This window comes from Saccostrea echinata, unplaced genomic scaffold (genome assembly GCF_033153115.1).
Source record: "Saccostrea echinata isolate AGI-Se365-2 ecotype Australia unplaced genomic scaffold, CSIRO_AGI_Sech_v1 ptg000022l, whole genome shotgun sequence".
Lineage (NCBI taxonomy): Eukaryota > Metazoa > Mollusca > Bivalvia > Ostreida > Ostreidae > Saccostrea > Saccostrea echinata.
In genome coordinates, this window is record NW_026889771.1 from 12,184,677 (window position 1) to 12,290,859 (window position 106,183).

A 106,183-nucleotide genomic window follows, 5' to 3' on the forward strand; every position below is an offset into this window, starting at 1 on the left:
TATCCCAGTTGTAGCCAAATCTAACCCAGGATCTATAATTTGATAAAAAAAAAAAATGAATCAACACAACTTAGAAATGTTTGCATACTATGGATGTTTTCTTTCTAAGCCCCCTCCCCCTTTCTAGCCTCTTTATGTTAAATATTGTCAAACCCTCCCTAGGTAGCATAGCAAAAGCTTTTCAGCCAAAAATGAGAGTAAAATCAAATGACTAATTAAATAGAGATCAGAGCATGACCAAAAACATAACATCATAAGATCCAATGATACAGCCCAATGGACTAGTAGAGAGACAGACAGACAAGCTATATACCACCATAATACCTCAATGTAAAAACAGCCATACAGTTGATCATTGTTCTTGTTCTATGAATACAAATATCCACAATGTATAAACAACACAAATTTAGGTCTCTCTTGAATTTAATCATAACAATAAAACCAAGTATGTAACAGTATGTACTACTAATAACAATGACGAAAGATTTTTTTTTTAAAAACATAACACGTTTACAACGTAAACAAATGTTCATGGTCTTAAATCCACAACCTTTCTCCCGTAAATCATAATGTATATTGAGAGCAAATTGATTTCCTTTTTGTAGAACTAAGGTAAAAAAGCATTTATTACTATCTAAGATTACATATATACAAACAATATGGTTTATATCTAAAGTATCTTTCTTCACAGCAAGCAATGATAGTATACATGTAGTACATGACATTTGTACATGTATGCCCTTGAAATTTCTGTGCTCTTTTGCTTTCTTTCAAATTCTGAATGTTCCAACTTCTTAAAAAAAATTTTGGTGAAAGAAAAAAATTATAACCACTGTACCTTAATGAATTTTAAAATAATGCCAGAACAATAACAGCATGATCACTGATACAATGAATTTCTACTGCCTCTGAAGCAAGGTGCTTATTTATGTCATAATTAAGAAAACACCTAATCCTTGAAGGAACTTTATGTCATAATTATGAAAACTCCTAATCCTTGATAACTTGCAAATTGAAAAAGGAAGAGTCCTGCACTGTTTTGAGCACTGTTAAGTGATCCGAATTGCACTCCTGTCGTGTTGACATAACAAGCCAACTGCTGGCCTTTATCCAAAGAGTTGTGGGTATTTATTTTTTATAGCATTAATCTGTAAAAAAAAAAATGGTCAAGGAATTGACTTGAGCACACTTTTTGTAAACTTTTTAAATTTCTTCAGTGTTTTAATTAGGTGTCAAAATTGATTGTGCTATGTTTCAAACCAAATATCATAAATTTGTCACTGATAATAAAATACAGCAATTAAAGAGCTGTTGACTTATTTTTAAAGGAGTAAAATTATGTGAAGATATTTATACTCAGGGGAAAATCTACCTCTTTCTCTGCATGTTTTTTCTTAGTGAGGATGACTTGAGCTTTATGCATTTCTCCAAGTTTGGCTAAATGACGAGCCTCCTCTTCATAAGCTACCATGTCCTTCATCACAATCTCAACATACTCTGACAACGAAAGGAACATTCATTATTTTACAGTCCAATCATGTGTAAATAACTAAATGTCTATGAAAGTAAGAGTTCAGTTCTTCACACAATGAATCTTGCTGTCTACAAATTCAGGAACATTCCAGATTTTTTGGAAAAAATCAAGAACTTTGGGAACTTCACCCATTAAGTTTTCTTAAAGATCCCATGCACATTTATTTAAACTCCCCCTATCCTCTTTGACAAATACTGTCAGAATGAATGTTCAAGTGTGTTGTTAATTATGTGAATTAATAGGAAAAACCAAACATAATGGGTTATTTCCATGGTACCTGGATAAGGTAAGTATGGATAAAGGCGTTAGTTCATGGGAAAAAAATGCTCTCATAATTGTATGGAAATTCAAGAAATTATGTTGATCCCTGTCTATGAAACCGCACTTGCACTTTATAAATACAAACTTTTATTTATTGTTATGTAAAGTTGCAGTTTAGATGTTGACCTTTCTTGCAGTTAAAAGAAATGCACACTTTGAAAGTTGATTTCGTCACAAATTTTGTATGTTGTTAAGTGCAGTCATCCTTACCAAACACTCTACATTTAGAGTACTTACATGTACTAATAAAGGCTTCTGATCTTCCCAAGACTCTTCAGAATCAAGGTATCCCCCACCCCTCCAAACACAACCTATTCACCTACCCCCCAATTACTAATTAAGCCATTTGCCCCTCCCATAGACACTTACTAATCAAGGAAGATTAAGCCATCTACCCCTCCCCCAGACACTTACTAATCAAACCATTTCCCCTCCCCCAGACACTTACTAATCAAACCATTTCCCCTCCCACAGACACTTACTAATCAAACCATCTGCCTCTCCCACAGACACTTACTAGTCAGGCCATCCAGCCTCTCCCATAGACACTCATCGAACCATCTGCCTCTCCCACAGACACTTACTAGTCAGGCCATCCAGCCTCTCCCATAGACACTCATCAAACCATCTGCCTCGCCCACAGACACTTACTAGTCAGGCCATCCAGCCTCTCCCATAGACACTCATCAATCCATCTGCCCCTCCTACAGATACTTACTAATCAAGCCATCTGCCCCTCCTTTCTTTAGTTCCTCTTGCTGCTGCTCCATCTTTTCGGAGATTAATTTACTTTTTTGCATTAATGCCCTTGCTTGTTCTGGGGTTAATCTGTCCCTTAGACTAGCAATCTAAAATACACTATCTTGCATATCAACTCATTCCATGTCACATTAAGAAAACTTATTGCTACAATAATGGAAATCTTTCACAATATTCAAATAAGGAATTTGAAACTTTCAAGGCAGCACAAAGTGTTTGTTTTTTTTTTGCATGTGTGAAAAATTACCATAGATTAAGATGTCTAAGATCTGTGAAATTTACCATTTAAATAATCCCTTAGAATTATCCATTGTTCCAATCCCTCCCCTTGATAAAGGATAACATATAAATTTACAAAAAACTAAAAATTTCAAAAATTCCATGAGACCAAATTGTAGAACTTTCCAAACTGCAGAAATTAATTACATAGATCTACATTGTATTTGTCTCAGTCACAATACCTGAATTATGATCACACTTCTGAAGATAATTACCTGTAGGTCTAGCTGTTGTTTTTCATACTTTAGTACTTCCAGTGATGTAGTTCCCTGGCTGTAAATAATAAAGTAAAAACCTAAAATCCTACCATTAACAGCACTGGAAAAATTCTCTAAGTTCTGAACAGTACGCCATTTCTACAAGTCTTTTGTTATCATTATTGTTTAAAATTCCTAAATTTCTTATATGTATTATCCAGGCTAGCAATAATCACATGATCCTTAAAAAGGAATATCATAAAATTATATTTTGTTTCCAACATTTGAAATATAGTCCATCTTAATTAAATTCACTTCAACGATAAAACACAATAAAGTATTTTTCATGACCGTTTTATTGAAAAATTCTTAACAAAATCTTAATAATCTTTTAATAACATTAATAAAAAAAAAAAACAACTCATAAAGATACATGAAATAAACACAACATATGTATGATGGCTGTCCCAGAAAAACGTGTACATATACATATGCTGAATGAGACTTTGTTGAACTGCATTATTGCCCATTTTTGTGCATATAATGTCATATAATTATTACCATTTATGATGTCAAAGAAATGATTTTTCACACATTAGTACCACAGATTAGAGTCTTTTCATTGATGTAAATTTTGTCACATTATATTTTTGTTTGATTTGGTTATAAATAAAACATCAACGACAATGCTTTTTTTTCAAAAAGCATCAATGACAATGTTTTTTTTCAAAATTGTGTTGTGCTGACCTCTGATATTTAACACCCATTAAATGCTGTTTCTTTCGCATTTGACGTTACATATAATATTTTTGTCAAAATGACTATAATATCATTTCCCAAAAATGTGCAAAAATGAATGTTTGGTCAGGTAGTTTATGAAATATTCAAAAATATGTTTTCCTGGGACAACCCTCGAATACATAGTTCATATAGATATGCTCTGTTTATGTACTTATTCTAAAAGTCATGGACTAATTAGCACAGTCATTAATTTACACTTGCTGTCAGTGTTTGCAACCATCATACATGTACAAACATAAATTTATTTTGGTGTTTATCATGAATTTATGATTGATACACTGTGTGCACATGTACAATACAAGCTATGTTATAAATTGGTATGCAGTTTATTACAACCTATAGACCTTCCTTCTGATCTGTGTGTAAAATGCTTGTATAAAAAAAATCCTAGCCATGGTTTACATCCAATACTTATAATAATACTTACAATAAGTATACATTTGGAAGAGTTGCCATTTGAGTTAAATACATGCATACTGTGAAATCAATATTTTTTTTCCGGGGGGGGGGGGGGGGGGGGGGGGGGGGGGGGGGCGGCAATTTTCACTGTTTTGTGGTATGAAGAGACCCACACATTCATGTCCTCCACAGTGTTAAAATTGTAATCAAGACAATGCTACACTTCTACCATGTAATCAAATCCCCATGAACCAATATTTTTTTCCTCAAACCATGAAAATTTGACCCCACAAAAATAAATGATTTAACAGTATAGGTGACTCTCGATCTCTCGAAGTTCAAGGGACCGTAAGAAAAGTTCAAGAGATCGAACGGTTCGAGAGATTGAAAGTGAATAAAATCGGATTTTTTTTAGTTCCGATCATCATTGTTCTACTAGTATAGATACCGTAAGTGCATGTTGATAATGCAATTGCACCTTTTCATTCGTATTTTACAGGTAATGCAATTGATTTCAACAACAATGACCATATTTTGAATAAATAAAATGATTTCTTTAAGTTTCAATATTTATTTGTTCTCATTTCATGATTACGAACCCTGAACAGCAATATTGTCGATGTGGCTATTCCCAGGCTTGATTCGGTCATTCACCAGATTGATCGGAATCGGTATTTCTTGTGCAATGTTTGCAATACTGGGATTGTATAGACTCTAATAAAAGTGCATAATCTATGGAAAATTATTAACAAGTCTCTAAATTATTTTCTCAAAATTATCGTCTCGCTGTCAAGTCAAAATAAGTAGTAAAGCGATTTGTTTATAATTTAACAAATAATTAATTATATCAACACTCGGACCACTCACAGATGTAGTGTCATCTATGTAAACACCCAATTCACATGTCCAAAGCTTTCACTGTTATCCAGTTAAGTCCAAGCTGCATTAATGTTACGCTTGATTGGCATGTATACATGCACAATCCAACATTCGAGAGATAGAGAGTAAAATACAATGAAATGTGTGTAACGGGACCCAGGTCTTGGTTCGAGAGATAGAGAACTTCGAGAGATCGGAAGTTCGAGAGATCAGGAGTAAATTTGCTTAGTTATATAGAGAAAAAAAAAAAGGGACCGGAGGTTCACTTCGAGAACTTCGAGAGATCGGAGTTCGAGCCATCGAGAGTCACCTGTATAGTCATGTTGGATTTTTCATGTGTAAGTTTAAAAATTAAAAATGGACAGTAAAAAAAGCTATCGATCATATCAAATCAAAGTTCAGAGGTAAATATATATATTAAAAAAAATATATCAGAAAAAATAAAGATACATGTATATGCGGTAAAAAATATTCTGCATGAAAGATCACATATCAATATCACAGTTTAATTGCACTAGTCTGAGGCTAGAACTGGCAAAAAATCACCACTTCGGACGGATGCAGCATTTAAAAAAAAACTCCCAAAACAAACTTATAAATTCACTACAGTATAATTTGGATAAAAAGCCACCAATGGTTTGATAAAATTTTTGCTGGATTAGACAACATGATCCAGATGTAACAAATTTTGATATCAGCCATCTCTTTCTTCGACGACCTGGCACCAGGTTTGTCTTCAGATGATGGTACAAATGCTGGATTTTGCTTGGCTGCAAAAGACAAGGCATTGAACCATCAGCTGTACAGAACAAACCTCTGCCAAGTGCTACCTATGTGTATGTATAAGTACTTTTTACCAAACTCAGTGTTGCATGTGTGTGTTAGTTATTATCTGTCCAATACAAGAGATTTTTTTCTATTGAGAAATTCTAATTTAATATGTTAAATAATGGGTCATTTGGAAATTGTTAGTATCTGTATTGTGTGATAAAATACATGGTTTTGGGTTGAGATGTGTGTACATTTGTTTTAAAAATAGAGTTAATACACATTTGGAAGAAAGTTAAATTTGTAAAATAAATAAATACATGTCAGAGCTGTTGAAATAATTTCATGTTAATATTAAAGGGTATTGAATACATGTAGAATGTTTATAAAAGGATATATCTTTTAAAGTTTGAAATAATATTTTAAATTTTGAAAATATATTACCTCTTGTTGACAGCTTGTTTTGGTGGTGGAGGTGCCTGAAAAATAGAAAAATAAATCTATACAATTTTAAAAAATGTGAGATAGACTTTAATACCAGTATTAAGATTTAAGCAATTTCAATGTAAACTAACAACTTTTGAAAAATTGAATAATTACCCTTCCTTTTGCTTGCTGAAATAAAGATAAAATATCAAATCAATTACTAGTATTATATTTCATGTCCATAGTAAAACCAAATCTTTTTTTAGCAATCAAACCACACATTAAAAATAACAAGAGGTATTTGTAAAACATCCCCCCCCCCAATAATTGAAATTTTTCTAAGTCCAAGGGGCATAACTCTGTCAAAAATTGCTCAATCATACCCAACACAGAACTTGACCTAGATATTCTTATGATTAATCTGTATACCAAATTTCATTTCAGTATGTGCAACCTCTGCAAAGAAAATGAACAGAAACTGCAAATAATTGGAATTTTTCTAAGTCCAATTGGCATAACTCTGTCAAAAATTGCTAGATCATACCCAAAAGAGAGCTTGACCTAGATATTCTTATGATAAATCTGTATACCAAATTTCATTTCAGTATGTGTAACCTCTGCAAAGAAAATGAACAGAAACTGTTGGTGGACTGACAGACCCACCAACCGACTGACCTACCAACCAACCGACCAACAGACAGCAGCAAAGCAATATGCTCTCCCTTCTTTGAAAGGGGGCATAAAAATCAACTGAATTTTTAGCTTTATACAAATTCTTTTATTATCCTTCAGAATAATACAGTCATTCTGATTAGTCACGAACATGTATTGTACAGGGAGACATTTCATGATGTCTCCCTTATGTGCAGGGTGACAACTGTGTTGATGATAATAAAATGATGCAAGTGTGCAGGATGATGAGTGTGTTTTCTTCCTCTAGGTGACAATGAAATGTCTCTCCCAAAATAACTCTGATATATAATTAATATACATAAGGGACTGGTAATCAATAAATTTTATCAGTGATGTCAAAGTTGTCCATTGACACAGTTTTGAAGTATGGAATCAGAGCAAAGGGAATGAGAACACAAGAGGTTTGCCTTAAATTTTTAAATTCTTTTTCATATAATCTGGATTCTTCAAGATGATAAAACTTGAACTTGGACTGCTTAGTAGGGAAACATCACAAATTATCAGGTCTGAGTAGGGTTGTCATGATTGGGGTAAGCACCCTCAGGTGATGGCCCTACTCAGACCTGGTAATTTGTGATGTTGCCTCCCTAGTAAATATTCCAAATTGAATATTATGAAAACATATTCTTTAAAATTTAAAGGAAAATGAAATTTTCAACACTGGTTTCATTTTTTTCCAATGTTGCATGAAAAGAAGAATTTTCCAAGCAAAGTAAGGAAATTTAGACACTAAAATATATACAAATATACATACCTTATCAATAGTTTTGAAAAACTGGTCAATAACGAGCCATTTTTCTTTTGTTTCTTCCACCTGCTTGCTTTTAAATGGGTCCCTTATCCTGAGTTTTACCTCCAGTTTACCCCCCACTGGTTTCCTACCATCAGTTATCTGTCCAGCACAAATAAAATGTTTACATATTTACAGATGGAAATTTTTAATTGTAAATCAAAAATCCATTGTTTTACATTCATGCATTTTAAAATATGTTAATCACCTTTTACTCCAGAGAACCTTATTTTTTGCATTATTACACAATATCATCTGTTCATGAAAATTTCATTTGTATTGTTGAAAAGATTACATACAACAATAACCAAAATTCGTGACTTTTTTTCTTGCATATAAATACCAAATATTTATGACAAAACCCTTGGACATTCTAGATAATACAAATATTAAACACACACAACACTGTCTATAAGGAAGAAAAATATATGATAAATAACTTACATCATAACTGTCATGAATTGTACACTTGTTATCTAATGGCTGGAGTTTGACATTAGCTGTACCAATCAGTTTATCACTTTTCAAAAATCCTCTGAAAATAGAATTTGTTGAAATAAATACATGACATGTTTTCATGTCAAAAGTACATGTATGAAAACAAATGTCTTTTTTATGTTTCAGCAGTATTATGATGACAAGTACTGACTGAGTTTTTTTTTTACCTTTTGAGATAAATTTCAAATTTGGCTGACTTCCTCTCCACCACCCTGGCAAAAGCTCGAGATTTCCTACTTATTTCTACTTTGAATGGTTCTTTATATTCTGTAAAACACAACAAATGATCTTTCGATATGTGCACTTTGTTTTCTTCATTAAGTTGACAGAATTCTTTGTTATATGAATCCATTTTACAAATTTTTTTGTAAGAAATGCATTAAAATTATTTAACTAGTTTTATCTCTGATGAGTTAAATGCAAAAAGAAATCTCTGTACAATTTTGATGAAAACAGAAAAAGTCCTCCTTTTTTTATAAAAGAAAAGACTTTTTCTGATCCATTACTTATACAAGAGGCCCATGGGCCTTGAATCGCTCTTCTGATAAACTGTACAACCTATCACTTCTATTTGAAGCCTCAAAGTATCCTGTATATTTACATAAACCCTTGAAATTCCAATTCACACTCTGAGAACCCAAGATGATTCTAAGCCAATTAGTACCTGAGAGTTGGTCTTGGTGACCTACTTATCACTTGTCATTCTCTGAGGACCCATCAACTAAGTTTGATGATTCTAAGCCAATTAATACCTAAAATATTTTTTAAAATTATAATCATAAAATTTTATAAGTAGGTTAAAGTGACCTACTTTTCAATTGTTTTACTCCAAGGACCCAAGATGCATCAACTGACAAAGTTTGATGATTCTAAGCCAATTAGTACCTGTAATATTTAATTAAAGCCATAAATTTTCAAAAGTAGGTCACCGTGACCTACTTTTCAGTTGCTGTACTCCGAGGACCAAAGATACATCGACTGACAAAGTTTGATGATTCTAGCCAATAAGTACCCAAAATATTTAATTACAGCCATAAATTTTCAAAAGTAGGTCACAGTGACCTACTTTTCAGTCAACCTACTCCGAGGACCAAAGATGCATCAACTGACAAAGTTTGATGATTCTAAGCCAATTAGTACCTGAAATATTTAATTATAGTCATATAAATTGAAAAGTAGGTCACGGTGACCTACTTTTCAGTTGACCTTTTTTGAGGACCCAAGATGCATCAACTTAAAAAGTTTTATGATCATAGGACTTAAAATGTCCAAATTATGCCTCTAAAATGCTTTGAAATCGAATGCCTGCAAAGTTCAAAAAGTAGGTCACTGTGACCTACTTTTTAATAAATATGTTTTATGGCCCCAAGATGCATCATCTTACAAGATTTAATGATTCTAAGCCTCCCCGTATTCGAATTAATGACCTTAATTGTTTTAAAAAAGATTAGCCATAAAATTCAAAAAGTAGGTCAAGGTGACCTACTTTTTAGTTGACGTACTTTGAGGACCCAAGATGCATCAACTGACAAAGTTTGATGATCATAGGCCTTAAATTGTTCAAAATATGCCTCTAAATCATTTTGAAAAAGAATGGCCGCAAAATTTAAAAAGTAGGTCACCGTGACCTACTTTTGAGTCAACATGATATGAGGTCCTTAGATGCACCAACTGACAAGATTTGATGATCCTAGTCCTTATAGTAAGCAAAATATCAACATTTTAATTAAATGTAATTTTTGGTCAACTTTGAAGTGACCTTGAGACCACGCCCTTTGCCCCAGGGTAAATCCCCGTGCAAATTTTAATCTACAACATATCCTCATCCTTTTGTGTAAGTTTGGTGATAATCTGCCCAGTGGTTCTTGAGAAGAAGATTTTTTAGCAACCAGTACTTTTGTTTCTATTTTCCTAATTATCTCCCCTTGTTAAAGGGTCACAACCCCAGTTTTAGTATAAAAGGGAGCCCTTGGGCCAAGGATACCCTGTGACAAATTTGACAATAATTGGCCAAGGGGTTCTTGAGTTATGGCCCATATTCTAAAAAGTTTACGCACACCGCACACCGCACAAATGGCCATAGCATTAGCTCTTTGAGCCTTTGGCTCAGAAGAGCTAAAAATGTATACCTGGATTACAAGATCCTTTGACAGTATCTGAGTGAGCTGTTTGTGGATCATCCTGTAAACAAAGACAACAAAAAGAATTACAGGACAATCCTATAAACAAAGATTACTGTACATACAAAATTACAGGACAGTCCTGTGAACAAAGATTACTGTACATACAAAATTACCAGACAATCCTGTAAACAAAGATTACTGTACATACAAAATTACCAGACAATCCTGTAAACAAAGATTACTGTACATACAAAATTACAGGACGATCTTGTAAACAAAGATTACTGTACATACAAAATTACTGGACAATCCTGTAAACAAAGATTACTGTACATACAAAATTACAGGACAATCCTGTAAACAAAGATTACTGTACATACAAAATTACAGGACAATCCTGTAAACAAAGATTACTGTACATACAAAATTACAGGACGATCTTGTAAACAAAGATTACTGTACATACAAAATTACTGGACAATTCTGTAAACAAAGATTACTGTACATACAAAATTACTGGACAATCCTGTAAACAAAAATTACTGTACATACAAAATTACTGGACAATCCTTGTAAACAAAGATTACTGTACATACAAAATTACTGGACAATCCTGTAAACAAAGATTACTGTACATACAAAATTACTGGACAATCCTGTAAACAAAGATTACTGTACATACAAAATTACAGGACAATCCTGTAAACAAAGATTACTGTACATACAAAATTACTGGACAATCCTGTAAACAAAGATTACTGTACATACAAAATTACAGGACGATCTTGTAAACAAGACAACAGAGAGAGTAACATAACAACCCTGTAAATAAAGACAATAGAAATAGTTTAAAGTACATTCCTGACAACAAAAACCATGTTGATTACAATACATGTGCATATAATTATTTTTTACGTAGATTGCTAAATAAGTAGTCCAATCAAGTGACACCAAGATACTGTGATGTGAAATACAGTTAAACTTGGATACATAGAATTTCTGGGGACATTAATTTTCACTTCCTTATAACTGAAATTCCTTATATCCATATAAGGAAGTTTGCTATATTTATATTAAGAATTTCTTAATCAGCACTTATAAAACACTTTATTATTAAATATATCTGATACTTACAGTGGGATAAGGAAATTCAAATTTAACATATGTATCTACATCTTTTTCTGAATATTCTGAAATAAAAGTAAAAATATTTTCATAAAAACAATACAATAATAAATAGAAATATTGTTCTCCATACAAAAAATTACTCTTAAGAATTATGAATTTTAATAACTGTATATAAAATGCTAAGTGACAACAATGAAGATTAATGTAATGTATATTTTAAATGAGAGATCAGTTGAAAATAAAGAGGATGCATATACTTATGAGTGCAATGTACATGTTCTTACTTTCAGGTAAATTATACTGTAACCCACGAACAACTGTAATTTCTAAATCATTATCTCCTAAATCTGTATTACATCTGAAATTCAGATAAACATACATTCAGTTCTTAGTACACATGTTTCTAAATTGATAATGAGACTAGTATTTTTCATATTATATGGTTATAAAAATTCATTTTATCATAAGAATTATATATTTTTTTATTAATCAATAAGGATGTGTATTGCTTATTGATAACTCTTTTGTAGATATAAACTTTGCTTCATTAAAGATAAGATTAAGCATGACTTACTGCACTAAAGAAAAGGTTTTATTTTCATAATGGAACTTAGGCACTGGATCATTGTGTTTAAAGGCATTTTTCAAAGCATCCAAGTCCTTTCTACAACCGTTCTCCATTTTCTCAAACCTGGAATTATCCAATGAATGATTCTTTTGTACTAGCCTTGCACAATGCATTCATTTTCAACAATATCACTGTAAACCATCTGTCTTTCCAAAAGTATTTTTGAAGACAAGGAAAATGCAAGTGTTTGTTGCCATGAACTAAACATACTTTTACAGAATGCCAAAAAAAAAAAAAAAAACCATAAAATTGCTGTGCAAATATTCAAATGAATAAGGACATGAATGTGTCTTTGTCAAACTGAAACATACACAACCAAACCAAACAAATAAAATCCTTACTTGGCTGCTGAAACCACATCTCCAAGTTTGGTAAAATGCTGGCCATTTGTAGCACATATCTGAAATAAATAAAGCAGTTGAAAATTTACCACTACACTGTGCTTACGTGTCAAATCAATTATAAACAGATTGTGTAACAATTTTAGTAAATTCTAATACATTAAATACACAAATACTTATAAAGTTAAACATTGTTATCTTGAACCCAGAAAAAACTCCAAGATATCTGCTGATTCAAGATATCAAAGTTAAAATACCTAAGGAAAAACAGACTGGGACTTTTAACTCACTGTGACATATCCATCAAATTCATCCATCCATGATATTTGAGATACTGAAGTTCGAGATAACGAAGCTCAACTGTACTTCCAATTATGAAAATTGCTTCTTCATACATTAAACTTTTTTTCAGATGTCAAGTCTAGTTTAGAACTTGTGAATAAATTTTTCAGATCAATCTGTTATTATATTAAAGGCAGCAAAGGTACAAAGAATTTCCCCCAGTTGATAGTCCTACACATTAAAAGCAGCTGACCTGTTAGTATCCCTTGCATCTAGGAAAATCTTAATTTAGAATAGGATGCAGGGATGGGATAATCGTAATCGATTGTAATGATTACTTTTTTTCAAGTAATCGACAGTAATCTGTAATCGAAGAGATTTTCGATTACTTGTAATCGTAATTTAATCGATTACAGATAAAATTTTCAATGTAATTATAATTACTTTTTCGATTACTTTCGATTATTTTATACATAAATGGATGTTATTTTGGAGAATTATTTCCAGTCAGTCACACATAAATATAAAATATAAACCACCTAGTGTAATGTTTGGGAATTCCTAACTTTTATTATCATGAGAGTTTAATAATGTTCTCAATAAAATTTGCATTATAGACCTACTGTTCTAGTATTAAATAATTCAGAAGTGTATTTCAACCATTTATTAATAAAATATACAGATTTTTCGTGTGCATTTTACATTTGACCCACTGTCCTCTTGCTGCATGTCCTTTTTCATATTTCAGATGTTGAAAAACTTTGTCTTGTAATAGAAAATTATAAATTAATAGCAAAAACAGATTTAAAGCTGTATTAAATATAAATAATTTGGAAAATAAACTACATTGTACAAGAAGAAGATGGAAATACTTATTCATATCTAAAAATGTTTAAACAACTTCAAACTTGTGTTTTAGTAACTTTAAAATTTGCGAAATAATTTTCATGTTTTCATTCAAAATTGTAAGGCTGCTTTTACATATCAGTGAGAGGTTATAAGTGTCTGTAAGAGAGGGAGTAAGTGTCACTGTGTTTGCTTATCTTAATTAATTGGCTAATTAATTGACTGAGACATCCCTGATTTGCAGATAATGAGGTGTAAATTGTGAACTACCTAGGTTTAACTTTCATTCCATTGAAGACAAAAATATTATTAAAACAATTAATAGCTCTCAAAACAATTATTTCAATACAGAATGAAACTGTGCTATTAGTTTAATTACTTAAACTTAAAGACACATTTAATTTACATGTTTATTACTAAGAGTTCTACTTTACTTACTTTTTTGAAAAAGACACGTACAGGAATGTTTAATGTGTAATTTCAACATACGGGCAGCCCAGATACATCTAATGAAGTAATTCACAATAAAATATTTTTAAAAATTTTGCAACAAGTCAATCAATATGGAGGTTCAGATCCAAGGTTGAAAGGAATAATTAATTCCTTGGCATATTTTATTGTAGGAATCATGTTTCCACTTTCATGGTAGAGAATCCCTCATTTGGGCATTTAGTGAGAATGTTAGCCAGAATAAAACCTTAAAAGAATCTGCACTGAAACTGCAGGAACACATTCAAACTTCAGTGGATAACATCAACATATACCATTTAAATATTGCCTTGATATTTGAAGGAATAAAAACTTGGAAGTAATCGATTATTAATCGATTACATCTTCCAAATCGATTACTGGACAAAAATGAGTGTAATCGATTAATAATCGATTACACAAAATTCCAATAAGTAATCGATTATTAATCGATTACATTTTTCAGTAATCGTGCCCATCCCTGATAGGATGGCAATCATCCTACTATGAAATGCAGCAGAGACTGATCTAGATTTATAGACTAAATGGACAACTACACGGACTATGTTCAATGATCATGCATACATGTTTATGTACAGTACCAAACAGCATTGCCAAGATGAATTCCCCTTTTGGAATCTAATCCTTACAGTTTACCAAGCTACATGCAGTTAAAGGATATAGGTGTTGGTTTATTTAGTGGATCCTATTAAAAAATATTAAGCTTGATGACATTCTGCCTAGTTTCCACTTACATGTTTTTGGCTGATTATGTTCAACTATAGTGTATTTGGAATAATTTATATAGTACATTCTATTGTTAAAATGATATTGTCCAACAGACCCAATTAACAACTTGTTCTGAAACACAGTTAGATTATTAATTAAGCTGAAGAGACTTTGTCTACATAACTAATACTGATTTGGTTGAGAATGTTGTCTTTCTATATATACATGTAATTCATCTTAAATAAGTTGCCAAGACCTCTTAATTTGGTTACAAAAGACATTGTTTAGTTGCCTCACTCTGATTTAGTTGATGTCTTTCTATTTATGACTCATTTCAATAAATAGGTTGAAAATACATCTTAATTTTGTTGAAAAGGCTCACCCTTTTTTAGTTGATGAGATCTTTTTATAGATAACTCATCTTGATCTGCTTAGAAATCACCTGTCTATCTGACTCACCCCGATTTGATTGATGAGGTCCTGCTCCAATTTTTGATACACTTCCGTTCTATCCCCACTCAGTTCTACATCTTCCTTCTGTACCATTACAAATGAGGGGTCATCTCCCTCATCCAGAGAAGGGGGGATCTATATGTTAAACAGACAACATTTAATTCTTATGTTTGACATCTTAACATAATTCCATGTTATCCTTTTATCTTTAAGTTAATAATCTTACAATGTTTTAAAATAGTTGATACAATTGAGTGCTAAGCTACCTGTGACATGTCCACTGGGAGTCCTGACTGCGCTGCTTCTATCATTGGTTCAAAGCCCTTCAAGTAAAAAAAAATACTGTACCATGGCTCTTAATACTTCAGGTATTTAATACATCACTGAATTTTTCATGAGAAATAACAGTTACAGGTATCTGATTTAAATCTGGCAAAAATTCAGCAGAGATTACAACCTTTAAAGCTTTGGATATATAATACCACTTTGAAATTTTAATTAGTAAGAGGCCCAAGGGCAACAATACTCACCTGAGTCACCTAATCTCTAAAAGAAATTATCAGAAAAGCTCGGTTGAGCTTTTGGCTCAGGTGAGCCAAAAATTCTCTGTAGCTCATACTATTGAGAAAATGGACACTAAAATTTATCTTTTGCTCTTCCTGTCTCCACTGAGGTGTGCTAAAATGCTACAAGCATCCTATTTTTTCCATTGATGTGAAATACATGTTTCCTTTACCTTGGCTATCCTCATGTACTTTTTAGCAAGTTCTATGTCATTATTCTTCTTGGCTTTCAAAGCTGCTTGCTTGTACTCATTCATTCTATCTGTCAGGAAGTAGGCCTGCTGTTCTGCTCGAGATGTGGGACTCCTTTTTAATGCTGCATAAAAGTAAGAACATGTCCCTTTAGGTCAGTTCATTTTTTTCATGATTCAATTTTGAGCATCTTTATACCTAAACAACCATTTCAAAGATCACTCCTACAATGAGCTTACAAGGTCTGGATGTCTGTCCCTTTGGAGTTAACTTCTCTTGTTGCTGGGTTGCAGCATGTGGATGTGAGGGACTCTTCTGTGGTTGTGCTGTTCCTGCTGCAACTGCTGCTGTCCTTGCTGGAGAGGGTGATCTATGATTTTGTGCAGCTGACCTTTGACCTCCATCTGGTTGGAGCTGATTGGATGAGGGTGATGGAGAGACTGGTGCTTTACCAACAGGTATTGGAGCAAATCCTGTAATGAAGAGAGGATTGTATCATTTTTTACTATTTAAATCATAAATATCAAAATAAATCTTCAAGTAATATGTAAAATACAACTATATCCTAATCTTAAATGGCCAGGTCATCAGCCAAAACAAATCATATCATCAGCATCCTTGTATGATATGGGGTTTTTTGGGTCTCTAATTTGAACTCACCTGGAGGGGTGGGTAACTCATCAAAATCTACCGGCTTTCCAGCCTTGTGAGCTTTTATGGCATCTTGATATTGCTGTAAAAATGCAATTAAATGAATTTTATACCAAAGAACATTGGAGAAGGGGAAAGGGTCGATAAGGCATGGTAAATGCTGATAGCTCTGATTGTAAAAGTCAAATTCTCTTTTTGAACTTGTTGTTTTATGCATTATTTTTATCATTAATAAGTCATGAAATTGTGCCAAACAATATTTAAGTATTATTTGGTAAACATCATTTAATTTTGACAAATTTGATAAACTATCCTATTACCTTGACTATCCTGCCATGCCGTCTTGCCTTTGATGACTCCCCCTTGCTCTTGGCTTCTTCTTCTGCTTGTTTATATTTTTCTAAACGCTGTTGAAGTGCATCTAAAGCAGTCTTAGGTGCATCTGGGGCATGAAAGATGGATTTCTCTTCTGTTTCACAAAAAATATTTAAGAAAACACTTATAGCAATATAGATCACTTGATGCAAATGTTATTCATTCAACACTGTTTATCGTTACAAAACATAAATGAAATTTGTGTGAATTGTATTAACAATGCAACAAATCATACAGAGTTGGAACACCCCGGGATAACAAAGCAGTTTTAGACTTTTAAATGTCAGAATATCTACATTATCTTAAGGAAGCTCTAAACACTGCACACTAAAGAGTTCTAATTGTAGGGTAGTTTTATACAGTTAGAGTGATCTGCCCTTAGAAGTAAGATAGAAAAAATGGTTATTTGTAGTTAATTACACAATATGTAATATATTAAAATATTTCGTAGCATTATATTAAACCAAGAATAAGTAATTGAATTCATTATTTCCATTAATTTCCCTCAATGTTGGTAATCAATAGTGATTTCTGTTCGGGCATAGTCCATTGTCTTTAAACATTTTTCTTGCAGAAATAAGGCAGGTACCCTATGTTGAAAATGAATTAAATAGTCTCAGTATGCACACCTTTATATGATATATTTTTCTCCAAGTCCAAAAAGCACTTTTTTTTTAGTGTTAGAGCTTCCTTAAAGTTTTGTTAGAGAAAACAGAGAATTTGAAATATTACCAAGAATTGTCACCCTTTTATGTTGTTGATTTTTATTTTCATGTGTCAGCTTACAATAAATATTCATTTTGTGAATGACTGAAAATTTAAGTCTAAGACTGCTTCATGATCCCGGGGCCATGTATCATCTGAGTGGTGCCCCGTATGACAAATACACACCCTCTGCTGTAGGTTCTGGTGGTAATTCTGGAGGTTTAGACTTGGCTGACACAAACTCCCCTGATGACACTACAATACACAGAGAAATTGTGGAATCAAATTTAAAAAAAAAGCGAAAAATACATGTACATGTACTAGGTACTCAATATTCACAACTTATGTTTAATGTTTGCATGGTAAAACAATGAATTCTAAAAGCTGTTCCCAGAAATGGATTATTGCAATTTTAAAGCTTTTAAAACTGAAAGGTTAAGGAAATATACCTGCTATAGCTTGCGGTGGGGGAGGCATCTGTGATAGATCTATTTCTTTTCCTGCCTCCAGGGCCTTTATCACATTGTCAAATTGCTGAAAAGAACCAAATTTTAATTTTTGCAGTATTGCATGTGAATCATGAATGATTAATAGTGAGTACTGACTACCTTAGTTTTATTCGGTTAACTGACCAGAATGTTACTAGCTTTTAAATTATGAGACAGCTGAATATGACAGTTACAATTTACCTTGGCTACTTTAACATGCTTGGTGGCTGTAGTTATGTCCCCTGCATGCTTTGCTTTTAGGGCTGCCTGTTTGTACTGGTCTCTCCTGGTCACAAGCATCTTGTGGGTTTCCTTGCCTGTGTCAAGTTAAAAAAATGTTGTACATGTTCCGGTATGTGTATTTCAGAGCAAAGACTAAACATTTGTTTCCTGTAAGAGTCAAGGGAATGGGGAATGTCTGTTTGTAAAACAATGTGCCCTGCTCCACTAAAACCCATTTCTAAGCCTGACAGGCTACAGTGACCTTGACAAAATATGGAGTCTGCATCTCATTTGTAGTAGTTCAATAGTTACACAATACAAGAAAATTTGAACAGACAGACAAAAACCTGTCAGGACATGAGAATCAACATGATCAATTATCTTCAATCTTGAGAGCAAAGATTACTAATGAGAAAGTTCATTTGTATCTATTTTTCATTAACAATTCACCTTGTTGAGACAACTCTGGTTGAGCAGAGACTGGTGGAGACACTGGCTCTGGTTTTGGTAATACAGGAACTGGTTGAATGGTCGGTTGTAAGACAGCTGGTCTCCTCTCAGGTTCTGGTGCTGTAAGAAATTTTACATATCATACATCAAGTACATATATCTAACCCCCCCCCCCCCCCAACCCCCCTCGTGTTTTGCAATTAATTATCTTGTTGGTGCCATAATTTGCATGAAATGTGTACTGGAATCAAAATAATACGGTAATTTGCTCAGCAGTTCAACCAATCTTATTTACTTTACCTATGAAATATGAAAAATATTTTAAGTACTCAAAGTGAGCCAAGCAAATAAAGAAACTGGTATCTAAGTTACAAGTAAATTAAAGAGAGCATTGATGTGTTATGTGGCTATCAAGGTATATAAAATGTACAAGTCTTCAATATCTGTTTATAACATGTCAGTAGGTTACCTGCAACATTTACTGGAGACGGCCCCCTTGAATTGGACCCCAGGGCTACAGGTGGTGGAATGTCATCCTCAGCTACAGGTTTGTTAGCTTTGGCCTTCTTCAGTAAATCTTGAATAGTCTTGTGTTAAAAAGGACAAAACTTTACTTTTTACATACAAAGATATAAATCGATTAAACTATATGTAAAAGGTATTATAAAATCTGAGATAAATTAAAACTTACTTTTGTGTATGGTGTGTGTATGTCAGAAGAGTCTTTTACAAAATTTTGGGGAATTATTTTTAAAACAGTTCAGGTGGAGGAGATTCTGAATTTTTTTTTTTTGGTAAGGTATGTTTACCTTCATCCCTCTGTCAAGCCTTCTCTGTTTACTGCTGTCCCCTGCTGCCCGTGCATTCTCTGAGGCTGTTTTGTACATCTGTAACCTGTCTTCCAGTAACTCTGTCATCCCTATCTCTGGGTGCTTGATCTGAGGGACAGTACTGACAGGTGGGGGTTTACTGTCCTTCTCATTATCACCACCTGTTAAACCCTGATTAGAAGAAAACAGGCAGTCTTTAAAATATTACACCAGTCACAAATAAAAAAATGTTTCAATTTTGTTACATTAATACAATAATTTAAACCAAAACTAACACTTCCATTGATTTACTTTGATAATAAAAAGGATATGATTTTTTTTTCGTTATCAGTAACTTCCTCAATTGAAATTATATTGAATTGCATTCATATTTACTAGAGATACCCAGTTTTACCTCATTTCTCTTTTTTTTGCAAACCTTAATATTCATCCCTTAAATATAAATAAGATGTCTTATACTATTCATTCAGAGACTGCACCTGTAATTCTGATAGAAGATCAGGATCCTCAGTATCCGATACTTCCTCATCACTCCCAAAGTCTCGCATCGCTTCTGCAGCCATAGCCTGAATGCCCGCCATCCCTCCACCCCCAGAAGGATCTACAACCACAATAAAAGTATTTAATTTTTTTCTGTAATTAATTTGTCAAAAATAGATACAAATAATTTTCAAATGTTTATTAATAAGATTTTCTTCATTCAAACCAATGATAGCCTGCAAAAACAATGTTGAAACACAGACTATGGCAATATTGTCCTTCGTTACAGACATATACTAATTAACTCACTAGGTCTCTTTCTAGGGGGTCTAGCACCTTCATCGTCCTCTCCCTGAAGGGCCAGTAACTCTGCCTCCAACTCGTCATCATTCTCAAGATCTCCATACAACTGCTGCTCTATCTGTCCCATATCAGAATAACCCATCTGCAATATGGAAAGTGAAATTTCTCCACACATGGAAATTTACAATTAAATTATATATAAGCCTCAGGTTTGAAGTCATTTATTAAAAATTTCAACTGAAAATGTGTTTGATGTGTGATGATACATATGTACTGTGGAATCATTATTGTTCCTGGGGAATCAAAGTTTGTGGATTTCGTGGTTCACCCATAGCCACAAATTTACATTCCCACAAACAATAACTTTATTTAAGTATCAGTTCACCAAATCTTCTGTATCTACCAGTTACCCACAAAATTACTTCCCAACAAAATAGTAAAATTTTGGTTGCCTACAAACATTGACCCCAATGAATTAAAACAATTCCACAGTATTTGTTAATTACATATCATGTACCTAATCACCTATTTATACATCAAAGGAGAAAAATTTTAATATAAAGCTTATTATTTTGCAGTCGTGAAACCATCAAAAAGACAGCCATTAAAGGGCAACCCTTGAAAAGATATAAGACATCCTCCAGTCATACAAAAACCCATCCAAAAAATCTATCCAGTGTGTCATCTGATTCTGGACTAATAGCTGTGACTTTTTTCAACTAAAGTATCAGTGTAACTATCACCATCCCTTTAATAGCTGTTCCAATTCATTTCTGAAGTTTTTAGCTGAATTGTCTTCCCTTTGTATATTATTTGGACCTATCCTGAATAATTCTACATGGTTATGAACTATGTAGCATTAATTGCATGGTACGCAAGTTCAGTAGCTGAAGGTCCAATGTAAAGGTCCCAGCCTCATTTAACATCTTTCCCTGTCTTTATAAATTAGCATCCTAAAACAAAGTCTAGTTTTTGTAGAAGAGTCACAGTGAGGATTTTTGGTGGAAAACTTCAAAATAAAGGAAGAGACTGAGTGTAACTGCTATTGAATATGTTGGCCAGGTAGCTCATCAGTACAGTTAGTGGGGAAGTTCTGGGTTCAAATCCCAGGCTGGCCTACACATTTTCCCACCTGTTCACTTACAATCCAGTTGAGGACCTGACTGGAGATTCAGGGGACCCGGGTTTGAATCCCAGTCTGATCCATCGCATTTTCTGCTTTCCTGTTACATATGTACCATGATCCATGAAGGCAGTAGATAGCAGTTCAGACTGTAGGCCTAAAACAACTGCTATCTACTGCCTTCATACTCTGAACAGCGCGAACATCACATAATATCAAAACATATAAATCTGTGACACAGCAGTAAATGATATTTAGAAACACTTTTCACTTACAAAAGAGACAAAATCAATGAAGTTACACAAAAATATAAATATATTTTTGTTAAAGGCGTGCCCTATGTATTTTCGAGGAAATCCGGATTGTAGTCTAATTTACCTGATTCATGAGATCAGCACCCTTCCTCCTCGGTGGAGCGTTTTCTTTTTTGCGTCCAAACATTTCGATTGCTTAACACCTTTTCTTATAATAAACTTTTTTTCATTCTTGGCAGTGTTTGGGAAAATTTCAAAATAAACATTACAACAAACGTTTAAGAGACTTCCTTGTGTATAAGTCTTCAGTGTTTCAGAAATGTTTGCATATCTAAAATCCACAAACATGTTAGCATTTGGATTTTTAAAAAGCTAAGTTTTTCATTTGTCGAAAACATTTTCCTGATCATTTTTTTTAAATTTTATAACAAGGAAACAAAATACAAAAAAATTCCAATGTTTCATTTAAATGAAATTTTTTTTTTTTTTTTTTGCCTGTGAAAATCTTTGCAAATAGTACATAATATTTCATATTTTTCTTTAATTGATTTTGTCCCTTTTACTTTTTCCACAGTATCTGCCACTATAAATCAGTTTTTGATTTATTGACATAAATACTTCTTGTTCTTTGACACACTTTGAAGTATGGGTATTTTGATAGCATTTCCCTAAATTTTACTTTAATTAGTAGTATCTAAACCTACAAACATCGTGAATAAATGAACTTCCGGTGGACAAATCGGCCATGTTGAATAATTTTCTTTGTGGAAGAAACATGTCCTGAAAGGTCACCTTTACTAAGATGTAAAAAGAATCCAGGTTTATTTCCTTAAACAAGGTATGTACATTCATTTCCCCTCATTGTATTTAAAATTATTGTTATCATTCCCTAAACCTGTTTTCAGTAAGTCGTGGACCATGGACGTGTAAGTTCTATGAATTTACGCCATATTGTGATCTTTTTTCGTGAACATGGTGTACACTATAACAATTTTTGTCTTAATATTATTAGTTACTCGGTCAGTTTGACAGCTAATACGGAGTCATCCAGGGTATGAAAGTGAAATCCGTATTGGGAGGCGAGAAATTTGTTAAACAGGTTGGGACCACAGTAACCTGACGAATAGTTGGTGTAAACCCCCCCCCCCCTTGAGAATTTTATTTAGACACGATAACTAAGCAAATATACATGAATTCCTAGTCTATCATACAAATACTTCAATATTTTATATCATTTTCCGTTTTTGTCAAGTTGTAGAGATTGCCTGTTTATGGTATATAAAAATATTAAAGGTAAGACACAAAATTTTGTAAACACACAAGGTGCCCAGCTTCAAGGGAGATATTCAATGTTAATACAGTATTTTCAATGAAATTTATGCAAGAGGCATTTCAGGGAGATGTTATAAACTTCTCTAATATGGTCGCACCCTGTCAAAATGATTTATTTATCCTAAATTCATGTTTATTTACCCAGTTTCCTTTCGCTAGCAACCAAACAGGAGGTTTTGATTGCTGGTTGTGGAAAACATCCAAGGAGTTCCGTTTAGCTATCTCTGGATTTTTCTTTACGCTAATCAAGGTAGTACTTGACTGCCTCCTGTTTGGCACACAGTGGAAGGTAAGTATGGTAAAAAATCCCAAATTTAGGTCAAAAAAATATTGACCGGTAGTGACCAGTCGAAATGGAACCTTATAAAGGGACTCGAGAGTCATCCAGGGCACAGACACTTGTTTATGTAACAAATTTTTTAACTCATAGTATGAAAATAATGTATATAACTACGAATTATATGGATTATCCCCTCCCAAGAGTTGCAGTTTTTTACACTCAAGGGAAAACAGGTTGGGCACAGACCACCAAATGGTGGTTTAACTCTCATTTAGTGGTCAATTACCCATATCCGAGTCAGTATTTTTTGACCATATGGGAGAGAAAAATTGTTTTGATTAATTCCGCAGAATGACATGGGATTTCGCATAATTTAAACTTGTGTGGAATAAGATATAAGCATTTATAAGTTAAAAGAGAAAAATCAGAAATTCAATGTGGAATTTTTTACACTGAGTCGATCAAATATTTGACAAAAATCTTAGCCCACATAAACTAGTGCTACATTTCTATGCTTTTACTTAAAATGAAAAGTTCATTGTTGCACCTGTCAATTGTGTTTCTTACTTTCTATTTTGATCATACAGCAACCAATTGAATAATGTAAACCAATAAAAAATGATGATCTTTCTTGGACTTGGTCAAATGGCTGATTTAGCTTCGGAGGCGCATTAGTGTCAATTTTCAATTAGGAAATAAAAGGAAAGCTGAAATGTGTGCTTTGATTTTGTTTTATTTTTTTACACAATGCTTTATTCTTTATATAATAGGATATACTATGAGACAGTCAGGAGGTGAAACTGAAATCCGTCATTCTGAATATGACGATTTCTAGTCATAAAATAATTTTTTTTATTGTGGCTACAACTCATCATATTTAAGAAAATGATGAAAAACAGTCATAAAAATTTAGAGTGTTTCTAGAATACCAAGTTACCTCTCTTTTAAAAGAACTTGGATCCTCCAACCGAAAAATGGACAGAAAACATCGTAAACAAACTTCATTTCTCAAATACAGTTGACTACAATACTGGTTATGTTGACAGTACAAAATTCCCAAGCCAAAATAATAGTGGAAGAGTTATTTGTCAATTTATTTGCACAAAATAGCAAAGAAGACGAAAATGACAATATTTCGTCTTTACAAAATGGAGGGTGTGGTTGCACTGAAATATCTGGCATGTTTTACAGGGTGCACTACTTTTTTTTTTTTTAATAGTTTTTATCCCCTCGCGCAACTAGTTGCAGAGATATAGCATCACTGCTGTGTGTGTGTGTGTGTGTTAGTGTGTCTGTTACAGCTTGTGGGCAAGATTTAAAGAGAACCTTTGCACCATCCATTCTCAGCCTCCACATACTTGTGTGGCATTGTAAAAGGGGGAACCCTATTCATTTTCAAGTTAATCTGTTAAATATTTCTTAAAATATCGCGTTTTCACTACCCTCAAACCCTGAAATTTGATGTACAAGTTGACAATACTCATTTCCAGTTAATTAAACTCAGGGTAAATTCGGGTCGCTTCGGTAAGCTGGTGTACTAATTTTGTATTTGCATATTGTCATATTATTGTGCTTATCTTGAGACTGCCTGTATGAATTAAACGTATCATCTCTGACACTGAGTAATTGAAATAATTTGATGAACGTCGCGGTTTAAATACCAAATTACCACGTGTCTGTTTACAATATGGACTATGCACTACTCAGCATAATTAAGTAAAAAAACGTAAATTTTTGAGGCCTGATATTTTGTAAAATAATCTTTAACAGTTCATTCTAATCGATTTCTTGTAGTCAATTTTCATGTAAATTAAGTGCCTACAATTAGTGAAAGAAAAGTTAGAAAACATAAAACAACATTAAATTTGTTTCCTTCTTCAAAATGTAACATATAAAAAATAACCGTACTGAGACAAAATCATACGATATTTATTGTATCATGAAGGAGGCGTATCGTTTTACCCCTATAAAAAAGACCACCATTTGTTCAGTGGGGTTAGACCACCCTTTGGTGGGCTGTGCCCAACATGGAAAATGGACTGGCAAACTCTTTATTACCATTCTCTTCTACAATAATTTATCTTCACAATCATATATGGCAAGCTTGTCTTTATTTTTATCTCCGTAAATAGCATAAAAACTCTGCTTGCTGACTGCAAAATTTGTCTCGCATCATCTTTACTGATGGTGACCCCAAGGTATTTGCTGGAGTCAACCACTTCTACGAGGTGCCCATGCTTGTGTAGTTGGTAATGATGGGATTCTGCTTGTTGGTAACTTGTATAGCTACACATTTTTAGCCGGGCTTATTGCTCAAAGAGCAATTGCCGGCTATTGTCAGCCTGTTCAATGCAGGAAGTGTTGACCGCATAGTCGCCAAATTAAAGTTACGTGTAAAAATATAGTACTTACTCTCAACCACTTTTGAGATAATACAAATGCTAAATAAAGCAACAAAAATGAAACGAAGTTTTATCTATACAAATAAACATCAGTAGTAATGACTTTGAAAACTTCAGTCCAAAGTCAAACACCATAGTTCATCTGCGTAATGTTTTTTTATAGTCAATGTTGTCGTAGCCTAGTTCTCTACAAAGACGGAGAAAAGCAGGAGAGGGAACCAGATACATTCAGCGCTGCCATGTTAACTCTGACCCTGATAAATTCGGACTGTGGTTTTAGGTCCCAAAAACTAATTGCTTTATCATTTATTTTGATATTTTAAAATAAATTTTTCATAAGATTTTTAACAATTATTTTCAAATAAGATGTCATTGAACCCTTATTTTTATTATTATTATTATTTTTATAATTGTTTGTACATATTCTTCCAATATCTGCAGAGCTCATTATTTAGCTGTTAATACAATGTACAGGTATGGCTCATGTAAAAAAAAAAATCAGCTTTGTAAATAAGCCCGGCTCTCTGTACTCCTGAGTACTTTGATTAGGCCAAAAAAAATAATAGACTTGTTTCCTGCTACCAGCCTGAAAAAAAATAGGGCAGGTAGGTAGGAAATTTTTTTTATTTTATATTTTTATTTTATTTTTTTTTTGACAGCATTTTTGGATATGAACTAATATAAGATCAAATTAAACATGTCACAGGTCAATATTGTCTTTTAAAAATTAAATTTCATGTCTTTTTATGCACAACTCAAGTGGTATTTTATGAAAGTCCATATTTAAAACAAGAATTTCATGAAAAGCTTGTTTTGTGTTAACACGGAAACCGATTACAGTGACAAAACAATGAAATTCCGGAAAATCCCGATTTTTTTTCTTTCAAAACTTAAAAAAAACTTTAGGGTCGGGTGCAAAAAAATAGGGTAGATCGGGTAGCAGGAAACAAGACTATTATTTTTTTTGGCCTTAGCTCTCCTGAGCCAAAGACTCACCTCGTAAGGCATGTACCTCATAATGTTCTTTTAGGTATGTCATTGATTTGATGTAAAAAAAAAAAAAAGAACAGCAGAGGCCCTGTGAGGTTACCTGTGGATGACCCTATTGATTTTAAGGTCACAAAGTCAAATTGTAGTCAAACTGGGCATATAAAGATATTGACCATCAATATGTTCAATTCCCTTTGCTTGTCAGACATCAAACTTACTACACTAGTTCCCCATAAGGAGTAGGAAATCCCTTTTGGTTTTGAGGTCACAAGGTCAAAGATCAAGGGTCAAACCATTCAAGACAAAGAAAGATATTATTTGTTCAGTATCTAATTCAGAAGAAATCTTTTCTTGACCATGTTGACTGACATCAAACTTGGTACATTGCAGACTGCAAAATGACATACTGCAAAAATGAGATCAGACAACCCCATCTCTAAAAGATTTTTTTTTCACAGGTTGAAATTTAGTCTACAGTTAAGTTCAGGAGTCTATGTTACATAGTTTTTGATAAGCATGTTATAGTGAAATGCTGCTTCACAATGAGGTTTTTCTCTTTTTTTGGCAGAAGTTTCTTGATTCAACACGTCATTTTGGTGTATGTAATCAGTGACAAACAGCCATGGCCTGTATACATTTCAAGTTTAAGAACAGCCTGGACTATGATTCCATTACTTTTGATGGTCTCCACATAGCCCTAAAGGACCTGAAGAGGATGATCATGAGCAGGAAGAAGCTCAGGGATACTGATGACGACCTACAAATTATCAATGCTATAACAAAGAAAGGTAAGGCAACTAGGCTCTACAAGGTTTAAATGTTAATAATTGTCATAAAATTACTTCAATGTTAGAGTGTACCTTGTTTAATAGGTAGGAAAATATAAATGCCTTGTATTTTACACTATCAATATCATTGGCTATAAACTAAAATGAGAAGGTTTGAAACCATTGTAAATATATCTTTTACTGCTCAAGAAGTTTGTAAAGGAGAAATGTTGGATAATGACTAAAAAATAAAGTGTTCCTGTGTTATTACAGCATACAGTAATGATGATGAAATGATTCCAAAGAACTCGTCTGTGATTGTCGCCCGGATTCCAGTCACTAACCCTGCTCCTAGGAATGGACCAAAGACCCTGTATGTATCAAACTTCTATTTTATGCATTACTCTTATTTTTGTGATTAATGGGAAAGAAATGCAGAAGAATTGTCTTTTTTTTTTTAGTGGAGTAGTGAAGAATTACAGATGTATTAATCAAAGGATCTTTTTATGAATTGAAAAATGTTTTGAATTGCAAATCACATTGCACTTGTGTGTAGGGATGGATATCGGCAAAAATTTTGTATCGTGATGTATCACGATTTTTTCCCAAAAATATCACGATAAATCGTGATATTTTTACACACAATTTTTACTACAATTTCAGAAGAATTTCCATAACGTTTTCGAAAAATATGCTATAAAAACGTAATTTTACTTTTTAAATATTTATTTATTTAATATAAAGAATGTTTAGATACCAGTATACTGATAAAATTACGCATCCCTACTTGTGAGAACGTAATTCTCACATAATTTTTGACTGTGGTGCAATTGAAGAATTAAGTTGTGAATAATAAGAGGAAGTTACATATTTCTTATATTAGAGGATGCATGAAAATTAAATCTCCCGAATAAATACAATGAGGCCATCTTTAAAAAAATGTCTGTTTGCCTTCTCCAGACCTAATGGCTAAAAATGGCCCTACTCAAATTTGTTTAAATCTCAAGGAAACAATTTCTTAATTATTCAAGAATTTTCTCATTCTGTCATCAACTATTTTATTTTTATACTGGCAAGTATTTGATCATTACAATGCTATTTGAAATACAACATCCTATTTAAAAAATCTTGTAACAGTAGTTTTTTTTTTTACCCCGAGTTGGGAGTAGGGCAAGCAGACATTCTTTTAAAGATGATTTGATGTAGTCTTGGGAAAAAAAAACTTCTGCAAAATATGAGTGATTTACAATTAAGAAATAAATATATATAAGCATACAAAATCTTCAGTGTCTGTTTGAAAGTTAACTTAAAATTATTCCACAGACATGTATATTTATATTTCATTCCTTCCATTTTACAGCAATCATCCAAATGCCTACAAAGAGGAACCTAAACCAGTATGTATAAATGTTTGGTATAGTATAAATCATGAAATTTCAGTCTCTGTTTGATAATATATTTTTATCCTTATCTCTGGAATGTCTAAAACATGTGTAAGTGATGTAGACACATGTAACAAAAAAAATCTTGTATTTCAAACCTGTGTGTATAGGACTTTGACTTTGTCTGTATTTGTGTGTACTTGTAATTATAATGATTTAAAATGAGAAACACACCTGTGCTGTACTCATCTGAGTTATGGTTGAGTGTTTCTAAAGGATGTTCAAGATCTTGAAGTGTATCCAGTAATTTACTTACACTAGAATTGAAATGTCACTCAAGGTATATCATTTTGTTGTCAAGCATTCATATGTGTTCTGTGTATTGTTCTAGTCATGGTATTGTATTTTGAATCTTGTATGAAATAGTGCAATATACTGGCAAAGTACATTTGGTACAGTGTTTTTACAATTTTAATGAGTTTGGTAATGATAGCAAAAATCAACATACAAAGGTAATGAATTGTAAGTATTACATTGTTTATACCACTGTTGTCTGTATTCTTTAAATTAAGGTAAAAAATTGAGTGTGATTGCTACAGTATTTAAATTATGTCACTAAATAATGCGCATTCGAGAAGAAAGAAGAGCAATGAAGACTGATATTAAATAGACTTTCGGTGAATTATTGCGCATGTGAGCTGAATGCAGACATGGAGACCCCGAAATGGACTTTGTAGTTATGTCAACAGTTATCATGAAATTATTTAATGTGTGTTTCAAATCATTCCTATTACATTATCTTTGTGGCATTACATATATTGAACATATTGTAATGTTATTGGCGGTAAAACTATTGTTTGAATTGTTTTGGAAACATTTCTAAATTTGAAAAGTTGATAATTATTTATTGTTCAGAACTGTATTGTTAATATTTCATGCATATAAATTACATTTTGATTATTTGATTTCTGCATATATACATTTGTTCAAATCAAATAATGTTTTTAGCATAAGAACTTGACATTGAATTTTTGTCAAGTTTTATTTTGTTAAATTTATCCTTAACATTAAAATGTCCTTGCCTTATGTCATGTTTATTATCATAATATTGATATTGCATTATATAACTGTATACCTGGAAATTCTACTAGAGTAAATGAAATTCATTTGAAATGGAGTTTAAATGGTTGTGAATGGTAATTCAATCAATTTATATTTTTTGTTTGTTTGTTTGTTTGTTTTATTTTTTTTTAAAAATTCAAATCATGTTAAGTAAGCATGAAGTTTGTCCAAGCACACAATTTCTTAGAACTTTCTTGTATATTTAATAGAAAATACCTTTTAAATGTCAAGGTGTTTTTTTTGTACTGATGAACTAATACTCAAATCTTTGTTTTTATTGGCAGAAAACTAGGCATGTTTAAAACAGAAGCTTGTGTATCTGCTATTTGTCTGTTTACACTGCCTTACATTTCATATATTTATCTGATATGTGCCAAGCTCTAAATATTTTTATTATGCATTTATTTTGCTATGAATTTAAATTTTCTAATAATTTACACTTGTTATTCAGCTGTTAATAAACACACAAAGACTACCACCTATTGTCATAATTTGGCTGAATTTGTATGTGTGTGTATGTGTGTGAGAAAATTAAGGAATGGATGAGCAGATTTGAAAGAGGTTGGTAACCTGTCTGAGTTCTGAGTTCTCAGTTCCTTACCTATGGTTTCAGTCATTTTAAGATTAGTTCAATACTTTCCTTGTAAACTTTTCCATTGATACTCGTTATAAGAAAATATTTTTCTTTCAATTGAAAATGGAGGAAGGATATTTTTTGGCATTACTTCTATTTTATTTAAGTGAATTCATTGTCGGTAAATTTTCTGCTATGTTCAACCCCTTGATTGTTAAGCAGAATTTTAAAACAGAAAAATTATTTCTTTGAAATAAGCAAAAGATTAGATAAAACATGATAAAATATTTGCAGCACATGAAAAAAAAATTATTTCAAGTCCCAAAATTTGAAGTGTATATAAGTTGAAAATACATGAGTTCTTTGTAATAGTAAGGCACAAAAACTAAGTAAAATAAATATTTATAGGATATATGGTGGCTATTTCTAACCAATAGTATTTATGTTTGTACCTCACCCCAGTCAGCAAAGAATTGTAGTCACACCCCAGTTTTGATTTAATAAGTGAAAGAATAGTTTAAAAGACAACTGCATTATGTAAAGCAAGTACCGGTAGGGAAAGGATGAAAGTGCCATGCAAGTGCAGTGAGTGGTATAGTATTACACTGTATGAATCTTATTAACAAGTCCATCTTTTTCAGATTATTCTCTATGTAGCTAGTGAAAAGAAATACATTGACAGTGGAGACTTGAAGGAGAAACTGAATTCAGAAAATTCTTACTTGTTTCTTGACTTTGCCATCATAAGCTGAGATTTGACTTAAAATATATAGCATATTTGATTCTGATAGAAATTGGCTTAGCTGATTTAAGCCGGGTAAACTTGGCAACCTAGCAAATGTACAGTAATGGGAAAATTGAATTTCTTTCAGGAAATGTTACCTAACAAAGAAAAGGACTACACTTTTACAATCATGTTCATTTCACCAGAGTACTTTGATGAAAGGTTTCATGTCTTAGAAAATAAACCACTTTCGATACTTATATCTCCAAGGAAGCCAAGCCACCTGAGCTTAGCAAATATTTCCAGCTCAAAAGGATCACCAGGCAAGATGCATTCGCAATACCACTTTTTTTATCAAGTGTAAATTCACTGGTGTTACCCGGGCACATCTGATCATCAGAATCAAGTATGCTACAAGGAATCTTGTCAAGGATGCATATCGTATATGCAGAATTTTTAGCAAAGGTTCAATTCTGGTACTATAAGCAAGAGTGTTGAGATCACTAAAATTGAATATTGCTAAATTCATTTTGCATTGAAAATAACTGTTTTTTCCTGTCGTTATCGAATTGCTAAAATCACTACTTGCTAAAATTATATACCGATTTTAAAGGAGAAATCGCTAAATTTGCTTCTCGCTAAAAATTCCACTTATACAGTAAGAGTTGCCCTACCCTGTGTACATTGACCATAGTCATCATAGAATTAGAATCACTTTAATTACTTCCCACTAAAATTATATACCAATTTTAAAAGACAATTGCTAATTTTGAGTCGCGCTAAAAATTCCACTTACAAAGTAAGATTCACCCTAAATCTTTTGTACCCTGCGTATATTGACCATAGATGTCTAAGATTAATGTGTTAACTAATACTAAAATTTTTATTAAAATTAATATGCAATTCAAAGTAGGGAAAGGTGGATGAAAGTGCTGTGCAAGTGTAGAGAGTAATATACACTATATGAATGTTATTAATAAATCCATCTATTTCAGAGTATTCTCAATGTTGTAGTTTGTGAGAAGAAATTAGTAGACACTGGAGACTGGAAGAAGAAACTGAATTCATATTATTTGCACTTTATCCTTGACTCAACTATCATAATTTGGGATTTGACTTGAGGTCAAATAATCCTTTCAAGGATGAATAAGAATTGCCCGAAACATTTCTACTCTACCCATGTACACTGACAATAGATGTTAAACTAAAATTTGTGTTTATAACGTGGATTAGACGGACTGGGAGACCAAAATGACAGGACACAGAAATGACTGGGAACCTCTACTGAGTTAATATTACAAATGACAATTTTGTTAATCCCATTAAGTTTAGAAGATAAGGAAATTGTAGAAGTTCGGGATTTACAGACCGGGGATATAGGCCTGGATAGCTCAGTGGTTAGATCACCTGACTTGTAAGAAAGGAGTCCTGGGTTCGATTCCCGGTCCAGCCATATGTTTTCTACATGCATTTCTCCTTTCCTACTACATTTGGTGGCCATTGTTGGTGCCATGTTCAGGTTACGTTATGTGTAAATTAGTAATTCCTGACAGGGCCCTAGAACTTGTGTCTTCGAGGTCGTAGACTGTTTAAGGAGCAAGGAATGTACAAGAATTTACAGACTGGGGATATCGGCCTGGATAGCTCAGTGTTTAGAGCACCTGACTAGTAATACAGGGGTCCCGGTTTCAATTTCTGGTTCAGCCATATATTTTCTTCATGCATTTCTTTCCTACTACAAAATCATAAGAAACTGTAATGTAGAATAGGTCTTCAAGTAGTACGATAACTATATAAATCAAAGGGATGACATGGGACAAATTTAATGCACTTTATGAAGTTATCAATGACTCAATACATTAAGTCAGTGGAAGTTCTTAGTTGTCAGCATTTTGTCAGATAATTATACCCTTCTTCTTTTCCAAAGAAGGGTGTAATGCTTTAATATTGTAACAGTGTAGTTTTTATTGAACAACAGGTCAGAAAATCAGTTGTGGAAACCCCTGTGACAAAGACTCAAGATTTATTGGAGGTAGATATCAATTTGAAAAAACAGTTTCTTTTTGCACTCTATTTATTTTCTTCTTTTAAGCACCAGGATCAGTAATTTTTCTTACATGTCAAATACTGGGGAGGGGGGATTTCATATTAGGTAAAAAATGGCTAAAATCCTCTTCAGTATAGGATGAATTTAAGCATAAAAATGCTCTATAAATCAAAAAAATTGATACCAAAATGTACCCTTAGTGAAAATTTTTATAAGATAACTAAAATCGTGATTGGTGAAGGAATTGTAAGCAATTATATTAATCTCTTGATGTGCTTCATTTAAGACTGGAAACCTTCTTGATGCCAATGCATCCGAAGAGGACAAGATAAAAGCCATGATGAGGCAGTCAACAATGGACTTTGACCCATCAAAGTAAGACTTAATCATTATCTTATTTTGGTAAAACGGTTGAATTTTTGTATTTCTAACATCAGTCTCAAGAATACTAAGGATATGTCTGTGTTAGATGTCCCAACCACTTTTTAACCTCAATTTCACTAAGCCTTGGATATACATGTAAATGTTTTTTTTCCTTGGCCCCATCAAGTTCAAGATGGCGAGATTTGACCGAGTGAATTCTTAAACAATCAGTAAATTTGTAAGATAGAGAATTTTTGTATGAAACACTTTCATTTAGAAGAACAGATCATTTTAATAAATAGATTATAACATGCACAATTCAGAATATTCCAATTTCATTGAAAATTAAAAGCAGTGACATGTGTTCTGTGATTTCAGCTATGTAACCAACAAGAAAGCCCCTGTTGGAACTCCTTCCCCCACTTATATTTGTAAGAAGTGTGGAAAATCCGGGCACTTCATCCAAAACTGCCCTGTAGAACCTGGGGTAAGTCTTTATCAGATTTTATATTGAACAATATCCAATCTTTGTATTATTTTTTATGAGAAATCAAATACGAAAGTAAATTTTTAGATTTTACTAATCTCTTGGAGCAGCTGAAAAAAGACAAACATTTATACTCGCATTTTTTGTACAGTAAAGCAAAAATGCCAGCATACTATTGGTATTTTGAAAATTAAATAAGAAACACACTATGGTGGTTTTTATCTCATCTGTATTAACAACTTCATTCAAATCATGCCCTAAGCAATAATTTGGGCAGAATGTTTTTTTTTTCTGTGAAATCTCTGTTTACCCACTTTCGTGTATATACTGTACAGCAGGAAATTAACTCGCGGAGTTAATATTCGCGGAAATAAAAATTCTGCGAATACAACATACAGTGAATAATTCTTCAAAAATTGATAAGGATAAATCGAAATGTTACTGATATCTGTGATTAGAGTCATTAACTCTATTTGTGTTTCCTTGCAAACATAAAAGCAGTAATTGATATATAGCGGATATGTAGACTGTCTTCCTAATTATGCGGGTGTACGGATTAATTACTAACATGTAGTTGTTGATTTTTTTAAGCTTAATTGATAAATAAACATCCTTAACTAACATTTCATTCTGCCATCCAGTAGAGGTGCGATGTAATTATCTATAAAACATGTATTGTTAGATTTCACCCGTGCGTATCACTCAGTCTTATTATCTTTAATCAAGGCACTTAGAATACGAGGTAAAGACAACACTGTTACACATTAATTCAATTTTATTAACAGTTCAACATTTTGACTACGCAGCACAGTTAAGGTGCCAAATGGAAATATCAGCGAATTTTTTCGATAGAAAATACATTCTTTACAAGGATGGGCATTTCTTTTTAGGACTTTACTATTATTGGACAAATGCAGTGTGGTTGAAAACTAAATGTTGAGGACGATTAGATTTCTTATTAAGACTTGTCACGTGATGTGGCAGTCACGTGATTTTAGCAAATATACCTGAAGTATTAAGGTCATCTATAAATTCTAATATTGCAAGGGCATAACCAAGTTAAAAATCCAAGTTTAACATATAATTATTTTCAACACTCTTTGTAGTTTGTGAAAAGTGCTGCGAACCTATATAGATTCTACTATCTAATTGCTAAAATTACATTTGTTAGACTGTATGTTGAATATTTTGCTGGTCAAGTACATTAAATATAGATATAATTAATTCATTTGCAAGATTTCAACAGGTTCGCAGCACTTTTCAAATATCTTCATACTTCTTGAGTTCATGTGTAAAAGCTTGTCATAATTCATTGAGGGTATGCCCTTGCAATATATCGATTTATTACGACCCTTCTATTACCATTCAATGAATCTGCATACAAATATACGACAGTATCGCTTGTCTAGGGAATGTACGGGAAGTATATGAATAAAATCATAAAACAGACATCGCATCCAAGTTAATGGCCTCTTATATATCTACAATTTATATTTTATTTAATTACAAAATACATTTTTCATTGTATAAATATAACTTGATCCGCCTCTCACTGCATACAAACTGCTTCAAATTTTCCGATATGACGTCACATTGACAAGTGCATTGCGATCAGTGAATTGTTTATATATTGCTGTGTGGGATTTAACCAATGACAATAATGCATGCACTAGTTAGTATTGATGTAGTTTAAAGCTATTCATAAGTTTAAAATACCAAATCATTTCATTTTGTGGTAATTTGAAGAACTTCTATTTTTGTGTGATGTCATAGTAAGCATTTCCCGTAAAAATTAGGCCCCGCCTCCTTACTGCAGCCTTAACTGTGCTGGGTATCGGTACTGACAACTGATTTAGATTCAGAGGGATTTAAACATACTGCAGTAAATACTACTCTGTACTCTACTCAAAACATACCAATGAACGAACACCTTCCAAAGGGCTTTTTTTACATGAACGTTTTGGATACAACTTGAAATCACTTGAATAAATCACTCGAGTTTAGACTCACATGTATTTCAAAAATATTTAATAAAAAGAAAGAAAGAAAGAAAGGAAACACGAGAAAGAAAGAAGAAAATTTATCTGAATGCATAACATTGTAAATCGTACGACATTTTGTCCTCTTATCCAATCGAGATCAGTACGGTGTTTCGTTCTATTTAATCAGGTTCAGAAGCGACACAATACGCAAGGAAAATATTTGCAGTGCTTAAAAAGTTTTTGTATAATTTTTCTTTTCCGCGAATTCAAACGACCGCGATTTGCTGCAAATTGAACAAATCGCGATCTTTTCCGACCGCGATTTTAATCTGCTGTACAGTAGTTATTTAAAAAAAATTGAACAACTGTGATGAATTTTGAATTAGACAGTATTAATATTTCCCTTTTTCCTGCATAGGAGGCAATCGATAAGGAGAAGCTGGCCAAGAGACCCACAGGAATCCCCCATTCCTTTCTCACCAAAGTTGATGACCCTAATGCCAAGGGGGCTTTATTACTAGGCCCAGGTCAATATGGAGTACCCACAATAGACATGTAAGCAGAATGAATATAGGGAAAGACATAGCTTATCAGTATTTTACTGAGAGTTTAAAGCAATGAAGATTTTAAATGGCTGTTACTTAAAACTCTCAGTTTTGAAATTAATTATCTTTATGTCGTTGCTTCTGAAAATACGTTTTTGTACTACCACAGCATTTTATGTCACTTGTGAGGGTACTTATGCTTGTTGATGTATTCAGAATGTGAAAGTATTTTGTTTGATCTGTTTTAAAAGTTTTACTTAATTAAGTATGAACCTGTTCTTTCATGGAAAACCTCTGTTTGTAATAGGAATGCCTACAAGGAGAAGAAGAAGGAGCGCCCACCATTCCTACCCGAGGAGAAGTTGCCCGAGCCCAAGAAGGAGGAGATCCCTGCGGAACTCCTCTGTCCTATATGTAAAGATCTTTTGACTGATGCAGTCGTTATTCCATGCTGTGGAACAAGCTTCTGTGATGAATGTAAGTGTGTACAGTGAAAGAAGGCAAATTTGTACTAGTATTTAAAATAAAAGAGTTGAAGTCTGATGCAAGTTTAATTGAAAAATTGTAGAACAAAGGAACTTGGATGAGGAATGGTAAATTTGCGTGTATGATTGGTAAATTAATGTACAGTAAAACACCCTTACAGTGATCATGCTTATAATGAATTCACGCTTATAGGGAAATGATTTGTGGTTAAAAAAAGTATTGTGAACTTAACGGATATAACGAATTACTTTTATCAAGAATCAAAATTGTCAGTCCCAGGCACTTCACTATAAACATGTTTTACAATACTATTATGTATGCCTGATGGTTAGAATAGTATGATACAAAATTGTCTCTATTTTCAGGCATAAGAGATCATTTGCTTGACACAGAAGATCATGTATGCCCTCACTGTCATGAAACAGATAAATCACCTGACAGTCTTATAGCCAACAAATTTTTGCGGCTTGCTGTCACTAACTACCATAATGAAACTGGATACACAAAAGTTACCAAGGCCATGTTGAAGGCACAGCAAGAAGAGATGAAGGCTAAAAAAGCAGCTGCAGCTGCTGCTGCTAAGAAAATGGTAATAAAGCAAGAAGCAAGTAAACCAACGATGTCATCAGAGGTGAGCAGTGCCCCACAAGCAATTCCAACTTATGGCATGAAATCTGGACAGCATTATAAAGTTGGTGGAGGATCTAAGGGGGTGGGATCTCCAAGATCTCCATCAAAGTTGAATGACTCCCAGAATGGCACAGATCATGCTCCAGGGAACAAGCCTTCTCTCACTGTGAATGCCCCTTCTAGGTAACCAGATAATGATTCTTTTTAATATGAAGTAAACTGTATCATACTAATTGCTTTATAAATCTGCCTTCTACCTCATACCTGCCATACTTGAAATCCCTTTATGTTTTAATATTAATGAATGTGGGTGTTAGTGGTACTTGTCCCTCAAAATCTTTAAAAAGTTTTGCTTTTTATGCCAGATGTTTTGCTTTAAATGTGAAAAAAAACTTCTGGTCACTTTTATAAGCATACCTAACAGTTTCCTTTCAATTAGAAGTAAAACAAAACAGATATACTTAATTTTGGTATATGATAATGTATTCTTTCTTCGATTTTGTTGAGAAGCTTTAGCATCCATGGGTTTTGCACCCAGACCTGTTAAATTTATACAAATTAGATGTCCTTTTAAATTAAAAACCAACTGTGGGACGGAGAGGGTGTTCAAGGCATCTCCCCCAAGACTTTCTTTCCCTTTAAAACTGACCTAGTACCCCCCCCCCCCCCAAAGTTAGTTAATTGCCTCTGTGTGATTGGTAAATAGAATGTTTGTTTATCAATCAAGATTTTAGAAACCATGCAGTCTGACTTTAATATTGACATGAATTTTATGTTTAATTTTTACAGTGCTGTCCCTGGTGGTTTGAGTCCACCCACTCCATGCAAGGATGAAAAGGATGTACATTCAGTAAGTCACTGAGGAAAAATATGCTTGCAAAAGTGCATTTAAAAAATTGTAATTCTTTTAGCTAAACTAAAATACAAGTCCAATTTTAATTAGATAAATCAGAGGTACTATAATATTTGATTTACCCCCCAAAAAACTGAATTCAAAGTCAAGATATGGTTCCTTCATTACAGCCTTCAGTGTCTTCAGCCCCTGTGTCTATTCCCTCCACTTCAGGACCAAGTCAGCCAGGATTATCAGGTAGGCCCTTGCATTTGTATATAAAGGAAGAGTTCGGTAATCTCTACTCCTATTTGAATACAGCATGAGTTTGATGACTCCACAGTTTTATTGAAAACTGGTCTTCTATTTTTTTGCAGGTCCACCTACTTCACAACAAATGTTATCAAGGTACACAACTCTCGAAGACTTTATCAGTGACAAAGTGTTTGTATTGAATGGTAGTTTTGGCATGTATAATTCTGCTTCAGCCATGATAAGAATCTGTGTGATCAAAGAAAGATTATTTTATTCATTTATTTGTTCCATTTTAATTCCAGACCTCCGTTGATTCCAGTGACTTTTCCGACTGCCCCCATACAGCCTATTGGAGTACCTTACAGACCTCCGAGTAAGTTAATGTTAGGCCTTTCCAAGTTTTTTCTATGTTTAGCATCCACTCATCTTTCAAAAACCTACCTACCTATTCAAAAAAAACACACAGACTTTATAGCCATAAAATTGGCGTCATTCAAAGAATTTGATTCCATTAATCTATTTTTTTTAAAGAAAGATCTATTCATTAGCAAAATCAAAGTATTGAATGCTTAAAATATAACCAATATGACATATTTAGAGAAATTGACAGAATTCAAAGATTTTGACCAGAATAATCAATTTCAGGACTCCTAATTTGTTTCTTTTTTCTGATAAGGGGTATCAAAAACCTAGGCGCACGCGAATGCTAAACATAGAAAAAAAACTTGGCATGACCTTGATGATATATGCAACAAATGCATTACAAAAAAAAGATACTAGCTTGTATTTGTAGATATGCAAATTAATCATGTTTAATATTAAGTACTGTGGAATCATCATTGTCCTTGGGGGACCAATGGTTGTAGATTTCATGGGTCACCCTTGGCCATGAAATTTTATTTCCATGAACAATAACGTTGTCGAGGCATTGATTCATTGAATATTCTGCATATATAAGTTACACACAAATTTACATCCTCAGGAACCAGGTAAATTTTGCTTGCCTGCCAACTTTGACCCCCATCAATTAAAGTGATTCAACAGTATTTTGAAACCCTTGGTTCCCAAAGGTATTGGAATTCAAAATTAATGGAAAACTGTATTCAAACATTAATATAGAAATAGAAACATGAAGTTTAATGCATTTACAGTGCCAATAGTGAATGCAGCCATCCCACCACCAGGATTTTTAGCCCCCCCTCCAGCAGGACCATTTGGACCAGGACCAAGGTTTCCCCCTGCACCGGCAGTGGTTCCACCTTTTCAAGCAGGTCCCCCTCCACCTGTGCCTTTAAGTAAGGAGGAATTCTACAGACAACAGAAGAAACTACAGGAACAGCACAAAAAGTAATTAGATGCTTTCTTTTAGTAGAAAATTACAGGGATAAGGGAAGGAAAGCTTTTCATATTTCTATGTTACAGCAATGTTGAAAGATTACAGATGTTTATTTTATCAAAAGCCCAAAATTTTTGCATTGCAATGTATATGATTTATGTAGTTCTAGGTTTTGTATTGCAAAGTTGCAGAGTTTATCCTTAATTTTAGAATTATTTACTCAATGGTTGAACTAATACTTGCAAATTTGATGAATGTATTAAATGTTTTTACAGGAAAAAGGCAGATCCAATGGATGTGTTCGCAAGGGAGTTCATGGACTATAAGAAGAAACCAAAATCTCCTTCAAGATCTAGGTAATGTGGGGGAAAACTACAAGCTATACTGGGTGATAGTGCACTTAGCAATGTTGTTACCAGTATGTTTTCAGCACATTCATAAATAATAGAGTTTCACGTGAAGACTTTATTCATTTATTTCAGGTCCAGGTCTCGATCCAGAACTCCACGGCGATCAGTCTCTCCACGCAGGTCAAAGTCACGTAGTTTGACTCCCAGAAAAAGGTCACTGTCTCCTAGGAAAAGGTCACTGTCTCCCAGAAAGAGGTCACTAACTCCCAGAAAAAGGTCTTTGACCCCCAGGAAAAGATCCTTGACACCACGTAAAAGATCTTTAACTCCAAGAAAAAGGTCTTTGACACCCAGGAAAAGATCTCTTACTCCAAGAAAAAGATCTTTCTCACCCAGATCAAGAACCAGATCGCGATCCAGATCACCAAATCGTTCAAGATCCCCTTTTGGGAAACCTATGTATCGTTCCAGATCTCGCACTAGATCACCTAGGTCAAGGACTCCTCCAAGATACAGATCAAGATCTAGATCACTCTCTCCAAGGTACCGCTCAAGGTCACCAAGACCAAGGTCATATACCAGAAGTCCTCCAAGATATCGTTCTAGGTCAAGGACACCACCACCACCAAGATGGAGATCTCGTTCCCGGAGTCCTGGCAGATATGACAGATGGACACGGTCTCCACCACCCTATGGCCGTCGGAGGTCAAGGTCACCCCTACCTCCCATGTACAGAGGCAGGTCAAGATCACCCCCTCCTTATGACTACTACCGACCTGAGTGGGATGCACCACCACCTATGTATGGTGATTATAGAGGTCCAAAAGGCCGGCCAGTTGGAAGAGGACCTCCTCCACCACCCCATTATGGCTATCCACCTGATCCATACAATAGGTAAATTTCTGAGGGAATGTGTGATAAAAATTGTTTTGCTGAAATTAAATAGTTTTATTATTTTTCAACTCATACATTTAGATACTTTACTACATGTACTTGTTTTTAGGTTTGATCAACATGCCTATGATGAGTTCTACCATGAGTTTTACGCACGATATGGAATGCCTCCTCCACCACCCCCCAATCCTGCCATGTATGACGCTCCACCATACCCTCCCAGAAGATCTCGATCTCCAAGAGAGAGACGACCATACAAAGAAAGGCCACCGCCTCGCTCCAAAAATGAAGATAAGCCCAACAAAGCAGAGAAAAAAACAAGTGACAAAAAAACAGAGAAGAAATCAAGCAAATCTAGCAGCAAGAAGGAGGAGGGAGGAAGCAAGAAAAAGAAAAGTGAGAAATCAGCAAACAAAGGAAAGGATGAGGAAAATAAGAAAGAGGAGAAAAAAGAGAATGATGAAGAAAAGAAAGAAGAAAGCAAAGATAGCCATTCAAAGAAAAAGAAGAAGACCTCTTCAAAGACTCAAAAGAAAGAGAAAGAGGAGAGTGAGGTGAAACCAATAGAGGAGAAGGTGGATGAAAAGAAAGATAAGAAAAAGGAGGTGACATCTGAGGATGAGGAAGAGAAGAAAGATTTGATCAAGAAAGAAAAGATCAAGGAAGAGGCAGGCAAGAAGATAATTAAGGAAGAGGATGTTAAAGCTGTCAAAAAAGAGGAAGATATGATGGCTGATGAAAAATCAAACGAGGAGAACATAAAGACTAGTAAGAAGAGCATTTCTAAGAAGGAGGGTGGGGAGATAATGGAGGGTATGAAATCACCCAAAGAAGAGATAAAATCTGCAAAAGAGGAGAGTTCCAAAGACGGAGATAGGAAAGCCAAGCGTAAGCACAAAAAGGGGACAAAGGAAGCTGTAAAAGACAAAAAGCTGGTGGAGGAGGAGGAAGCAGAAGAAAGTCCTGCCAAACGACAGAGGGTGGAGCAGATGGACGAGGACAAAGATCAGATCATGTTGTCTCCACCAATCTTGTCAAAATGGGAGAAAGACGACTACCAGGAAGACATATCCCCTCGCAGGAGCCGTAAACTGTCCCCAGAAGCTAAGCCAAAACAGGAGCGCAAAATGTTGCCAAGGTTGTTAATAAATAAATTTCTGTTTCATGCTGGCTGTGCTATTTTGCAACAGCAGTTTAATAAAGTTGCACATCTGTCATTTTCAATAAAAATGGAGATGCTGTCTTGACCATTTTAGACATCAAACTGAAACTGATATGAGTGAAGCTTCAACAAAAATAATCATTTCTTTACATACTGTGAGTGCTTGCATATCATTTTATAAGAAAGCCAATTCATTGTATGATACAAAATAATCTGAAAAAGAAATGAATATAAAGAGAATAGCAAATTACATGTACTGAAAGCAGGAAACTAGGCTTGGAATGTTAGAAATAAAGTGGGGGGGGGGGGGGGGGGATTAATCGGTAAAAACACAATTGTGAAAAAATAAAAACATGCAAGGCATGAAACGTGGAAAAAAAAGTAAGGGGATTGATCAGTAAAAACTATAATACAACAAATCACAATGGGATATTGCATACTTGGAAGCAATAGGAAATATACATGTTGCAGCAATATTATTAAGAAGCAGTAGATATTAGTAATTTGCTAATTATGGCACTCCAAAATATCTTGCAGTTAGTTTATATGATAAATTTTGATTTTGTAGGTCACTGTATAATATGCTTCAGAATACAACCATTGTGTTGTACATTTCAGTGATATTTGCCACATGTAGTTAGTATGTTTCATTGAAGAAAATTAATAGAGGTTTAGGTTCATTGACAGTGACACAATAATGTTAGACAGGATGAGAAATTCTATTCACAAGCACATAACGTATAAATTGGCTTCATCTGTTTAATCTGATCTGGCCATATTTTGAACTTAACAGTGGTAAGGGAGAAACCAACTTTACATAGTGAATATTTAGTAAAAAAAAAAAAATTTGGCCTGGAACTTTTTGGACCAAAATCTAAAATTTACATAGAAGATTAAATGCATAAATGTAGTCATACAGTAATGTGGGTTATTGGTACTTTTGATATTTTCCCTCCATCTGTCATGATTTTCCACTAACAAATCCCATTTTCCACCAACAAATTGCATATTACACCAACAAATCACATTTTTGGACCATCGGCTTATGTAGTTGGTCAGAAGTACTTTCTTTGAAATCATAGAGCAATGCTCAGTGAAGTGCACACTGAAATCATTGAATCATCAAATCTGTTCTTTGTGAAAGGTTAGACATCTCAGAAGTAGGCCATAATGATATTATTTTTTTATGGTTATGCTCTTGGATCTCATCTTTCACAATTTAAATGTCTTTATATTGCTTAATTAAAGTTCAACAGCCGTCTGTTATACATGTATGAGCAGCTGCTATAATATGCCCTGGCACAGTACATGAAGCATTTCTAAACTAAAACATCATCTTTCACTTTAGTTAGCTTTATGAATTGATTTATTGGATGAGATAACCACGATGAAGACAAGTAAATGTGATAATTAAGGCCCAGCAAGATTTCCTGAATGCCCTATAGTAATCACTTCATCTGTCCAGAAACTTCCTTTGACAAAGAAGTAAAATTTCCAGTTGCAAAGTTTTTGAAAAAGGATGACTCTTGGGATGAATTATTTTTCTGGCTATGTAGAAAAGTTGGAAACTTTAGCTTAACATGTCTTCGTGAAGTAGATTCTGATAAAATTATAAACCAGGACTCTATGAAGTTTACATTCCCTGTAAAATTCTGGTCCTTTTTTCTAATAAAACAAGCTTGAATGGTAATTGAATTACAATTCTAGTTAATTCTAGAAAAAAAAATTTAAGAACTGGGTAAATACGATACTGTTTTACAGGTAGGTGATGAAAGTAAAATTTTCTATTATTCAGGGAGTTTCCTTAAATTTGATACAGTCTATAGTTTATTTGACAGAAGCATTACTCTCTATGTCCCTGTAATCAAAGATTTGGAGGCATATAGTTTTTGTTCTGTATATCCATCTGTTTACGTGCAAAAACTTTAACCTTGCCCATAACTTTTGATTGGTTGGAGCTAGGGCTTTCATATTTCATGTGTATTCCTTGTGATGACCTTTCTTTGGGTACCAACATATTTGACCTTGACTTTGGAGTACATTTGACCCACTTTTAGAAAATTTTATCCAACTTTAAACCTTGGCCAAAATCAAAGAGAGTCGCTGTCCATCTGTCATGTTTTTGCAAACTTTTTACACTTTGAACATCTTTTCCAGAACCCTTTGCCCAATTTCAACCAAATTTGCAACAGCATCCATAAGTGGAAGTGATTCAAATTTATTCTAAAAAGGGTTATTTCAAGGAAGATACTTTAAGGAATATCGAAAATTTGATAGCATTTTTAAAAATAGTTTCTAAAGAACCACTGAACCGGGAAAAAAAAATTATTTGTAAGCTTCCTTAATGAGTGTAAATTTCAAATTTGTTCAAATTATGGTTCCCTAAGGGAAGGGTTGGGTCTTTATAGGGGATTGTAGTTTAACACATTTAAATACATAAAACCAAGATGTGTTTGTGAAACACTGATGCCCCTGTATGGCAGCTAAAGGCCAAGGTTTCAAATGTAGGTCAAAGTCCAAGGTCAAGAGTTCAAAAATGTGGATAAAAGTCAAAGGTTTTGATACAAGGAATACACACGTTAAATATGAAAGCCCTAGCACCAACCAATCAGAAAAAATGGTCCAAAGTTGAGATCATTAGGTAAAAAATATTGGTACAAAAGGAAAGGTCTCAAAATCCAAAGGTGAAATATTAAAGCTATAGCACCAACCCCTCAAAAGCTGTAGGCAAGGTTAAAAGTTTTACAAATGTAGGTTAAATTCAAAGGTCGGTACCCAAGAAAAGGTCTTTTCAAAAGCAATACATGTGTGAAATATAAAACCCCTAGCACCAACTGTTCAAAAGATTTGGCCAGAACAAAGTCTGGTAAAATTGTGCAAAAGTAAGTCAAACTCCAAGGTCAAGAAGTCAAAAGTATTGGTATCTAAAGAAAGGTCTTGTCACAAGGAATACACATGAAGTATGAAAACCCTAGCACAAAACATTCAAAAGTTATATGAGTAAGGTTAAAGTTTTTGCAGACAATCAGATTAACAGTCAGAAGGGCCATGGTTACTTGGGTGACCATTATGGCCCATTGGCCTCCTGCTTATATTAAAATTATATATATATCCCTCTTTGAGGTACTAGCTGATTGGTCAGTTGGTCTGTTCAGTACTAAAACAATTCAATTGTAAAGTGATTTGCAAAGTTCTTGGATTTTCAAGAGACGAGTGATTAGATAAATGGTGTAAACTTATAAGATGATACAGACTCATGGTAGATCCAACTTAAATTCAGAATAGGGAAGGATTACTGTAGTAATAAGTAGAACAAGTACATTGGGAGATATCAGTGCATGTCGGGTAAATTAATTTTTACATGGATGTCCAGTATAATAGGTTATCAACAGTAAAGAAAAATGCACTTATGAAAATGAAATGTTGAATCTTTTCTCTTTCTAGATTCTTCGAACTCGGTCGGAGACTTACTTTTTGAAAGGTTACTTGCTCAATTTGTCTCTTTTTTTCTATCTTTTTTTTTTTTGCATCAATTTTCATATTATCACCCAGAATGAATTACAGTGACATTTAAAGTCGTGATATATTGGAAGTTGAAAAGGTTTTCTTGTGCATAAGAATGTCAGGCATTTGTTATTCATTTGTAATCTGATCTGTATATCCTGCTGATGAGGAAATGCTTCAATCTTTTCATGGTGGCTATTCTTCAATTTTTTATTTTAATTTTTTTCTTCTTTTTTTGCTCTGCAGACATTTTTACATTGAATATCAACATGTATAGAATACATTTTTTTGCAGGGTCATTTATCATTAAATTTTTGTTTACTTAAGAGTACATTCTCATTATATAGTCTCTCAAGCCCCATTAATCCAGACACTTGTGTTCCAAGCAAACTGTCCGGATAAATGAAGTACCGGTATTCAAACTACTTCAACATACCTTTTATAATTGATATTCTGTTCCCTGGAAGTTTAGCATCTGAATTATTGGTGTTTGGGTTAGCAAGGCTTGACTGTACTTGTGTTTAAACTATACACAATTGATTAAGAAATATTAGAAACATGACGTTAAGATATTAAACCATCCATTTATGTAATTAAAAATGAAAATATTTTCATAAAGATTCTAAAGGAGATATACAAATTTTATGCTCAGATATATTAAAGTTGTTTTAATTTGCATGTATTGTAGGTCAGTCATAGAAAAAGCAGAGAAAGCTTTCAGCCAGAAACAACCTCAGCCTATCTCAGTAGCATCATCCATTAAGCCCTCATCCAGCCTTGCTAGTCGATTGGAGAAATCTCCTCCCCACAGAATGAAATCCCCTCCCTCCAGGCTGAGGTCACCAGAGGGGAAATCTCGCAGAGTTTTCATGGAGAGCCAGTCCAACAAAAAGGTTGAAGAGGATAGCAGGAAAGTATTGAGTCGTGATAGGTCTATGCAAATCACTGTCTCAGGGGATGTTAAGTCAAAGAAAAAGTCCAAGGACTCAAAGAGTGAGATTAAAGACTTAAGGGAATCCCTAATGGAAAAGCGAAGGGCTTCAGTAAGGAGCTCATCAACAGAGGAATGGGATCAACCCAGAGGAAAGGGATTCAGTCATGATGACAGGATTTCTGTGAATTACTCCCGTGAAAAGGATTGGGATTTTGTAGAAGATGACAAGAGTAATGATGGTTGGATAACTAACAAGTCAAAAGGTTATTCCAAGTCATCAAATTCTAGGCCAAGTGGTAAGGACAATGGTGAAGAAAAAAGATCTGTTTCAAAGGAAAAGACTATGGAAAAAAGTAGAAGGAAATCTAGAGAGAAGGAATCTCCAAAAAGGGCTAAGAAAGAGGAGGAAAAAGAGGATAAAGGTGCAAAGAAGAATTCTAAATCTCAGGAGAGGAAGGAGGAGAAAGGGAAGATGGAGGACAAGAAAAAGAATGAGGATAAAAGTTCCCAGAAAGAGGGTGCTGAGGTCACAGAAAAGAAAGAAGTGAGTAGTAAAAAAACAGCAAAGGAGGAAGTGTCAGAGGATGTGAAAGACAAAGTGAAACCATCACTAAGACATGACAGAAAGGAGTCTGTGATGGATGAATCCACATTTGAGCCGGATTATAATGAAGCCTTGGGAAGTGAGGATGAAGAGGAGGTGCCAAAGCCGGAGGTGAAAAGACAGTACTCCACAGCAGAGAGTGAAAAAGTGGAGAGTGAAAGTGAGGAAGAGAGCTCAGGAGAGGAGAAGGAGAAGAAGCATAAAAAGAAGAAGAACAAGCATAAGAAGCATAAAAAGAACAAAAAGAAGCATAAGAAAAAGCATAAAAAACAGGATGATGGTGATGAGTCTTCATAACATAACAAAGAACAATACTTATATCTGACTATTTTGTGATGGAAGCTATTTTATGTAAATATCCAATCACATCAACAAGGGCATTTTCATGATTTGTGCAGGTACTAGTAAACCTGGTTTAATTCACTTTTCAGCCATGTTGCCTAGGTTATCAAAAAAGGAGATGATGCTAGTAGCAGCTCTTTAAAAACTCTCAAGATAGGAAAAGGTTGATTCATGTGTTCAAGTTATAATATATCTGTATCCTTCCAACTAAGTTGTGCAATTTAATGTATGGGTGAGTGTGATGAATGAGGATGAAGTAGAAATTTGAGAAGCTAGGACATTACTATACAGTATTACAAAGTGATACAAAAGTTATAAAAATTGATAAATATTTTTATGTCACAGTTTCTTGGAAGAAAAGTGACAAAATGCTTTTTTGTGTGTTTAATAAATCATGGAGTAATTTGATTTGTAGATAAAAGTGCATCTGCTTTAAGAAGCTGTCAGTTTTGTTTTAAAAGTACTAAACGGTTTCAAATTAAAAAAAAGAATTGTTGTACTTTCCATCTTTTAAGCTTTTAGAATTTTAAAAGTGTTCAAGCAATATCTCATATTTATTTTTTTCTATTAGTCTGAATGACTTAAAACTATCTTTTATTTGATTTGTAAATCAAGTGATCAATTACTATTCCAGTTTAATTTTGTGTATACTATTTTGTACATACTATTAAAGTAAATAAACACAGAATAATTTATAGTTTTGCGTTTCTCATTAGTATATATAGCTAAAACATGAAATAGTTATAAGATAAAATGTAGACAGAGTAATGTGTATTGAAGACTATGAAGCAGCCATAGACCTAAGTGAAAATTTCATAAAATGAAGATTTACAATAAATTGATTTTTGAAATTTAAAATTAACAGCATGATAAGGAGACAATATTTAACAACATTTCAAATTTTACGTAGTTTCTAGACGAGAGTAAAAATTCAAGACAATTTACAAAGAAGATGGGCGAGCGAGCAAAATGCCTATTGTGCGACAAATAAGAAAGTGAACTTGTCAAAATTTTATTTGATATTGCATTAATAACATTAACGTATACTTTAAGTAAAATATCCACAATTTTCAACAATCTTCAAATTATTTGTCCATGAAAAAGCACACACATACAACAAAGAGGGAAAAAATGATGACATCGTACTACACACAAATTTTCCGCATGCGTTGGTCTCTGCTTCATTTTTTGAAAGATTATACTCAAAAGTATGGAAAAATACACATTCTTCGGTTAACAAAACATGGAGCAAAGTCCCATTATACATTATGAATACACTTATGGTATCTTTCCGAGGAAGATTTGAAGTCCATTTAGTCAAGGGACATATCACAAACATAACTTGAATTCTGATATTGGTTATGAGCAGTATAGCATAGTGGTTAGCGTGTTGGTCTCGAAGAAATAATTGAGACTCGGGATTCTTATTGCTTGGGTTCGAATCCCAAATATACGGCTTTTTGTTACATAATCATAGAATGATTTTTGCCAAAAAAGTTTTGTTTAGCATTATTTCATACTTTCAATAAAAAGAATTTAAATTCACAAGATGAATATGACATTCATTTGAAGCTATAGGCATTTTGCACATCTTGTTCGCCCATCTCCTTTGACTTAAGTCTAATACTGCTTCATGATCCTTGGGCCAGTACTGAAAGTAAGTGAGAGTTGTTGACTATTATTTAAAGGTAGTTCAAAATTTTCACATCGTTACTCATCAACATGTGCCATCCAGTTATAGGTTATTGGGAATAGACTAATGGTTGTTAATACTTCTTTGCTTGTTTAAGGAAGTGCAAGTTGGCTTTTGGGAAAAAAATCTATGAAAATATTGTCTCAAAATTTGTGTTTCCAAAGATGTATTTTTGTTTGGGTTTTTTTGAGTCAATATTTTTTGTAGACAAAGATAAAAAATAAATGCTAATAAGACACTGCAACTAAATGCATGCATAATTACTGTTGGCAGTCCATGCAGACATCTTTGGCTAATGAAAGCCTAGGTGCACACTAAGTTTCGAAGAAAGTCAATATTTGTACTTGGCAGCTAAGTTCATGAGACAATCATCGGCCAGCAGAGGCAATAATACATCTAATAACACCAAGGAACAAAATTATTATACCCAATCCGTGCGTAGGGACTTGTTTATTATAAACAGGTGTTTAATTATGGTACAAATCAGCATCTGGTAGTAAAGGATCGACTTTTTTTCAAGGATACCACGATAGAATTCTATATCAGACTACTATTTAGCTGTTTAGAGGTCATGTAGGGCAGGGGGAAAAACACTTGTTGTTTATAATATTCTCCATTCGGAACGTTCCCTGAGATCATAAGAAGCAATTTCAGTTGGGGGGGGGGGGGTTACAGAACTCTTTTGACAAGAAAAAAGGGTCATCAGACGTTATTATTAAGGGGGAACTACTGTAAATTAGCTCTGTTCTCTTTGTATAGTATATACATTTTGTATACGTATTCGCAAACTTAACCCCCCCCCCCTCGCTCCTACGGTCCAGCAATATTAAATGCTATTAAACGTTTTCTATATTTCATTTGGCCCACGATTGCTTCAACTATGTTACTCTGAGTATCGAACTTTGTTTTTACGTATTTTAATTCTCGAGTACATTTTTGGCCCTTAGATAATCTCTTAATCCAATTAATCTAGTAATTCTAATTATTAATAAAAAGCATGTGTAGTAATTGGCAGACTAAGTTTCTGTTAACTTTCGACATGCGCGTTTCTTATCACGTTACATTAGTCAACATTTGTCCATGTATTTACCTATACAAATCAAGATCTTAAACTGAATGTCACCACGAATTCTCTTTCTTGCGAAAACAAAGACATTAAACCTTTCATGCAACTGAGTGACTGATCCATAAAATTGCTTTGTTTTCCTGCTTTATTAAAATTTTCATTCGATCTGAGTAACTTTGTCAAATTTTCTGAGACATGATCTTGTACTCAAGGGTCGGAAATTGAACCTTTTAAATTGAAAAAACTATTTATTTGTATGAATTATCTTTTGCATATATAAAACGTTCAATAGTTTCGGCGATACGTTTTCTTCCTTTAAAGATCTCAAATTGACTAGGCGTAGCCTAATTCTGTGTATCAATATTTCTGTCTTATTTGTCCCGGGTCATCTGTTCTATTCTGTCGTTTCGTATGAGCAGTAAGTTTAATCAGATTGTTAAATTCTTTTCACATCTAAATGAAGCATAGCAGCAATTATTTACTTGCTAATGGATATTAAAGGCGTTTTTATTGAGACAGCGTAATCAACAAAAATTTGTGGGGAAAGTGAAAAAAATAGATAATATTCATTGATGGAGAAGGGATAGTGAGATGCTTTAAAACGGGGCATGTTCGGATATATAGCTTACACCCGGATATATAGAATATATACATATGTATTATTACTGGATTAATACGAATGAACCAATGCGCTGAAGACTGGAATTAGCTTCGAAAAAAAAAGTACATTGATTGCAAGATTGTTACACACATCTTAAATATGCTTCACCAGAGCGTGCCTTGCCATTGATGAATCAGATAATGAAAAAGTGTACCTGTACAAGTTTTTTATGGAAACTAATAAGGATGTGACATATATATATCAGGCATACACAACAGTGACAGTGATTACAGCTCGCAATGGATCGTCATTCTCAATTCGATGTGTTGCCTAGTTACCCAAGATATTCAAAGCGCGAGATTGTGAGAAACCATAATAAGTCAGGGGATCCTAATGATTCCACGTATGCGAATATCAGAAAGCGTCTAAATACTACTGTGCTCTCAGTGCCTTATGAACACAAATTGGATCAGTTTAATGTTCTTGGGAAAAAATCGCACTTTGGTGACGAAACTCCATCACCAAAGATTTTCAGAGGTGGTGAAAATGATGGAAGGAAGCCACGCTCTCGGGTAAATTCGGAGACTGACACTCGCTCGCATGAAAGTCATTCTCCAATTAAGGTAATCCGTGCGCGTGATTTGGGTGGTTCGCAAATGTCAGATAAACCTTTGTCCACAACATCATCATCAACCACCACCAAACTTCCTCGTGTAAAAAGAGACCGAGCACCCTCCGAAACAAGTACCACATCTACTGTAAGCCGTCCATTCTCATTCTCAAGATATGATATAGATGATTCTTTTTGGATGCAAAATATTCATGAGATAGAAGAAATCAAGGAAAGATATGCAGAAAATAGTGAATTTGTGGCCTCTCTTCATGGATTCTTGGAGGAGACCACAAGAAAAGCGAAGAAAAAGGTTGCGGCCATGGAGTCTCCTCAACTCCACCATCATAAGCATTCAAAAAATATAAAATCTTCTTCAAGGGACAGTTCTATCAACTCGAAAGAGATTGTGGAACGTTATAATGGTCATATTGACCATGAAAAGCACAAACATTTGGAGCCACACGACAGGCACAAACACTTGGAGCCACACCACAACCATCAGCAACAGCAGCAGCACCACCACCGAAATGATGCTACGCAACAAAATCGTGGCCATGGTCGTGTGATTTTACCCGCCATACATCGACCGGAAGAAGACACGGTTAGCTTAGCTAGTACTCTAACACAAGGATCTGTGAGTAGCAATGCGTCTACTCTCAAAAACTCTAACCATGCCAAAAATCACAAAAAATCAAAGTTTCGTAAAGTAGAATTCAATCTCTTTCCAAAGAACCAAAGACCCGTTCTTCTTCCTGCACTGAAACACACATTAACATCACGCGAGGATCAGTCTAGGACTCCAAGATCTATATTAAAGAAGCACGGAAGTTTCGAAAGCATTGACTCACTTTCACTTAATCAAAATGAAGAGCATGGGGACTCGAAAGAGGAAAAACAGACTTCAGATCGCACGAATGGAAATTGGGAGAGACATATACCACGCCTTCTTTCACCAATTCCAGCTTCTGCGACCAGACGAAATCCAGTGGTCTTCAAAAACGCATCAAATTTTCATTTCAATTGTAGTAAAGAATTTAAGGCAGTAATGGGGGATTTTGAAGACGAATAGGCACATCACAGTTATAATATCAATATATTATGTTTTACATGTTTTATATAATATACCTGTTGGTGAATATTTTTAACAGAAAAAAATTTTATATATGTATGTACATGTATATTGATTAACACTTTATAATGTTGTATAGTCAGTTGTTCTGTTAAATATGAACATTGACAATCTAGTTAGCAAATATATACACTAACATTAGAACAGAAAATCAATATGATGGCAGTTTACAATCAGAACCTTTTGGCAAACAATAGAATTTTTGGCAATTAATGGACATCGTTATAACCTCTTTTTCGAATTGTTTTGCTATGTTGTCAATATATGAATTTTGCATGTCATGCCCAATCGATGTAGCGGTTTCAGATGATAGAAAATAAAGTATACATCCTTGATCAGGTATAATTACCCACTACCTTAAGTGATTTCTTACCGATGATGGCTTGTTGCTTTCTTCATTGACTTTGATATCAATAGCAGCTGGTTAGCGAAGACTATCTGTTTGCAAGAGTCCGGAAATTGTCAATTTCACTGATCAGGGAGTTGTTGATTTCTAAACTTTAATTGAAATTTAGATATTAAATGACCGTCTATGTGAGCTTTTTAAAAATTCTACCGAATGTATGTCTACTTTTGAAGCTGTTTGTGAGATTGCAAGATTTTAAATTCAGATTTCTGTATGATTTTTGATCGAAAACCTTATTTATATTGTAAGTCATGGCATTGTGCACGCAATTCTCGTCAATGGCATTCCAGTATATCAAAATACTTATTTATATCGTGTCAAAGACCAAACCTGTTTATCCCAATTCTAAGCATTCGGTTCATATGTACAAATTGGTAATACTCAAATGATTAAGTTCACACCAACTTCTAGTTGCACCATTTAATAAAATGACCTTGTGTTAGAACGTCTTTTAGTGAAGAATTTGTTTACCAAAAATTAGCGTGCCATGAAGATGCTTCTATTTATCATAAGGACCTCATCGGACAATGATCTCTTGGTTATATTTTAACGCTTAAACCTTCTTTTGTTTTTATGCATTACCAAATTCTGTCCTCGATGTGCAAAGTTCAATGCGTCCCCCAATGAACACGGGATAAAATTTCCTTTTCTATTCACGGTACTCTATCTACTTGGACATATATGTTTCGGTCTGCGGCGATCCGTTTTCAGGGTCTGTCTGTTGTTTGTTGGAGGAGAGAACAATGGTTTTAGGACCTTTAATCTAATAAGCTTTTTTGTAGTTCTTTATCAAATCAGAACTTTGGCATAAATAAAATTCTTATCTCGTGCATTCAGGAAACTTAATTAAAGAAGCATTTGTTGTAAGACAAATTCTTTTAGGCCAAAGCAAATAATTTTTTGTGACTGAATCTGTAGATATTGTAAAGTTCTCTGTTTTAAAGGGCTATTATTTCAAGATAATATCGAATGTTAAGAGTTTTTACGATTAGACCGTTTAAACAGAGACAGTCAAATAAAGAACTTTGTTACACATAAATTGCAACAGTAAATTAATGACGTTTAATTCATTTTGACCTATTTTGGTAAAAATTGAGCTCTCAATTTCATTTCAGGTAAATTATGCATTTGTATAACACAGTAGCATGCAAGGAATGTTCTACATAACATTTGGCGGACGAACCATTCTCTTTTGCCCCTCTTATGCTACGATAGAAACTCAACAAAAACAAAACAAACAAAAACAAAACACCCGTAAACGCCTATGTTAACGAGCTCCCTGATTCACATTTATCTTATTGTCAAATTAAGGTACACGTAAGTGTATTTACCCGTGGTATTTCTTCAAAGTTCATAATTAGAATTAAGCACATTATAAAGGGAAATGATCAAATCTCAAATATATTTTTAGGAACCGCGATTAAAAACACTAGCTATGCATTGAATAATTTAGAGAGTAGATTGAAAATCGACAAACATGTGTATATATATTGGGGGGGGGGGGGGGGGAGCATAGGTATCCAGGCATTTCGAGAAAATTGCATGTTTTAGCTCACCTGAGCCGAAGGCTCGAGTGAGCTTTTCTGATCAAAATTTGTCCGTTATCTGTCGTCGTCGTAGTCGTCATCGTTAACTTTTTACAATATCGTCTTCTTCGCCAGAACCACTGGGCCATTTTCAACCAAACTTGGCACAGAGTATCTTTGGGTGAAGGGGGTTCAATTTTTTTTTAATGAAGGGCCACACCCTCTCCCAAGGGGGGATAATTAAGAAAAAAGTAAAATTTTGGGGTGGGGTCATTTTAAAATCTTCTCAAGAACCTCTGGGCCAGAAAAGATGAAATTTATGTGAAAGCTTCCTCTCATAGTGTTAATTCAAATTTGTTCAAATCATGACATTCGGTGGTTGGGTGGGACCACTATGGGCGATCAACATTTTACATGGTGTGAATAGGATAAATCTTTAAAAATCTCCTTCTCAAGAACGGCAAAGCCATGATCAGTCATATTTATATGGAAGTATCCTCAGATAGTGTAAGACTCAAATTTGTTCAAATCGTAACACCCGGGGGTAAGGTGGGGCAACTATGGGCGACTAAAGTTTTACCTGGATATAAATAGGAAGAATCTTTAGAAATATTCTTCTCAAGAATAGGAAAGCCATTATTAATCATATTAATATGGAAGTATCCTCAGATAGTTTAGATTCTAATTTGTTCAAATTATGACCACCTGGGGTTAGGGTGGGGCAACAATGAGGTAAACGTTTTCCATAGGAATACATAGGAGAAATCTTCTGATGAAGAACAACAAAGCCATGATCAGTCATATTTATGTCTAAGCATCCACCGGCAGTGTATATTCAAGTCTGTTCAAATCATGACCCTGGGGGTAGAGTGGGGCCACTGTTGATGAAGAACAAGAAGGGCCATTAGTTACTCAGGTGAGCGTTGTCGCCCATGAGCCTCTTGTAATAATTATTTTAGTTCTTTTTTATGTCAATTGTTATATAATATATAGTGTAAAAAGCTTGTGCTATCGTTGCAAGACATCACAGATCATTTCTTATCACATGCTAATATAAGCATTGGTATCTAAGGCTAAGTTACAGGAAATTCGATATCTCTAAAATCTTTTTATTTTTATTCTTCGGTGGGATACAAATGTCAACTTTTCACATGGCCGTTTATAAGACTTCAAAGAATCTGAGTCATGTTGAGATGCAAGAAGTGAAATTTTTACACGAAAAGATTTCAATTTCAATTAAGCTTCATTTTGATACTTTTTAATTAAATAATGATTTTAAGAGTTATCGTTCCTGGCTGAGAAGGGAATCCTTAATCAAATCACTTAATAATTGCGATATTAGCCAATCAAGTTGCGAGTTGATTCTACAGAATTTATAGAACAAACTTATTAATTTGACAATATTAACGAGGCTTAAGATTTCAATATTTTTTTTTACTATTATGAAGTCCTGTGGCCTTACCTTCAAACTGGCAACATTTACCCGTTACACAGTCGGGGGACATGTACATCAAATTTTAGACTTTTTGTTCTTTAGAGGAAAAGACTCTTCGAACTTTTATTACATTTATTTTCCTTCTTTATTCAGACATAACAATAGCAATAGATAAAACTTGTCCAAGAAAAGTTTACTCAAGCCTTCAGTACAGGTGAGCTAATAAGTAAAAATAGACACGAGCATATTTCAAAGATCAAGTAATCACAATAGTCGGTCAGAAATAATTCCAGAGAACAAAATGGTATAATGTTTGCTGAGATGGATTATAAAAAAAATACATTGTGTACCCCCCTACCTCCTACAAAATATCAAATACATGAAGAAAGAATCTTTCAGGTAATTAAATCCAAACTTTTTAAAAATATATATATACATGTAAATGTTTAAGCCTGTTTAAATTTTTTGTCCTTGGGTTACTTTTATGGGAATGACGTAATTGTTTTGTCTTCTTCAATACAAGAGGCCCATATCGATCACCTGAGCACATTGGCTAGGAAAAAGCACAAATCAGTTCAGTATTGAAAAGTTAACATGGGGGGGGGGGTTGAATTTTAAACTACCTGATGCTTCCATACCAATTGTTATTGACCAGAAGATTTCTAAAGATTTGTTCCTTTACATTCCTTTGTAAAAATCAGATACGCCATTGTGGCCCCTCAAGCTCCCTACTCTCGGGGGTCAGCATTTTAACAAACTTGAATCTACACTACCTGAGGATGCTTCCATATCAATATGACTAAACATGGCTTTGCTGTTCCTGAGAAAAAGATTTTTCCCTGTATATTCCTATGTAAAACTTTGATCCCCCATTGTGGCCCTACCCTACCCCCAGGGGTCATGATTTGAACAAATTTAAATCTACATTATGTAACAAAGGTTTCCTATAAGTTTCAACTTTTTTGGGGCCAGTGGTTCTTGAAAAAAAGATTTTTTAAATATGACACCAAATTTCCACCATTTCTTAATTATCTCCCCTTGAATGAGGGAGGGGCCCTTCATTTGAACAAACTTGAATCCCCTTCACCCAAGGTTGCTTTGTGTCAATTTTGGTTGAAATTGGCTCGGTGGTTCTGGAGAAGAAGTCGAAAATGTGAAAAGTTTACAGACAGATGGACTACAGACAAATTGTGATCAGAAAAGCTCATGAGCTTTCAGCTCAGGTGAGCATAAAATGTTAATTGCTCTCATAAAGCAGAAAGATTGAGCTTCTGAATCATTCCTAGATTCACCAGCTCCTTCCAAAATAGACAAGCAAACGCAGAGAATTGTGGTCCTCAGCTTTCGAGGGTATATTGGTTAGGTGCAATTAACTTGTCTGCCTATTATGCAAAGGTCGAAGTGGGATGTCAAAAATCATAGTATATTCGGAATAAGTCTTGTCATAGGTTATGTACATGTAAAACATGAGAGCCCTGTCTCGTCAGAGGTCAAAAATCATAAAACATTTGTAAAGGTTGTGTCTACATAAGGCCAACTTTAAAATAATGTCTGCTTGCCCTCTCTCGACCCAGGATGAAAAATTTTGGTCGATAAGTAGGCGTGGAATTTTTTTTCTAGAAAATTTCAACATCAATGCTGAATTTTCAAAATATAATTTCATGAATGCATAAAAAAATAATTGCTTCCTAGAGTCGGGTCATTTTTACCCAGTCGGTCGGAAGAGGGCAACCAAACAATTTTTTAGAGATGGCCTAATGCAGTTTTATATGAAAGCCCTCTCTTCTCTCCTTCAAATATAACCAAGGTTAAAGTTTTTGTGATTGACATTCAGACAGACAAATGAAGAATGAGATTTAATGTCTTCATGCATTAACAAAAGCAGACGACAATGTAATAAAAAAAAAACCAATTATCAAATAAATAAATTTATTTCATCATATTTATTACAATGCATGCAATAACAATTTATTCTATTGAAACATAAATGTAGTTGACTAAGTAATACCCCCTCCCCCCAAAAAATGAATAAAAATTTAGAATTCTATTCTTAGTCCTTGAACTATGCAGCATAATTTACTGATATTTGATTCACAGGTTAAAAAAATGTCTACCACCTATGTCTAAAATTTGAAATTAAATCATTTAACTGACAATTAAGGAGGTATGCCTTGCCAAAATGTCATATACTGGATCTATAACACATCTCTTTGGAAATATGATTTCAGCTTTGACCAACATCAGCTCTGATTTTATATAATTTATTTTTGGTATATTTTTTTCAGAAAAAATGTGAAAATGGTTTTGGCTGCAAATAAGACACATAAGAACTCAAAATTTGCAGTTAGTTTATGTATAATATAAATAATTATCTAATAATAAATAATTTTTTTTTAAAATAAATATTTGAATGTCTGACTCTTCTTGACGTGTTTATAAGGGTTATTTATATTATTCTGAGCTGTAAAGTGGTTCATTTTCAATCTAAACAATGTTGAAAAAAATATGAAAAAAAAAATAATTTAAAATAATTTATAAAAGCTTATTGTGGTCTATCATTACTGAATTCATCTTACAAAAGAGTTGTTTAAAAGATCCAGTAAATAAAATTTTGGTGTGGCGTACCTCTTTTTTAGGTACTACTTTGGTGCATGGTCTGGAAATTACAAAGTGCACGCTTCAGAAAGCCAAGCTCATGTCAAACAATTTTAATAAAATTTTAAAAATGTAGTTCAAGGTCACTTTTCAGTATCAGCAGACTTATCTATAATGTAAAATATTTACATTGCATTTACAATTCCTACCATATACTGAACAACTTTCAGTAACATCACATGTAAAAATATTATTGCATGATTTCACTCAAGCACAAAAAAAAACCCCCAAACAAATAGTAACAGATTAACAATTAATGAAAAAAAAGTTTCTAAAAAAACAAACAACAATAAATAACAACAAATAGATGCAAAAAATTATAGTTTAACAGGAGTTACAATGCCTGGACAGTAGCTCTAGTATTTTGGGCTTTTAAAAAAAATAAAAGAAAATATCAAAGAAACCAAGCACATAGTTAGAGAACTTCAGTACACCAAACATTGATATCTTGAATACCATGGATATATCAAAGCGAGTTGGAAGTACATTGTACCAACCACTTTTTTTCTTGTGTACTTTAACGTCATATCTTGAATCTTCAGATATTTCAAACTTTATTTTTGGACCCATCAAGTTCAAGATAACAAGGTTTCACTGTATTTTCATTACAATAGTATCCAAATATAAGTACATTTAAAAAAAAAAAAGTTAACAAATGAATAAGGACACAAAGTTCCATTTATGACATTAAAATAAATTATAATCCTTGGAATTTATGATCCCATGTTTTATATTTGTTGAACAGAATATGGTCTTCCATGACCAAGAAAAAATAATGACACAAACACCCCTTTCATACAACAACCTGGGTACACAGTTATTACACATAAATCAAAGATGTGTATCAGCAGTTCTCATATCACAGACTCTCTTATGGCAAGATCAAAAATTTACCCAGAGTAAAATAAAAACAACACAGTTACAGTTACAATAATCCTCAAAGGCTGAATAGTGTTTGTATACATGTATATTACATTATTACACCTGTGATTTGTGCAATACTTTATTGTTTTGTATTAAATGTAATAGAGACAAAAATATAATTTTGCTGTAATAGTCAATTCACTATCCAAATCTTTGCAATAAAATGTTTTTATCTATTTTAGTCAAGCAAAGTTTTTTATACATAGTCTAAATTCCTAAAGTATTTAGATTTTATATGCCCATATAAAATATACTTTATGGTATCAAGAATTTAGAAAGAATTTTCACATGAAAATAAAGGAGTCTTTCAATTGATTGGCACAATATTTCATGCAGTTCATTTCTCACACAATTAAGACATTCATACAGAAAAAAAATGTTTCACAAGCAATCAGATAAAAAACTTTCCTTAGAGATAAAAAATATCTAAGGAAAAAAATGAATTTTCTCTTAAATCAAATTACTTACAGTGCCAATGTGTATTTTCGTGGAGGACGTACGTGTATGTGTTTCCCTTTTTTTCCAAATGCATTATCATGACTACTCAAGATAAATAAATATGGATGGTCTGCAGTTCCTATTAAAGGGTATAAAAATTGTTAAATTTTCCCCAGCAAAATCGCCACCTTTTGTAACATTTAGTACCATGACTCACAAACAGCTACAAAGGGAATATAAATAAAGCACACTTTAAATTCTCATTAAATGACAATAAGACACTGGAGCGACTTATTAGAAGAATAAAGTGGCAAGATCATGTTCACATAGACAAAGACAAGTTAATCTATAGCTATGGAGGAACAAAAATCTATCGAGGCAGGCTGAATCCCATCACAGTTATGTCCCCCTTCTTGTAGGATGGAATTGTGGGAGCCTTTTTCCTGTTATTTGTGTTGCCATTATGTTCATTTGACCCTGAAATATATAAAATACAAAGCTCTTAAAATAGGTGCAACAATTGTTGAGAAAGGAAAGACTGTATTAACATGAGGTCCAAGGGCCTTAATGCTCACCTGAGTATAATACAACACTGTAAAGGATCAATGGAAATTTGTGAAACAAATTGATAGATGAAGATATGTTGCTCTAAACGAGAGTAATAGTATCATCAGGGATCAACAAAATAGTTAGTTTGGTAATCAGCAAAAACTCAGAAAGTGGATCAATTTACTTGCAATAATTGTTCTATAAATTAAAACACACTTATTCAACAAGAAGGAAGCCCAGCAGAATCCCCATACTATTGGGCTCTCTTGATCTTTGAATATCATTCAATATACAAATATAAGGTATTTTTGTTCCATTTTTATTCATCTATTATTTCAAAATCTATTTGACCACAGAACTATAAAAGTACCTTTAATATTATACATTAAACATTCGTGCAAAATTCTTTTTTTCCTTATACCTATCAGCTACATTATTTACTGTGATTAATTATCATACATGAATAATAAACGCAAAACTCTTATTTCCTCACATAATCATCACAGAGCCCACTCTAGCCCCAGACCTCTGACCCAGGGACTATGCTTATTATAATAATGTCAACAATTTGACTGCTTGATGTCCAGGAGTAAAGAACATTTTTATTGAAAATTGCATTAATTTTGAAGGTTTTGGCCCCCCTTTTCAGCCCTAGAGGGGCAGAGACCACAAAATTCACAATTTTCATTCCCCTTTGCCCATAGATGCTATATTTTAATACCAGTTGAAATTGGTTCAATATGATATATGATGCTTTTCTGGATTTATATTTCATGCATATTGAAGGAAATAAGCATGGTTTAAATTTTTTTTAAAATCTCACCTCTGTTATTGAAGCGTTTGGTTTTGCCGCCTCTTTTTGTAACACCAGGGGGCGTCCATTCCCTACTGTCACCTGCAAAATTATATTTTATTATATTATATTTTATTTATATTTTCCATTAATGGACAGAGTTCTAAAATACATGTTCTTCATATTTCAGAGCAATCAGATTCTACATAGTCTATTTGAAATATATATTTGATATTTTCATTCTTTTTAACTTAATCTCTTCATTCTTATGAAAGAAATAAAAATACAATAAGTTAATTAGATACATGTAATTTAATACTGTTGATTATTGTTAATTATATACTGATGCAAAACTGGTTTTATGTAATTTTTCTTAATGCTGCTGTACTGTGCTGGTCTAAATCATGCAAATAAAATATCACATCAAAATGCCTAAATGTACATTTCTGTGTGCACTGCTGTGCAGCAAGTTTTTTCAATTGTGTAGGTAACTTCCAAGTGTTACCTACAGTTGCTTTTCACCCCAAAATCAATCTCAAATCGTGCAAAATTTTCAGTACATCTTGTACATTTTATGAAGTGCTTGCAAAAAGTGAATGCCATCTGCCTCTACAGTAGGTCTTTATGCAATAATTAACCCCATCACCCCTGTGTTCAAAATGCAGCACTCTCGATCTGTTCAAAGGGAACACTCTGCATGAAATAGAACACTCTTTGCTCAAAGTGAAACACTCTTAGCTCCAGGTGGAACACTCTTTGCTCAAAGTGAAACACTCTTAGCTCCAGGTGGAACACTCTTTGATCAAAGTGAAACACTCTTAGCTCCAGGTGGAACACTCTTTGATCAGAGTGAAACACTCTTAGCTCCAGGTGGAACACTCTTTGAACTGTGAAGTACTGCACTCTCTGTATTAATGTTCCACACTAGACCAGCCTACCTATAGTATTAGTCTCAGTGCTCTCCCCTGACTGGCGACTCCTATGTGTATAGACCAGACCATTCCGAGCACTTCTGGGCCTAGCACCTGTTGGAGGCTTCCCTTCAATCTTTAGAAAACTGTCAGCCTTCTTCACTTTCTGTGGCACATGTTTGGAGCTGTTGACCTTTGCGTATGGTCTAACCTTCTGTGATGGCTTTCGTTTCACACTTTTGTTAGCCTTCAAACTAGATTTGACATTGTCCTTTGAGATGTCTGTATTCTTATCATCATCTTTCAGGGATTCATTTTCTGTTAGCAAACTACTGTCTACTAGATTTGTGGAAGCTAAGCTATCATTTGTTATCACAGAAACTAAAATACTGCTTGTTTCCATACTCTCATTGACTTGAGTACCTTTAATGGGCGGTACTATTGGAAAAGGAGATGTATGTTTATTACTCTGTATTACTGATTCAGAAGACTGTGCAACTCCCTCTTTCTTCTTTTTCGCAATGCTCTTTCTAGGTTGTGGAAGAGGAGCTGCCTGTGCCCATTGTTTCCCATTATCACCACCTCTTGGAGTTGACCCCTGAACCTTTTTGGCAATGTCCTTTGCTTCTTCCCCGACTTCTACATCATCATCTGCATCAGCAATAATAGTGTTCTCCCTTGAAGGCAGACTTTCATAATTCTCATCCTCACCTGCTCTCTTTGTAACAACAGAACCAACTTCAGATTTCAGAGATGTTTCTTTGTTTCTGGATAATACTGCTGGAGAATTAAACTCTGCAACTTTGGGGCTTTTGTCATTGGTATCTCTCACCATTCCATTTGGTTTGAATTTGGCAGGTTGAACTGTCTTTTTACCAGGAGCTTTGTCCTTAAACCCGGCCACTTTTGAATTGACTTGTCTTCTATCCTTGTATCTAACAGTTGAGCCTCTACTAGATATACCTCTATTGCCTTTCTTAGATTTTCCTTGATCTTTTTCCTCTGCTTTCTCAACAGTCAAGCTTAGGTTTGAACCACTTGAAATGAATGTTTGATCTCTTCTCATCCCCTGAGTGACTGGTCTGTTGGCCCCCGTTTTCATTATATCAGTGACTGTGCCCTCTGAATAAATAGAAGACAGTGTGTTCTCTTCTCCTATGCCTTGTGTCACTCCAAGCAAAAACTTATTCTGAGGGGTCATTTGCGTGTAAGACCTCCTTGAAGAGCAAGGGTCAATATTAATTGGGGTACTTGTAACTAAATCCCTTGGGGTTATCCTGTCAACAGTATCAGGGTCTTCCATTATAGCACTTGTGTGTCCTTCTGGGGCACTGGAAATCTGCCTCAATAACTCAACTTCTCTCCTACATGTATCTGATGTTCTTGGAATCTCCAGGGAAGAATTTGCTGGTTGATCCTCTGGAGCACTTGATATCTGTCTTTTGTACTTCTGCTCCAAAGCTGGCAGTCTATCCCTTGCACTTGGAGCTATTTCTGGACGAGTCCTGAATATTGAGCTCTCTTGTTGATTGTGTTTTAGAACATTCAAATTGTCCATGGACTTACTCATTGTTTTAGACATTTTTGATTTGGTAGCTGCTGGTTTTTTAGATTTAGCAGCTTGGGATTTTGTACCTGACTTGTAACTGACAAAAGAGTCATCCTTAGACACTGTTTTATTATTACCTGATTTTCCATTGTCTCCAAGAGACTGGGACCTCCTATTCTGAGATACCTAGTGAAGAAACCAATTATTGATTAGCTTTGACTCTAGACAACTCAAAATATTACAAATTTAAAGAAGAAAAGGAGGGGGAAAATCATGAAAAATTATTTTTCTTTTTAAAATACAGTGCTTGATCTACATACATCACATAGTCTTACATAAAAGAAATTCTGCTGATAGAAAAAATCTCTAATTCTCTTTCAGAGCGTATCACTTATAATACTTTTTTTAGCTTCCCCCCATTTTCAGTTAATTAGAAATGGATATAAAACATCCAATACTAAGCAAAAACTTACATCATAACCCCTTGTTCTTCTATTTCTCTTTATATCCCCTCTCCTGAAATTGTTCTCATTCCTCAATGGAGGCAGTGTGCTGTCTGTGTTTGTACTTTGCTTTGTCCCTGTAGAAATGTTGTCCAGGTCCTCGCTGGGAGGCTTATGCAGTGGGGGCAGCACTAGTTCTCCATAGTTCCTGTCATGTCTTGCCAAGGTGGAGGGAGATAGATAATCATTGTCAGAATTATTCTTATCACCTGAATTTCTATAAAGTGTTCGAGGTTCACCTCCGAATTGTCGTTCCAAGTTCAAAAGGTCACTGTGTGCTTTTGACCTCTTCTTAGCAGCCAGTGCTGCGATGCTGCGTGTGTTTGAAGCAATTTCTTTCCTGTTGTCTGGAGATGGGTTTCCAAATGCACCATTCTGATCACTATTTCTACCACTTGCACCATTACTTAAATTAGAGTCATTCCTCCAAGCACCTGTTAAGCTGGCCCCACCCTTCAGTCCTCTTGCACTCTTTGAAAAGAGTTTGTCATCACCATCACTGTAAGAAAATGTCTTCATTTTTCAACTTCCTGCTACATCATTACAGCTCAGCATTCACATATATAATGATACATTGTGATTCAAGAATGTTACTTTCTCAAAATAAAAATATTTGAAATAGAAATATTTATTCCTTACATTTTAAATACCATATACCGGTAAAATGAATTTTTAGTGAGATGCAAATTAAGCAATTTATCCTCGAAAATCGGCATTTAATTTTAGCAAGAAGTAATCTTAGTGAGTTTATGGTACATAAAAAGATAATGGTATTAACCTACATGTATAATGCAAAATAAATTGTTTGCAATATTTAATTTTAGCAATCTTGACATCCTCGCTAAAAATGGCAAAATTAAATCCTGCTAAAATTTCTGCTTACATGGCAGTTACTCTTTAGATACACGCAAGATTTTGTAACACAGAGTTGAATGAGGATCTAAAGAATGTAAATTTTGCAAACATTTTACTGACCCTGATCTGTAGGTCAGCAGGTTCCCCCTCTCATCCTCCTCAGTCAGTGTACTCAGCTGATCCACTTCGTCAGGGAGGTTCCTGTAATTACTGGAATTGGAGGAAGCCTGCAATAAACAGGATAAAAGTAGTTCAATACATCATATGAGTAAAATAATTTTAATATTTCCTCTTTTGTGGTTTTGGAACAGTAGCAAACATTCCAAAGAATGACTGTACACAATTTCATGACTGAATCTAAAAGAACATAACCTAATGTTGTGCTAAATTTGAAAACAAATCAGCAAGCACCTGTATCAAATACTGAAATACCTGTGAAGCTTTTTTTCTTGACTGACTCAAAATAAATGTAATGAAGCTTAACTATTAAGTATTTTTTCATTGATATAAAATCTGTCTCTGATGAATTTCAGTACAAATGGAAAACTGTACCTTGCCAATTCATGAACATGGAATAGATAATATGCAATTCCATGTGTGTGTGTTTGTATGTGCATGTGTATTCTGAGGTCTCTATATGAGATACCTTTAATCTGAGTTCAGGACTGAGATGTCCCGAGTCCTCCCTCAGCATCATCCTATAATGTCTATATATAATACCTTTAATCTGAGTTCAGGACTGAGATGGCCCGAGTCCTCTCTCAGCATCATCCTATAATGTCTATATATAATACCTTTAATCTGAGTTCAGGACTGAGATGTCCCGAGTCCTCCCTCAGCATCATCCTATAATGTCTATATATAATACCTTTAATCTGAGTTCAGGACTGAGATGTCCCGAGTCCTCCCTCAGCATCATCCTATCATCCTGTTCCAACTGATACAGGTTGTACAGCTCCTCTAAATCCTGAGTGGGCGCAATTTTGTTTTCTGTGAAAATTTTTAAAATTCGAAGTAAAACTTATAAATCATGGAAAATAAAAATGGACTGTAATAAGTATCATTTAAATGTGGTATCATCACTTTAAGGACTCGATGAGAGTATAGAACTTCAGCTTCAAATCTCAGCACTCAAAATCTCTTTCAAGATAAAAACTCACTATGTACCACCAGCACCAGCAAGATCACAATATTCACATTGCACCACAAACAATATTTACTTTCACAAGTCAAATTTATCACAAAATTTCATTTTTTTTCCTATTAAGCCTCTTTTAAGAAGTATCATGTATTTAAAAAAGCCAAAAACCTCAACATATAACCAATTCACTGCATTATTTGAAAAATCAATACACACATTTAAAAAAAAAAATATACCTGAATTTTGTAAGTCTGAGAATACGCAAGCATAATACTTCATTAGTTAGCTAAATAGAATTCTAAAACTTAAAAAAAAAAACCACGCTAATAATGAAAATTGAATATTAATTTCAGCAATTTTTCAAACAAAAAGTCACCTTCCATAATTTTCTTCTGTCGTCGAATAATTTGATCACAAAGATTCTGATGTTGACGAAATCGCGAAATCACCATATCTTTGCGTTTAATTTGGAATTCCCGTAACAGACAGGCTGATTGGGTCTCTGTGTTTTCAATCTCTAATTCGTGAACTTTACACAGCAGACTGAGGATTTCACGCTGATCTTCTGTGTTGATTCTATGTGGAATAGTCTACAAAAAAGGAAAATGAAACATAAACCTGAACCATGTAAACAGTTAAATGAAACCAAGTATATAGGATAATACATCTTTATGTTTTACATATCTTGTTACTTAACATCTTTTTCAATCTATTCCTTCAATATAGTTCCAGCATTTAGATCAAATAATGTCCACAGGTGATTGAGGACAGGAAACACCCCCCTCCCCCAAATATAGACCCCTAGGCCTTTTTCAACTTTTTGCTCATAAATTATCTTTGAATGGCATATTTGTGACATAATCTATACCATCAATTCAAAAAATTGCTTAAAATAAACAATATATAAAAAATTTATAAAATAGTGTGTGGTAGTAATTTTTATAAAATGTTTGTTTCAGGTTTCAGTCAATTTTTTTAATCGATGGCATAGATTATATCACAAATATTCAAAGATAATTTGTGAGAAAATTTATGAGGAAAAAAAGACCAAAAGGCTCAGGGGTATATATTGGGGGGGGGGGGGGAGGTAGAGGTTCTTGTCCTCAAACCTCAAGCACCTGTGATAATGTCTGCAAGATGTCAGTTCAAAATCATACTAAATACTTCTCACTAAGGCACTATACCTCCTCAATACGTCGGGTTTTCACTCGGGCCTGTTCCAGTTCCTTCATGACTGTGGTTCGTAACTTCTCCGTCCGATGCTTCTCGTCATGTAGCACCTTGAGTTCCTCCCGGGCGAGCTTCACGTCCTCCGTCTCCTGAAGATCATCTGATCCTGCCCCAGCCAGCTCCAGAGCCTTAGAATCCTCTGTAAACAATGGAACAGTCATGATACTATCAATGCTCATGCATTTTAAGCTTTTTTTGTGTTACTTTGTGTTTTATTTGATCTGATTTTTTTTCAAGTATTTATTTATTTATTCATTCATTTTTTTTTTATTGGGGATGAGGGTGGGTTGGGGGTGGGCTACATTTAAACTGGAATTTGCAAACCAGTGGCTCTACAGTTTGTCTGAACTAAGATTTCAGACCACTAGTTCTCCCCAACCTTCATTTGATCACTAAGAATATTATTATATTGAATAATTAACTAACGAAATATTGTTTTAATTAGGTCCTATGAACAAGTAGTGCAGTAATTAAGAAGATTACTTCAATTTTAAATGAAAATATTTTATGTCAAACTCCTTAAAATTATTCATATCAAATATCCATAGAATGATTTTATGACTAAAGGACACATGCTAAAAACAAAAAATTAGATGTATTGAGCGGTATATATTTTTGGATGTATTTTGGTTGTAAATGATGCATATATCAAATACTTAAGATATTAAGAAATTGTAGACTGCCTACGATGTTCTAGTTTTTTTCTCTTTTTTGCCATCATCCTTGTAAAACTATACATTTTTTAATCACTTTATAGGACATTATTGACAATTTTGAATGAAAAATGAAACTTTATGAAGTTAAACTTCATTCATTTTACTTATATGAATATATATTTAGTTGTTATTTTCATAATTTTTTTGAAAAAAAAAAAAACCCCATCTGTCCTTAATGAAGAACCACTAATACATGTACATGTAACTTCTAAAAAATGACTAACAATTACCTGTATCTGCCTTATCTCCCCCTTCCTTTCTTCTGGAAAATCTGGCTTTCTCCAACTCCCACCTATAAATACAGAGAAATCATGCAAACTGCATAAAAACAGTCCCACAAATCACTGCACTATTTACTGTGACCTTTGATTAACTTTTCAAACTGAAGTCAGATGACTTACTCGCTAATGATGAGTTGGTTCCTATTGGTTTCCAGACTGACCTCCATAGAGGCATTGTTCAACTCCATTAAACTTTTCCTAATGAATAAAAAAAAAACGTAAAAATTAGCTTTACATTGTTGCCTCTTTTTGTGAATTTCAAAAGTATATTGTACGTTGTTAAAATATCATCATCCAAAGAATCAAGCTATTTAATCTTTCACTATTTCGTCTTTATTTTCAGAGAAAGAATAGACCATATTATATGGTGACCCTTTTGTGACCACTACCTGAGCTCCATCTGATCCTTGAATGATATGAGCAGTTGTTCCTTGAGTTTGGTCAGTTCCTCCCTCTTTGCCTCAACAACTTCAGCTGTAAAAAAAAAAAAAGATTGTACAGTATGTACCTCACTTTGTTCCAAATTTTGTTTGGTCTTGTTTATGATATATGCTAGAGCAATAAGCTGAAATTTTTTCTTAATTACAGATGAATCTCAAAAGGATAGTTTATGAGTTTTAGGCTAAATACTAGACTTGCTCATGAAGATCTAGATACAGTATGCCTGTCCTCATCCTTAGGATAGACATATCTACATGTGTGTACCTTATACAGGGAGTATTTTGGCCCCCTGAACCTGGTACTATATATATCTATGTTCCTTGTAATGACAGTGTGTTGGCCCTCAACTTTGCCTTATCTATGCCTTGTACAGAACAGTGTGTTGGCCCTCAACTTTGGCTTATCTGTGCCTTGTACAGAACAGTGTGTTGGCCCTCAACTTTGGCTTATCTGTGCCTTGTAAAGAGAGTGTGTTGGCCCTGAGCCTGGGGTTAAGCCGGGGCTAGGATATCATTTCATTTTAAACTAACAATTTGTTGGTCTGTGCCTAAACTCATCTACGTACCTTGTACAGAGAGTATATTAGCCCCTGGCCTGGGACTAGATTTGTCATGGAGTCTGTGTCTTAGTCTCTGGATCTCCTCTCTAAGCTCTTGGATTATGTTGGTGTACTGAGCAATGTGGTACGACACATCAGTAACATTCCTCCTCACCTATAAATACAGAGCAACAAAAATTAAATTTATTGATCTAACAAATCTTTCTAAGTATTGATCCTTCTCTTTTTTTTTCTTTTTTACATATGGACACAAACCAGATTTATCTTTTATATTGAAAAAAATAAAAACAAAACAAAATTTATCCTGATTATTTATTTTATCCAAATCTAGGAATAAAATCTCTAAGATTTCAGAAAATTTGAAACAATATTTTTTTATTTAATACATTTAATGGTCAAGCTAGTCAAAATAGCCATTGTTCACCTTCGTTTTAATATGTTTTGCTCTGTCGGCATAAACAAGTGTATTTCTAGATTCCTCAAAATGCAGGGAGGCGGGGCTTATATGGGCAATCATGACCGTTTTACAGTTCCCTCCAAGGGCTTCCTTTAGAAGACGCGTCAGCTTACTGTCTCGATAATTCACGTACTTAGATCCTTTTGTATCAGCTGAAAAAAAAAGATTTAAATTTCTGAATTATCATCCATGACTAGGATGAATTTTCACAATACATGAATCTTCTTCTTGGTTCAAACACAATTGTTCTGTGTAATTATTCATTAACAAAAAAGAAATTGTTGGAATTTAACACATATACTCTTTGTGGTTGCCAACCAACATCCATTCCAGCATTCAAGCAATTACATTGTCTATGGAATATTTAAAACTTAATGTTTTACTCATTAGCTTAAAAGCAATTTGTTTTTAGTGGAGTGACTTTTCAGAAAATACGCAATTTACAGACATCAATTAAGGTTATTGATTCCGGGTTACACCTGAATGATCTAAATGTATTCTCTCCCATCCTTAAGTATATAAGTCTTAGATTAGAATGTATGCTTATGTTCAATTGTAGAATATCCATCTCAAAAGGGGTGTAAAAATTTACTTCTTGTGCAATCTTGTTGAATCCAGAGATGATGTTTTCAAATGACATCTTGTATCAATGAACAAAAATTTCTAAGACAACTACATTGAAACAATCATGCAGAATACAGAAATAAAGTCTTATTTATGACACTGCAGAAGAGAAAAACGGCTTACTGAGGGCATTTATACAGTTTCCAAGTGCAAGGAGGGATCTATTAATATGAGCCCCCTCTACCATACGTTTCCCCCGATTATGTGTGTTAGCAGCCCTCTCCGACCCAGCCAGATCAATCATAAAGAGACGCCCCATCCTGACTTCCTGTGTGGTGTTGCGGACACGATTCTGTTGTTTGATGGACACCTGAAGGACAGCGTGAGATCGTGAGGAGGTCTTATTTGCTGCTGTGGGTTCCTGTGTCCTCTCTTTATTTCCCTTCAGTAACATGTCTATCACCTAAAATAAAAAAGTAGTAACCAATAAACACAAATTAAGATACACATGTTTCATACTAGCATTTCTGTAGGAAACTTGAAGAAAAATAGGTCCAAACAAAGTTCAACAACAATTCAGAGAGGAAACTGTATTTTTCCTTTGTTCTTTTACTCATGCAGATGATGAAGGTGAGGGGGGAGGGAGGATAGTTACCTCATCTGTTGACCTTGCCATGACCTCGGACAGTCCTGCCACCTGGACTCCACCTTTGGCATCTTCTCGTAAGTCTAGAATTCCAGCACTTGGATTCAGAAGGTCTCTAATCATTTCATTGTATATCTGAAAAAGAAAAAGGACCATAAATTAAATTTTATTCAAGCACTTGATTGAGACAATTTGATAAAAAGCTGAGGACACACAGTACATTCTAGTATCTCTGATGTGGGTCTCTATTGTATGTGAAGTGAATCATACTACTCAAAGACCAAAGAATGCAGGGATTGTTGTGAAATCATACGATCCTTTAATGATCAAGATTACAAAAAACTATCAGTGAAAGATCAAGATTTACTTATAGAAAATTTAATTAGAAACCCATTTTTCATTTCAAAGAATATCTCTATCATTCTTACAACCTGTTGGACTAAAATTTTAATTATTTGCTGACGTCTCCTCAAACAAAAGAAACCTGTCGGTTTCCAAGTGCATCAGAAATTGAGTGTCAGCTAAGCCTTTCTGAGGGACACTTCAAAAAAACACGAACAGATGGTGTGCGATATTCTTTCATTAAACAAGGGGCTGTAATTCTCTACCGCCATTATCATTCCTACCTGGTGCATTTAATGCAATCTATCACCTAATATCATAATTGAACAATCATGTTCCCAAATAAATTAGTACATTAAGGTGATGAATTATATAAATGGCAATCTACAGTCTTTGTAATTGAACATTTGATTAAATGTCAGAAAAGTCGTGAATTCTACTGTATGTGCCAGCACATAAGTGATATCAATTTTACTTGTCAGTATGACTTAAAATTTCAAAGGCAACAGAACTTGCACTTTGAGTAATGTCCCAGTGATGACAGAGCACAAAGATGACATTGCTGTTTAAGATTTAAAAATCAGCTCTATAATTGCTTAAGTTGTCAATTTAAAGAATTCTCTCATTTGTCTACAAACAGATCTAAACAAACTACCAAAGTAAGGATTACCATGGCGTAATATTTTTTTATTTTGTTGTGCATGTATATAAAAGAAGTAAAATTGGTGAAAAGAAAATCCTAATATTTAATTTGGGCACATTCATTTTTAATCTACTTGAGAGAAAAATTCAATTGTGTATGCTTCTAAGAATAGGTTTTCTAAAGACTATTTAAATTATATATAGTACTTTTTTAAATACTTGTAAATCTTCTAGTTCACAAATGTTAGCAAAATGAAATAAGGAAAAATGTTTCAGAATTAATAAATTAAAACTGGTGAATATATAAATAAATCATTTCAGCATTTAATTTGTAAAATATGGCATGTTATTAAATTCTGCCCATGCATTATGGCATTAAATGAACTAAAGTCACCTATTATGCACATCTATAAACCTGTATTCTGATTTAAATTGACTCAAGGCCAGTCAATGTATAGATTTCAATTTATTCAAAGATGAACAAATATAAAAAATGTGCTTTTGAAAATTTATCCTTGCCCCTAATCCAAGGCTGCTGTTGCAATAATAAAAACCTGAATGTATCAAGGTTTACTCTTCATTTGCCTTTAAACAATTTTATTGATCATGGTTAAAAAAGGCTGCTTCAGTATTTAACTTGGTCTCTTAGAGACACCTTTAAAAAAAATTGACTCTAGCCCTTGCAAAAAAAAAAAAAAAAAAAAAAAAAAAACCTGTAACTTTAGATTACTAACATAAAGGTATGGGTATGTAAAGATATAAAAAGTCTATATCCTAACTTCATTATAAGTAAACAAAATTATGAAAACACAATGGGATGTTTCTATGTCTATAATCCTAGATACATTAGGTGAACAAAGAAGCACCAGTTTCAAAGCAAGCTACATAAAGGAAATATTTTTTATCGTGTGAAAGTTACATGGTAACGAAACATTTATAACATGCATCAAAGGACATAACAAAGTAGGATCATATTTTATTATTTCACGTTATATCCCTAATTTGCAATTTCGATCGATAGAATACACTTCAGATAAAATTTAGCAGATGAGATGAGTCCATTTGTCATTGCAGTCTTCTGAAATTCTCATAAAAATTAATGACAAGATAATTATCAATCATCAACCAAACCCGAGGCACCAATTTCCCCCTTTTAAAATTTAAACCACATCGATTATAAATTTTATTTTTATATTATCAAAAACTTTCCCCCCAAATTGATTTTGGATAAAACGGATCTGAAAGATCAAGTTTCAGTGCTGTTGACCAAGATGAATTAATTCCAAACACAGTCCTGACAGCAACAAGGCAGAAAATAAGCAGGATGAAATCAGGTCCTAAATTCCCTCTTGTTGAAACACAGTCAAGTTTGAATGCATCAATCAGGCTTAGAACCCGATCGGATGGAACCCCAATTTCAATGCGTGGTTAATTATTTGATCCTTCTGACAGGAATAACTAGAGGGATTAGACGGAACTTTATCAGGTTTCTGCTTGTCATCCCTTAATCCTGTTACTTTATCAGATTTAGTTTCAAAAGTATGTATTGAAATTTTACTGCCCCACGATTCCATCTTTTTTTTCTAGCTAAATCGCTCTATATTCAAAGTATAGATTGTGACAATACTAGTAATTTAAACTTTATTTCCATTTCAACGGAAATCCTGGTACAGCTTTGAAACTCTTTTGATATTTTATTTCAGCTTTCATATAAGCGGGTTTTTATATCTTATATTCTTTTATGAAGCCTGGAATATGTCCGATCCTATTCAATGTCATTTAAAAGATCTCTAGTCACAGTGTGCAATCAGCTTGTCATTTTTCTTACTTCTCTGTACACAATAACATCTGATTCTAAATACATGTAATGAATATGCACTATGATGAGTTTTAAATTCTGTCGAGTAGTAACATACCCCTTTTGTATATTATACATGTACTCTAAATGTTGACAAAATAGACAATGGCTAACAATCATCAATATTTCCTATCGACAAATGTCTCATCCTTAATATTTTCATCTGCAAAATTGTAGAAATGAAGTTTACAAGATATGCACACATCTAACTATAAGCCCTAGTGAGCCAGAATTGGAAGTTAGATTCTTCTAGAAAACACCACAATGGTCTCACTAAAAAATAGTCCATATTCTATTCTATATTCATGGAATTCTCAAACATGTTTGAATTGAAAGCAGTAGTATCTAAGAAATATATACCGTCCTTAATGCAAAATATCAAACCTATAGGTGTGTCAGTGTTGGAGAACCATAGGCCAATTCATGTTTATATTTCATACATATGTGTACTTCATTTAAAAAAAAGAAGTAATGCTATGAGGTTTTTTGTCTCAACTGAAACTACCAAAGCTCAATCAAAAATTAATATTTTTCATTCAAATCATCATCAGAAAACCACAGTCAATCTTTCATAAGCTTACTGCTCAACAAGTGTATGTGAGATTGAGTGTGCTGGTCTCTGATGAGGCACTCAAATATTCTTAATGGCAATGTGGGACAAAATTGAATTTTCTTCATTTTGAGAATTAAATTTATTAAACTTTTCTAATGCTCCTCCCCCCCCCTTTCCCTCAAAAATACAAAATTCCAACAAATTGGGCAATATCAAATAACAACCCAATAACAAAAACTACACTTATGATGTAGCTAGTACCCACCTCTAAATAGGACATGGTCACTTTGTAGGACATGTCCTCACTGGTCCTCTCCACTTCTAAAAATAGATCATTGAGGGCCTGGGCCATGATTCCTGGCTCATCATGTGCCCCCAGCATTGTGTAGGTCTTTCCTGCACCTGTTCATAAGTTTGAAAGTTAATGAATATGCAAGTTGAAGCTCAATTTTGGAGTGGGTGCTATGGAGTATATAAGTGGAGTTGCATTGGGGTATTATGCTTTTACTGTTAAACAAGTTTACCTAAAATCAGTAACAAAACCTAGTTTAAAACATATCAACTCCTTAATGGCCTAATTTTCTTGAACACCTTTTAACAAAATAAAATTTTTTTATTCAAATAAATGAAAATTACATGATGCAATACATAACAGCATCCTATATTTCATATGTTAAATATTATAATTATATGTTCATGTAGATATAAGTATAATCTGATTAGTCAAGAGATGTTTGAAATGAACATAAAGTTACCCTCTAAGATTATACTTTCAAGTAAATAAGTCTAAATCTGATTGGTTGAGAGATGTTTAAAAAAAAAACATAATGTCACCCCCTGAGAACAGAAACTTTACCCTTGATGGAAACATTACTTGACAACGGGTGATATAATAAAACAGACAAGAAGCCCATGGACCATAATACTAATCTGAGTAACTTAAGTTTTGCCATTCGTCATCAGATTTTAAAAAGATTTCCAAGCTTCATTTTGAAACTTTTTAAATTAAATTATAATTTTATGAGTTATTGTTCCTTGTTGAGTTGCGGATATCCTTAAAGTTCATTTCTTATATAGTCCCATGTAAAACTTTGATCCCCTATTGTGGCCCCACCCTACACCTTTGGGCCCTGATTTGAATCTACATTATATTAGGAAGATTTCAAATAATTTTCAAACTTTTCAGGGCCAGTGGTTCTTAAGGTTTTTAAAACTTTTCCTATTTACTTTGATCTCCTATTGTGGCCCCACCCTACCCTGAGGGACCATAATTTGAACAATTGAGAATCTACACTTCCTCAAAAAAGCTTTTACATTTATAGTTTCTTCTTTTCTGGTCCACTGTTTCTTGACAAGAAGACTTTTAAAGAATTTTTTCATATATTTCAATGTAAACTTTTGATCCCATGTTGTGGTCCCACCCTATCCCCTGCAGGGGCTATGATCTGAAGTAGAATAAAAACTATCTCAGAAAGTTTTCAAATAAGTTCCATCTTTTCTGGCCAAGGGGCTCCAGAGAAGATTTTTTTTAAATGACCCAATCCTATTTCTGCTTTTTCTTGATTATATCCCCTTGAAAAGGGGACTTGGCCCTTTATTTGAACAATTTAGCCAAGGATGCTTTGTGCCAACTTTGGTTAAAATTGGTCCAACGTTCTTGAGAAGAAGTAAAAAATGTGAAAAGTTTACAGACAGACGGACAAACAGACAGACAATGGGTGATCAGAAAAGCTTGCTTAGCTTTCATCTCAAGTGAGCTAAAAATTGCATGCAGTTGAGTGTAACTTTGAAAAGTGTTACATCTCAAAAGCCATTGTTAACCTTGGCTGCATTTTGGTTGACAATGGTTTTCAATGATACCATTTTAACTCAGAACATGCAATATTTATGTTGTGTATTAAGTGATCTACTGTAATTTGAAACACATAATTAGCATTTCTAAATATGGACCAAATTCCCTCATCTCCAATACATCTATTACCTTATATTTTATTCAAGATGAACATATTAATCAGAAGGTAACCTAAGTCAGTTAACAACATTACACTAAGTGTATTAGGCCAATAGGGTATTGTGATGACATAAATGTGTCAGTTGTATATGTAAAGGTGAAGGGAAGGGAAAATTTCTACCTTTATTATTTTCACCTAAATTGATATCTTGAAAAAATAATTCTGCTCCATTTTATACTAGCCCAAAACCATTTTGTTTGATTGGTTTGTGCAAGATTGCATTTTGGCCACAGTTTTGTTACACTTAACGACAGATGCTACATTCTTTTTTTTCAAAAATCATGAATAAAACAACCAAATATATGTTTATATAAGTAAAATGAATAAGTTAAGGCAAAATATTTTCATTTTTTCATTCAAAGTTTCTTAATATCCTATAATGTCATAAAAAATGTTTAGATGTATAAGGTCAAAGAGATTTGCAACTGTTTGAAATCTCACAAGATCTTGTGGTCCTATTGTTTACTGTTTTCAAATCTCAAGCAATTTATATCATATAAATCTTTAAAATTATCAACTGAAGGATAATGAAGGAAAACCTTTTAATTTATTTTGAAAAACACTATTCAGAATGTTCCATTTTTGTAAGTTTCTCTATCTGATACAGTAACACAGGAGAAATCAGAAATAGCAAAGATGGCCTGTGGTTGGCCATGTCTCTGGAGATTTTACCAATTTTCGATCAATGACCTCTTTAGTTTGCCTAGTTTGCTTTTAATAATCAATATATAGTTTTAAAACTTTACAAATCATACACCAATTTATAGTGAAATTAATTTTTATTTAACTCAAGATTGAAATACACAACCAATAAAGAGTAATTTTTAGGATATTGCCAAAGCCATGACATACTTTTGTAAATTAACATGTTAATCAGCTGTTAATGGTGTAGCTGTGAACTCCGAACTCCGTTATTTATGTCTCTAATAAGGTTGATTGCAAAAATGAAGAAATGTGAATATCATAGTACATCTACAATTTCCTAATATTTTAAACATTTGCATCATTTACAACCCAAATAAGTCCCAAAATATATAAATGTACCAACTGAATTCATGCATGCATCCAATTTTTTGTTTGTAGCAATTTGTGTCCTTAATATTTTTTTTCTTTTTGCCTTTATCCTTGAAGGGCAATCTTAAAAATGAGATAATTATATACAAAATGATAAAAATTTTAACATAAAATTCCTGCAAAACTTTCTAAAATAACCATAATTTTTACACTGAAAAAAAAACCCCAAAACATTCTACTGCTTAAGTATACGATCTAAAAATGAGTGGGCAGCATTATTTTTCATAACAGGAGATCATTGTAGTTTTCTTCTCATTGATTTCTTCACACTTTCTAAAAATACTGTGCATTTAAGCTATATATATCTTAGATTTATTATTAAAATTGGATACTATTGCTAATGAAAATAAGACAACTATTTATTCACAGCAAGAGGAAATTGGAAACAAAGAGATGACAGTGAAACCTTGCACACTGTTATTGCTCTTTGAAGTAGATTATATGACCACTTCAAATGCTCCATTTATCTCAAGCTGTTTTTCCATTTGTATTTGCTAAACACTCATAATGGAAAAATCCATGATAAAATCAATGCATGTACCTTTATGAAATCGGTAGGTTAATAAATATGGCTTAAAGTGTCCATTTGCATCAATTCCATAATTATTTTAAAAGATCCAGGTTGGAAAAATTATAAAACCATTCATTTATAAGTGCAAAAGCTTCACAAAAACATAAATTGATCCTTCCAAGTTTTGCTGAAGTGGTCAATGATATTGCAATTCAAAATTAAATGAAGTTTAAAAATGTTAAAGCTAAAAGCTACTGGTATAAGGGTTGCTAAAATGTTATATACATGTAGTACAAGTACTATAGTTTTGGGGCAGAAAACCTCATTAGCAAATGCATTTGTATATGTCCAACTTAATCTTCTTTCTTTCTTTCTGTGATTTGAAATTTAAGTATGGGCATATCAAATCAATTAAACAGCATAAAGACCACTGGACCCTTACCTGTGGCGCCATAGGCAAAAACAGTGGCATTATATCCCGAAATTACACTGGGAATCAGAAACTGAGAGGTCGTTCGGTATACTTCCCCCTGTAAAATATAAAACCAACATCTACATTTAATGACCTCATAACCAATACCATTATTTCACACCTGTTCTCTTGGAATATCTCCACTGTTTGATATTTTTTAATGTACATATATGAAAGGGACTGTGATTGCTCTGTAAGAAATATATAATACATGTTAAAATAAATGTAAACCAGACAATTCAGTAGTTTAAAGCAAGGGTGTCAAAAAGGTCTATCTCCAACAACCCCATTCTTTAAACGTGTCCATTGACACAATCATCCATTCCAAAGATTACTGATATATCTACTATTGAAATTTTTGCATTTCTGTGCTTAATTATCTATATACAAATAATGATTATATATTTTAATCTTGAAATACATTATTTAAGTCAAAATCGAGCAATATTTTCTATTTGGTATTTCATTTTCCTTTCCTTATAGGCATTTGAAATATCTCCCATTCTATTTATTATTAATAAATATTTACTTTTCAACAAGTATTGGCTTAACAAAACCTGTCAACTTTTCATTCAAAATTTCATCAGGAATTTTGATGTAGCTAATTTTTCTAATATCATGATACAAAGTGACTCTACGTCCATGTGTAAAAACTAGCCCAAGTACAATTAGCTTCTCGTATTCTACCCACCCCGATCTGTCTGTGGTAGCGCAGGAATTTTCCAGACTAGATCAATATATAGCTATTGTCCACAAGGCTTAAAAATTTTCATATATATGTATATAATCTATGAATTATAAATAAATGGAGTCAAATATTATGCATTGATAGGCAAAATGTATTGATTATTTTTAATTGTATTTATTACATAGGAGAGAAAAATTCATGAAAATTTCCTTGAAACGATGCAACTTTTCCCTGAGGTAATGTTAATAAAATGCAATAAAATTTTCTCAATTATGAGCTTTTTCCCTTTTAAGAAAATTGATGGAAATGCTTGTCCTCATTGCAATAATAAATAATTGAGTGTAAAGGAGATGGGTGAACAAGGCATGCAAAATGCTTATCTATATCTCTGAATGTATAAAAGTCATATTCAGTTTGTAAATTTACTACTTAGCGTAGTTCTTATCATTGAAAGGTATGAAATTATGTAAAACAAAACATTTTTGTGGAAAATTCTTTTGGCAAAAATCATTCTACGATTTAAAAAAAAAAAAGTATTCTTTGGGTTCGAACCCAAGCAATAAAAATCCTGAGTATCAATTTTCCTATTGAGACTAATACGCTAACCACTACACTATACCTCTAATAACAAATATAGTCATTTCATATGCGAACTTCAAATATTTCTCAAAAAGATACGAATGTTGTGTCATAAAAGTGTATTTTAAAGTATAGTTTGTCTTCACTCCATGGTTTTGTTAATTGAAGAATGTGTATTTTTATGCATACTTTGAGTATAATCTTTCAAAAAAAAAAAAAAAAAAAAAATGGGGCAAAGACCAAATCATATGGAAAAATTGTTTTAGTATGAAGAATTGATCATTTTTACCCTCTTTGGTATATGTATGCTATTTCATAGACAAATAATTTCAACCTTTGTGAGATTGTTGCGATTTGTGAAGAGTCTACATTAATGTTAAATGAAATATAAAAAAAAATTGTCATAATTAAGATTTAATTTTTCACTTTGTCGCATGATAACCATTTTGCTCCCCTTGTTCGCCCATCTTCTTTGAATTTTTTCAAAAGTTACCTGGTACATGTTTTTCCTGATACACACTTCTACTATGTATATATACATACTGATTACCATATGTACTGTTAGTAGTTTATTTCTATGACAAACTACTAATATATTCAATCACGAATGAAAATGGTCAATCTATGCAAGTACAGTTGTTAATGAATGTTACTAAATGAGTATGTGTTGCAGTACACATAATTTACATACACATACATGTATTGTACAGTAAGTAATTCCTGTGGCCTAGCTGAATTTTTTTTTAATTTGATCCAGCAAATATAAAATTCTAATTTCTGCATTTGAATTTTTGGGGATTCCATTTGATTTTCAGTACATAAGATACAGTGTATATCAGGTCAGAGGGGAGACTGAAATTCATCATTTCTGAAAATGGTGATTACTAGTCATAAAATTAACTCTTAGAAATGACTATTAAAGCTCATGATTTATTAAGATAATGAAAAAAAGAACAGACATAAAATATTCATATTTCATCTTTTTGAATCAAATTGGTAGGTCTGGACACACTAACTATCTCACTTGTATTACCCCGGTGCATTACTTTTTTTGCTTTCAATTGTTTGTTACGACATTTTTCTACACATAGGTCTATTGCAAGACAGCTAGCAATTTAATATAACTTAATTATTATTGCAGTAAACAGGGTGGAAAAATTAACTTGGGAATGGAAATACATGTATGATGAAAATAAGTCATTTTAACAAAAATAATGAAATGTAGCTTGTAGAAATGACAATAATCCATCTTTTTTCAATATGATGGATTTCAGTCTCACTCCTGACTGTATATGATTAGAATATTTTGAGATACTGTATTATTTTTCCAATTTTGACAGAACCAGAAATATATGCAATAAATGAACAACTGCAGATATTACCCATTACATGAAAAATTTATGAATTCAAAAACAAGACTTCTCTGGCATTCCTGTCTGAACTATAGCATCCTAACTAAAACTTGATATATGCCCACAATTCTATGTTTTTGGACTATATGGCATTCTAATTAAAACTTGATAACATACGGCCATAATACTATGTTCTTGGAGTATGGCATTCTAACCAATTTAGAACATGACCACAATACTATGTTCCTGGACTTGAAAATAAAGTCATTTCTTTGATATACATGTATAACAAACAAAACATTTTTGTTCAAACACAGTCATTAAAATTTCGATGCCAGCAGTTGGGAAATGTTTGAATCAGCCAAAAATTAAAATGCTTTGAATGACCTGACAAACAAAACAATATACTGGTAATGTTTAAATATTTTTCTTGGGCTACCAAAGGGATATATATATTAAATAATGTGTTTTATCTGTGTGACTTGAAGTGGATTTAAAATTCTTTTGTTCCTTCTCAAAGAAAGTCAAGCAAACAACATGTAAATAACATTAGAAAAAAAAGTTGTATACAAAAATGGTTGTTTCTCCCTGTGAGTGTTCTCAAAAGCAATAATAAGAAATATTTAATCCAAAATATTCACACAGTGATTTATTAAAGTTTACTGCGTGAAATTTAGATGTGTACATAAATATTAATAATAATAATATCAGGATTTAACTACATGAATATTAATAATAATAATATCAGGATTTAACTTCTTTGTGTGCATGCACACACAAATATTGTGATCACCTCAGATTAGGGCTATAACCTTATTGTTGTTCTTTTTAAATCGAATAAAACGAGTCCCATTTGAGGCAATTGGAACATTACAAATTGTTTCCTAAAGCTACAATTTCCAGGTCAAGTAAATGCCAAGTGCATGTTGGAATCAATTCTGTTCAATATCCTGATTCCACAGGTCTTTCGGAAGTCGTATTTCCCATTTAGAACTGCAATTGTTAAAAAAAGCTAGAAAATTGTTTACCCGATTCAAGAGCTGGGTACTTTTATTAATTAACTGCATTTTGCAACTTGATTAAGCATGAAATCTGATGGCAAAATAATGTCTTCTTAGCATTGTATAAGGGTATTTATTTCAGTCTCATTTACTGCTCAGATCTGATTACCATTTCTTGAAGTACATGCATCAAACTGCACGCATTGCACATTCAGCGATTGTTGTGAACTTGGCAAACCCTTACACATTTAATCCTCCTTTAATACATTTTGATTTAATCTTGTTTGAATGTTAACTCAATTTACGCGATGGATATAATACAAGACGCTTTTTCTCTGAATTTTCATTGTTGGTAATTCTAGGTTGTTGTTTTTTTTTTTTGTTTTGGTTATCGAATTATCTCGCATTAAAATGTATTTACGATACAAATTATCAAGTACAAATGAGTATAAAATTTAAACAGGATTCCTTTATTTCATTTTTCAAATTGTTATACAGATGTACATGATAATATTTTCAAGATATCTAAAAACTGCATGACTTAGACTTCATCTCAAATACTTTCAAGTTTTTCCATTCATAACCCTCTCAATCCCCCCTCAAACCCCACCCCCTACCCCCATTCCTTTCTGTTCATTTTTCTACTTCAGTACTAGTTAATGCCTTAATGGCACGTTTTTGTCTTTTTGTTTAGGTGGTCATGCATGCATAACAGTTTGTGAATAATACATTTGTGTCTGGATTAAATCACAATGAAATACCAACACTATACAGTTATTTAAGCCTTTAACCACAGGCCAAGAGAGGACTGGATAAACTTTAGTATCAACAGTTAATCACCCTAAACCAGTATACTAAACACAGTACAATACTATCAATAAGTACTAAACCTTGGAAAACAGTGACTGATGAGTAAATAAGACCACACTAAAGGGACTCCTAAATTTGGTTAACCAGCATGTATATGTACATCGTAGACAGGGATGAGCGATTTTATCGGTATACCAGTATATCGCTATTTTTTGTTGCGTGATACGTATCATGATACGGAGACTAAAGTACCGGTATTTGGTACATAACTTTAAATTCCGGAAATTATTCATTTATTTGTTCAAACTATTGAATGACAATTACAGGAAGTGTAAAAAATGTTGGAAACAGTTAAACAACGGCCTCCAAACATGCTTTAATATATTAAATAAATAAAAATTTAAAAAGTAAAGTTATGTTTTTATAGCAGATTTTTTAGAAATACTATTTAAATTCATTTGAAATTGTAGTAGAAATCGTGTGTAAAAATATCACGATCAATCTTGATATTTTGGGGAAAAAATCGTGATATATCACGATACGAAATTTGTGCCGATACCCATCCCTAATCGTAGATTACAATTACAATTTCATTGTGGAAATCTAGGTTTAGGATTGTCTTGTCAATGTTTCACAGGTCTCTAAGACGTGTTGATTACATGTTTGCTTCATTAAGCTTTTATCTAAATTTGAATTCATATAAACATTTAATTTCACATTTTTTAAAGTTTTTTTTATAGAACATATCTATTTACATACCTGAGAAGCACCACCATCAAATGTATAATCGAAGACAAACTGCTTCTCTCGAGAACGATTGGCTCTCAACACGTCCTCGGGGTCTTCCATGGGGTCCATCAATACCACCATCTACAAAGGAGGATACCAAAGATTATCCAGACTATAAAGATTTTAAACTTTCAAAAAATTTCAAAATTTAGCTTTTTTTAGATATGGTCTACCATAAAAGAGGAAAAGTTTTGTGTTGATTAATAAATTTTTTGCAATTTGTTTCAAAATGATGAAGATTTATTTCTGTGTTTTATAAATTTTGTGAATTCACTTCGGAACTGTAAAACATTGTGTTTTGTTTGCCTTTATGGTGAATCATACAGAATTTGTATTTCACCATTCACCTGGCATGATAGCCTGAGTTTTACTCCTGACTGTTCAAAAAAATAAGAAGAAAGGACAAAAAATTGGAATAGAAAAATAATTTAAAAGCACCCTCTAGAGAGGGGGTAAATATGAATTCAGTTTGTACAAAGACACACATCCAAAAAGCATATATTGCTCACTTATACATAAAAAGATACCAGTACATGTATGCTGAATGAGGAAGCATTGCTGCTTACAGTGTACTGCAGACAAGCAGACAGACAAAACAAATGATGAAAAGACAGACAGAAAAGTCATATTGTGTGTTAGCTTTGTATATTCTTTAGATTTTTCTAAATAGTTGATATTCTTCATGTCTTTAATTTCAATGCAATCTTAAATTCTGGCAAAAGGAAAACACTGTGGTGTTGCATGAAATCTTTTATGTGTGTGCATGAAATCTTTTATGTGTGTGCTCTAAATTATATAGCCCTTGTATTTCTTTTTTTTTTGGCAAGGTATTAATTTCCACTTTCATTATACATGTATACAGACACTTAAATCCTCACATTCACTGCTATTATGCAGCTTTCACCATACATGTATGCCAAGATTTAAGTTGAAAGTAAAATTTCAATTCATCTCTAGGGTTACATGAAAAAGAGCAAGAGTATCTCTTTATATATATTTAAGTAAATTCTTAATTAATTGCTGGTGGATTTGTTTGCCTTTTTAAAATTGTAAATTTATTAGACCACTCAATCTCTCAAGGGCAAAACACTCTTTGCATGGCATATACATGGAGACCAAAATTTCACAATATTTGAAATAATATTCTTAAAGATTTTGTTTGTGTCATTTAACACATGTAGTGCTTTTGAGAAATTTCAGCCTTTGATCCCTATATTTCCCATTCTTTCCTTTTCACAAAACCTTGAGATGAGTAGATGAACTCGAAACTCACAACTTAAGGGTACTCTTTCAAAATCCTTAAAATCATGCCATGCTTTTATATAAAAAAAGGCTCAAAATAACCTCTTCATCCTGTACGTATTCTTATTAAAAACACAAACTAAACACTTCATTATTACAAATATAAATGATGTCCTTAAGTGTGACCTATAAAAAACTGAGGCCTTGTATTGCTAATAAATATGTTTTGGATTTTGAAAAGCAATTTCTTTGATTTGTTTGGACAATGACAAAGTCTTTTCTTATATCATTTCACCATTCCATTTGACATTCTGTTGAGAAAATGAATCAAGCAGAAGACCTTTGTACAAACATCAGTGTACTTTAATATGGAGAATCAGTGATTGATATTTTTGATTGCCTATGATCCAAACTAATTTACACGTCTTTCATAGGGAACAAAGTGTGTAAACACAAATTCACGAGCAATATTTAGAGTGAACAAACTGAGAATACCCCTTCGTTGTTTGTCCATAACAATACAATCTAAAATCAAAACTATCTGATATTTACTTCAAATTTGTTCCAAAGCTACATAACGAAATCACTTAGCTGGGCTAGAATTCTTCAAAAAAAAATTTTTTTTAATGGTTCCAAAATCACACAAGTTTTTGTTGAATATTATGAAAAATTATTAGGCAATAACTTTTAAGCATTACAGTGTTTTTTCAACATTCTGAACTGGAATGGAACAGCATTATTATACTGGGTAACAAGCTTTTAAATACCATACATGTATTTCAAACAAAGTTAAAAAAAAATTCTCACTCATCGTCGGAATTTTAACCCATGGGTTTTTTTTTCTCTGTTAAACTTATTTCAACGAAGTGGAGAATAGAGAAAACCTATGGGTTCCAACAACGACACTAACTTGAAATAGAATATATAGTTTTGATATATAAACCATAGGAAGAGTTTAAATCTGGTAGTTACTTTACTTTCTTTCTCGTAACATAAAAGCATGGCAAGTGTGTCAAAATTACCATGAAATTAAGTAGACAATTCAAAATGTGAAGGCATTTTTCCTTGTACATCAAATTATTGATGTAAAATTCTACACCAAAATAGGAGAGACATTCGAAAATTTTATTTGTTCTCATCATTTAACAGTATCTCTTGGATTTATTATCTAGCTTAATACTTATCTGAAATCAAATTAGTGTCAACAGCGAGACTATATACTATTTCGGATACTCTATTGAAAAATCAATAAAAATCAATGATTTCCATCTTGATTGTAACATTAAGGAGGGACTCATAGAAATAAAGCATTGATTTTATACACTGGGAATATATTCTTGGGATCCTGAGTTGGAATCAATATATAGATGCTTGTATAAGCCTTAGTGTCACATGTACCCATATTAATTCTTTGTCACATCATTATCTTCTGACAAAAATATATTTATCACCTGCTGATCAAATATTCATGTCAAAATAGGCTTCTAGTCTCTCAACTCACCATGCATAAATTATATGTTCCTAATTACAATACCTACACTGTTAATGTTGTTCAAAAATTATTTATGGGAAGTTTACTGCTTCTCTATCAAGCTTGTCTCAATGCTTGATACCTGTTTCAGAAACCTGTATTATGTAGTTGCAGGTGAAAAACCATCCCATGCTTTGATAGTCTCAAATGTATTCTTTATCATAGTTGTAATAATGGCTCTACATTTTTCATGAGAGTTCAAGGTTTTCAGAAAACAAAATTGACCTCCCACAGTGAAAAGAATGAGTATAATGCGAATATGATTACAAGCCATTTTTAACCTGTGCTATTAAAAAGTCATGTCTTAAACCAATCTCCCTGATCACCTACGTAAATTTCATCCCAATTTTCATCATTACGTTGATCGATTGGAATAATGTAAAGCAATAAAACGTGCACTTCAAATCATCCTCCCCATTTCTCACAAACAGCAAAAGATAAGTAAGAAAATGTGCTTTTAGTCGTTTTCTCTTTTTTCCCTTTTTCTACGAAAAATTTTCATGAAAAAAATGTACATATATAGGTATTAAATTTCTAGCTTGTACGTAATAAATGAAATTTTTAAGGTAAGAGTTGAATCATGTATCAGTGCATTTAGCCATTATTTAGAAGGAAAAAAATTGAAATTCAATAAATATGATTCCCTTCCATCTGTAGTTAATAAAGTCATCAACCTGAATTATCAATAATTACTGCTCATACCTTTTGATTATACATGTGCATCATAAACTAGTACCTAGCTAATATGTAGATAAATTTGGTAGATTTGGACATATGATGTATACATCAGCTGCTAAAATCATTGTAGGTGTAACAGTGCTTTAAGAGAATTAATTTATGAAGCACGAAATATACTCTTAAAATTCTTAAGGGCAAGGAATGTGTAGGAAATGATCTTAATTCCATCTGAAGTGTTAATTGCATATCTCTATGGGTGGCATATTATAACAGATCTAACATAAATGATCCATTTGACTCTATACAGATAAGAAATTTTAGATAACTGATTCCTTTATGGCTTGCATATTACCCTGTGTTGCATGTCTTGCAATTGTATACTGTATCATACTAAAAGGTATGTTTTTCCTCCCTAGCAGAATATCAAAGATAACTGATACATTTAATGTCTACTGTATCTACTAAAAAATATATTTTTCCTCCCTTACAGAATATCAAAGGTAATCGATTTATTTGTACATAAAATTGTCTACATTATCATACTCAAAAGTGCCTTTTCCTCCCTTACAGAATATCACAGGTGACTGATTTATTTGTATTGTTCATATGATAATGAAAATAACAAAATTTCAAAAACAGTACTGGTCACTAAATATGATTACCATAGTGGTACTTGTTATCTTTTGTAACAAATTCTGACAAAATCCAGTATACATTTGTACACAATAGCGGTACTTTACCAACTTAGTGGCGTATTCACTACACACCCTATGACAGTGTTTCATCTCTAAGATCTACAGGTGGACACAGACTACAGTAAATGTACGTATAAATTAATGCCCTCAAAATTTAATGCAATCGACCTCTTCAACTGAATAGTGCAATCATAAATTATTATACCAGAGTTTTAACAACATCTATTAGATTTGATCATGTAATAGCATCTGCACAAATCAGTGGACAAGAAACAGCACAAAAGGTGCTAAAATAAGTCTATTTACAGTACTTCATTTAGAACTATTTACCTTTTTCTGTACTTTGTATGCTATCTGTGTGGCTCCTTGAAGAATTTCATCTTCATTCAATGGCCTTATCCTGAGTGCCACCTGTAATTTGGATATTAATTATTTTTCATTTAGAATAGGCAGAAAAAACTTCTTCTTTTTTTTTGAAAATACAGAGAAATGCAATGTAATGCATATTTCACTATTTGATGTTAATACTTACGAATCCAACATTAATACAAAAAGAAGAATGCATAGAATGCTAGAATATATACAATGTATTTATTTAAAAAAAATTTAGTTGCTGCATATGAGCATATGAATATAAAATATTTTAGTTACAAATGAAAAGAATCATTGTACCTAGGCATCTTAATCCACAAAATCACTATCAAAATAAACGAAAAAAAAAATAAAATAAAATAATGAAGTATGAAATAATGTTACAAGGCATTACTACATGTAATTTATAAAAAAAGAAGTTCAGAATTTTTTTTATTCATTCATCGTTATGTAGATATGTAGCTTCAGTATTCTGATGTAATTTTATATGAAATAAATTGGAGAACATAGAGTAAAAATGGATAATAAAGACAATAATTTAGACTTTGAAAAGCAATTCCAATTTCCCTTTTTAGAACCTCCTTGAAATACAATGTGTGTAAATTCAATAAGTTTATTATAAACACCCCTGAACTTTACCTTTTATCAGCTGATCAATTAATATTGTAAAACTTACTGTCAGATTTTGTTCCCCTCCTCCTTTGACTTTGTTCTCTGACATTGTTTAACTTTTGGCTATGATTCCAAATCAAAATAAATTCGCTGGCATATATATTTCCGCTCATCCCATGGCGAAATATTTTTCAAGTCACTATGCAATAAATACTGGGTTAATCCTCATAAACTAGAAAAATGATCATCAAGTCTGGAGAGAATGGAGATCACAGCGATCCAAATTCAAAACGTCCGCATTTTTATCTGCTATTGGAAATCTGCATGCCTGTGACTGACAGCGCTACGAAACCGCTATGCATGATTGGTCGTGATCGTGAAAGAATCAATGCTGATTATAGTTCCTGTTGTATTACTCCGCCAGGTAAAAACCCGATCACAGTGTCAGATGAAAGGTGCAAATGAAACCTTGGGTACGCAGAAAAGAAGATGGATTTTTTGCGCCATGCTACTCAACGTGTTAAATTCGTTTTGATGTTACCGATTCAAATTCCGTTCTTTTCAAAACTACACAACATTATAATCGGATTAAAAGAATTACATATGATTGATACATTTAACGTTATACATTTAATTAAATTAATCTTATTTCTAAACCTTTGAAATATGTTTGCAATGTATGCATTACTAAAAATTATTACTACTACTATGGATACACCGGAAACATCACGATGGTGATAAAATAAACATAAAAATGTATCAGGATGACTTTCCGGATGAGTGTTGAATTTTAACTTCTTCATATTACTGGCGAAACACATCAACAAACATCACATCACGTACATGCATTAAATTTAAAGTGCTTAAGAGCTTTTCAATGTTTAATTTTAGGGTGTCAGATTTTAAATCTGAGTGAAAAAAGTTAAGTTGTTTTTTTTTTAATCGAAATTTATTGATTATCACTTGATAGGATCAACCCCTGTATAAGAAATGATTTTTTTTCTTCCACATCAGTATCAGTGTGATTTTCATAAAAAGTGTTTTGTTTGTTTGTTTTGTTGTTCTTTGTATGTCTGGGTTTTTTTTTACTGTATATTATGTGTTTTTTTTTCTTTTCTTTTTTTTTTTTTGGGGGGGGGGGTTTCGAACGAAATACGTTGTAATTTATGAAAAACAAGTCTACATCACTGAGGGTATGCAACTGGGTGGGTTCCCGTCATCAAGGGTTTATTCTCATTTCACACTGGTTGTAAAATTTCTCCTAATAAGCTTGGTGGTAATGGCGAAATGGGAATTTTTGTGAACACCTTATGAAATTTAGGTTATTTAAGAAATAAATTTAACATTAGGAGAACACTTAAACTATCTTCTCAGTCACTATAACCATAAATTTATCCATATCTAATATTAAATTCAGGTTATGGTTAAATGCATAATTTTCATAATTGACGAGTCCAGCTGGAAAAAAAAAATTTCCCCACTCTTTTAAATTGTATGGAATTTTGATTTTGTATGACATGTATATGTCTTCGAAAAGATCTTGATTTATCATAAAGTATATAGTATCGTTGGAAATTGTCCGAACTCTAAAATGCCATTTCAATTGGGAAGGGGGGGGGTAGGTTAGGTTATAACTTTTTTCCAAAACCAAATTACCATATTATAAAAATGAACAGATCTCAATTAAGTCCTGGATTCTCCACTTATAGTCTGCAAATTATCCTATAATGTTTTGAAGACTTTTCAACAAGTTTTTGGAAAGATGGTATTCCCCGGCAAAAAGAAAATGATCGAATATTTAAAGAATATTATACAGAAAATCCACTGAAAGTTGAGTTTGCCTTTATTGCATCAAGTTAGGTAGAACGAGTAGCGTGACTATCGAAGTCTATATTTTTTTTCTAGAAGTGTATTTTTATCAAATGTAAATTCATCAATTAAAAGGTTTAAGGAGATATACGAGTATCTGTTTCAATAAAAGATACTTTTAATTGGCATATTTAAAGAATGCGGTAAAAAGGTATTCATGTTTTTTTTTTTTTTTATAAATCTCATTAAAGATTATTTCAGTAGGAAGAGCAGAAATAGTGCAGAAATAACTACTTTTAAAATAACTTTAACGTTGTTTAAATTATGATACCCATGTCTGTCAAATCCGGAATGAGATACCTGACGTCAATAGGCATGGTTAACATTTGATATAGATCTTATGACTGCATGGGAACATTAACAAGAGGCCCATGGGCCACATCGCTCACCTGAGCACTTTAGCCAGAGAAAAAGCAGATAAGTTCAATTATATAAGTTGTCCCAGCCTACCACCCCATCCCCGGGAAGGACAAGGGAGGGGGCATGATTTGATCAAACTTGAAGCTACACTAACTGAGGATGCTTCCATATTTTTATGACTAATCATGGCTTTCAAAGATTTTTACAGATTTTCTCCTATACATGTATATTCTTATGTAAAAGTTTGATCTTCTATTGTGGCCACACCCTACCCCAGAGGTCAAGATTTGAACAAGCTTGACTCTACACTATCTGAGGATGTTTCCATATTAATAGGACTATCAATGCTTTGCTGTTCTTGAGAAGATTTTTTTAAAGATTTTCCCTATATTCCTATGTATAACTTTGATCGCTCAATGTGGCCCCACTATTCCCCCGGGGCATATGATTTGAACAAACTTGAATCTACACTACCCGAGGATGCTTCCATATAAATATGAATGATCATGACTTTACTGTCCTTGAGAAGAAGATTTTAAAAATAATTTTTCCTTATATGCCTATGTAAAACTTTGATCGCCCATTGTGGCCCCACCCTTCCCTTGGGGATCAGGATTTGAAAAAAAACTTGAATCTACACTAAATGAGGATGCTTCCATATAAATATGACTAATCACGGTCTTGCAGTTCCTGAAAAAGATTTTAAAAGATTTTTCCTAGATATTCTTATGTAAAAATTTGATCGTGCATTGTGGCCCCATCCTTCCCCCGGGGGTCTTGATTTGAACAAACTTGTATCTACACTACCTGAGAATGATTCAAAATTAATCTGGCTAATCATGGCTTTGCTTTTCTTGAAAGGAAGACTTTTAAAGATTTCCCTATATATTCCTATGTAAAACTTTGATTGCCTAATGTGACCCCACCCAAGCCCCCGGAGTCATTTGAACAAACTTGAATCTATGCTATCTTAGAATATGATTAATCAAGGCTTTGCTGTTCTTGAGAAGAAGATTTTTAAAATTTTTCCTATATATTTCCAAGTAAAATTTTGATCATCCATTGTGGCCCCACCCTTCCCCGGGGGTAATCATTTTAACAAATTTAAAACTACACTATGTAATAAAGCTTTTACATGTTTCATTTTTCTGGCCCAGTGGTTACTGAGAAGATTTTTTTTTTGAAAAAGCCATTAATTTTCACGAATTCTTAATTATCTCCCCTTGATAGATGGCATGACCCTTCATTTGAAAAAAAAAAAACTTAAATACCCTTTTCCCAAGAATGGCAAGTTTGGTTGAAATTGGCCTAGTGGTTCTTGAGAAGAAGTCGAAAATGTGAAGAGTTTGCACACGACAGAAGACAGACGACACACGACTGACGGCCACCGAACACCCTTTGATTAGAAAAGTTCACTTGAGACTTCAGCTCAGGTGAGCGAAAATAGAGAGTTTAGTAGCCCTATATCATAATGAATAATTTTCTGTTTTACTCGCTATGTAAATAAACGATAAAAGTGTCCTGTAGGGGTGGTTATCACTCCATAAACACATTTAATGAACTTTCACTAAAGACCCCTAATTAAACTCTGAAAACGACCAGACAACCCGAATCACTTTTAGTCAACAGTAACTTAATTTTTTTTTTATTTTTTTTTTTTTTTTTTTTTTTTTTTTTTTGTTGAATAATTCTGTTCTTTGATTTTACCTCTGTGACACTTCTAACTATTTTATTTCATTTTTTGCTAAAGAACATGGGCGAATTAGGCGGAGGTAATGCTTATAGCTTCAATGTATAACAATCAATTAAATTGTGACGTATTTAGTGCACAGTTCTTATTATTGAAAGTATAAAATTATGACAAACTTAACTTTCCTACTGAAAATAAAATTCTCTCGACAAAATTATTCCAAGATAAAAAAAAAAGAAGAAGGTTTTCTAGGGGCTTTAACTCAAGCAATAAAAATCCTGAGTATTAAGTTTTTCTATTCTTGCAGATAGTGACACGTTAACCACTACGCCATGCAACTCATAACTCATAACATAAATCTTGTTTGTGATATGACCCCTGAAAAAACTGGACTTCAAACTTTTCTGGGAAAAATACAAATGTTTTGAATAAAAATATTTTTAAAGATGTATTGGGTCCTTGCTTCAGGTGTTTGTTAACCGCAAAATGTATGTTTTTTTACATACTTTAAAGACATACTTTCAAAAAGGCAAACAAACAAACGAACAAAACCAAAAAAAAATGGAACAAAAACCCATTCATATACAAAAACTGTGTCATATAAAATGAAATGATAATTTTTTTGACCTCTATAGTGTGTGCCTGCTATTTCATAGATGAATTCATGTGTATTTTCAATACTTGTCAGATTGCTGCAAATTGTGGAGATTTTACATAATGTATACATTGATGTTAATTGAAATGTCAAATAATTTTTTTTGTTATTTTCTGATTTCTTATTTGTTGAACTATAGGCATTTTCTTCTTCTATTCAGCCATATTCTCTTGTTATCTGTGAAAACAGACATCCTGCCTGACGTATTAAACTGTAATTGGGAAAATATATGAGCAAGTAATTAAATATTTTCGAGCTGGTTTGGCCGCCACGGTAGCTCAGTCGATAGAGCGCTCGCTCCGTGATCGGAAAGCCGTGAGTTCGAATCTCGGCCGCGACTGACCTAAGTTGATAAAAAAATAGGTAGCAGCTGTTCCTTCGTCAGGCGTTCAGCACTTTGAAGTGAAAATTAAGGGCCCTTCGGATGAGACTTTAAAGCCGAGGCCCTGTGTCGCGGCGGGCGTTGGCACGATAAAGATCCCTCACTGCTCAATGGCCCTGAGTGCCGAGTAAAGGTCTAAATTTGAAGCCCTTCACCGGTATATGGTGACGTCTCTATATGAGTGAAAAATTCTCGAATGGGACGTAAAACAACATCCAATCAATCAATCAATCAATCGAGCTGGATTGATCACTACATCTACAAGTATGACCCTCGGTTAACATCCCTATACATATGTGACGGTACACCTTATGTACATGTACCTCGGTGCCAAGTCAAAAGTTTTTCGCCATGAACCTCTAGCAAGCTGGAGTTGATTTACTCAGTATTATCTGCTTTTTATTTCTTAATAATCACAAAACAGTAAAATTAGAATAGCCCGACGCCAACTGCAAATTGCAGGGAATTATCTTTAGACTTTTTAAACATATGCGGTTCAAATATATATAAGTCAAGGACAGCTCTTTCTGATAGAAATCAATTAGATTAAAGACAGTCTTTACCTTTCTATAAATCAGTTCGACCAGACAATAAAAGGCCTTTATTACAAGTCATATTGAATATTTCATGAAAGAGAGAACATGATTGGTTAATGTAGACCTGTGAACCATTTGAATAATATTTCCTTACAAAAAAAAAATAATCCAACCTTTGGAAGAGAAAAAAACTTTCTATAGTATATATACCCTCACTATTATGCAATAATTATATACTTGTAATACCGGCAATACTATAAAGATCCTCTCTCTCTCTCTCTCTCTCTCTCTCTCTCATGCGTCTGTCGAAATGAAGGGATCTGAACTATTGAACTAATATAATTTTATTGTTCCTTTCAGCTTACATTATACAATAAATATAACACAAATAATCCTCTTTTAGCTCACCTGGGCTATATATAAGCTCAAGTAAGCTTTTTTGATCACCCGTTATTCGCCGCGCGCGTCTGTTCGTCTGTCCAGCTGGAAACTTGAAACATTTTTGACTTCTTGATTAGAACATATTTTATTGTATAAATATTATACAATAGGTCCAAAGACAAGTTCCAAAAACTTAAAAGGTTCTCACCTTAAATGGTTACAACTACGTGTATCAGTATCTATAGAAAACTTCATATACAGTTTTGTTTTATGGATACATTATTTCTAGAATGACTGGACCAATTTCAACCGATCTAGATCTTGGCACAAAAAAAAAGAATTCAAATTTCAAATTTCTTCAAATGGGAGGTAATCAAGAAAAGGTAAAAATAGGATGGGGTCATTTAAAAATCTTCTCAAGAACTACACTGTCATAAATGCTAAATTTTTACTCGAGCGCTTCACTATGGCGTGTAAAACGAACTTTGCTTTATTCGTTAATCTTGTAATGTATATTCAAAAACTTGTGACGTATATTCAAAATCTTATTATGTATGTTAAAAATTTTGTGATGTATGTTCAATAATCTTATGATGTTTGTTCAAAATCTTGTGATGTAGGTTCAATATCTTGTGATGTATATTCGAAAGCTTTTGATAATATTTTATAGATTATATTCGATAATCTTGTGATGTATGTTTGAAATCTTGTGATGCATGTTCAATATCTTGTGATGTATGTTCTATAATCTTGTGATGTATGTTCAATATCTTGTGATGTACATATTCAATAATCTTGTGATGCGTATTCTATATCTTGTGACGTATGTATGTAGTATTTCGAACATACATCACAAGATTATGAACATACATCACACAATTTTGAACATACATCACAAGATATTGAACATACATCACAAGATTTTGAACATACATCACAAGATATTGAACATACATCACAAAATTTTGAATATACATCACAATTAAGATTTTGAATATACATCACAATTAAGATTTTGAATATACATCACAATTAAGATTTTGAATATACATGTACTTTACAAGATAATCGAATAAAGCAACGTTTTACACGCCATACTTCACGACCTATTGAAAATACAAATTTGTTTAAATATGAACCCAAATGGAAGGGTGTGACAACAATACAAAATATGAAATAATGACAAATTTTTCTGCTGAAAATAAAATCAAAGGCAATATACAGCTCAATCAATGCCCAGCTGTTAACGAAAAGAATACTCTTAAAGATTTTTCCTATATAAACAGCTTAAAACTTTTTAAAGCATCAGGCGTTTGCAAGCTAATTAAATGCACATTTTTGGAAATAAATATATTGCTACTAAACAAAGGCGTAAACAAAAGATAAGATGAATTTTGCAACGTTTTTATACTCCTGATTGATTATATACTTTGTAGTACTTCTTTGCTCCCCTTTTGCACGAATAACAGCCTCATTGCAATAAAGCATTTTGTGAACTAAGTTTTTTGGTTGAAATGAGCACGTTCTTACTAGAATGCCTTTCATATATCGTCTGATTTACAAGTTGTTGGCATATTTTGAGTAAAGTTTGGTCTTCTTTATTTAACCCCAATGTTTTTATTTGGGTTTGAAATAGGACTGTTCCAGAGCAATATGAGTATGATAAGTACATTTCGTCTTAGGACCTCTCTTGTGCTTTTTTGAGCTATGGTATACTGCTAATTAATACATAAATAACATCTTTCAGCATTTCCTTACAGGAGAGTTTCTCAAACGCAACGCATTTTCTACACTACAGCGGTCGGGAAAAAATCCTGATTGAAACTCAATCTAAAAATTTTTGGTTGAAATTTACGTTGAAATAGAAGGACTTTGATTAAAAAATAACACGCGATCGGCTAAAAAAGACATGCAAAAGACACTTCAGTGGGAATGGTAGTCAATTCAAAAAACGTTCTGTGAAAATCTAATTCATAGTAAACCTTCTGACATTAAGGCTGTTATTTGTGCAAAAGAGGGGAACAGCTAAGTTCGATCTACATTCTAATTCATTAGTCTTTTGTTTACCTTTTGTTTTGTAACAATATACTAGTACACTGTATTAATTTCCAAAATGTGCATTTAATTAGTTCACAAATGCATGATGGGTAAAACATGTTTTGAGCTGTATATAAAGGAAAAATCATTAAAAGCAGGTCTTTGATTAGCGTTATTAATATGCAAACATCATCATACAGTGTAAACTCAAAATTGTTTTATTCATGGCCCCGTGGGAAGGGTGGGAACACTAGGGGAGAAATGTGACAGTACAATATGCCGATCTATACATATTGTCGGCGGCAAAAGTATCGCTTTGAAAAATGTTTTACTGGGGTTTGAATCATACCCCATGGGTAGTAAAGGCCCTGTAAGAAATCAAAATTTTACAAGGAAATATTTGGGAAAAATCTTCAAAAATCTCCTTCGCAAGAACCACTGGGCCTTGTTTAGTCATATAAATATTCGAGCATTCCAATCTAGTGCGGATTCTTATTTTCTAAATTATAGCCCACGGAGCTGGGTAGGGTATAAATAGGGATTCTACATGAAAATATATAGGTAAATGAAGAAAAAATCTTTTCAAGTGTAGCGTGGCCATACTCAATTATATTGATATTCAAGCAGTCCTAATTTGTGGATTAATTTTTTTTTCAAAAGTTTTGCCATGACGGTAGGATGGAGCTAAAATTGGGGATCAAGTTTTGCATAATGCTTATATATAATTGGAAGAAAAAATCTTTGGGCTTGGATGGGATAAAAAAATTTATGGGAAAAAAGAGCTAAATATTTTTAAAATGATAAAAGGATTTTTTTTTTTTTTGAAGAGCATCAGGGCATTGCAGAGTAAAATTATTTTGAATCATACTCTTCCCTCCAACTCCCAACCCCTTTCGGAGATCAGATTTTTGCGCCTTTTTACTCTTAATTTTACCGTCATGGTAGCTCAGTCGGTATAGAGCGCTCACTCCATGATCAAGCAGAAGCTTTTGGGTTCAAACCACGGCCGCGACAGACCTAAGTCAATAAAAATAAGTAGCAACTGTTCAACAACAACAGGGAAAGTAAGACGCGATATGGTGAGAGACGAAGTAATGAGAGGAGAGGAAGAACAAAGAAAATCTAAGGCCGTCGAACTCGGGCAACAGGATGAGTGGACAAGATGGTCTAATCTTGAGAGAAAGATTACGTAGTCAAATGTTCGGAGATCAGAACCTTTAAGGATTTCTTTCCGTCATAGGTCATTCTACGATGTACTTTCATCACCTACTCACTTGTTGAGATGGGGACTAACAGATTCACCAGACTGTATGCTGTTTGGAGAAAGAGCAACACTCGCCCACATCTTGTCTGGATGGAAGATAACACTCCAGCAAGGACGATATAGGTGGAGGCACGACAAGGTGCAGACACATTAGAGAAATATAGAAGAAAAAAAACAGACGCAGGACATTAAGTCGGTACAACAGAGACTCTCTTTCTTTTTGCAGGCGAAACAGTCGATCCAACGAAAGTAAAGAATAGCCACCAGTTACATGGGTCGGCTTGGCAGACGCAGGTTGATCTTGGTCGAAAACTCACATTTCCTGATATGCTTCATACAACACAGCGACCGGACTTAGTTTTGTGGTCGGTAGACAAGAAGATCATCATCACTGAGCTAACAGTGCCATGGAAAGAAAGTTGCGACATAGCTTATGAGAGGAAGAGTGCCAGGTACTGAAAACTAAAGGAATAATGTGACCAGAGAGGATGGAAGACTTGACCATTCTCCATAGAAGTTGGATATTGTGACTCGTCCATTTCCTTCACTATCTGTATGGAGAATAAATAAAGTCTTTTGAATCAGTGGCAAAATTAGGTTAGACAGAATAGGCTTTGTGCTGGATTTAGCACCTAAGAGACACGAAGGAGCGAAAGCTTCAAAACACAGTGAGGAGATTACCACTGTGGTCCCACCAACTGTAGGATGCCATGGTTTTAAAGGTTGTAAACATCCAGTGACAGTTGCAAAATATCTGACATGTTCAATGGCAGACATGCTACCCAGCAGTAGCCAGATAGCAGCGAAGCAACAAGCAGTGTTCAGATGAGGGGTCTTTTAACGGTACAAATTGTCTTGCTGTATATATTGTTGTCAGCTACAATATGCACCGCTCCTCGCTGCATAAATTGTCGTCCATTGGCACATATTGTCGCCGGCTAAATAACAGTACGTGTACATATTGTCGCCGGCGGCAATATGTGCCTACCCCCACTGTACATATTGTCATCATACAGTCATGGTTTCTTACAGATTTATTTTCAAGTTTTGTGAATGTGATTGATGTGTTAATCACACAGACTTAAGCATACTCATGAAGCCCGCTTTAGTGCTATAGTCTGACTTTCTCTTTGCATATTTAGAATGCGTAAGTATACACAAAAATAGTATAATAATCGAAAAATATATATATTCAGTTTTCGTTAGATTGCCTTTTACTAAAAGTCAAATCAATTTTGTAACGCACAATTGTCAATTTAACTCCAATGACGCACTTGCAATGCCATGCTATCATTAGTACAACTTAGCTGTGAATAGATAGAATGTCGATACAAATATCAAGAATCTCTCTCTCTCTCTCCGATCGGCGAAACATTTCCCAAAACCAAACCTTTTGGAGACAAGACACCATGTGTAAATGTTTGCCAAAATGTAAGATACATTTTGTCGTTTAATTCTGCAGTAAAAACAAAAGGCTCGTCTCCGCACATATTATCGATGGTGTCAATTTGACAGATGGACGACAATATGTGTAGTGAGGGTAGGTACGCATGCTGCTGCCACCAGCAATATGTAGCAGGGCGACAAAATATACCGTCACAGACCCCATACCAGAATCCAGAAGCAGAGAGTCTGACCAGTATTAAGCAAAACTCCATCATCTGTAAATTAACAAAGAAAGTGTTTTAATTAGTTTATTAGTCAAATAATTAGGTTGTCTCAAATTAAAAAGTTAAAACAGAGGGTATCATTTTTTCAAGATTACTACTATTATGAATAGGTCACATATATATATATATATATATATATATATATATATATATATATATATATATATATATATATATATATATATATATATAGTTTCCCCGTTCCTTGCAAAAGTGTTTGATATTGATGTAATTTCTTAAATAAATAAACTTTACGAATGATCTCAGATTGCTGAGTAAGTGAAAAGTATTGTCTTAGGTGTGATGAATTCCATATTGGTGATCGTTCAGAAGGTAATTTCCAAAGGCTTTATTTTAACCTCTATTGATTGATACGTGTTCAGTCCGTCTTGACCGAGGGTAATTTCGATAAAGCCTAAGACAATCTATACGAAATTTGCATGTTGAGGTTAATTTATTACAAGTAATCAACGCTCAAAGTGTCTGAACTTTTGGTATCATAAATTTAATGTGCTTATAGTTGCATGGCCTGTTTATTGAAGAATGTTTCTGCCCTGTATGGAAGTTTTTTTGTGTTATTGGAAATAACGGGAAAATAACACTTATTACATCAGATAAAATTTTGAATGAAAAGTTTGCATGCTGAAGCAATGAATAATTTCTTGCATTCTTGCAACCAAAAGGTGTGTTTATAGAATGGATAATGCGCGTTATGTAAATCAATGTATCAAAGTACATAAAAGGAACAAAAAGGATGAATGCCAAGAATGCACTGTCTTTTGACAATACTTGCGAAAGAAAAAGAACTCAGTTTTCAGTTTTCCCGAACCTAAGGCACTTGCAAGTAAATTTAAGCTTCTCTGATCAAACATATGTATTGTATGTCCATCCGTCTGTTAACTTTTCACATTTTCGACTTCCTCTTCAGAAACACGGAACCAATTTCATCCAAGAACACCACAAAGCAAATTTGTGTGAGGAGATTTAATTTTATACAAATACAGGGCGATTTCATTTGAAAGATGAGGTAATAAAAAAGCAAAAATAAGATGGGTGCCTTAAAAAGATGCTTCTTAAGAACAACAAGGCCAAAGATGACACTTATACGTGAAAGCTCTCTGACATGGTGTTCATTCTTGATTTTTCACAATCATGGCATCCAGACTAAGGATAGGGCAAGAATAGGCGATCAAAGCTTTACTTCGGAATGCATAGAGGATAATGCATCTTCTAATTTTCAAATCATTGCCCGGGTTTAGGGTTGGACTACAAAAAGAAGGTCAAAAGACGAATTGTTGCAACCACTATTGAAATAGCGTTCACTATTGAAATAATTATTTCAATAGTAGTTGAAAGTGCATTTTAAAACCCAACACAGGTTGCAACCACTATGTGAAATAACGTTTGCTATTGAGACAATGATTTCACTAGAGGTTTTGAATGCTTGCCTTAACCAAGTTGCAATCACTATTGAAATTATGGTCACTATTGAAATAAAGATTTCAATAGTGTTTGAAATAAAGATTTCAATAGTGATTGAAATAATGATTTCAATAGTGATTGAAATAAAGATTTCAAAAGTGTTTGAAATAAATATTTCAATAGTGATTGAAATAATGATTTCAATAGTGATTGAAATAATGATTTCAATAGTGTTTGAAATAAATATTTCAATAGTGATTGAGATAATGATTTCAATAGTGATTGAAATAATGATTTCAATAGTGTTTGAAATAAATATTTCAACAGTGATTGAAATAAAGATTACAGTAGTGATTGAAATAATTATTTCAATAGTTGCTGACAATGCCCTAACAAAAAATACTATAGTTAACCATAGTTTACTATAGTATCAAAGTAAAACTTTGGAACTTTGATGTACTATAGTGAAAACTTTGGAACTTTGATTAACTATAGTAAAAACTTTGGAACTTTGATTTACCTCAGTGAAAACTTTGGAATTTGATTTACTACAGTAAAAACTTTGGAACTCTGATTAACTATAATAAAAACAGCGAAAACTTTGATTTACTATAGTGAAACCCGTGGAATTATGTTTTTGATTCCCATTCTGACATAATATGATATTTTATGGTCAAAATTCATAAAAGCTTCAAAGACCTTTTTATAAACCCGATCACTTCCCTTAAAAAAATTAATGTACAAGAAATGAATTTTAATGTGAGGTTGTTTCTCGCGCCGATAGATGAGACATTTATTAAAATAAATGTATTTAATTTAATGCAGATGTAGTGTAATACTTTAATAAGTTGATAAACTATTGTGAAAACTTTGAAACGTTGATATGATTTAGTGAAAAGTTTGGAACTTTGATTTACTATAGTGAAAACTTTGAAACTTTGATTTACTATAGTTAACTATAGTAAACTATAGTTACCTATAGTTTACTATAGTATTTTTTTGTTAGGGTAATTTCAATACCAAAACCACATTGCCAGCCTTATTGAAATAACCCCACTATTGAAAAAAAAGAATAAATTCTTTATTATCTTTTCCAACATGATAAATTAATTTATTGAGTTTAAAATATGGTAAGTAATTTTATGTTTTAATTTCTGTCTAGAAATACTATTAATACACGGATATCTGTGCTTTAACTGATCTAGTAATTCTTAGTTATTTTGTTATATATCGTTCATCTTTGCTATTAACTGGGTAAGGAAAAAGATTATTAATATAGATAGTTGTAGAAATTAGAATATCTACATTAAAAAAGAGGAAATAAGACATCTATGTGATATCTATGTGTACAAACTTTCTGATGATAATATCGTTATTTTTAATCAAAGGATATAGAATAGAAGTAAATTTTCGCATATACATTGAAATCAACTATTCAAAAAAACTAAGTATAGGCGCTATGAGAGGTTGTTATTACAATTGTTGTTACACCGCTATTGAAATAATATCAACTATTGAAATATTATTTCAGTAGTGATCATTATTCCAATAGTGGGTAAAGTTGCAACCACTATTGAAATAATGACCACTTTTGAAAAAAAAATATTTCAATAGTAGAATGATGTTATTTCAATAGCGGTAGTATTAATGCAACCACAATTGAAATAACGATCAGATTTGAAATAACTATTTCAATAGTGGAAATTATTTCAATAGCGGTTTTATATGCGTGACCACTATTGAAATAACACCCACTATTGTAATACAAGTAATGCTTACACTAACTTCCCGTTAATTTTTTTTGAATGTCTTGACGAGTAGACGTTGGATTTACTATCCATATTTGAAGTGTAGGCAAGCCCATGAATATATGCGAGAATTTAGTTCTATTCTATATTCTTTTTATTAAAAATAACCATATCTTCATCAGAAGGTTTGTACACATGGATATCAGTCTTCTTTCTTCTTTTTAATGTTGATATTCTACATGTACAACTATCTGTATTTGTGATCCTTTCCTTTCCAAATCAATGGCAAAGATGAACATACATGTATATATCAAAATTACTTAAAACTTGCATATATTGATTGATTGTCTGTTGGTTTTCGCCGAGTCGGCCAAATTCAGCGGAAGCTTGCAAATAACATTTGCAAAGCTTTGTTTGAATTTAAGGTGCGTCAGTTAAATCAAAGATGTCAGTGTATTAATGCTATTTTCTAGAAAGAAAGGAAAACATAAATTTACACATCATATTTTAAACTCAAAAAAAATATAATTATGTTGAAAAATGTAATTTGATAGTCGGGTTATTTCAATAAGGCTTGCAATGTGGTTTTAGTATCGAAATCATTGTCAGCAACTATTAAAATGATTATTTCAATCACTATTGAAATCTTTATTTCAATCACTACTGAAATCTTTATTTCAATACTGAACATTATTTCAATAGTGGTTGCAACCTGTCTTCGGTTTTGAAATGCACGTTCAACCACTATTGAAATAATTATTTCAATTGTGAACGTTATTTCAATAGTAGTTACAATATGTATTTGGTTTTGAAATGCACTCTCAACCACTATTGAAATTACTATTTCAATTGTGGTTGCAACAATGCATATTGAACAGTTCGTGATCTAGACCACGACAAACCATCAAGACAAGCCATGCTTACCTTGGTAGTTCTTTTGTTTGTGAGGACATTTTTGACCGTGTTACCCCCCCCCTCCCTTCTCCCTCCCCCACCTTCTGGATCTCAGATTACTTCCAATTTTATAAAAAGGTTCATATAAAGACAAAATTCATTCAACTGATTCTGTACAGACTAGATTGAACTACATGCTACTATCTTTTCTTTGGTTAAATAGATATACTCCTAATATAATTATTTGCTTATGCTGTGCTTTTCTTACATATTTGTATCTGTAACCCATTTAACGATATTTATGATTAGTAATCATTAGCTTCGATTTTTAACATCTTTTTGAGGATCATTTCATCAGACGTCACATGATTGCTTGGATTTTCTATGCTTCTATTGTTAAATTTGAAACTTTCAAGACAAAGCCGCATGGTGTCACACTAGGGGACGAACAAGGTGTATAATAAGAAAAAAATAAGAAGTGATGTTTCTCCAGAAATTCTTTTTATGTGAGTATTGATTCTCTTAAAAATGAAGCATTTTCTTTTTTCTACAATTTATAACCTTCTGTTTAATGCTGAGCTCTTTTTTATTGCCTTTTTCGAAACTACATTGTATTTAACCGCGAAGTTTATCTCCACTGTCTTTTTTTGTAATTTTGTTTGTTAAAGAATAACATGTAAAACCAAGTTCAAATCAGACTTAAACGTAATTGCTTTGCGACCTTTGTCGATGAAACTGGTCTGATAAAGACTCATTTCTAAGTACAACAGACGTGTATAAGGCTTTCTTTGGGTGTAAGTTGTGTAATTTCTCTCTTATAATGATATGGCAAAATTCTCATACACCGTATAACCTACGGAGGTTTTTCAGTCAAATTCGATTTTAGATTTTCACAAATGGTGATTAGGAAAAGTTGCACGGAACACAAGCTAGAACCATATAACAGATATAAATAGAGTTAATGTTACTAAAATTAGCAGAGAATGGGGAATTAATCTATTAATGTCCGTTAATGATAATCATTTGATCTAGACAGAATTTGCAAAATTCTCTGCTTGAAGTAGTTTTCAATGATGCATGGATAATGGATATTTAATATGTTCACCATTTTTACTATTAATATTTGTTTCTGAAGTTTTAACAACTTGATCCAATTTTCCTTGTATATCCATGTACTAATTAAATATTTTGATTTTGATGACTTTTACGTATAAAGTTTTTTCGTAACATCGTCAATCAAATTTATAATCAATGGAGGATATAAAACTGAAATTCAACCTCGCTTGTAAATGGTCATTATTATATATATATATATATATATATATATATATATATATATATATATATATATATATATATATATATATATATATATATATATATATATGTATAGTAATTACCATTGACAAGCGAGGCTGAATCTCAGTTTTGTGTCCTTATTTGGTTATAAATTTGCCAAAAAGAATTGCTAATATAT

The 106,183-nt window shown here is 33.2% G+C and overlaps 3 protein-coding genes across 3 annotated transcripts; 1 reads left to right on the forward strand and 2 right to left on the reverse strand.

Moving 5' to 3' along the window:
* Positions 1 to 405: 405 nt before the first annotated feature.
* Positions 406 to 22,271, reverse strand: LOC133190418 (coiled-coil and C2 domain-containing protein 1-like). The gene is made up of 29 exons (XM_061326044.1): positions 22,103 to 22,271; positions 20,608 to 20,743; positions 20,298 to 20,419; positions 19,798 to 19,989; positions 19,458 to 19,575; positions 18,989 to 19,108; positions 18,518 to 18,633; positions 18,278 to 18,362; positions 18,015 to 18,083; positions 17,069 to 17,217; positions 16,758 to 16,830; positions 16,337 to 16,570; positions 16,079 to 16,221; positions 15,609 to 15,665; positions 15,349 to 15,477; positions 12,565 to 12,623; positions 12,170 to 12,286; positions 11,880 to 11,953; positions 11,602 to 11,657; positions 10,474 to 10,525; positions 8,512 to 8,611; positions 8,291 to 8,381; positions 7,811 to 7,948; positions 6,538 to 6,552; positions 6,382 to 6,416; positions 3,109 to 3,166; positions 2,574 to 2,703; positions 1,373 to 1,497; positions 406 to 1,148 (listed from the first exon to the last, which is right to left on the reverse strand). The coding sequence occupies exons 1-29, from the start codon at positions 22,163 to 22,165 to the stop codon at positions 1,107 to 1,109; spliced, it is 2,898 nt and encodes a 965-aa protein (XP_061182028.1). The 5' UTR covers positions 22,166 to 22,271; the 3' UTR covers positions 406 to 1,106.
* Positions 22,272 to 22,703: 432 nt separating this feature from the next.
* Positions 22,704 to 48,732, forward strand: LOC133190414 (E3 ubiquitin-protein ligase RBBP6-like). Its single transcript, XM_061326034.1, has 19 exons — positions 22,704 to 22,816; positions 27,551 to 27,770; positions 28,023 to 28,122; positions 29,110 to 29,146; positions 33,530 to 33,583; positions 33,885 to 33,973; positions 34,340 to 34,448; positions 36,849 to 36,985; positions 37,283 to 37,452; positions 37,827 to 38,274; positions 38,881 to 38,941; positions 39,115 to 39,181; positions 39,301 to 39,331; positions 39,481 to 39,551; positions 40,330 to 40,525; positions 40,790 to 40,870; positions 40,997 to 41,758; positions 41,868 to 42,896; positions 47,113 to 48,732. The coding sequence occupies exons 2-19, from the start codon at positions 27,605 to 27,607 to the stop codon at positions 48,257 to 48,259; spliced, it is 4,755 nt and encodes a 1,584-aa protein (XP_061182018.1). The 5' UTR covers positions 22,704 to 22,816; positions 27,551 to 27,604; the 3' UTR covers positions 48,260 to 48,732.
* Positions 48,733 to 58,685: 9,953 nt separating this feature from the next.
* On the reverse strand, positions 58,686 to 90,274 carry LOC133190415 (kinesin-like protein KIF19). Its single transcript, XM_061326035.1, has 20 exons — positions 89,863 to 90,274; positions 89,145 to 89,225; positions 84,639 to 84,749; positions 79,420 to 79,507; positions 75,646 to 75,782; positions 71,995 to 72,120; positions 71,523 to 71,802; positions 70,743 to 70,927; positions 70,325 to 70,472; positions 69,708 to 69,792; positions 69,439 to 69,516; positions 69,268 to 69,329; positions 68,276 to 68,460; positions 67,468 to 67,681; positions 66,819 to 66,940; positions 66,071 to 66,177; positions 65,066 to 65,594; positions 64,730 to 64,778; positions 62,163 to 62,234; positions 58,686 to 61,267 (listed from the first exon to the last, which is right to left on the reverse strand). Exons 1-20 carry the CDS (start codon positions 89,905 to 89,907, stop codon positions 61,161 to 61,163), a joined length of 2,811 nt encoding a protein of 936 aa, XP_061182019.1. The 5' UTR covers positions 89,908 to 90,274; the 3' UTR covers positions 58,686 to 61,160.
* Between the last annotated feature and the right edge of the window lie 15,909 nt (positions 90,275 to 106,183).

Coding starts and splice junctions, on each gene's coding strand:
- LOC133190415 (XM_061326035.1), bottom strand. CDS start 89,907: ATGTCAGAGAACAAAGTCAAAGGAGGAGGGGAACAAAATCTGACA. Junction 72,121..75,645: donor TGACCATGTCCTATTTAGAG/GTGGGTACTAGC, acceptor TTTCTTTTTCAG/ATATACAATGAAATGATTAG. Junction 69,330..69,438: donor AACCAACTCATCATTAGCGA/GTAAGTCATCTG, acceptor CTGTATTTATAG/GTGGGAGTTGGAGAAAGCCA.
- LOC133190414 (XM_061326034.1), top strand. CDS start 27,605: ATGGCCTGTATACATTTCAAGTTTAAGAACAGCCTGGACTATGATTCC. Junction 29,147..33,529: donor ACAAAGAGGAACCTAAACCA/GTATGTATAAAT, acceptor ATTGAACAACAG/GTCAGAAAATCAGTTGTGGA. Junction 40,871..40,996: donor AAATCTCCTTCAAGATCTAG/GTAATGTGGGGG, acceptor CATTTATTTCAG/GTCCAGGTCTCGATCCAGAA.
- LOC133190418 (XM_061326044.1), bottom strand. CDS start 22,165: ATGTTTGGACGCAAAAAAGAAAACGCTCCACCGAGGAGGAAGGGTGCT. Junction 19,576..19,797: donor GGCTTGACAGAGGGATGAAG/GTAAACATACCT, acceptor TTTTAACACAAG/ACTATTCAAGATTTACTGAA. Junction 17,218..18,014: donor ACCAGAACCTACAGCAGAGG/GTGTGTATTTGT, acceptor TTTGTGAAACAG/AAGAGAAATCCATCTTTCAT.